The sequence below is a fragment of the Chionomys nivalis genome, chromosome 17 (assembly GCF_950005125.1).
Source record: "Chionomys nivalis chromosome 17, mChiNiv1.1, whole genome shotgun sequence".
Taxonomy (NCBI): Eukaryota; Metazoa; Chordata; class Mammalia; order Rodentia; family Cricetidae; genus Chionomys; species Chionomys nivalis.
Window position 1 is genome coordinate 40,062,127 of NC_080102.1, and position 139,874 is coordinate 40,202,000.

Genomic DNA, 139,874 nt, shown 5'->3' on the forward strand with positions numbered 1-139,874 from the left:
ACAGCCCCATCCCAAATGCAGCAAATTCTAGAACCGATGCCATACCTGAGATTTAAAAACTCATTGAATGGACTCAATACTGGCCCAAGTGGACAGAAGAGTCAATATTCTTGAAGACAAAGTCATAAACAATGATCCTACCTGGGAGTCATATTGCTGCTTAGTGGCTGAACTGAGCATCCCCATCAGCATCAGGTAAACTCCCATCTGAAGAACACGGACAAAGATGGAGTCATGTGCACTCGTTTCTGTTACTTTGGTTCTATTTGTGCATCTAAGAGTGCCAAGGACCACAGCAGAGTCCCCTCTGCCCAGGTCAGCAGTGCACTGACTGTGTTCGGGTGAGACTTTGGAACTGTGGTGTTCTTTTTTGTTGTTGATGTTGTTATTGTTGTTTGGTTGGTTTGGTTTTTCTTTTTTTTTTAAAGATTTATTTATTTATTATGTATACAACATTCTGCCTCCGTGTATGCCCACACGCCTGGCGCCAGATCTCAGTACAGATGGTTGTGAGCCACCATGTGGTTGCTGGGAATTGAACTCAGGACCTCTGGAAGAGCAGCTGGTGCTCTTAACCACTGAGCCATCTCTCTAACCCCCTGGTTTGGTTTTTCAAGACAGGGTTTCTCTGTGTAGTCCTGGCTGTCCTGGAACTCGCTCTGTAGACCAAGCTGGCCTCAAATTCACAGACATCTGCCTGCCTGTGCCTCCTGAATGCTGGGATTAAAGGTGCACACTACTAATGGGCTGGAACTGTGGTGTTTTGAGTGGGAAATGCTCCTCACAGGCTTGGGCATTTGAACTATTAGTCTCTAGTTGGTGGCACTGACGGAGAGGTTATGGAGGCTTTAGGATGTGGAACCTTGCTGGAAGAAACATGTCACTGGGGTGGGCTTTGAGGGTTTCTAGGCTTGCCCCACTTCCTATTCTCTCTCTCTCTCTCTCTCTCTCTCTCTCTCTCTCTCTCTCTCTCTCTCTTTCTCTCTCTCTGCTGCTGCTGTTGCTGCTGCTGCTGCTGCTTCTTGATCCATGGGTGAAGAACATGTAACCAGCCAGTTCCATCATCCATGCATTCCCCACCACGATGGACTCTGTCCATCTGAAACCACAAGCCAGAATAGACCCTTCTCCCTGAAGCTGCTTTGGCTGGGACATTTCATCACAGCAGCAGATAGTAACTAATACAGAAGAGATTATATTGGCTCGCAGTTAGAGCAAACAATCCATCAGCACGGGAAGCAGAGCGAGATGAACGCTGGCGCTCGGCTGACTGTCTCTTTTTCCTTCTTTCTGAAGCTTCAGTTCACAGCACAGTGCTGCAAGAGGTAAGGCTGGAACGTCCCACCTACAATAACCTAATTCCAAAAACTAAAAATAAAAAATCCCTCACGGACATGCTCAAATGTATATTTTCACCATGATTCAAAATTTAGTCAAGTTGAGAGGGAGAATGATTAGCCACCTGAGAGAACTAAGGGGCCTGACAAGGGAATGAAACACACATGCTTGCATTTCTTCTCAACAATCCCCCATAATATAACCATCCCTTTCTGACTAAACCCTGTCTCAAATAAATAAATAAGAAATAGTAAAGTTTTAAAAAGTGTTCTATGATTTTTTAAAAGATTTATCCATTATGTATAGTGTTCTGCCTGCATGTATGTCTATAGGCCGGAAGAGGGCACCAGATCCCAGCCACCATGTGGATGCTGGGAATTGAACACAGGACCTTTGGAAGAGCAGCCAGTGCTCTTAATCTCTGAACCATCTCTCCAGCCCCTCATATGAGCTTTTTGAGTTGGCTTTTTTCTTGAGTTAGGGTCTCACTATTTAGCTCTGGCAGCCTGAAACTCACAGAGATCCTCCTGCCTCTGCTTGCCCAGTGCTGGAATTACAGACTTGTGCCACCACGCCTGGTTAAGTTGTTGTTTTGAAACAGAATCATGCTTTGTAGCACAGGTTGGGTTGAATTTGAGATCTTCCTAGCTAAGCCCCTCAACCTCTGAGATTAGAGACGAGCCACCATGTAAGACTCTGGTCTGAATTTCTTTTTGTAAAAGTAAACTTAAATTTTGATACAATTTTAGATTTACAGGGGGAAAAAAAGCTGCAATGAAAGTCCAGAACTTTCTCTCCACCCCCTCCTCCTCTCACACTGTCAGCACTGACAAGCCAGAAATGAACACTGGTCCACTACTGTGAGCTACCCTAGGCTTTATGTAGACTCCCCCGGCGATTCCTCCAATGTTCTTTTTCTGTCCCAGGATCCATCCCACGCTGTGTTTAGTGTCAGGGGTGGTTTCCATTTCAGACTTAGCTGGGGGCTTCCTCTTTTGATGGAGGAGGGAACTCCTGGGGACTCTTGTCTCTCTGCTGGGAATGTGAGCATTTACTAAGTCCCCCGCCCCACTCCCCATATGTGCCTACTATTCCCATCTGAGGAAACCTAAGCACTGGGTAAGAACACAGAGCTTAAAAACCACTCACAAATTCTCCCCGCCCTCTCTGTACTGCTGCTGTCCCTAGAGAGAGCCTGGGTCCGCATGCCCTTGGAAGTTCTCAGCCAATCAAATCAGCAGCCTTTGAGTAAATCACTCCTGTGTGCAAAGCCCTCTGGTAGACAGCAGGGGGCAAAGTTTTAAAACCATCATAACCTGCTACAAAAAATCCAACATGCAGTGGTGGTACATGCCTTTAATTCCAGCATTTGGGAGGCAGAGGCGGATTTCTGTGAGTTGAGACCAGCCTGGCCTACCAATAATGTTCCCAGGCAGGCAGGTCTACACAGAGTAACCCTGTATTGAAAAATCAAAAGAAAAAAAAAAGAAAGAAAAAGAAAAGAAGGAGGAGGAGGTAGGAGGAGGAGGAGGAGGAGGAGAAGGAGAAGGAAAAGAAGAAGAAAAAGAAACAAAGAAAGAAGAAAGGAAGGAAGAAAGAAAAAGAAAGACAGACAGACAGAAAGAAAAAGAGAGAGAGAGAGAGAGAGAGAGAGAGAGAGAGAGAGAGAAAGAAAGAAAGAAAGAAAGAAAGAAAGAAAGAAAGAAAGAAAGAAAGAAAGAAAGAAAGCGAACAGACTCTAAGATGTCTTTTCCAAAACCTCTCCTGGGTCAGCCTGGCTGCCTGGCTCTACAGCCAGGAGAGGGAAAAACAGCAAGTACTTAATAGTCCCTGAAAACAGCTGGCAAATTATTCCAGCAGAGGGCACTACGCTCTATGCCAGGGCATAGAAGCTCTGCATTGGAACAGGGAAGGCAGGAGCTCACTGATGGAGGCCATCAGCCTCCACAGCAGTCACTCTGGGGCATTCCCAGACCACATTTGATGCTGTTCCCCTGGTCTGCTCTCAGCCAGGACATGCCAGCAGCTGCTGCTGGATGCTATGAACAATGATTTCTTTTCTTTTTTAAAGATTTATTTAGCAGGGCGGTGGTGGTGCATGCCTTTAATCCCAGCACTCGGGAGGCAGAGGCAGGCGGATCTCTGTGAGTTCGAGACCAGCCTGGTCTACAAGAGCTAGTTTCAGGACAGGCTCCAAAAACCACAGAGAAACCCTGTCTCGAAAAACAAACAAAAAAAAAAAAAAAAAAGATTTATTTAATATGGGGAAGTAGAAAAAGAGAAGATCTTCAGAGTAAATTAGGAGCATGGGGACTTTGGGATAGGGTTGAAGGGGAGGGGAGAGGCAGGGAGGGGAGCAGAGAAAAATGTAGAGATCAATAAAAATCAATTTAAAAAAGAAACTAAAAAAAAAGATTTACTTTATGTATACAGTGTTCTGCCTGTAAATTTGCTTGCAGGTCAGTAGAGGGCACCAGACCTCATTATAGATGGTTGTGAGCCACCATATAGTTGCAGAGTTGACCTCAGACTTCTAGAAGAGCAGAAAGTGATCTTAACCTGCTGAGGCAGGTTTCCAGCCCATGAGCACTGATTTGATGATGTTTTGCTGTCTGTCTGGTGTTTGTGCTCTTTACCTATGCCGGCCATATACGTACTAAACACTCATTCCAAACCAGAACTACGGCTATCACAGAATGTTCTCCAGGTAGGAGAGAATACAGAACTGACTGACTTAGAGGGGATAGTTAGGCTTTATCCAGCTGTGGCAGAAAAGCTGGATTCCTCTAGCAGAGGTCCCTAGAGTCCAGGTTCAGGAGCTAAGAAGGTTCTAGTAACAACAGGTCTGATCCTTACCTAGTGCCAAAGGCTCAGGCTATGTCCTGATGTGTCTCAGACACGCCCTGAGAGCTGAGGTCCCTTGGGAAGAGGGGACCCAGCTTGTGGCATTCACAGATGCTGGCCACATTAAGTGTCCCTCACCAACCCAGGCCTGGGGAGGAAGCACTGGACACAGCCAGCGGTACTGACTGTGAATCCCGCTCTTCACTGGGTGGCTCTCTGTAGAAACCAGCAATGGGCCCTTCAGATTCAAGGCAGCTGACACTCCTCTTGGCTTCTGGAACACCACATAGGCTACCTGAAAGCCCTGGGGGAGAGAGAGAGAGATATCTGCGGGGAGCCTTTCCACTTGTGACACAAGGTCCCCATACCTGGACCAGGGGAGATGGTGCCAGGCTGTTTCCTGTATCATCCCACAGTCTGGGTGAGGAACAGCCATGCTCCTAGCTAGCCAACTGCTGCTGGGACACCTGTGGGCTCAGTGAAAGGCAGGCTCACCCCAGGCTAGGGCGGGTCATGAACAGACAGGGCACAAACTCAGGGTCGGACCCCCTTGGACCTCATGGAAACATGGGGGACCTGGGGAGAGGGGAGAGGAGCAGGGCTCCCAGAGCCAGGGCATCAGTCTTGAGAAGGAACCGGAGCACAGGTATGGACAGGAGTTGTTCTGCTTCCCAGTGCAACTGTGTTTCCATGACAACAGCTCCACGTGGGACTCTGCTGTCTCAGCCTTAGGACCACCAATCAGAACTTGCCCAGCCCCAAGAAGTTCCCCTTCCTTGTCAAATAGGAGTGGAGAGAGTGGGCAGGGTCAGATGCAGGTCATGAGGAGACTTGGGGGAGACTGGAAGGATCAAGGTTTGCCTCCTATCACAATGTCTGTATCCCACATTCCAGGGAGATCTGACACCCTGTTCTGTCCTCTGTAGGCTCAGTGCACACGTCCTGCAAATAAATATGGAGATAAAACACTCATAACACAATAAATAAATAAATAAATCTTTAAAAATAAATAATAGACAGTTGAATCGCGGTGCAACTGAGGAGCCCCTGTGGGACTCTGAGTGGAGAAGAGAGCTGCATCAACAGTCTCTCCTTGGCAGTTCATTCGCCTGTGAGAGGGCAAGGGGTGAGCAGCTTGGGGCTGAGAGACTGTAAGCAAGGAGCCATGGCAGAGAGGGGGAAGACACTTGCTGCCTGGCCTGACATCCTGATAATTCCTGGGAGGAGAGCACTGACTCCTGCCAGTTACCTTCTGACCTCCACACGCACTCCATGGCACATGTCCGCTCCCACAAGTTAAAAGTTTGTTTGTTTGTTTGTTTGTTTGTTTAAAAAAGTGTAAGTAGCCGGGCGGTGGTGGCGCACGCCTTTAATCCCAGCACTTGGGAGGCAGAGGCAGGCGGATCTCTGTGAGTTCGAGACCAGCCTGGTCTACAGAGCTAGTTCCAGGACAGGCTCCAAAACCACAGAGAAACCCTGTCTCGAAAAACCAAAAAAAAAAAAAAAAAAAAAAAAAGTGTGTGTAACCCTGTCTGTCCTGAAGCTAGTAGACCAGGCCGGTTACAGTCTCAAAGAGATCCTTCAGTGTCTGTGTCTGCCTCTGTCTCCGGAATGTTGGGATTAAAGTTGTGCACCACCTCACATGACACTAGAATTTTAAATTTTTACAAATTGAAGTGAGAGCAGATAAAAGTGTCCCAGCTGGGCATGGCTGTAATCCCAGCTGAATCAGGAAAATATCTGTGTGTTCCAGACCATCTGAGGTTACAGTGAAAACCTGTGCCAACCCTTTTTCTTTGATATAGAGGTCGCACTTAGCCTAGGTGGGCCTGAACACTGCTCCTCCTGCCTCCATTTCCCCAAGTGCTGGGATCAAATGTGTGCACCACCAGGGTGATTTATGTACAAGGTAACCTAAGACAGGATGTACATGATGAAATATATATACCTATGATGGGTAAATCTAAAAAGTAAGAGAAGATGCCCAGGCCAGGCACCATTGTCTGTCCTCTGGCCAAAGTTCAGGCTTTGTTAAATAACTTAAAAGGGGAGGAATATGTGGGGGTCCACAGAAGTGGGTCCATTCCACCTTGACTTTTAACATCAGAGAGCTCAAGCCTACTCTTAGCCTTTCCAAGTTATTGACACGAAGTCTGACTTAAGGAGTGGCTACAAACAAGAGATCCTGACCCAGGCTGTGGTTACTTGGTGTTTTGGGTATTAACAAGGCTGGTAGAGGTGGGTCTGGTCCACCTTGACCAAAAGTCAGAGAATTCAAGCCTATTCCTGCTACTTCATATTTAGACAGGAGGTTTGGCCCAGGGAGTGGCTGCCTGCAGGATACTTATCTAAGGTGTGGTTGCTGTGTGTCCTGCCTAAAACATCCTCATGCTTAACTCAGGAAATAGCCGTTTGATGTCTGAGGTATTGAAGCAAGTAATTGTTCTGTTTGTCCGTTGTGACATGTTAAAGCAGTCTTTTGCCTTCTTCCCCCGTCTTGGTTTGGGGTGTATAAGCGTATGGAAAACAGACATGGACAGATTCAGTACTCACTGGTGGCCCTTCAGGTACTATCCTAAGTCTCTGTATTTTCTTCAGATCTCTGTTCTTGCCTGACATTTCTAATCCACACGGTCCCACCTCGGGATGTCCGAACCCACTGAGGCTGGACCCTGACAGATGTCACCCCAACATGTGGCTACAACACTTCCTGCTGCTAGACCAGCTCCCTGCCAGCTGAGCTTCACCTCAGCCCAGTGTCAACTGTTTAACCCCATGTTCACTGTTCTGTTCCTCTTTCCCTCTATTGGTTGGAAAGGGTTACTTTTTTTTTTTTGGCTAAGACTTTAAAATTTTCATTCAAGTGTGTATTCATAAGTGTCCATTATACTTTTTTAATGATGGCTACTTTAAAATCTTTATTGAAGTCAGGAGCTGTGCTGCACGTGTTAATCCTCATTCTCAGGTTAGGGGTGAAGGATAGGATTATATGTCCAAGGCCAGTCAGTCTCGGCTAGATAGTGACATTGTATAAACCCGTTTGAAATAGTAAGAAAAATTTAAAAAGCCCTGTCAGTTCCAGCGCCTCTGCCATCCTGGGGTTGACGTCCATGGGAGATTTGCTGGTTCTTGTGAGTCATTGGCAACTAAGACAGACATTTTGGGTATTATATAGACTCTAGATTTATTTCAACCTGCGTTGCAGCCAGTCTACTGCCTTTTCTTGACTTTGTCTTTTGTGTTTTTTTCAAATCTTAATTTCATCTACCTTCAAGTTGAAAGCCTTGAGTTCCTTTTTCCTCTACGAAATCTTCAGGGCTGTTTAGTAGAGGAGGAGGGGTGTGGCTATCTATCCCTGTCAGGGAATAACTACTTTTCTGATGCCCTAGCTCAATCAGCGAAGTATTCCTTCAGGTTTAATTTCTTCAGAGCAAGACACCAGCTCCCTTGTTCCCTGTGAACAAATGCCTAGCTTTCCATTTCAGACTTAGCCAGGGGCTTCCTCTTCTGATGGAGGAGGGAACTCCTGGGGATTCTTGTCTCTCAACTGGGGGACGTGAGCATTTACCAAACCCCTTCCATCTCCCCATATATGTGCACTATCCCCATCCGAGGAAGCCTAAGCACTGGGTGAGAACACAAGACTTTAAACACCACTCACATATCTCCCCACCTTCCCTGCAATGCTGCTGCTTGTGTGTGAGCCCCTATGGGGAGCCGAGAGCAGCCTCCCCTTCCCAGTTCTCAGCCAATCCAATCAGCAGTCATTGACTGAATCCCTCTCCTGTGTAAGGCCATCCGGTGACTGTTAGGGGGAAGCAGTTTTACGATGACCATATTCTACTTTTAAGAAGCAGACATGATGGTACAGCACTCAGGAGGCAGAGGCAGAACTCTGTGAGGCCAGACTGCCCTACAGATAGAGTTCCAAAACAAACAGGTCTACACAGAGAAACCCTGGGAGGAAAAAAGCAAAAGGAAAAGCCAACCTGCATCTGGAGAGAGCCACAGCGAGACCAAAGTCAAGGTGAGAAGCAGGTAACAACAGTGTGAAGAGAGACAAGGTGACATTTCCTTCTGGGGGGACTGGACTGAAGAGGGTTTCTGAGGAAGCTGACTTTGACACCCAGCCTTGAAAAGAGGGTAGGACTTTCAGGATAAAGGTAGAAGGGAACAGCATTCTGGAGGGAAGGAACAGAGGCTCAGCAGTAGAGAAGGCAAGAGTCAGGTCCAGAGAACAGACAGTTGTGGAATATTATTTTAACTAGGCAAAGCTGTATTACATTTCCTTATGCTGTGGAATATTACTTTAACTGTGTAAAGCTGTGTTATTTTTGTTTATACTGCATGTGTTTAGATATGTAAAGATGTGTTACATTTGTTTCATCTTGCCTGCCTAAGGCACCTGATTGGTCTAATATAAAAAGCTGAGGGGCCTCGCAGGGCGGTGGTGGCGCAGGCCTCTAATCCCAGCATGTGAGAAGCAGAGGCAGGCAGATCTCTGTGAGGCCAGTCTGGTCTACAAGAGCTAGTTCCAGGACAGGCACCCAACCTACAGAGAAACCTTGTCTCGAAAAAAAAGCAAAAACAACAAAGCGGGGAGGGCCAAGGCTGGGCAGGAGGAAGGATAGGCAGGGCTGGCAGGCAGCAAAAATGGAAGAAAAAGAGAGGAAGAAGAGAAGAACGGGAGGAAGAAGAGAGGAGAGAACGAGGGAGATGTCTAGGACCCAAATAAGGAATCTGACAGCCACCAGAAACAAAGTAAGACATACGGAAAGGAAGAAAGAAATGGAAAAAAAAAATCCAAAGCAAAAGGGAAAGAGAAATAGGTTAATTTAGGTTAAAGGATCGAGGCAGAAATGAGCCTAAGCTAGACTGAGTATTCATAACTAATAAGAAATCTCTGAGTCATGATTTGAGAACTGGTTGGTACAGTGGACAGCAGAGTTCCCACCTGCAGGACGAAAGAAGGACCCCTAACATCATCTAATATATGGCTGGAGACCCACCTCTCCCAACCTACAACGAGAAGCACCCAGATTCTCACACAGAGGTAAAACCAGAGCTGGGGCAGAGGGACTGGCGATAGCTCTTCTCCTGTCCTCCAGAGGTCTGCTTGGCAAATTTCAAAAGTTCAAGAGGTGCAGATTTCTTCTTTTACTGTGAAATTCAATGCTTGCCTGTGCTCATTTGGGGAGTGTTTTGTGGTTTGGGTTCCTAGGGTTTTGTTTTAGGGTGGGTTTGTAGGGGCTGAGTCTCTGCAGTGTATCCCAGGCTTCCCTCGAGTCCCCATCTGCCTTTCTCAGTGTTATGAATGCCCCATGCCCACAGCCGGACTCTCGGTTCTTCATCTTTTCTGGACTGAACCAGTTTAGAATCCTTCCTTGCCTCGGGGTAGTGTCTACTAGAGCCCTCTATTACAATACATTCATTTTTTCATTCAATTATCAAAGCTGGATAGTGCCAAGCTTTTGTTGCGTGGCCTCGGACACGTAGGGACATGGATGACATCTTAAGCTGTAAACACAGTCGTCTCACCTCTGTGGGAGCCAGAGCGGATCCTCAGAGCACTTTGTTTGCTGTGGGGTCACTGGGCCTGCTCCAGCTGCTGTGCCATGCCGGCCTGCCCAGGGATAGGTCCTGCCATCTGCGTCTCCTTCAGAGCCTTCTCCACTGTCTCCAACAACGCTCTGCCAAGCCGCCTCACCAGAGCAGGCAAGAACCATTTGAGTCCTCCCAGCCTTGGAAGGCGGGGCCTGCGGGGGCGGGGCCTACGTTTTGGGCGGGGCCTGTGTATGGTTGCTTGCTGGGCGGATCCTGGGCCTCCGGGAGGGAGGGGGGAACACGTGATCCAGGCAAGGAGAAAAAGTCATTGGGCGGGACTCGAGCTTTTGAGTCCTTCCGCCTTTGTGACCTCCTGAGCGAGGAGTGACAGCCGCGCTGAAAGAGCAATGGGTGAAAATGCCCCTTCAGGGCCCCTTAGATCGGAGTGGGAAGGGGGAGGCCCAGCGAGAACCCTCATGCACCCACTCACTTACTCGGGCCGGTGGAGGGGACGCTCACCGCCCTCCCCACTGGGTGTTCAGGCTCAGTCAGCAGTGCTGGGATGCAGTGAGCCAGAGTGTGGGCTCCATTGGAGTCTCGGCAGAGGAATGTGAGCTTGGCTATTTGGGGTTGCATTTTGGGGTCAGCAACATGAGGAGGTAAGCTCTGGGACACACCTGACCTGAGTAGGGCCAGCTGGAGTCCCGGAATCATGCTGTCTGCCATAAATCTCTCAATCTCTCCGAATGCGTTTGGCTATCTTCTGTACCTCCCTGTGGCTCAGTTCCATGGTCTGTGTACTGAGAATGGCAGTGTTCCAACTCAACATGTGGGCAGTCGGCTTGTGTGAAGTGCCTGGCGTCTGCTCTGAAGGCTTAGAAAATGCTGGCCAGGGTGGTCTCCCCGGTTTCTATTTGCAAGAGTTCAGTTCTCCAAAGTCCAAAATATTTAGTGCAAACTCCAGTGTTGAGTAGGGTGCTACTCTGAGTGGTGTTGTAAATCCCAAGCCATCTTAAAGACATCCTCCAGGACCTCTCATTGTTTCTTTGAATGTAGCTTTAGCGGGCTTGGAACTCCCTATACCAGTCTGTCCTGAACTGGCCGCAATTCTCCTGCCTCAGCCTCCTCAGGGCTAGGATTACAGATTGCATGGCTATACTTGGATCTTATATAGTATTTCCAGAGACAGAGACCCCAGCACAAATTTTCATTACAGTATTTTTTTGTTTTGGTGATTTATGTTTTATGAGACAAGGTCTCATGTTGTCAAGGCTGACCTCAAATTCCTGATCTGTTTCTACCTTGTCTTCTACTGAGAAGACAGGGACGTGCCACCAAATCTCATATATCATAGTATATTGTTATGATCAGTGCTTTATTAAGTGTTGTTTATCTCCTGTGACAATTTATGATGTAAATTTTATCATGGGTGTTTATATATAAAAATATATAGCTAGCATTCATCATTATATGGGGTATATTAATGGTTTCAGGCATCCGTGGGGGCTCTTCAAATGGGGTCCCCTACAGTTGAGAGTAACTCTAATCTACTTACAGCAAGTTAACAGAAAGGAAACTGAGGATGGAGAGGTTTGAATCCGCCAGTCCAGGGTCATACAGCCCACAGTGGCAAGATTCAAGGCAGCACCCCCAACCCACACCTTCCCGTTCTGTCCCAACATCAATGGATTACATCCGAAAAGCCTGTTTAGATCTCTCTTCCCCAGGGAATCCAGTTATCTTTCCCTCCTCAGGATATCTGGCAGTCCGGCTGTCGAAAGGCAGGACACAGGCCATTAGCACTGAAGCCCACGCATGCTGCCGCATACATAGACAACGGGCTTAGGACATGCTGGTTTGGTGGATGCAGGAGATGAATGACTGCTTCTACCTTACAGGTCTGCTGTCAGAGATGAAGCTGGCTGTGCCCTGGGGTCACATTGCTGTCAAAGTCTGGGGCTCCCAGAAGAACCCTCCAGTTCTCTGCCTGCATGGCTGGTTGGACAACGCCAACTCCTTTGACAGGCTCATTCCTCTTCTTCCACAAGGTGGGCTATGGACTGAGGGGCAGTGGAGGGGTGGAAGCTGCCATGCAGACCTCTTTATCGGTCTCCTCTCTGCTGCAGGTTTTCATTATGTGGCCATGGACTTCGGAGGTCATGGTCTCTCGTCCCATCACCACCCAGGTTTCCCATATTACCACCAAAGTTTTGTGAGTGATGTCCGACGGGTGGCAACAGGTGAGCAACAGTGAAAGTGAGTGTCTTGAAGGAGTTGTGAGTGTGTGTTTGTGTGTGTGGGGTGTGGGGGTGTGGGTCCTCTGTGACATCCCTTCTCATCCCAGGAGTAGGATACAGTGTCTAGGAGGCGGTGCTGGCTGGGAATGGATGTCTGGGGTCTGACTCAAGTCCTACCAGCAACTGAGAGGAGTAAGCTTGCTTCCTCCCACAGTGGAGCTGAGCCCCCTCAGCTGGTCTCCTGGGGGGTGCTACAGGGATTAGAAGGAAGTCCCATTCCGGGACACAGGAAAACGTTCAGAGTAAGATTGGGCCGGGCAAACTCTTTCTGGCTTTGTATTTTCAGCCTTTAAATGGATCCAGTTCTCCATCCTGGGCCATAGCTTCGGTGAGTCAGTTTGGGCCAGGCCCTGAGTTCTGTGGAGGGCTATAGGAGAAGGAGGAAGATTGATAGAGTGGGACCTGGAACTTTCCCCTGCCCCTCTGAGGAGCAATAAGAGGACCCTCCACTGCTTATCTTAGGGACTGTGCCTCTGGTCTCAGATGAGGGAAGGGGTGGCCTAGTGAGTGTTTTCAGGTGAAGGGACCTTGGTGGCCCAGGGAGAGGCTCCAGGTTGAAGATGCAAAGTCCCAACCCCATGGTGGGAGACAAGCTGGGGATGGGATGGCCCCTAGGAAAGTGCTTGGGTGAGGGTATTGGAGAGGGGTCACATGGGATGTCAGCTCTGTTCTCTTGTCTGACAGGTGGCTTTGTGGGCAGCATGGTGAGTAGCTGACTGTTCTGTGGTCACGTGGGACCTTGGGAAGCAAGCAGAAGGTAGGCTAGGAAGAGCTCCTTCACACAGTGGATACGGTGCCCAGAGCCTGTTCCACATCCACACTATGTTCTGATAAAGGTCCCTTGTAGAGTTCTTACTTGTCCCACCTAGGGTCACTGGGTCTGTGGCTGGGTCTGGGAGAAGCACCCTGAAGGCACAGCAGACTCCGGCGTTGTGAAGCCTGTGCCTTCACCCACTAACTCCATCTTTCTTGTCGCTCTCTAGTTCGCCTGCACCTTCCCCGAGATGGTGGACAAACTTATGCTGCTGGACACATCGCCATTTGCCCTGGACTCTAATGTATGAAGAGGCTTCTTTGGAGGCTGTGATCAGGACCCCTGACTTGTGGGGGGCAGGGCAGCTTCATCTCTGTCTCCTGTGTTGGACATTAATGAGGCCGGAGAATGTGGCAGAGGGTAGATTAGTTAGCCAGGGATCTCCTCCAGAGAGGGCAGCATCCTGAAGCTTGTGACCCTGAGAATGTCAGGGCCCAGGGTATGGGAACTCTTTGGAAGCCCAGTGTGTGGCCTGGATTCCCCAGAATGCTGATGGATCCCACATAGACCGGGAAACAGCAGAAGGTGGATGAGGGGGCGGTCATGGGTGAAGGATCTCTGGGCCTCAGCAGCTGCTCGCTCTAACACTTAACCAATCCCTTTGTGCTGTGCACACGGAGCACAACCAGATCCATCAACCGTGCGTGTGGCTGATGGACAAACACCACCAGCAGCAGCACTCACAACAGCCAGTGCCGTCCCGTATCTGAGGCTTGGCTCTGTCCTTACCTGTGTGACCCTGAGGATGTGAGTTTGATCCAGGGGACTCCGCTGTGTCCATTTCCACCTTTCCTTTTTTCCTTTACAAACTGGCAACCCCTTCCCTGAGGATAAGAACTCATTCTTTCTTTTTGAGACAGGAGCTCATTCTGTAACCAAGGCTGGCAGTGAACTCCTGGAAATTCCCCTGCCCCAACTTCCTTACACCTGCTGTTAGATTTTGTTTGTTTTTTATATTGATTATTTAGACAGGATCGCTCTGTGTAGACCGGCTGTCCTGGAACTAGCTATGTAGACCAGGCTGGCCTAGAACTCACAGAGATTTGCCAGCCTCTGCCCCTGAAGTGCTGGACTTAAAGGTGTGCACCACCCTTCCCTGCTGGAGTTAGTTTTTATCCCCACATCTCCAGTCCCTGCACACTATAAACACTCAGTAACTTTCCATTGCACAAACCATGGGTTAGTTTGACCAAATACCCAGATTATGGTAAACTTTGACCTTTGGTCTCTGTAATGCCCCACTGATGAAACAAATGTAGAGCCTTGAGGCTTCCTCCTGGGTGGTATTGGGTTACACTGAGCCCCCCAAAGCCTGAACCTGCTGGTCTACTGCCATTGGGGACATGATGTATGGCCGGTGGAACCTGCCTGTACTTCCTACCCATTAGCGATGACAGCATTCACTGACGTCACTGAATTTGCTGTCCTAATGAATCCTAGCGTCACCCCTCTACAAAGCACATCCCTCTGGCTGTCCCAGGGAACCTGTGCTGAATGAGAAAGGACAGCGAGCATGGACGGACCCTCAGAGGATCATGGAGGGCAGCAGGCAGGACCAGGGGAAGGACGGGACCCCTCATCTGGGGCATCACTATTCACCAGCTCTGGCTGAATCCCTAGGAAATGGAGAACATCCTGACCTACAAACGGAGGAACATAGAACACATGCTGAAGGTGGAAGCTTCCCAGAAGTCCCCGAGGGTGTCCAGCCCTGAGGAGCTTTTGCAGGGGTAGGTGCCGGCAGCCAGTGAATGGCGGAGGTGGACTGAAACCCTTGTACCCCGGGGGGCAACATTCCAAGTTAGGAAGAAGGTACAGCGTCCTCCCCCTCCTCACAATGTCCTCCCCTCCACTCTTCCATCCCCAGTCATCCTTCCCCTGGGGTGTCACTCAGTCCAGTCCTCCTGGACACTTCCCAGAAGCCCCATGTTGTCACCACCTCTCTTTCCTCATGCTGCCTGTGGGGTAGGGGCTCTTATTTCTCGCCACGTTCATGCTCTGTGGCACACCTCTTCTCTCTGACTACCTGCAGTTCTCTCCCACTCTCCTGCTAGAGCTCCCTGGCAGCCTCCACCCCAGAACAACCACCCTGCCTCGTGGCCATGTTGGCCTCTAAATTCTGCACTCATGGACCAACTGGGAATGCCGTGGTCATATCCGTACTCACTGCTTCTGGAGTGTGCACGGTCAGACAGGGGTTCCCTTTTCTGTGTTTGTTGTCTAGAGGAAGGGACACACACAGAATAACAGGCAGATGCGTTGATGCTGTAAATCCCCAGATTCTGAAGGACATGCGCATTGTTCATGGGTAGCCTCCCTTCCCTCCATCTCTTCCTTCTTCTGTCCTTCCTGGAGGTCGAACCTAAGCCCTCAAGCCCTTTATCCCTGATCCACATCCCCGGCCTTTTCTGTTGTTTGTTTCTTTGTTTAATTTAGAGAGATTTTGCTATAATTCCAGCCTGGTTTGAACTCACTATGTAGCCATGACTGGCCTTGAATTCAATTCCTCCTGCTTCAGCTTCCTGAAGCGCTGGAATTCAAAATGGGCACAGTATCTACAGCTGCCTGTGTTCCTTTCTGTGTAACCCCTGGGTGTGCTTCCATTAATGTCTTCTGTATCCCAGGTTCCTGGCTAACAACAGCCACTTGAGTAAAGAGTGTGGGGAACTCCTACTGCAGAGAGGAACCACGAAGGTGGGCACAGGTAAGGACCGTCTGTCATTACTGAGGGAGAACATGGGAGGGTGCGTGTGCCAAGCTGACACTCGGTGCCTGAACTGCTTCACTGACTCCCCCATTGCCTCATACACAGTCCTGGGATAGCAGAGAAACTGAGGCTGCACATTGCAGAGGACCAGGTACAATGTCACACAGACACTGTAGAAGGCCACACTCTGGGAAGGTTGGCAGGGTTTTGGACTAAAGTTGGTGACTGTCATGGCTGTGCCCTGCCGGGCCCATGTGCAGGAGGTTTTCAGAAGATGTGGAGGTGCTGTGTCTGACAGTCACTGACGACGTGAGTGTCTTCTGTATTTCTTCTTCCATCGTTTGTCCAGAACTCTTGCTAAGGGTCTGAGAGGTATAGCTCCCCATCAAGACTGTGAGTGTGGCAGTGAGCCACACTGTCCCTGGCTCCATGGGTGCAGAAACTGCAGGTGGCACAACCCCAGGGGGCACCCTTTACAAGGCCCTTTGTGGAAATGACCCCTCCTGGGAATGGGCAAGGGGGACGCTGGGCAGAAAATGTAAATTTTAGAAGAAAAAGATGACAATCATCCATCAGATGTTTCGAAAAGTTAAGGGTTTGACTCCCAGTCGCAGGGAACCGTCCATCGTGACGGGGAGGGTGAGGTGGCAGGAGCAGGAGGCAGCTGGTCACATTGTGTGCACAGTGAGGAAGCAGAGAGAGGTGAATGCTGGCCCTCAGCTCACTCTTCTGTTCAGTCCTAGATGTCAATCCAACGGGGTGGTGCTGCCCAGAGTCAGGGTAGGCTGCCCCACCTCCGTCTATTCTAGAAACTCCCTCAGAGATATGCCAGAGGGTTGTTTCCATGGTGATTCTAAAGCCTGTCACATTGACATTCCAGATTAACCATAATAACAAACAACCAGTGAGTAAATGTGAATGTGACCGTCCAGGATTGGACAGAGGCCTCTGCCTTGGATTCATTAGGCTGAGGTCACCTGAGAGTTCAGCAACTAGAAAAGTTCCTAGATTTTAGAGAGAGACCCATACTTTGTGCTTTCTCCAGGTCTGGTACTGAACAGGGACCGGAGGATCTCTCTGGTAAGTACCACTGTCTTCCAGCTTCCCTCACAGAATGCCTGTGGTCTCTTCTTAAAAGCAATTTTAAAATTATATGAATAGACACATTTTAGCTCCCTGTAAGTACACTGCCAGGTCGTATTAAATATACTGTCTTATGTAACCATCACCAACACCTATAGCCCAACCTTCACCATCCTCAGTAAACACTGATCCATTAAAACACTAAGCCTGTCTCACCAACAACCCCTAATTTACTTTTCTGTCCCCGTGAAGCTGCCTGTTAGGGCCTCATGAACGCAGAACCAATGTTTGCCCTTCTGAGCCTAGGTTTTTCTCAGCATCATGCAGTCCAGACTCTTTGATGGGAAACACACATCCATGGTCACACTTGTGAGACTGAATCCTGTTCCATCCTGGGGACTTTAACCCCAGCACATGTGGGCAGAGGCAGGCAAGTCTCTGAGATTTGTTTCTTGAGACATATTTCTAACATATATTTTTTATTTTACTAATTTTTATCTATGTAATTTTTCTTTTGTGTGTGTGTGTGTGTGTGTTAGTGTAAGGGCAGAGGGACGCTTGTGCAGAATCAGGACAACTCATGGGAGTCTCTCCTTCTTCTGTGAGTGTCATGGATCATAGCTTGGCAGCCAGTGTGTTCATCCACTGAGCCGTCTAACTGGCCCACAGCACATTTTCTATGTCCATTCCTCTGCTGACAGACACTGGGGTTGAGGTTTTAGCAATTGAGAGCAATGCTACTGTAACATGGGGTACAAGTGTCTGAGTCCTTGTTCTGGTTCTTGGCTTTGCCAGTAGAGACTGCTGGAGCCCACGGTGACTTAGGATTAATCTTTGGAGAAGGCGCTAAACTGCTGTCTGCAGAGGCTGCTCTATTCTATGTTCCCACCAGCGATGCACAAGGGTTCTGACTTCATCCCCAATCTCTCTCACATGCGCAGGGAGGAGGGGTGCTTGGCATTGAACCCCAGGACGTGTACAGGCTAGGCAAGTGTTATACAGTGAGCTATATCCCCAGATCTTTCTCCCATTTATGTCTTTATACATATGTACACTCACTGACAGACTCGCATCTCAAGTGTCTTTTCATACATGTGCATGGACACACACAGACCCTTGTCTCAGGACTTTGCATCATTTCCACACTCCCTTGCTGAAGTCTCTCACAGACATGTGTAAAGTTAAAGAAGCCAGTTATGGGGCTAGAGAACAGAGGTCATCTCCCCTGGAGGAGGTCCCAGGGGAGTGTGAGGCACAGCAGGGCACATCGATCTGGGTCCAGGTCTCACACCCTGTGTCATGCAGAATGCCTCAGAGCTGGTGGTTCATTTGACTTTGCTCTTGGCTTAACCTTACTATGTAAAGAAGAAAGCAAGGTGGGTCAGGAAATGGGAAGTGCCTTCAGTGTGGTCAGCCCACAGTGGAGACATCAGCTGCCATAAAACTCAGAAGAGCTTCAAGGCTGCAGGCATGAGTGGAGGTAATGTCCCCTAATCCTTGTCCTGGGGCCAACTTAAAATTAAGTTTGAGACCTGATTGTGCCCTTGAGACAGACAACCCCAGTTCCTGAGGAGAAGGAGGGAGATGAGAGGCCAAGGCCCAAGCCTGACCTATCTACTTCAGACTCCTCCTCCTGTTGGCTGTGGCCAGGGTTCAGAGCTGCCCTCTGCACCTCTCCCCTGCAGACTTGAGAAGGTGAAGCCACAGGGTCTCCCTGGCAGGCAGCCCTCTGGCCTTGTCACAGCTCCTGCGGTTGCTCTGACATGAGAACCGAACTGAGAGAGTGTGCGGCCTCATGGGCGATGTAGGAATCTTTATATTGAGGACAGACCCATGGTGACTTTAGTCTGAGGAGCAGGACAAGCAGTGACCAGGTTGTGTGTGTCTGTGTGAGAGCATGTGTATGCTGTGCACGTGGAGGTCAGAGGTCAGCCTTCAGTGTTGTTCCCAGCCACAACACTCACATTTATTTGTTTAGGTTTTGAGGCAGGGTTTCTCAGTTAGCTTTGGAGCCTATCTTGGAACTCGCTCTGTAGACCATACTGTCATTAAACTCACAGAGAACCAACTGCCTGCCACTGCCTCCCAAGTGCTGGGATTAAAGAATGCGCCACCACCGCTCAGCCTCATATTTATTTATTATCTACTTATTTTAGAGATTATCTCAAACTTTCCAAATAGGCTGAGCTGTCTGATCAGCATACTCTAAGGATTGACATGTCCCTGCCTCTTGAGGGCTGAGGATGTAGGAATGTCACACATTGTCCAGTTGTTTTAAACAACAGATCAGAATCAGGCCTTGTCACAAGCCCTCTACTGAATAAACCATCTCCAGCCCAAGAGTAAATTTTTTCAAAGTATGTCTGAGAACTGGGTATCAGATACTCACCAGGCCCCGCGTATAGCAGGCAAGCTCTCTGCCACTGACCTGCAGATCAGCCCAGCTGTACTGACATCGCTAACTCTATTAACTATATCATTTCTCCACGAAGTCCCCTGGTCCTAGCCTGTAGACCACCGCTGCCCTGCAGGTGTCCTAGTGTCCGTCAGTAGCTGCACGGGGCTGGAGGTCTCCTAGCGCTCTGCAGCACAGGCGGATTTAATAGCAAGGACAGAGCAGTTGTGCTGGGGGGAGACTCAGGTGCGGTGGACTCAACTCTGATGTGGACCAAACACACTCTGTCAAGTGGAAGCAGTCTCATGAAGGGAATGAGGTCTGCGTGACAGAGCCCGGAGCCCACCTCTGGACTGTGCACCGGGAAGGGGCTGCAGGGGGCTCTCAGTCCTCAGTAGGTCCAGAAGTCACCTCCAGTCAACAGCCACACCCGACCTAAAAGGGTTCTGTGAGTGGAGTCAACATTCACAGAGGGGAGAATGGATATGGGGGGTGGGGGGGTGGGAGACAGAACTTTGGCAGATAGAAGCTAAGAAGCCTTGATGAGTAAGGGACTTGGTGGACACTGGCCTCCTGGGGAGGGTGGCCCTGCTGACCTCACTGGAACCTCATTTCAGCTGCCCTGAAATAAAGAATCTGACTGCAGGTGGGCATGGAACATCATGGTAAGGATTCACCCTGGTTTTGTTTCTGCAGCCAGAGAACGTCATTGACTTTGTCAGCAAGGAAATGTTTGCATATTATACCAGAAGCCTGCAGGCCAATGTGTTACTGATCAAGTGAGTCTAGACAGAGTGCCCCTGACAGACTCAAAGACCAGGAACCTGAGGGAGCCTGGCACAAGGTGTCCAGTTCTCCAGGGTGACACCACATGACTGTCCACTCAGCCTTTCTCAGGAAGCATCTTTGTCAGCAGGTGCTGGGCGGGGGAAAGTCAAGGAAGAAGCAGCCTGGGAGCAGAGGGCAGGGGTGAGGACTGCGGCACAGATCGGCAGTCCTCTGGGGAAGCCTGACATGGGCTGTGCTTATGATTCCACTTCCCACGCTGAGAAAGCAGAATGCACGTCACAGACAACAGACACGGCACTGGAATCTGGGGAGCTTGAGTCCCACTCTATTAGGACAGGTCGTCCTGTTTGCGTGCACAGCTTCAGGAAGGAGGCACCTGGAGTGATGTGGAGGGGACACACCCCTAGCCAGATCCCCAAATTAACCGTGATGACCAGTGGGGTGACAGACATCCAGGATTGTCTTCACATTCAGGAATTTTGAATTAGAAACTTCTCCTGGGCTAGCAACCCATAGTTCGTCTAGCCCAATCCTTTCCTTGATGCTTGGTGGTGGCAGCCACAGCCGTGAGTTCAGGAGAAACTTGTTAACACTGATATAAATTAAGACAAATCAAAACTTAAAAACAAGGAACCGGCTGGGCATGGGTGATCACACCTGCAATTCAGGGAGGGCATGGCTAGTCTGTGAGAAGTCTGAGCCCAGCCTAGGCTACAGTGTCGTCAGATAGGGACGGGGATGTTTGTACGATCTGTAAATTAGACCTCAGTAGGTTTTATTATACAGAAAAGCCTGGCCTTGAGATCTTGTTCAAATCTCAGCCCCACTTTCCACAGAACAGCTGTACCCAAGCAGACACTCAGCTTGGGCTAGCCTGCTACCAGCTCTAAGAGGAACCTGGTACTAAATGACTGAACCCCAGGATCAGTCTAGGCTCAAAGGAACATAGCTGAAGAAAAATCAGAATCAGTCTAGGCTTGGGCCCCTCAGGTCCTGAAACACAGACAGGGCAGAGGGCTCCATTAAGACTCAGAGATGAGAGACCCCAACTTCTTGCTGCCCAGAGCAACACAGGGGTACTTTGATGTGAGACGAGAGAATGATGTGAACAAGGAGCCACTCCTCCTCATCCTGGACATGCTAAGAGCCATCTTAAAGGAGGTAAGGCATGTGGCCCGGGAGGGTCACAGGTGTTTATGTCTGCTATGAAATCCACATTAATAAAATTGATGGCCTTATATTCCCTAAGTGGAATATAAGGGCCCCTCAAGGCCAGACCCCAGAATACTGGAACTTAGAGTTCAGGACCTTAACCCCTGGCCACGCCTACTTGTGGGGCGCACATCTTAGAATCAGCCCCGCGCTTCTCTTCACTGCTTCTGGAACCAGCACATTGGCAAGTGTGATGGCTACAGGGCAGGAGGAGGCCCGTGGAGGATCCAGGAGCCTGTGTAGGACCTGGCCCCCTCTGGTCATCATGCATTTAGAATCCCCGAGGCCTGGAAGCTCTGCACAGCCAGGTGCTACCCCAAAGGGCATCTGCTATTCAGGCTTCTGTGCAGTGGAGCTGTCCCGACACCCGCCTTGCAGAGTGCTTCATCTCCATCAGAACTGGCAGAATTGACCCTGACTGTGAACGCCCAGATTAGCACTGTAGCCTCACAGCTCAGATGCCTACATTACTGCAACAGCTCCAAGTCCCCAGGCTGCTGGGAACAGAGGTGGCCTCTGACGCCCTTGGAAACGCAGCTGTGGGAGAGTCTGCTGTGTGGGCACCATCTCACCTCCTGCCCCTTTCTCCAGCGGTTCCAGTATGTGGAAATCCCAGGCAATCACTATGTCCACATGAATGAGCCCCACCTTGTGGCTGGATTCATCAGCTCTTTCCTACAGAGCCAACTCAGGACCTCTTCAAGGCTGTAGCTCTGGCCTTGGAGCTGTTCACACTGTCTACCTAGCACCCTCTGCCCACAAAATAGGTGGGGTGGGTCTCACTGTGCTCGATACCAAAAGAGGCAGCAGAGAATCCTGTGGCAGAGCTAGAAGCAAGGAAAAATAGAATATTCTAACCTTTAATACGCGGCTTCAGGAAGGGCACAGTGATCTGGGGCTTACAGTTGGTGAGCTCTACTAAGCTGGTGCCACTGAGGGAGCAGGGCTGTGGTTGGGTCTCTGGATCTTGTGCTTATCATGGGTCTCTGTGGAAATAAAATCTTCCTCCCTCTTTACTGCCTTCCAAACGGCTCTGTTGACAGTAGCGATTCATGGAGGATAACAGGTTCAGGGCAGAGAGCAGTCACATTTCCCAGGAAAGTCCTCACAGGCCCGAAGAGGCAGGGGCAGCGCCTCAAGATCAAATCTTCCTCTTGTGCTGATTTCCAGCCTGCGTGGGTGTAGAGCTGGAGCTAGGGGACACAACAGCTTCTTGGCCTGGCATCTGCTTCCCAAAGCACGGTCGCCGAGGCAGCAGGCCTGCCGGTCTTTGTGTTCTCCATGCCAGCTCTCCACATCCAGAACAGCTCAGTAGGGTCGGAATTTGCGTTGGGCACGCATCAGTTCAATCCTCTGCTTGTCCTCCTCGAACTTCTTGCCCAGCTGTGCTAGGTCTGGGGGTGTGAAGGGAACAGGACAGGTCCCACTAAAGGGACCTCCTCTCCCTCATGTCCCAGGGCGGCTCTGCACACTCTCCCTCTCCCTCCCCATACCCCTTCCATCCCGACTACATGGTCAAGGTCAGGCTCCTGCAAGGAAACAGAACTGGATGCTGACTACAGCCACTCTGGGGGCTGAGGTGAGACATGATGGTGTACGAAGTTCTGAGAAGACAATGCATCAGGGAGAAGAGAGGCCCAGAGAAAGCAGGACTCCTAAGCCCTCTGCTCCCCAAGAAGAAGCAGTCCCAGGGATTCCTTTTTCTAGATGAGGCCTTGCAGCTGGGGGCTCCACAATTTACTGGGTAAACAGTCGCCAAGGGACCCAAGTCAGAGGTGGCACCTGCTGCTCTCAGGAGGGAAGGTCGACAGGGGCTGCGCAGGTGAAGGTGCGGCCTGGGGCCTAGGATCAGGAGCATGTTAGGTGTGGGAAAGACAGTGTGGCAGGTGTTAGTGCCAACAAAGGTGGGGTTTAAAGACAGCCCACCCCATGCTCAGGAGAGGACCAGGTTTCTCAGACCCTGGCTACAGCGTTGATACCTGGGGTCCTGCCGGAACCCCTACCTCAGCTATCTTGTTGTCGTAGGCCTCCATGAAAGTGTCCACTTCCACCCTCAGGGCCTCAGGGTCGAGCACTGAATCTTCGTAATCACTGATCCACTCTGAGGGAGAAGGGAGCACAGTGTAACAGAAACTGTGCTGGGAAAGCGTGTGCTGTTGGGCTCGGCATGCTGGTCAGCTTTGACAGGAAGATATGAGGGGACTTCTTAGGTCTGTTCTGTTTACACACAGCGTCAACCACATAATGAGTAAGATGCAGCTTAGGCTACAAGAAACCTTGTCTGTCTGAAACAAAACAAAATAATCCAAAGTATATAAATGTAATAGCAGAAATCAGTGCGTCAAGACAGAACGGCGTGTGATTTTAGACTTTCTTAAACAAGAAAGGAAAACTAGCCAGTAACCAAAAAAAAAAAAAAAAAATCACTGGAAGGAAAAATAATTTGAAGCCAGGTGTGAGCACTCTAACAGTACTGAGTGGAGGGAGTGGTGGGTGGTGGAGGACAGCAAATCTGCAAATCTGAGGTCAGCCTGGGCTATCTAGTGCGTTCCAGAACAGCCTCTGGGGAAGTGAGGCTCTGCTGTTTGGACAGGGGAAAAAAAAACAAAAAAAAACATGTTCTAAACTGTGAGAGCAGAGCCCTGGTCTTTCCAACATCCTACAATGAGGGTTTGCAGGCATTTTTACCTGATCGCCAGAATTTTGTAGGGCCCATGTCAAGCGCCCATTCAGAACCCACTGGTCCCCTGACACAGGCTTGCTTACCTCTGTGCAGTACGGGGGCACATTGAGGATAAAAGGGTCCTATTGGCAGGCCACGTGGACTGGGTGTCTTGGCGAACTCTGTGCTGTCTCATGTACAGGTAATGAGAAGCCTGCGTCTTTTCTGAGAACAGCTAGTGCAGGAGAGAGTTCGGGGTACCCTGAGTTGAGGCCAGCGCCACTGTCATGCAAGTTCCTTTCTCTGTGTCATTCTAGCTCCACCGGCCAGCCTGTTCGTCCATCCCACCCCCGGGAGCCAGGGACCATGTACTGGGGTGATCATGGCCGGCAGGGGCACAGTGAGCCAGCGGCTCGGTTCTGCGCTCTCGGGATACTCGCTGCCTCACACCATCAGCCTCCATCGCACTGGCTGTTGTGCTTGGCACACCGACCCTCTTCCCTCCAGCCATTCTTCAGCTTGGGGCTGACCCGTCCGACCCCTCATGCCGAGCGAGCCCCACCTTCCCAGCATCTACACCGCTGGGATGCGACTCCCATAAAGCTAGGGAAGCTTTTCCTTGGGACGGGGAAACAGCAACGGCTACCACACTCAGAAAGCGCTTATTGAAGAAGCAGACACGAGCAGGTCAGCGATGACAAACTCCAGTGGCTGAAGCTGGGCGCTGGGCGCGACCTGGAGGAAGCGCTCCCAAGGCCGCTCTGAGCAAAGCCCGTGGAGTCAGCGGCCAGAGCCGGTGCGGCGGGCTCCTGCGCCCCGACACCTGGACACCTGACGAGCTGCTGCGACCTCCGCCACCCGCAGGCCACCTCCCTGCGAAGAGGTCAGTCCCCGGCCCTCAGCTGCTCACCTGAATAACCCGGTGGGCTGGGTATGCTCCCCTCGTGGCTGCCCGCTCCGGCTTTTTTTCTTGAGGGCCACCATCTAGCGGACCCGGGAGCGCAGGGATGGGCCGGAGTTGTAGTTCTGGACAGGAATTGTGCTTCTCCACCCGGCATAGCTGTGTTTCCATAACGACGACTCCACGTAAGGCTCCGCCTTCTGAGCCCTAGGATTCCCTCACGGATCATCCCCAGGCCTAAGACGCTCCTTACCAAAATGGAGGTGGAGGGAGCGGCAGGGTCTGCTGGGACTGGTGAGGGCTCATTGGGGAGGCTGAATGAAGGCTGGCAAGTTAAGTGCTCTGACTGCACTTCCAGTGGATCCGGTTTGCTCCTTTCAGTCACAAATATCTGTAATTCCGTTCCAGGGAGATCTGATGTTCTCTTTTGGCCTCTGTGGGCTCAGTGCACACGTCCTGCAAACAAACAAGGAGATAAAACACTCATAACACAATAAATAAATAAATCTTTAAAAATAAATAGTAGGCAGTTGAATCGCGGTGCAACTGAGGAGCCCCTATGGGACTCTGAGTGGAGAGGAGAGCTGCATCAACAGTCTCTCCTTGGCAGTTCATTCGCCTGTGAGAGGGCAAGGGGTGAGCAGCTTGGGGCTGAGAGACTGTAAGCAAGGAGCCATGGTAGAGGGTGAAGACACTTACTGCCCAGTCTGACATCCTGATCCATCCCTGGTAGGAGAGCACTGACTCCTGCCAGTTACCTTCTGACCTCCACACGCACTCCATGGCACATGTTCGCTCCCACAAGTTAAAGTTAAAAAAAAAATACATGTGTGTGTAATCCAGGCTGACCTGGAGCTCTTGGACCAGGCTGGTTTCAATCTCACAGAGATCCATCATGTCTCTGTGTCTGCCTCTGTCCCCAGAATGTTGGGATTAAAGTTGTGCACCACCTCGCACGACACTAGAATTTTAATTTTTACAAATTGAGGTAAGCTCAAATAAATGTTTCCCAGCTGGGCATGGCTGTAATCCAGCTGAATCGGGAGGAGACCAGTGTGTTCCAGACCATCTAAGGTTACAGTGAAAACCTGTGTCAAGCCTTTTTTTTTTTTTGATGCAGATGTCTCACTTAGCCTAGGTGGGCCTGAACATTGATCCGCCTGCCTCCATTTCCCCAAGTGCTGGGATCAAATGTGTGCACCACCACAGTGATTTATGCATATTGCTTTACCTCCATGGCAACCTAAGACAGGATGTGCACTGTTATTTCCTGTCCGTGGGCACCCCCAAAAGACCACCAGGGAGTCTGACTCACCAAAATGCAAAAGCAAGGTTTATTGTGTGCACAATACAAGCTGGCAGGAACCTCGTCAAAGCAACTGGCACAGCATCAGCAAGAGGCGGTCCCCTGCCCTTCTAGAGGGCCTTATCTAAAGGCAAACCCCAGAAAAGTTACATTAGCAGGGTGTGGGGTGGTGGATTCAGTCCTGATTGGCTCGTAGCCAGGGACGGTTCAGAAATTTTACTTTTGGACATCACCTGTTGCTTGTTAAGTTTTCTTATCGGCTGGCCTTCTGGTGGGGACACTCTCCAGTCATCTGTACTCTCCAGGTGACCCCATTACTTTTGCCCCTCGCCCTTTCTGAGGACTGGAATGTTTTACAGGAAATAGCTTATACAAGACACACGATGGAGGCAGAGGACAAAATGGAGGAACTTTGGTTCTTCATGCCCCCTGTTCTAGTAACAAGTATAGTGAACCCAGTCCTGGGTTCCTGACAGCTCTCATAAGTATCTTCAATCCTGAGAGGTCTATGGATTTGTGATATCTGGACAATAGGTTGTATTGTACGCAGCCTGCCTTTCATGAGTTTTACTAGTCAGTTAAGAATGCAAGGCCCAGCAAAGCAATGATTGCTCACACCTTTAATCCCAGCACTCAGGAGGCAGAGGCAGGTGGACTTCTCTGTGTTCAAGGCCAACCTCGTCCACAAGAGCTAGTTCCAGGACAGGCCCCAAAGCTATAGAGAGACCCTGTCTCAAAAAAAAGAAAAAAAAAAAAAAGCAGAATCACCAGGGGTCCCAGTAGAGATGAGAGTGGTCAACCAAGGGGAGCTCCTTAAACCAGATTTCAAAGCAACCCTGTCTGGCCTGGCGTTCTCTTTTCCGCTTTGCCAGTCCTTCTGTAACTTTAGCCATGCTGTCTTTGATTCCTCCCGAATGATCAGTGAAGAAACAACACTCTTCCCCTAGCGCTGCCCAGAGCCCACCCTGCTGTAAGAAGAGAAGATCTAATCCCCTCCTGTGCTGCCAGACTACCTCCTCCAGGGAGGATAAGGACTCCTCTGGGTGGGGGATGGATTTTTCTATGTGTTCTATATCCACATCTATGGCACACATAGACTGGAGTAATATTGATTCTGGGTTACTAGTGCTGAGATTCCCGTGCCCAATCCCCCCAGGCTAGCGCCTAAAGTAGGCTAAGGGTGAGTGCTGGCATAGGCTCTCTCCTATGTCTCCATAGCCATGAGAGCTGGCTCCCTCCTTGCTGCAGGTCTAGGAACTCCTGATCAGTGTGATAGGTATTCTTGGAAGAAGCCTGATGAGTACACAATGTCCCCTGGTCTGGTTTAGGACTTCAATATGCACACAAGGGGTGAGCCCCATAGAGCAGGATCACCAAGTGTCATTGTGTGGGAGCAAGTACTGATCCTGTGTGAGATTGTGGGGAGACAGAATACAGATGGAAGCTTTATCTGGGGGAACCTGCCCTGTACATAGTCCCTGCCCAGTCACTTGTTCTAGGGTAAGGCCTTGTCTGCTCTGTTGCCACCGGCAGTGATTGATATCAGCCTTCGTGGAAACAGAAGCACTTACCGCTAGGCCCTTACAGTAAGGAGGAGCTATATCATAACATTGCCAGCAAGCTTTGTTCAAATTGTGTTGGGAAGCATTCTGTACCAGGTACGATCCACCCAATAGAGCCATTAAACGGTGCTTGTGTCCCATCAACGGGTTGATGGTTTACGTGGTCATGAGTCTAGAGCTGACATTCGCCTGAGTTGGTTGTGGAGTCATCCTGCCGGACAGAACTTGGTGTGACTGGCTGGGGGCCTGGGGTGGATTAATGACCCAGTTGGGTCCTATCAAAACTTTAATGTCAGTACTGAGTCAGCCAGTGCGGTAGAGCTGTAAGCCCAAGGTCTTATCGGTGGTCCAATCGGTCTTTCTGCCACCTCCGTGAATTTGATGCCAAGCTGGTTGCAGTGCCCTCCAGCAGTCGCCCAGGGGTGGTTGGGGTATCCATCCTTATCATAGCAGGGGGCACAATCAACTCATTTGCCTACGGAGCAAGTCCCTATCCCGGCTGTCTTTATATCTCCTGTCCGTTGGACAGTAATTAATTCCCCAGTGACAGGGGGCGACCAGTTAATCCACCCAGTGGACTCACATCCCCATTTGGCACAGTAGGCATCCCCGGCACCCCCCAAGTACATTGTCGCTCCCAAGTGAGAGTGGGCAGGACAGATATAGAATCCCAAGGATTAAGTTGATCTCAGACATCCAGGAGTTTTGCATACATACATGGGGATGGTTCCCGGTCTGAGGGGTCCCACCTTTCTCCTGCCAGGCCACAAAGGTCTATATAGAGGTCAGGGAACCAAGGGTCCTTGGGGTTCTGAGCAGAAGAGGTGCTATTAGCTATGGTACCGTCCTCATTAACGATCATTCAGGTTTTGTTCCATGGGGAATGGAGGTTATACATGGAGGAGGAAGAGGGGATGTGAGTAGCTAGCAATAGAAACAAAATCAAGGGGACTCGACTCGATCGCCGCAGCAAAGACGCAGTTTTAGCCGATTGAAGGGATGTTTGGAAGCTTCCCACATCCACACGTCTCCTTTGCAGTCTCTGAGACGGTGAACGGATCCGCTGGATGGGCGTGGGAGCAGCGTACTCAGGTGGTGATGCCATCCACTTTGCCGTTGGCTGGTCATCAGAACAACAAATGAACCCTTCATCTCGGCTCCAAGGTCTTGTGCTGATGTCTGCAAATGAGGACCCAGTCACCTGGCTGAAACCTGTGGGATTTGGGGGAAGCGGCTGCTTCATAGATGGCCCTCAACTGGGGCCAGGCCTGCTGGTGGGTTAACTGCAGCCTGTGGAGGGAGTTCAGCATATCCTGGTCATCCAGGGTAGAGACTAGGCCGGTCTGGAGGCTTGGTATCATGGGAGGGGGTGTCCCATACATAATCTTAAAGGGAGTGAGGCCCATCTGATACGGAGAGTTCCTCATCCTAAACAAGGCAAAGGGGAGGAGAGTCACCCAGTCTGTGCCAATCTCCAGAGATAATTTAGATAAGGTCTCTTTTAGAGTTCTCCTCATCCTTTCTACCTACCCTGAGCTCTGGGGTCTATAAGCACAATGGAGTTCCCAATGGGTCCCCAGTGCCGTGACTATTTCCTAGCTTACTTGTGATATGAAGGCTGGGCAACTGTCAGACCCAATCATGGCTGGGAAGCTGTACCTGGGCAGGATTTCTTCAATTAATTTCTTTGCTACCACGTTGACCACCTTGTGTTTGGTTGGACACGCCTCAGTCCATCTGGAGAAGGTGTCTATGAATACTAACAAGTACTTCTATCCAAATTTTCCAGATTTGATTTCAGTAAAATCCACTTGCCAATACATACCTCTCTTCTATGAGGTTCAGTGTGGCTGGCTTTATGTTGCGATCTTTGATCCATTTGGACTTGAGTTTTGTGTGTGGTGATAGATATGGATCTATTTTCATTCTTCTACATGTTGATGTTCGGTTATGCCAGCACCACTTGTTAAATATGCTTTCTTTTTTCCATTTGATATTTCTTGTGAAGCTGACTTTGAAACCCAGCCTTGAAAAGAGGATAGAACTTTCAGAGTAAGGTGGAAGGGAACAGCATTCTGGAGGGAAGGAACAAAGGCTGATCAGTATAGAAAGCAAGAGTTAGATCCAGAGAATGAACTTTTGTGGAATATGATTTTAGGTAGACAAAGATACATTATATTTCTTTATGCTGTGGAATATTACATTAAGAATGTAAAGCTGTGTTACTTTTGTTTATGCTGCATTTGTTTAAATATGTAAAGATGTATTAATTTTTTTTTCACCTTGCCTGCCTAAGACACCTGATTGGTCTAATAAAAAAACTGATGGACCAAAATCTGGGCAAGAGAAAGGATAGGTGGGGCTTACAGGCAGCAAAAATAGAAGAAAAAGAGAGGGAGAAGAGGAGAGAAGAACGAGAGGGAGAAGAGAGGAGAGAACGAGGAAGATGTCCAGGACCTGAAGCCAGGCATCTGCCAGCCATCAGACATGGAGGAAGGCACACAAAAAGAGAGGAAGAAAAGCTGGACAGCACCAAGGCGAAAGGCAAAGAGAAATAGGTTAATTTAGGTTAAAGGATCGAGGCAGAAATGAGCCTAAGCTAGGCTAAGCATTCATAACTAATAAGAAATCTCTGTGCCATGATTTGGGAACTGGTTGGTGGTCCAAAAGAAAAGGCCTGGTACAGTGGACAGCACAGGGCTCCCATGTGCAGGAGGAAAGAGGGCCCCTAACATTGTCTAATAGTATGTCTGGAGACCCACCTCTCCAGCCAGTAGCGAGAAGCACCCCCCAGATTCTCCCACAGAGGTAAAATCAGAGCTGGGGCAGAGGGACTGGTGGTAGCTCGTGGCAGGAGTAGTGGGCTGGGGTGGAGGGCACGCAGGCAGTGATTTGTCCTCTAGGGTCATAAGTACCGAATCCAAGGGGCTCACAGGAATGGGAAGGCTGGCAAGGAAAGAAATAGGATAATAATGGATTGTGAATATGAGGACGAGGCTGGAGGGAGGGAGGGCGACGGAGGTCATGGGCCAGCAGGACAGGTGGGAGCCAGCAGAGGCCATGTCTGTCGATGGAACTGATTGAACCAGGGAGTTTGGAGGGCAAAGGCACAGGAGAAGCCAGCCCAGAAGTCAGGCAGGCCGCAGACTGTTACCCAAGTTCAAGTGTCTGTGGCAATGTGTCCTCGGGGAAGAATGGAAAGACACTGTGTTCCCAGTTCCTCTGCTGCCTGAGTTGCTGCTGTATAATTTGGTAAAGATCCATGTCTACAGGATATGAAACCATTTCCGCTACTGATAGATACCACTGCTTGGACCGTATTTTCTAGCTCTCATGGGCTGGGGGGCGTGGCTCAATTGGCCTGCACTAACCCTGGGTTTGAAACCCAGCATTGCATAAGACAAGCAAGGGCAAACCCCAGGATTCTGGAGATCTCAGTTCTAGGGCATTCTTGGCTGCATTGTAAGTTCCAGCCCTGTCTCAAAGAACAAATGGAACAGAAAAGTTTGCATTGTTCCTAGATCCTAATCTCCCACCAGAGCCAACCCACTCAGAAAAGTCCGAGCTCAAATTCTGTCACAACCTGATGACCCCATTCTCTGGTCCTTCTTCTACCCTGGCCTACTTCCCTGCCTCTACTTACCCTACATGGTGGCTCTGCCCAGACTCCCCTTCCCTACTGCAGCCTGTGGTCTTTGTAGGAGCCCCGGGACAGACAGGGCTCATGATTGAGTCCTGTCCTCAGTACTTGTCAAGTGGGAAAAATGCTGGGCCCAGGGCAGCTTTCCCAGGGCAACTTGGTACACACCTGCCAAGATGGGTTCTATAGATCAGCAGGAAGGTGGGCCTGAGTCTCAGCTTTGCCCTAGGACAATGCTAGTCCTTAGGCTTCCTCCTGTTCCCATTTCACCCTGGGACCTCTTCCTTGCCTTCCCAGGAGAGAGCATTAACAGCTGGATACAAACCTGTTCTGTTTTTACCCTCAGAATGAATAATTCAGTTTCTTTTTTTTTTTTTTTTTTTTGGTTTTTCGAGACAGGGTTTCTCTGTGGTTTTGGAGCCTGTCCTGGAACTAGCTCTTGTAGACCAGGCTGGCCTCGAACTCACAGAGATCCGCCTGCCTCTGCTTCCCAAGTGCTGGGATTAAAGGCGTGCGCCACCACCGCCCGGCTAATTCAGTTTCTTTATTAGCTTCAATTCAAAATCATTACAGAATGTAAAGTTCAAGTCTTATGAAAGTTGCTAACTTATTATAGACTGTTAGGAAATACAAGTTAGTCATTCATCTTTAAAGTACTGATATAAGCCGGGCGATGGTGGCGCACGCCTTTAATCACAGCACTTGGGAGGCAGAGGCAGGCGGATCTCTGTGAGTTCGAGACCAGCCTGGTCTACAGAGCTAGTTCCAGGACAGGCTCCAAAGCCACATAGAAACCCTGTCTTGAAAAACAAAACAAAACAAAAAAACAAAAACAAAAAAAAACAAAGAACTGATATAATTAATTGCAGGAATAAGCCTTATTAGTTCCCTGTATATGTCTTCAAAGTCAAACAAGTAATGAAGAACAAGGCTTGTCTAATAAGATATACCTAGGCAGTCCTCATACTTCAGAGATCTGCAGAATATGGCATTTAAAATGATGATTAAAAAGCTTATTATATTAGACAGAGACTCTGAGATTCTAGCAGTAACCTAAGGTCTTCAAAGAAGATTATAGAACACCATGAGGTCTCCGCCTGGATTACGACGACACTGACCACTGGGCGAGCTGCCCCAGTGCAACCCCTGCTGCCAGGACCCAGTCCAGACTGTGGACAAACAGCAGGACCTTGGAGAATTGATTGCACCACTTTTGCCTAGACAAAATAGAGAGAGCGCTAACAAGCTGGCTATAGCTTGCTTTTTCTAAAGCTACTAAGTCTCTTAAAAATTTTTAAAGGTCTGAGGATATAAAAGTTCATAAGCTTTGAGAATCTAAAGATATGGAAAATTGATGTGGCATTCCCCTCTGTATGCTGTGAATACCACTGGTTAATAAAATAACTGTCTTGAGCCTATAGCAGAGCAGGGCAGAACAGAACTAAGCAGGGAAAACTAAACTGAATGCTGGAAGAGAAGGAAGGCAGAGTCAGCGAGAAGCCATGTATCTCTGCTGGAGACAGACACTGGGAACTTTACCCGGTAAGCTACAGCCACGTGGCAAAGCACAGATTACTAGAAATGGGTTAAATTAACAAATAAGTGTTAGCCAATAAGAAACTAGAGATAATGGGCCAAACAGTGTTTTAAATAATATAGTCTCTCTGTGATTATTTCAGGTCTGAGCTGCCAGGAGGCCAGGAAACAAGCTGCCCTCCATCAATAGAAAATATTTCTGATTTCTTCACCCCTCTACAGTATAGTTCTGATAAGGTGATAGATAGAGCAATGACTACTTACTGTTTGAGTCACAAGCTCAAGATTTTAGGTTTATTCTAGTTGCCATTTAAATATTAACTAAAAGATGTTTCTCATCAGACCATAGGCGTCTCTGTCCAATCCATACATGGTTCTCTGGACAGCAGAAAAATATACATGTTTCTAACCAAAATCTGTTGCTTTTGCTAGGACTCAAAGGTATGAGTCTATTCGTTCTGTTTACAGATACCTGTTATCTGCTCTTTTTCTACAATATGGATTTCAATAATGTGTTATTTTTCTTTAAGTACATAAACTTTAACTTCTGTTCCTAGTTTAAACTTATCACAATAGACCTCCTCTTGGCTGGCAGACACATTTAAGCATCAGTTGCTGACTACATCCTGCTCTGAATGACTGCGAGCCCTGGACTTCCTGAAAGCTAGTGTGGACCAGTCCTGCTGATGTGAACACTCCCTGTCCCTTCAGAGGAGTCTGATGAGTGCCCCATTGCCTGAATTTCCACCCTACCTTTGCCTCACCTTTTAACCTAATTGGGCCCTGATAACAACTCCCCAATATCAGCTTGATGTAGTTGCGGAAAGGAACACATTGTCCCATGCACCCTGCCCAGAATAGGTTGAAAGGCTGAGACAAAGGGGAACTCCCTGGCATGGGGGACAAAATGACTACCTATAGTGTCCATTGATACACCAGATAAATAGGCCCAGAGTTGTCGATTCACGGATTAACTAAAATAGTTCTTTTTTTTAAATATTTATTTATTTATTATGTATACAATATTCTGTCTGTGTGTATGCCTGCAGGCCAGAAGAGGGCACCAGACCCCATTACAGATGGTTGTGAGCCACCATGTGGTTGCTGGGAATTGAACTCAGAACCTTTGGAAGAGCAGGCAATGCTCTTAACCTCTGAGCCGTCTCTCCAGCCGCCCTAAAATAGTTCTTAGGTCCCAATAACACCTCCTTAAAAACCTTGGCAAGCAGGACACAAAAGTGAGTCCTGTCATTGGTGCTTGAGAAGGGGGTGTAGGACTCAGCCAACCATGATAAGATTAATAGGAACAGACCACCCAAGGAAATTCTTAACTTCCAACCGTTATCACCTGCCAGTGTTGGACCTTGCCACGATGAGCTTAATGGAGGCCTGAGTCTCAGGAGTTTACCCTGAAGCAATACCGGGTTCCAGGAAGAACCACAAACTGAGATTACCCAGGCATCACCCAGGAACAGACCATCCGAAGGAAATTCCTAATGTTCCAACCGTTGTAGATAGGATCACCTGCCAGCACACTCACCAGGACACCCCTAGACAAATGTCAACCAATCAGGTCCTGAATCTTATAAATCCCTCACCCCCACCTTTACTACTATAAAAACCCAACTCTAACTGACAGGGCGCTCCGATTATTTCAATACGTTGGACATGCGGAGAGACCGAGTTTGCAAACTTGTATAAAATAAAGGCTCTTTGCTTTCACATACGGGACTGGGTCTCCTTGTTGATTTTTGGGGGGACTTTGCGGATCTGGGCATAATAGTCTTCTGTTCCCAGAGTCTGTCCTGTCACCCCTTTGGGGAGCTCACAAATGATTTCCAAGTGTCCGGGTCTGGGGTTCTCAGGCTAGGACAGTGAGTCCCTCAGTGCCTGGACCACCTCCTGTCTGTCGTCCCCCTCCCCCAGGTCTGCCTGGCAAATTTCAAAAGTTCAAGAGGTGCAGATTTCTTCTTTTACTGTGAAATTCATTGCTTGCCTGTGCTCATTTGGGGAGTGTTTTGTGGTTTGGGTTCCTAGGGTTTTGTTTTAGGGTGGGTTTGTGGGGGCTGAGTCTCTGCAGTGTATCCCAGGCTTCCCTCGAGTCCCCATCTGCCTTTCTCAGTGTTATGAATGCACCATGCCCACAGCCGGACTCTGGGTTCTTTATCTTCTCTGTACTGAACCAGTTTAGAATCCTTCCTTGCCTCGGGGTGGTGTCTACTAGAGCCCTCTATTACAATACATTCATTTTTTCATTCAATTATCAGAGCTGGATAATGCCAGGCTCACGTGGGGACATGGATGACATCTTAAGCTGTAAACACAGTCCTCCCTCCTCTGTGGGAGCCAGAATGGATCCTCAGAGCACTTTGTTTACTGTGGGGTCACTGGGTCTGCTCCAACTGCTGTGCCATGCCAGCCTGCCCAGGGATAAGTCCTGCCACCTGCCTGTCCTTCAAACCTTCTCCATGCTCTCCAACACCGCCCTGCCAACACCGCACCACAGTAGCTCAGCCTGAGGCTTGAGGTGGGAAGCACCAGAATTCACGTGAAAGTTCCCAGCTAGGGAACACACTCAGGAAGGCTAGGCCTGGGCAGGGCGGGGTCAAGGTAAGGATTACTGTTTGGGGAGGAACCGGATCTAGAAGTGGGACGGTCCTGGAGGAGGTCTGCGGGGGAGGGAGAGGGGAGAGGCTTGCCTGGATTAAAAATCGGAGGGCGGGGCTGGAGCTTCTGAATTCTTCCATCCCTGAGAGCTCCTGAGGGAGTGACAGCCGCGCTGAAAGAGCAATGGGTGAAAATGCCCCTTCAGGGCCCCTTAGATCGGAGTGGGAAGGGGGAGGCCGGCGAGAACTCTCATGCACCCACTCACTTACTCGGGCCGGTGGAGGGGACGCTCACCGCCCTCCCCACTGGGTGTTCAGGCTCAGTCAGCAGTGCCGGGATGCAGTGAGCCAGAGTGTGGGCTCCATTGGAGTCTCGGACCGCCGCTGAGTCCCGATTGCCCTTAGATTAGAGGGACGTGAGCTTGGCTATTTGGGATTGCATTTTGGGGTCAGCAACATGAGGAGGTAAGCTCTGGGACACACCTGACCTGAGTAGGGCCAGCTGGAGTCCCGGAATCGTGCTGTCTGTCATAAATCTCTCAATCTCTCCGAATGCGTTTGGCTATCTTCTGTACCTCCCTGTGGCTCAGTTCCATGGTCTGTGTACTGAGAATGGCAGTGTTCCAACTCAACATGTGAGCAGTTGGCTTGTGTGAAGTGCCTGGCGCCTGCTCTGAAGGCTTAGAAAACGATGGCCAGTTTCTATTAGCTAGGGTTCAGCTTCCCAGCGTCCATGATGTTTAATGCAAACTCATGTTGAGTTGGATGCTACTCTGTGGTGTCATAAACGCCCAGCCACCTTAAAGACTGTCCCTCCAGGTGTCTTATTGTTTCTTTAAATGTAGCTTTAGCGGGCTTGGAACTCCCTATACCTGTCTTTCCTGAACTGGCTGCAATTCTCCGCCCAGCATATGATTTAAATTTTATCATGGGTGTTTATATACGAAAAACCATGGTTAGCATTCATCATTATATGGCGTTCTCTATTGATTTCACGCATCCGTGGGGGCTCTTGAAATGGGGTCCCCTACAGTTAAGAGTCACTGTGATCTACTTACTCCAATAAGACAGAAAGGAAATGAGGATGGAGAGGTTTGAATCCGCCAGTCCAAGGTCATACAGCCCACAGTGGCAGGATTAAGGCAGCACCCTCAACCCACGCCTTCCCGTTCTGTCCCAACATTAATGGGTTACATCTGAAAAGCCTGTTTAGATCTCTCTTCCCCAGGGAATCCAGTTATCTTTCCCTCCTCAGATATCTGGCAGGCTGGCTGTCGAAAACCAGGACACAGGCCATTAGCACTGAAGCCCACGCATGCTGCCGCATACATAGACAACGGGTTTAGGACATGCTGGTTTGGTGGATGCAGGAGATGAATGACTGCTTCTACCTTACAGGTCTGCTGTCAGAGATGAAGCTGGCTGTGCCCTGGGGTCACATTGCTGTCAAAGTCTGGGGCTCCCAGAAGGACCCTCCAGTTCTCTGCCTGCATGGCTGGTTGGACAACGCCAACTCCTTTGACAGGCTCATTCCTCTTCTTCCACAAGGTGGGCTATGGACTGAGGGGCAGTGGAGGGGTGGAAGCTGCCATGCAGACCCCTTTCTTGGTCTCCTCTCTGCTGCAGGTTTTCATTATGTGGCCATGGACTTCGGAGGTCACGGTCTCTCGTCCCATCACCACCCAGGTTTCCCATATTACCACCAAAGTTTTGTGAGTGATGTCCGACGGGTGGCAACAGGTGAGCAACAGTGAACGTGAGTGTCGTGAAGGAGTTGTGTGTGTTTGTGTGTGAAGGGTTTGTGGGTGGATGGGGGTCCTCTGTGACATCCCCTCTCATCCCGGGAGTAGGATACAGTGTCTAGGAGTAGGTGCTGGCTGGGAATGGATGTCTGGGGTCTGATTCCATTTCTTTTAGCAACTGAGAGGAGCAAGCTTGCTTCCTCCCACAGTGGAGCTGAGCCCCCTCAGCTGGTCTCCTGGGGGGGTGCTACAGTTATTTGGAGGAAGTCCAAAAAACCTTCAGGGTAAGGCTGCAAACTCTTCCTGGCTTTGTGTTTTCAGCCTTTAAATGGACTCGGTTCGCCATCCTGGGCCACAGCTTCGGTGAGTCAGTTTGGGCCAGGCCCTGAGTTCTGTGGAGGGCTATAGGAGAAGGAGGAAGATTGACACAGTGGGACCTGGAACTTTTCCCTGTCCCTCTAAGGAGCATAAGAGGACCCACAAATGTTAATCTTAGGGACTGTGCCTCTGGTCTCAGATGAGGGAAAGTGTGGCCTAGTGAGTGTTTTCAGGTGAAGGGACCTTGGTGGCCCAGGGAGAGGCTCCAGGTTGAAGATGCAAAGTCCCAACCCCATGGTGGGAGACAAGCTAGGGATGGGATGGCCCCTAGGAAAGTGCTTGGGTGAGGGTATTGGCAAGGGGTCACATAGGATGTCAGCTCTGTTCTCTTGTCTGACAGGTGGCACGGTGGGCAGCATGGTGAGTAGCTGGCTGTTCTGTGGTCACGTGGGACCTTGGGAAGCAAGGAGAAGGTAGGCTAGGAAGAGCTCCTTCACACAGTGGATGCGGTGCCCAGAGCCTGTTCCACATCCACACTATGTTCTGATAAAGGTCCCTTGTAGAGTTCCTACGTGTCCCACCTAGGGTCACTGGGTCTGTGGCTGGGTCTGGGAGAAGCACCCTGAAGGTACAGCAGACTCTGGCATTGTGAAGCCTGTGCCTTCACCCACTAACTCCATCTCTCTTGTCGCTCTCTAGTTCGCCTGCACCTTCCCCGAGATGGTGGACAAACTTATCTTACTGGATACTATACCGTTTGCCCTGGACTCTAATGTACGAAGAGGCTTCTTTGGAGGCTGTGATCAGGACCCCTGACTTGTGGGGGGCAGGGCAGCTTCATCTCTGTCTCCTGTGTTGGACATTAATGAGGCCGGAGAATGTGGCAGAGGGTAGATTAGTTAGCCAGGGATCTCCTCCAGAGAGGGCAGCATCCTGAAGCTTGTGACCCTGAGAATGTCAGGGCCCAGGGTATGGGAACTCTTTGGAAGCCCAGTGTGTGGCCTGGATTCCCCACAATGCTGATGGATCCCGCATAGACCAGGAAACAGCAGAAGGTGGATGAGGGGGAGGCCATGGGTGAAGGATCTCTGGGCCTCAGCAGCTGCTCGCTCTAACACTTAACCAATCCCTTTGTGCTATGCACACGGAGCACAACCAGATCTATCAACTGTGAGTGTGGCTGATGGAAAAACACCACCAGCAGCAGCACTCACAACAGCCAGTGCCGTCCTGTATCTGAGGCTTGGCTCTGTCCTTACCTGTGTGACCCTGAGGATGTGAGTTTGATCCAAGGGACTCCACTGTGTCCATTTCCACCTTTCCTTTATATATGTAAATTATGGATATATTATATCCATATGGGTATGGATAAATTATATCCATAATTTATTTTTTCTTTCCCCCCTTTTTATTACTTTACAAAAATACCAATCAAAATTCCCACTCCCTCCCCCCCTCCCACTTCCTTCCTGCTCCCCTACCCTACCTTCCCCCAAACTCTCTCCTGTCCTAGCAGAAGGCAAGGCACCCTGCCTGTGGAAAGTCCAAGGCCCTCCCCCCACCTTTCCATTATCTCCTATACAAAATAGCCACACCTTCCCTGAGGAAAGGAACTCATTCCTTCTTTTGAGACACAAGATCATTCTGTAATCAAGGCTGGCGATGAACTCCTGGCAATCCTTCTACCTCAACACCCTAACAGCTGCAATTAGAGTTTGTTTGTTTTTTGTTTCATTTTGTTTTCTAAGACAGGGTTTTCTGTGTAACCTTGGCTGTCCTGGAACTAGCTATGTAGACCAGGCTGGCCTAGAACTCACAGAGATCTGCCCCCCTCTGCCCCTGAAGTGCTGGACTTAAAGGTGTGCACCACCCTTCCCTGCTGGAGTTAGTTTTTATCCCCATGTCTCCAGTCCTTGCACACTATAAGCACTCAGTAACTTTCCATTGCACGAACTATGGGTTAGTGTGGACCAAATACCCAGATTATGGTAAACTTTGACCTTTGGTCTCTGTAATGCCCCACTGATGAAACAAATGTAGAGCCTTGAGGCTTCCCCCTGGGTGCTGTTGGGTTACACTGAGCCCCCCAAAGCCTGAACCTGCTGGTCTTCTGCCATTGGGGACATGATGTATGGCCGATGGAACCTGCCTGTACCCCCTACCTATCATTAGCGATGAGAGCATTCACTGACGTCACTGTATTTGCTGCCCTAATAATCCTAGCGTCACCCTTCTACAAAGCACATCCCTCTGGCTGTCTCAGGCAACCTGTGCTGAATGAGAAAGGACAGCGAGCATGGACGGACCCTCAGAGGGGCATGGAGGGCAGCAGGCAGGACCAGGGGAAGGACGGGACCCCTCATCTGGGGCATCACTATTCACCAGCTCTGGCTGAATCCCTAGGAAATGGAGAACATCCTGACCTACAAACGGAGGAACATAGAACACATGCTGAAGGTGGAAGCTTCCCAGAAGTCCCTGAGGGTGTCCAGCCCTGAGGAGCTTTTGCAGGGGTAGGTGCCAGCAGCCAGGGCACGGCGGAGGTGGACTGAAACCCTTGTACCCCGGTGGGCAACATTCCAAGTTAGGAAGAAGGTACAGCGTCCTCCCCCTCCTCACAATGTCCTCCCCTCCACTCTTCCACCCCCAGTAACCCTCCCCCTGGGGTGTCACTCAGTCCAGTCCTCCTGGACACTTCCCAGAAGCCCCATGTTGTCACCACCCCTCTTTCCTCATGCTGCCTGTTGGGTGGGGGCTCTTTCTTTCTCCCCACGTTCATGCTCTGTGGCACACCTCTTCTCTCTGACTACCTGCAGTTCTCTCCCACTCTCCTGCTAGAGCTCCCTGGCAGCCTCCACCCCAGAACAACCTCCCTGCCTCGTGGCCATGTTGGCCTCTAAATTCTGCACTCATGGACCAACTGGGATTGCCGTGGTCATATAAGTACTCACTGCTTCTGTAGTGTGCACGGTCAGACAGGGGTTCCCTTTTCTGTGTTTGTTGTCTAGAGGAAGGGACACACACAGAATAACAGGCAGATGCGTTGATGCTGTAAATCCCCAGATTCTGAAGGACATGCGCATTGTTCATGGGTAGCCTCCCTTCCCTCCATCTCTTCTTCCTTCTGTCCTTCCTGGAGGTCGACCCTAAGCCCTCAAGCCCTTTATCCCTGATCCACGTCCCTGGCCCTTTTTTTCATTGTTTATCCATTTTAGAGAGATTTATCTATAATTTCAGCTTGCATTGAACTCACTGTGTAGTCATGCCTGGCCCTGAATTCAAATCCTCCTGCCTCAGCTTCCTTAAGGGCTGGAATTCAAACTGGGCACAGTATCTATAGCTGCCTGCGTTCCTTTCTGTCCAAACCCTGGGCTTGGTTCCTTTAGTGTCTTCTGTCCCCCCCAGGCTCCTGAGTAAGAACATCCATTTGAAGAGAGAGTGTGGGGAACTCCTACTGCAGAGAGGAACCACGAAGGTGGGCACAGGTAAGGACCGTCTGTCATTACTGAGGGAGAACATGGGAGGGTGCGTGTGCCAAGCTGACACTTGGTGTCTGAACTGCTTCACTGACTCCCCCATTGCCTCATACACAGTCCTGGAGAGAAGGGAAACTGAGGCTGCACATTGCAGAGGACCAGGTACAATGTCACATAGACACTGTAGAAGGCCACACTCTGGGAAGGTTGGCAGGGAAGGTTGGACTAAAGTTGGTGACGGTCATGGCTGTGCCCTGCCGGGCCCATGTGAAGGAGGTTTGCAGAAGATGTGGAGGTGCTGTGTCTGGCAGTCACTGACGACGTTAGTGTCTTCTGTATTTCTTCTTCCATGTGTTTGTCCAGAACTCTTGCTAAGGGTCTGAGAGGTATAGCTCCCCATCAAGACTGTGAGTGTGGCAGTGAGCCACACTGTCCCTGGCTCCATGGGTGCAGAAACTGCAGGTGGCACAACTCCAGGGGGCACCCTTTACAAGGCCCTTTGTGGAAATGACCCCTCCTGGGAATGGGCAAGGGGAAGGCTGGGCATAATATGTAAATATTAGGAGGGAAAAAAGAAGACAAACAGGCTTTAGACAATTGTATGTTGCTGCAGCAGAATTATCTGGGAACTTGAAGAAGCAAGGGTTTATTTGACTCCCAGTCGCAGGGAACCATCCATCGTGACGGGGAGGGTGAGGTGGCAGGAGCAGGAGGCAGCTGATCACATTGTGTGCACAGCGAGGAAGCAGAGAGAGGTGAATGCTGGCCCTCAGCTCACTCTTTTGTTCAGTCCCAGATGCCAGTCCAAGGGATGGTGCTGCCCAGAGTCAGGGTAGGCTGCCCCACCTCTGTCTATTCTAGAAACTCCCTCAGAGACATGCCAGAGGGTTGTTTCCATGGTGATTCTAAAGCCTGTCAAATTATAATAACAAACAGCCACTGAGTAAATGTGAGTGTGCTGGGGAGGGCTCGGAGCCACTCTCGGTGAGGTAAAGACTTGTGTGACGTTGTTTGATGAGACAGAATGAGCACCAGTTGAGCCCAAAACCAGGGTCCAGTTCCTGTTTGTGCCACCTGAGCAACCATGGGACTCCCCAGTTTTGTTAGGAAACAGACAAAGTCATTAGATTGTTGCTCTCGCAAGCTGACAGACTCAACTGAGGTTGTGAAAATTGATTTCTAAAGAACCTAATGACACAGGATTCATCTCCACCTACCCAGTCCCATGGGGTTGGGCAACTCGTCAAATCCTGTTGGCCAAGAGGAAGACACTAGGGAGTGGACGGGCACTGCAGCTGACAGACCCTGGCAGAGACATGGAACTCCTGTCCTGTGTGACTATAATGCCAACCGCTGATTGAGGCCTCCTGGGCTGCACATTGGACCTGTAGGGAAGGCTATAACACCAAGTGAGAGTCACAGGGAGCAGGCCTGGAGTGTTCCAGTACAGACTGCCATTCAGATCTATTGGGCTTTAGTCCTGAGCCTGTCTCTCTACCCTACAAACCCAAAGGAAGGTTGAGGGCCTAGGCTTTCGTGTCCCACAAAGATGGCCAGCCAAAGGTTCCCTGGACAGAAATGGGTTAATCCAGAAGAGGCATGCTCCCAGCCAGTCCATGGAATCCAATTAGGCCCCTGAGTTTCCTGTAATGTGGGCACAGATGGTGAACGGTCACAAAAAGGACATTGGGCATTGCTGAGTAGGTGAGCCTTGTGCTGGGGAGCAGGCAAGTGGCTGGAGCACTGTGGCGGGAGCACTATGGCTGGAGTACTGTGGCTGGAGCACCCCTCTGTAGAGAATTAACTTAGGAGAAGGTAAATCCCGATCCTGCTGGCTCTCTGCATACATAGAGTGTTTGGAAACCTTATTCTCGGCCTCAACCCCCAACACATACACACATATATGTGTGCATTCTCTCTCTCTCTCTCTCTCTCTCTCTCTCTCTCTCTCTCTCTCTCTCTCTCTCTCTCTCTCTCTCTCTCTCTCTTTCTGTCTCATATGATCTGAGAAATACAGGTGAGGAAGAGGTCTTAGGCATCCACTTCCAGGCAGAGAGTTCCCAATAAAGCCAGGGCATGAGTCTAAAGCTGATTTAACCAGGCAGATGAACCATCATCAGGAGCGAGCCATGAGCTTGGCCTTCCACACATGCCTGTCTGAACACAAGTGTTCCAATCCACAGCCTAGTGCTTACTACAAACCAGGTGTGGTGGCCTGCCAGCCTGAAACCCTAGCCCTTGGGAGGTGGAGACAGGAAGACAGTGCCTGGGTTGTATAGTAAGACTCTAACTCAAGCAAACAACAAATGCAACGCATCCTACTGCTACAGGTGCTCTGCAAAGGGAGAGCACCGCTCTGTCCACAACCCCTGAGGACAAAGCGACAGGCCCTACCAGTCTCTGGACAGGAAAGCGCTGCCTGCCCCTCCAGGATGCTGAAATTTCTGTCATAAACCCGGCTGCATTCAGTCAAAAGCAGCTCCATCTGTCTGTCTTGAGCAGTTTCACAGAGACACTTGGCAAGGGAGCTGGTAAGAGACCTAACAAAACAGTCACCCAGTATAGGCACTGAGACCTCTCTGCAGGTCCATGCTGGATCTGTCTGACTTTGGCAAGTCCCAGCAGAGACAGGGAGGATGGAGTAGAAGACTTCTGAGTTCCCTGATGTTGCAGATGGCAGGGTCTCATAGGTGGGAAGTTGGAAGTTATCGCCACGGGCAGAGCTAGCAGCTGGCCGTCTCTCTTGGGGGCTGTCTGTAAGTGTTCAAGGGTCAAGGCCTGTTTGATTTTTGTCTCTTTTTCAATGACATCTGTTTGTTTCTGCTTTTTTAAAAAATTTACGTATTATGAATACAGTGTTCTGCCTGCATGCTAGAATTGGGCACCAAATCTCATTATGGATGATTTTGAGCCACTATGTGGTTGCTGGGATCCGAACTCAGGACCTCTGGAAGAGCAGCCAGTGCTCTTAACCGCTGAGCCATCTCTCTAGCGCACATGTAGAGGTCGGAGGACAACTTTTGAGATTTGGTTCTCGCTATTCACTATGTGAATTCCTGGGATTGAACTCGGATCTTCAGACTTGTTGGCAAGTGCCTTTACCCACTGAACCATATTAATGGTCCCAGAAGACTCTTAGTTTGTTTTGTTTTTGTTTTTTTTTTTTACAAACAAAGTCCTCAGAGAATGGACCTAGGACCTACTTTCCACTGCCCATGCTCTGGGGCAGAGGGATGAGTAGGGAATGTCCCTGGTCATTCAATTGTATAACCTGGGGACTGGAAGACCTTCACCATAAAGGTGTCCCCCGATACTGAGAACACTGCTAAAGGAGGGACAAGAAAGGCCAGCAGATATAGAAGCCACACTGTAGCAAAGACCTGCCAGGAAGCTGAGGGTTAGAATGGCGCGTGCTTCTAAACACAGGGCTGGAGGCTGGTCCAAGCAGGGCCAAGTAAGTCTGATCTGGGGAGCCCACGGCTTCATGTGGGTTCAACTCAGTGCAGGTCACCCTGTCCAGGATACAGACAAGATGGCAGGGACTGGCACTACAGGCTGAAGGTGTTTGAGAGGTCAGTAGGACTTGAGACACACAACCTCCTGCTAGGGATCCCTGAAAGCCACTGTCCTGAGAAGGAATTTCCACACTGGTATAGTGAAGGGACCATCTGGCCATGGCCAGCTGTGCCCTGGAAGGGCACCTTCATTTCACTCCCAGACTCCCCAGTTTCATAAAGGGAAGGAAGGTCTGGCTCCTGCCTGGAGAGAGGTCAGAAATAATGTCCACTCTGCAGCCAGATTTGTCTGCTCCCAGAACACAGGTGCCCTTACCCAGAGGTGCACAGGGACATGTGGGGGGGAGTCTCTAGTGTGGGGTTCACTCACAACTCTGCCACATGGAGACATGGGGTCCTGCCCTGAAAAGCAAGGTAAGAACGAAGTGTGGCAGCTTATTTTAAATTCTAGAATAATCCGTCTGGCAGCTGTGGGGAAAGGCTTCTGAAGGCAAGGTGGGGATTCACTCTAGAGACTGAAATGACTTGACTCTGATTCCTGGCTGTGACCAGCAGGGGGACATCAGAAACTCCCTTGAGACCCTCACCAAAAGTGGCTTTGCTTTCTAGAAAACAAGCCCTTCTTGCACCTTCTCAGGGCTACCAGGATGCCAAGTGAGTGAAGCTGGCCAGGAGGTCACAAGGTGCTTGTGTGGGGCCCTACCTCTCATCCAGACACACATCCACTCCTGCTGGGACTCTGGGCTGCTCCCTCCACCCAGCTAGCTAACACTTGTCTTAGAATCAGACTCTATATAAGGCAGTCGGACACTGACTAACCTCTAGGTCTGAGCAATGCAAAGGGGTGAGACCCAGCCCCTGTCATCAGAAAGCTCCCTGTCTAGTGGGGATTGGACAGAAAAGCAGCAAGTGACGTTCCACCTGCAGAGTGGCAGTTGTGCTGCGGGGGCAGGGGGTGAATGGGGTAAGGCCTAAAGGGAGAGAAAACAGCATGTGTGACGCGGGTTCCCTTGATCTCTTAAGGGTTACGCTAACACAAAGACTTATGTGTGTGTGGTATGTGTGTTCCTGCGCATTTCTGTGGAGGCCACAGGTTGATGACTGTGTCTTCCTCAATTCCTCACCACGTTTTAAAGAAGTTGCATGACATCAGGAGGCAGAGGCCAGCCTGCTCTACAGAGCTAGTTCTCGGACAGTCAGGGTTGTTACATAGAGGAAACACCATCTCAAAAAATGAGAAAACGTCGAAACCAGGTAACTTACTAAAAGTGCAAGGTTTGGTGACTAGTTCATTGGTAGAGTGCTTCCTCAGCATGTACAAGGTCCTGGGTTCCAACCACAGCACTGCAGGAAAAGACAGGAAATTTAGGTGACGGCTGTGGAGGTTGGCAGCCCGGAGTGCAGTAAAGGCATCTACCCTGCCTATGCCCAATCCATGGCTTTAGCTCAGTTTTAACTACACCCCATGGTGCAGACAGAGTTGCTTTCACTCCTCTCTAGACTTCTCTTGGAGTACTTTCTCCTCTTGAGTGCAGAACTGTCGCATTAAAATCTGATGTCTTTTTTTATGCATTCTACAATGTGAATAATCATTTACTTGTTTGATTCTAAGACTGATATTTGTTTGAAAGTTTGAAGATTGGGGACTTAGCCAATTTGCAAGTGTTTGGATCTGACTTCACCTTTTCATTGGTGACTGTGCACGAGGGAGCTGAGCAGAATTGTAGGCAGCCCTCCCACTAACCTTGTTGGAGCAGGGTCCCCAGAGTTGGCTTTTCCATTCCCTGCCAGTTCCTGGATTCTTCCAAGGCTTGTGAGTTCCTACACGGCAGCAGAGGCTGCTCTGCCCACCCCCACACTCTTATGTACATAATAATTTCTCCAGGAATCATTAACATGGCCCAGGAGGGCATGGCTACACCCTTCAAGATGGGCAAAGTTGTCAATCATCCATGGCAGGAACCGAGTGTGGGAAGAAATGCCATGGTTCTCGATTACTCTCTGTTCCTAAATTTCTCTGAGATGGGAGTTGGAGTCTAGAGTGGTGCACATGTTTTTTTTTTTTTTTGGTTTTTTCGAGACAGGGTTTCTCTATCTTTAGAGCCTGTCCTGGAACTCCCTTTGTAGACCAGGTTGGCCTCGAACTCACAGAGATCCGCCTGCCTCTGCCTTCCGAGTGCTGGGATTAAAGGCGTGCGCCACCACCGCCCGGCATGGTGCACATGTCTTAAATCCCAGAACTAGAGACAGAGGCAGAAAACTCTGAGTTGTGGCCAGCCTGTCTACATAGTGAGTTCTGGACCACCGAGCACCACACAGTGAGATCCTGTTTAACAACAAGAGAGAAGGAAGGAGAGAGAACCGTTTTGACGCCATCCACATCCTTCCTGTCTTTTGGGGCCCAGGAGATGTCCATGTGCTGTGGACATTTTGACCAAGCTCTGCTCTTGAAGAATTCCAGAACGGAAGTCCAGGGCGGGCTGACGTCAGGGTGGCTTTCATGAGCCCAGATGGCAGATGTGAGCCCTCTGTGGAAAGACTGGGACTTCTGAGGAAGCCAGGTGAATCCCTTCCTGTAACAGGTGATGCTGAAACCACCATGCTTTGTGCTTTCTCCAGGTCTGGTGCTGAACAGGGACCGGAGGCTCTCTCTGGTAAGTTCCACTGACTTCCAGCTTCCCTCACAGAATGACTGTGGCCTCTTTTTTTTTTTTTTTTTTTTTAGTAGTTTTAGAATTATATGCATATTTTAGCTGCCTGTAAGTACAGTGCCTTGTCATATTAAATACACTGTCATGTGTAATCATCACCAACACCTATAACCCAACCTTCGCCATCCTCAGTAAACACTGATCCATTAAAACACTAAGCCTGGGGGCTGGAGAGATGGCTCAGTGGTTAAGAGCATTGCCTGTTCTTCCAAAGGTCCTGAGTTCAATTCCCGGCAACCACATGGTGGCTCACAACCATCTGTAATGAGGTGCCCTCTTCTGGCCTGCAGGAATGGATACACACAGACAGAATATTGTATACATAATAAATATTTAAAAAAAAAAAACAAAAAAAAAAAAACCAAAACACTAAGCCTGTCTCACCAACAACCCCTAATTTACTTTTCTGTCCCTGTGATGCTGCCTGTTAGGATCCTCACAAAAGCAGAACCAATGTTTGCCCTTCTGGGCTTGGGTTCTCCTCAGCATCATGCTGTCCAGACCCTTTCATGGGAAACACACATCCATGGTCACACTTGTGAGACTGAATCCTGTTCCATCCTGGGGACTTTAACCCCAGCATGTGGGGGCAGAGGCAGCTCTCTCTCTCTCTCTGTGTTAGTTTAAGGGCAGAGGGACGCTTGTGCAGAATCAGGACAACTCATGGGAGTCTCTCCTTCTTCCGTGAGTGTCATGGATCATAGCTTGGCAGCCAGTGTGTTCATCCACTGAGCCGTCTAACTGGCCCACAGCACATTTTCTACGTCCATTCCTCTGCTGACAGACACTGGGGTTGAGGTTTGTTTTTTGTTTTTTCTTCTTTTAGATGTATTTCTTATGTGTACAGTGTTCTGCTTGTATACTAGAAGGGGGCACCGGACCTCATTACAGATGGTTGTGAGCTACCATGTGGTTGCTGGGAATTGAACTCAGGACCTTTGGAAGAGCAGCCTGTGCTCTTAACCACTGAGCCATCTCTCCAGTCCCTGGGGTTGAGGTTTTAGCAATTGAGAGCAATGCTACTGTAACATGGGGTACAAGTGTCTGAGTCCTTGCTTCCAGTTCTTGGCTTTGCCAGTAGAGACTGCGGGAGCATGCGGTGACTCGGGATTGATCTATGGAGAAGGCGCTAAACTGCTGTCCGCAGAGGCTGCTCTATTCTATGTTCCCACCAGCGATGCACAAGGGTTCTGACTTCATCCCCAATCTCTCTCACATGCGCAGGGAGGAGGGGTGCTGGGCATTGAACCCCAGGATGTGTTCAGGCTAGGCAAGTGTTATACAGTGAGCTATATCCCCAGATCTTTCTCCCATTTATGTCTTTATACATGTGTACACACACTGACAGACTCCACCCCAAGCGTCTTTTCATACATGTGCATGGACACACACAGACCCTTGTCTCAGGACTTTGCATCATTTCCACACTCACAGTTAAAGACAGTTGTGGGGCTAGAAAACAAAGGCGACCATCTCCTCTAGGGGAGGTTTCCGGGGAGTGTGGGGCACAGCAGGGCACATTGACCTGGGTCCAGGTCTCACATCCTGTGTCCATGCAGAACGTCTCAGAGCTGGTGGTTCATTTGACTTGGCTGTCCCCTGATCCTAGCCTGTAGACCACCGCTGCCCTGCAGGTGTCCTAGTGTCCGTCAGTAGCTGCACGGGGCTGGAGGTCTCCTAGCGCTCTGCAGCACAGGCGGATTTAATAGCAAGGACAGAGCAGTTGTGCTGGGGGGAGACTCAGGTGCGGTGGACTCAACTCTGATGTGGACCAAACACACTCTGTCAAGTGGAAGCAGTCTCATGAAGGGAATGAGGTCTACGTGACAGAGCCCGGAGCCCACAGCCGGACTGTGCACCAGGAAGGGGCTGCAGGGGGCTCTCAGTCCTCAGTAGGTCCAGAAGTCACCTCCAGTCAACAGCCACACCCGACCTAAAAGGGTTCTGTGAGTGGAGTCAACTCACAGAGGGGAGAATGGATATGGGGGGGTGGGAGACAGAACTTTTCCGCTGATGGAAGTTAAGAAGCCTTGATGAGTAAGGGACTTGGTGGATACTGGCCTCCTGGGGAAGGTGGCCCTGCTGGCCTCACTGGAACCCAGCTGCTCTGAAATAAGGACTCTGACTGCAGGAGGGCTTGGGACTTCATACTAAGAATTCATCTGGTTTTCTTTCTGCAGGCAGAGAACATCACTGACTTCACGAGCAAGGAGATGTTTATGCAGTTTATCAGCAGCCTGCAGGCCAATGTGTTGTTCATCAAGTGAGTCTAGACAGAGTGCCCCTGACAAACCCAGGGACCAGGAACCTGAGGAAGCCTGGCACCAGGTGTCCAGTTCTCCAGGGTGACACCACACGACTGTCCACTCAGCCTTTCTCAGGAAGCATCTTTGTCAGCAGGTGCTGGGCGGGGGAAAGTCAAGGAAGAAGCAGCCTGGGAGCAGAGGGCAGGGGTGAGGACTGCGGCACAGATCGGCAGTCCTCTGGGGAAGCCTGACATGGGCTGTGCTTATGATTCCACTTCCCACGCTGAGAAAGCAGAATGCACGTCACAGACAACAGACACGGCACTGGAATCTGGGGAGCTTGAGTCCCGCTCTATTAGGACAGGTCGTCCTGTTTGTGTGCACAGCTTCAGGAAGGAGGCACCTGGAGTGATGTGGAGGGGACACACCCCTACCCAGATCCCCAAATTAACCGTGATGACCAGTGGGGTGACAGACATCCAGGATTGTCTTCACATTCAGGAATTTTGAATTAGAAACTTCTCCTGGGCTAGCAACCCATAGTTCCTCTAGCCCGATCCTTTCCTTGATGCTTAGTGGTGCAGCCACAGCCGTGAGTTCAGAGGACATCGATGCTCCGGCTCGGACTGCTGCTAGGATGACTGGAGGCTCAATACTTTTTTTTTAAGTTAAAATTTCAACTCTTTATGGAGTTGCAGAAATGTTAATACTGTTATAAATTAAGGTATATTTGAATTTAAAAACAAGGAACTGACTGGGCATGGGTGCTCACACCTGCAATTCAGAACTAGGGAGGGCATGGCTACGCTGTGAGAAGTCTGAGGCTAGCCTAGGCTACAGTGTGCTTCAAACACGGATGGGGAATGTTGCGTCATCTCTACATTATACCCCAGAGGGCTTATTTTAAAGAAAAGCCTGGCCTTGAGACCTGGTTCAAATCTCAGCCCAGCTTTCCGTGGCCCCATTTTCCACGGTACAGAAAGCTGCACCCCAGCAGACACTCAGCTTGGGCTAGCCTGCTATCAGCTCTAAGAGGAAGCTGGTACTAAATGACTGAACCCCAGGATCAGTCTAGGCTCAAAAGAACATAGCTCAGTCTAGGCGTGGGCCCCTCAGGTCCTGAAACACAGACAGGGCAGAAGGCTCCATTAAGACTCAAGAGATGAGACACCCCCACTTCTTGCTGCCCAGAGCAACACAGGGGTACTTTGATGTGGGACAAGAGAATGACAACAAGAAGCAGCCACTGCTCTTCCTGCTGGACGCGCTGAAAGTCACCCTAAAGGAGGTAAGGCATGTGGCCCGGGTAGGTGACAAGTTGGACATGTCTGTTCTAAACCCCACCTCAAAGAATCAATGGCTTCGTATTTCCTAAGTCGGTGCCTCACCCCTCCATGACCAGGCCCCAGAAACCTGGGACACATAGAGTTCAGGACCCTAACCCCTGGCCACGCTTACTTGTGGGGCGCACCTCTTAGAAGCAGCCCTGTGCTTCTCTTCACTGCTTCTGGAACCAGCACATTGGCAAGTGTGATGGCTACAGGGCAGGAGGAGGCCCGTGGAGGATCCAGGAGCCTGTGTGGGACCTGGCCCCCTCTGGTCATCATGCATTTAGAATCCCCGAGGCCTGGAAGCTCTGCACAGCCAGGTGCTACCCCAAAGGGCATCTGCTATTCAGGCTTCTGTGCAGTGGAGCTGTCCCGACACCCGCCTTGCAGAGTGCTTCATCTCCATCAGAACTGGCAGAATTGACCCTGACTGTGAACGCCCAGATTAGCACTGTAGCCTCACAGCTCAGATGCCTACATTACTGGAACAGCCCCAAGTCCCCAGGCTGCTGGGAATAGTGGTGGCCTCTGACCCCCTTGGACACTCAGCTGTGGGAGAGAGTCTGCTGCGTGGGCACCATCTCACCTCCTGCCCCTTTCTCCAGCGGTTCCAGTATGTGGAAATCCCAGGCAATCACTATGTCCACATGAATGAGCCCCACCTTGTGGCTGGATTCATCAGCTCTTTCCTACAGAGCCAACCCAGGACCTCTTCAAGGCTGTAGCTCTGGCCTTGGAGCTGTTCACACTGTCTACCTAGCACCCTCTGCCCACAAAATAGGTGGGGTGGGTCTCACTGTGCTCGAGACCAAAAGAGGCAGCAGAGAAACCTGTGGCAGAGCTAGAAGCAAGGGGAAATAGAAGATTCTAACCTTTAATACACGGCTTCAGGAAGGGCACAGTGATCTGGGGCTTGCGGTTGGTGAGCTCTACTAAGCTGGTGCCGCTGAGGGAGCAGGGCTGTGGTTGGGTCTCTGGATCTTCTGCTTATCATGGGTCTCTGTGAAAATAAAATCTTCCTCCCTCTTTACTGCCTTCCAAACGGCTCTGTTGACAGTAGCGATTCATGGAGGATAACAGGTTCAGGGCAGAGAGCAGTCACATTTCCCAGGAATGTCCTCACAGGCCCGAAGAGGCAGGGGCAGCGCCTCAAGACCAAATCCTCCTCTTGTGCTGATTTCCAGCCTGCGTGGGTGAAGAGGCAGAGCTGTGGGACACAACAGCTTCTTGGCCTGGCATCTGCTTCCCAAAGCACGGTCCCAGAGGCAGCAGGCCTGCCGGTCTTTGTGTTCTCCACGCCAGCTCTCCACATCCAGAACAGCTCAGTAGGGTCGGAATTTGCGTTGGGCACGCATCAGTTCAATCCTCTGCTTGTCCTCCTCGAACTTCTTGCGCAGCTGTGCTAGGTCTGGGGGTGTGAAGGGAACAGGACAGGTCACAGAGTACCTGTGCAGGACCTGCCAGCCACCCCACTAAAGGGACCTCCTCTCCCTCATGTCCCAGGGCGGCTCTGCACACTCTCCCTCTCCCTCCCCATACCCCTTCCATCCCAACTACACGGTCAAGGTCAGGCTCCTGCAAGGAAACAGAACTGGACGCTGACTACAGCCACTCTGGGGGCTGAGGTGAGACATGATGGTGTACGAAGTTCTGAGAAGACAATGCATCAGGGAGAAGAGAGGCCCAGAGAAAGCAGGATTCCTAAGCCCTCTGCTCCCCAAAAAGCAGTCCCAGGGTTCCCTTCTTCTAGATAAGGAAATTCAGTGTGTAAACAGTCACCAAGTGACACATGTCAGAGGTGGCACCTGCTGCTCTCAGGAGGGAAGGTTGACAGGGGCTTCTCAGGTGAAGGTGTGGCCTGGGGTCTAGGACCAGGGCGCGAGCATGTGAGGTGTGGGAAAGACAGTGGGCAGGTGTCAGTGTCAACAAAGGGTGGGGTCTGAAGACAGCGCTTGAGCCTACCCCATGCTCAGGAGAGGACCAGGCTTCTCAGGACCCAGAATGTCCTGAGAGCCGGATGCCTACTGACAGCAGGAAGAGCAGGTACTCCCATAAGGAACACTTGGGTAGGCCCCCAAGTCCCTCATGCGCCCCACCCCTCAGTCCCTCAGCACTCTGTAGTCAGACTGGCTGGGCCTCCTGGGCAAATACGATCTATCTCTGAGAAGCAGTAGGGGCACTGCACACAGGGACTCTGACCCTGAGCCTCTATCGGATGTGCCTCAAGCCACCCTGTTTCTTGCCCAAGGCCTGCGGGGTGCCCTCAGGTGTCACTTACGCTCCATCTTGGTCTCTCGGTGCTGCCAGGCATAGAAGTTGAGCAGCTCCTTGCGGGCACGCTTCCTTTTCTCCTTCTCAAGAACGCGCAGGCTGGCCGCTTCTGTTCTAGGGAGCACAGGCCTACGGCCCCGGCGGGTCACCTTCACCCAGCCCTCCTCATCAGGGACGCCTTCCTCCTCCTTGGCCTTCGTTTCCTCCTGTGTGGAAGAGGATGTTGAAGGGCAGGGCTGTGAAGTAGCAGGATGCCTGACTGGCTAGGGGCCCGCTGCTGCCTCCTGCAGGAAAGCACCTTGAGCGCAGTGTCTGCTGGTCTGAATAAATGTTGATCAGACATCAACACTGCCCTCACCTACTGACTATTTAGAGTCCTTGTCACCCAATCAGATGGCCCAGGTTTCCACAAGCAAAACGGGAGCCTGCACATCCTCTGGTAACCAAGGACAGGCACCACGTGACAACACAGAGTACTTGTGGAACCACCTTCCCATGGCTACAGCGTTGACACCTGGGGTCCTGCCGGAGCCCCTACCTCAGCTATCTTCTTGTCGTAGGCCTCCATGAAAGTGTCCACTTCCACCCTCAGGGCCTCAGGGTCGAGCACTGAATCTTCGTAATCACTGATCCACTCTGAGGGAGAAGGGAGCACAGTGTAACAGAAACTGTACTGAGAAAGCACGTGCTGTTGGGCAGGTTGAAAGACTCTGGCGACCAGAGCTCTTAAGAGCATGGTTGTTCTTACAGAAGACCCACGTTCAGTTCCAGGCTCCAACATGGTGGCTTCTAACCACCCATAACTCCAGCTCCAGAGATGCACCCTCTTCTGACTTCCTTTGATACAAAACACGCATGTGGTACTCACACAAAAGATGTTTAAAAATTAAAAAAAAAAAAAAGAAAGAAAAAGAGCAGACTCTAAGAGGTTTTCGTTTGTCTCCTCCAAAACCTCTACTGGGGCAGCCTGGCTCCTGGGCTTCACAGGGAGGGGGAAAAACAGCAGCGGCCTTCTGAAAACAGCTAGCAGGCATCTCCTTCCAGCAGAGGGCACTAGTGTTCATGCCAGGGCATAAAAGCACTGCAATGAGACAGGGAAGGCAGGAGCTCACTGATGGAGGCCATCAGCCTCCACAGTCACTCTGGGGCATTCCCAGCTCCCATTTGTTGTTGTTGCCCTGGTCTGCTCTCAGCCAGGCCATGCCAGCAGCTCTGCACACTGATTTGTTTATTTATTTTTAAAGATTTATTTATTATGTATACAGTGTTCTGTCTGCATGTTTGCCTGCAGGGCAGAAGAGGGCACCAGGTGTCATTCATTAAGGATGGTTATGAGCCACCATGTGGGTTCTGGGAAATGAACTCAGGACCTCTAGAAGAGCAGCCAGCGCTCTTAACCTGCTGAGCCAGGTCTACAGCCCATGAGCACTGATTTGATGATTTTTTTTGCTGTCTGGTGTTTGTGCTCTTCACTTTTGCCGGCCATATACGTACTAAACACTCATTCCAAACCAGAACTCCGGCTATCACAGAACGTTCTGTTCTCCAGGTCAGACAGAATGCCCAAGTGACTGGCTCAGAGTAAGATACTCAGGCTTCAGGCTTCACCCAGACATGGCTGAAAAGCTGGGATCCACTAGCAGACGCACCTGGGGTCCAGGTTCAGGAGCTAGGAAGGTTCTAGCAGCAACAGGCCTGGCCCTTACCTGGTGCCAAAGGCTCAGGCTATGTCCTGATGTGTCTCAGACACAGCCCTGAGAGCTGAGGTCCCTTGGGAAGAGGGGACCCAGCTTGTGGCATTCACAGATGCTGGCCACATTAAGTGTCCCTCACCAACCCAGGCCTGGGGAGGAAGCACTGGACACAGCCAGCGGTACTGACTGTGAATCCCGCTCTTCACTGGGTGGCTCTCTGTAGAAACCAGCAATGGGCCCTTCAGATTCAAGGCAGCTGACACTCCTCTTGGCTTCTGGAACACCACATAGGCTACCTGAAAGCCCTGGGGGAGAGAGAGAGAGATATCTGCGGGGAGCCTTTCCACTTGTGACACAAGGTCCCCATACCTGGACCAGGGGAGATGGTGCCAGGCTGTTTCCTGTATCATCCCACAGTCTGGGTGAGGAACAGCCATGCTCCTAGCTAGCCAACTGCTGCTGGGACACCTGTGGGCTCAGTGAAAGGCAGGCTCACCCCAGACTAGGGCGGGTCATGAACAGACAGGGCACAAACTCAGGGTCGGACCCCCTTGGACCTCATGGAAACATGGGGGACCTGGGGAGAGGGGAGAGGAGCAGGGCTCCCAGAGCCAGGGCATCAGTCTTGAGAAGGAAGATAGGAAGTGGAAATTGGCCTCTGGGAGACTGCAGAGCAGACAGGGAAACCAGAAGTCAACGAATGTGGCTGACCTGAGAGAATCAGAGCCCATGACCTGACAACCGCCTACAGCACAGACCGCAGAGACTACCCAGAGCCACAGTCTGTCTGAAAGTCTACTGCTGAGCCCACCCAGGCCCCACCCACCTGCCCCCACGCAGTGGAACCTGGCAGTACTGGGCAGCCTACCGGAACTGGCTTGGGGTGAAAAAACTTCGACGCTGGCTCCTTAGGGCTCTCGGCAAGGTCAGGCTTCTCCTGCAACTCCACTGTCTTGATGGTGCCACAGGAGGCCAGGAGTCGAGACAGGCACTCCTGCCATGGTCAGAGGGGAGCAGAGCATGGACACCCGCGGCTCCTCAGAGTCTCCAGGCACCCACAATAGCCCGGAAGGACTCGGAGCCCAGGTCGACACTACCCAGGGGGCCTGAGTGCCCAACCCTGACCAGCTCCCAAGACAACATGGAGGCAGATCTTTCTAGCCTGCGATGGCAGAGGAGGACTGCCAGTGTCCCTGATGTCAGATGACCAGTGTCCCTGACTTCAGATGACCAGTGTCCCTGACGTCAGATGACAAGTGTCCCTGATGTCGGATGACAAGTGTTTAAGCTTGGCATGCTGGTCAGCTTTGGCAGGAAGATTATGAGGGGACTTCTTAGTCTGCACTAATTACACACAAGGGTGTACAGCCACTGTACAGCCCAGACCTTCTCTCCACCCTGTTGTCCAGATTGGCTTTGAACTCACTCTGTAGCCAAAATGGGCCTTGAAGTTCTGATCCTCTGGTCTCCAAATCTGATTTATGTAGTGCTTAGGACTGAACCCAGGGTTTTAGGAATGCTGGGCCAGCAGCCTATCACCGATCTACCTTCCTAGCTCTGGTGTTTCTCTTCTCAAAAACGGAGTCTGTCCAGCCAGGCCTGACACTTATCTGAAATCCCTGCACTTAGGCCAGGCGGTGGTGGCGCACGCCTTTAATCCCAGCACTCGGGAGGCAGAGGCAGGCGGATCTCTGTGAGTTCGAGGCCAGCCTGGTCTACAAGAGCTAGTTCCAGGACAGGCTCCAAAACCACAGAGAAACCCTGTCTCGAAAAAGCAAAAAAAAAAAAAAAAAAACCAAAAAAAAAAAAATCCCTGCACTTGGGGTGGGTGGATCAATGCCTTTAATCCCAGGACTCAGGAGGCAGAGGCAGGAGGATCTCTGTGAGTTTGAGGCCAGCCTGGGCTATAAGGGCTAGTTCTCCAAAACTACAGAGAAGCTGTGTCTCGAAAAACAAACAAACAAAAAAGTTTTAAATTTCATTTGTGTGTTCATACACAGGTATAAGTGTATTTCATATTACAAGTGTAGAGGTCAGAGGACAACTTTCACTGGACGGTGGTGCCGCAAGCCTTTAATCCTTGCACTCGGGACAAACGCAGGAGGATATATGAGTGTGAGCCCAGCCTGGTCTACAGAGCAACTTCCAAGATAGATCTAAAGCTATACAGAGAAAACCTGTCTCAAATAAAAAAAAAAAAAACCAAACACCATCACCACCAAAAATCTTGGAGGAGTCAGTTTTCTCCTTCTACCGTGTGGGTCCCGGCGTTCTGACTCAGGCCACGGGACATGGTGGCAAGTGCCTTTACTCACTGGACTATCTCACCAGTCCTCAACCTCCTTTTTAAGCTGAGTGTGGTGGCACACTGGCCTGTGATCCCAGGGCTCGGGAGCAGGAGTTCAAGGTCAGCCTCAACTACAGGAAGAGTACCCTGCTCAGGCTACAAGAAACCCTATCTAAAACATAACAAAATAAAAAAGTAAATAACTGTAATAGTTTCTGCAAATAATCAGAAAGTATGTTTGGACAGAACTGCAGCTGATTTCTGTTAGTTTATTTATTTATTTTTCGAGATAGGGTTTCTCTGTGTAATAATCCTAGCTGTTCTGGAAGTAACTCTTCTAGACCAGGTTAGCTTCAAACTCGGAAACTGCCTGCTTCTGCCTCCAGGGTGTTGGTGGATTAAAGGAGTGCACCTCCCTCCCATTCCCCTCTACCCCCCTCCCCCCCATCTCCCTCACCACCCCCCCAGACCAGACTTTCTTTAAAACAAAAAAAAGAATGAAGCTGGGTGGGGTGGCACAAGGCTTTAATCCCAGCATTGGGAGGCAGATTCAGGACAAGCTCCAAAGCTAGAGAAACCCTGTCTTGAGAAACCAAAAAAAAAAAAAAAAGAAAGAAAGAATAAGGAAGAAAGGAAGAAGGGAGGGAGGGAGGAAAACAATCAGTAAACAAAAAAATCGCTGGAAGGACAATTAATTTCGACCAGGTGTGACAGGGAGTAGTGGGTGGTGGAGGACAGCAAGTCTGAGACCAGCCTGGAGTTCCAGAACAGCCTCTGGAAGAACGAGGCTCTGTTTGGACAGGGTTTATTTTATCTATCTATCTATCTATCTATCTATCTATCTATCTATCTATCTATCTATCTATTTATTTTTGGTTTTTCGAGACAGGGTTTCTCTGTGGCTTTGGAGCCTGTCCTGGAACTAGCTCTGTAGACCAGGCTGGTCTCGAACTCACAGAGATCCGCCTGCCTCTGCCTCCCGAGTGCTGGGATTAAAGGCGTGCGCCACCTAAAAAAAGCCATGTTCTTATTCTGAGAGGCCCGGTTTTCAACATCCTCCAATGGGGGTTTGCAGGCATTTCCACCTGACCGCCAGAATTTTGTAGGGCCCATGGCAAGCCCCCATTCAGAACCCACTGGTCCCCCGACAGACGCCTACCTTCGTGCAGTACGGGGGCACATTGAGGATAAAAAGGGTCCTATTGGCAGGCCACGTGGACTGGGTGTCTTGGCGAACTCTGTGCTGTCTCACGTACAGGTAATGAGAAGCCTGCTGCTTTTCTGAGAATTTGACTGGAACAGCTACGAGTGCAGGAGAGAGTTCGGGGTACCCTGAGTTGAGGCCAGCGCCACTGTCACGCAAGTTCCTTTCTCCGTGTCCCGTTCTAGCTCCACCGGCCCGCCTGTTCGCCCATCCCACCCCCGGGAACCCGGGACAATGTTTTCCTTGGGGTCGGGGAAACAGCAGCGGCCACCACACTCAGGGAGCGCTTATTGAAGAAGCAGACACGAGCAGGTCAGCGATGACAAACTCCAGTGGCTGAAGCTGGGCGCTGGGCGCGACCTGGAGGAAGCGCTCCCAAGGCCGCTCTGAGCAAAGCCCGTGGAGTCAGCGGCCAGAGCCGGTGCGACGGGCTCCTGCGCCCCGACACCTGACGAGCTGCTGTGGCCTCCGCCACCCGCAGGCCACCTCCCTGCGAAGAGGTCAGTCCCCGGCCCTCAGCTGCTCACCTGAATAACCCGGTGGGCTGGGTATGCTCCCCTCGTGGCTGCCCGCTCGGGCTTTCTTCTTGCGGGCCACCATCTTGCGGACCCGGAAGCGCAGGGAAGCATGGGAGTTGTAGTTTTTCTTCCCGGCGCGGCTGTGTCTCCATGACGACGACCCCACGTGGGGCTCCGCCTTCTCAGCCTATGCCCGCCTCCCGGATTTTACCCGCCCCAAGGTATTCCCCTTCCTCGTCAAAATGGGGGTGGTGGGGGTGTGCAGGCTTAGATGGGAGTCGTAAGGGGGGCCTGGGGGAGGCTGAAACGAAGGTTTGGAGGTTAAGAGCAGTGGCGTCTCTTCCAGAGAATCCGGGTTCGGGTTCACTTCTGATCACTCCAATTGTCTGTAATGCCAGTTTTAGGGAAATCTGACGTCCTCTTCTGGCTTCTGTGGGCACAGTAAACACGTGGTGTAGACAAACATGGAGATAAAACCGTAATAAAACAATAAATAAATAAATCTTTAAAAATAAATAATAGACAGTTGAATCGCGGTGCAACTGAGGAGCCCCTGTGGGACTCTGAGTGGAGAGGAGAGCTGCATCAACAGTCTCTCCTTGGCAGTTCATTCGCCTGTGAGAGGGCAAGGGGGGAGCAGCTTGGGGCTGAGAGACTGTAAGCAAGGAGCCATGGCAGAGAGAGGGAAGACACTTGCTGCCTAGCCTGACATCCTGATACATTCCTGGAAGGAGAGCACTGACTCCTGCCAGTTACCTTCTGACCTCCACACGCACTCCATGGCACATGTCCGCTCCCACAAGTTAAAAGTTTTTTTTTTTTTTTTTTTTTTTTAAATGTGTGTGTAACCCTAACCCTGGCCGGCCTGGAGTGGTAGGCCAGGCTGGCTTCAATCTCACAGAGATCTGTCAGCATCTGTGCCTGCCTCTGCATCCCGAATGTTGGGATTAAAGGTGTGCACCACCTTGGCTGACTCTTACAATTTTAATTTTTACAAATTGAAGTGAACTCAGATAAAAGTTTCCCATGGGCATTGCTGTAATCCCAGCTGAATCTGGAAGACCCTGTGTGTTCCAGAGCATCTGAGGGTAAGACTCTGTGTCAAACCTTTTTCTTTGAGGCAGAGATCTCACTAGCCTAGGTGGGCCTGAACATTGCTCCTCCTGCCTCCATTTCCCCAGATGCTGGATTCAAATGTGTGCACCACCGGGGTGATTCATTTGCATTGTTTCCTGCTGTTAGACAAGCTCCCCCTGCCAGCTGAGCTTCTCCTCAGCCCAGTGTCAACTGTTTAACCTCCACGTTCACAGCTGTTACTTTCCCCTCCATTGCTTGTGATCTTAATTGTAAAGGGTTCTTCTTAGCTAAGACCTTCAAAATTTCATTCATGTGTGTCTTCACAATTGTTCATTATAATATTTTTATGATGGCTACTTTTTTGTTTGTTTTTTTCAAGACAGTGTTTCTCTATAGCTTTGGAGCCTGTCCTGGAACTCACTTGGTAGACCAGGCTGGCCTCGAACTCATGGAGATCCACCTGTCTCTGCCTCCCAAGTGTTGGGATTAAAGCCATGAGCTACCATTGCCTGGCTTCATGATGGCTTTTAAATTTTTCTCTGGCCTGGTAAGCCTCTCTGCCAATGCAATAATCCAAATCAGACCAAATTAAACCGAATTAGAAGCCCAGGGTTAATGGATGCCAGTGCTCCCGGGTGGTCCCCAGGGAAAACACAGAGGGGACAGAGCTCTGCGAAGACCATGTGTTTATTCTCTGGGGGGCAGTTTAAGTAGCCTATGGAAGTGGTCTTGATTCTCCCTGAGGGGTCACTGTTTGGCGGGCTTTCTTAGAGGTGGAGTCTGGACTGAGGCAACTCCCAGGGGAGGGGGCTTGAAATGGAGAGGGACTAAGGTAAGGCTTCTGACCAAACATTCCAGACTCCTTGTGTATATGGATGCCTGGGGGTTGAGGTGAAGCCTCTCAACCAAACAATGGCTACTTTAAAATCTTTATTAAAGTTGGGAGCTGGGCCACGTGCATTAATCCCCATTATCAGATTGTGGATGGAGGATTAGATTATATGTCCAAGGCCAGTCAATCTTAGCTAGATAGTGACATTGTAAAACCCTGTTAAAAAATAAACAGAGAGGGCTGGAGAGGGGCTTGGTTAAGAGCTCTTCCAGAGGTCCTGAGTTCAATTCCCAGCATTCGTATGGCAGCCTACAACTGTCTGTAACTCCAATTCCAGGGAACCAGCACCCTCTTCTGGTCTCCTCAGGCACCAGGCACACACATGGCACACAGATGTGGATGTAGGCAGTATACTCAGACAGAAAGTAAATAAATAAATTTAAAAAATAAAGTGATAAAATTAAAAAAACCTTGTCAATTCTATCGCCTCTGCCATCCTGGGGTTGATGTCCATGGGAGATTTGCTGGTTCTTGTGAGTCATTGGCAACTGAAACACAGACATTTTTGGTATTGTATAGACTCTTAATTCACTTAAACCTGTGTTACAGCCAGTCTGCTGCCTTTTCTTTCCTTTGTCTCCCCTACTCCACCCCAAACCTCGATTCATTTACCTTCAGGTTGAAAGCCTTGAGTCCCATTTTCCTCTATAAATATTCAGGGTTGTTTAGTAGGAGGAGGAGCAGTAGGACTAAGTACTATCCTATTCTGTCCTTATCAACGAATAACTACTTTTCTGATGCCATAGCTCACCCAAAGAGTGAAGTAGTCCTTCAAGTTTAATTTCTTCAGAGCAAGACACCAGCTCCCTTGTTCCCTATGAATAAATGCCTGTCTGTCTATACTGGAGAAAATAGGCCTTGTAGCTAGTGTGCTGCCTAGTTTTATGTCAACTTGCCACAAGCTAGTTATCTGAAAAGAGGGCACCTCCTCTGAGAAAATGCCTCCAGAAGATCCAACTAAATCCCAGCACTTGGGAAGCAGAGTCAGGTGGATCTCTGAATTCAAGGTCAGCCTGGTCTACAGAGACAGAGTTCCAGTATAGATAGGGCTACCCTGAAAAACCAATAAATAAGTTTGCAAAGTTTAAAAACAAAAAACAAAGGCCAGGCAGTAAATGCACACGTGTTTAATCCCAGCACTCGGGAGGCAGAGGCAGGCAGATCTCTGTGAGTTTGAGTCCATCCTGGTCTACAGAGCTCCAGGACAGCCAGAGTTCCACACAGAGAAACCCTGTTTCTAAAAACCAAAACAAAATGATAGAAATGCTTGTCTGGCTTAAGTCCAGTTTTTAAATGAGAAACATCCCCCTAGGTGTTAGAATTCAGGCATTATGGGGGCCCCTGTCACCTGGCGGGATGAACCCAGGCAGTCCCCTAGGCATTCCAGGGTTCTACGCTGCTGTGTGTGCAGGAGTGCAGAAGGTCCCTTACAGAGATAAGCCCACCCATTTCAGCTGTCTTTCCTGCTACACTTCTGCAGGTGGGGAGGGGGAGGGAGGAGCAGGCAGGATTCTTTCTGTCTCCTTGCCCTTCCCTTCCCCCAATAAAACTTCCCACTTAAGTTCTATCTGCCTGGCCATGTTTGTCCCTTATCCATCATGGCGCCACCCGCCAGGCTCCCTCTCACCACTAAGTTCATGTATTTGGTGCTGTATAGGAAAGCTAAGGGGTCTTTTAGGAGACAGGCACTTGCCGGAGGCACAGGGGATGCAAGCTTGAGGGCTTGGTCTCTCCCCAGCCTGCTCTGTTTCCCGCGTGGATGAAAATGCCATTGGCCAGCTGCCTACTCTTTTTTTTTGCCGCAGCAGACTCCATCACCCTGGATCTGTAAGGCAAAAATCAACCCTTTCTTCCTTGCTTTTGTGAGCATGCTTTTTCAACAGAAAACTCTGTAATCCAGCAGGAGTACGCTGCTCTAATACATCTGACCACGTGGTGTTTATGCATTTAGGACTAATTCTGTGGGAATTTGGATTCTAGGCAGAAAAAACTGCTTAATGTTGGAAGCATAGATTAATGGGACATTCTGGTGGGAACTTGGAAGATAATACTCAAAGAGAATTGTGGACAGCAGAGTCCTGGCTCTTGAGTTTGTTTTTTTTTTTGGGGGGGGGGAAGCTGGGTGGAAGGACTCTTAACCAGAAACAGGGCTATGGGCAGGTATTTGATATTTTGGTAAAACTGCCTACATCCTGTCCACATCCTGAGAATTTACCTGAGGCTGAATTTTGAAGAATAACACATTTAAGAGAGTGTAACACTGAGTCTATGGCTTGGCTATCCATGGTTACTCATGCAGGTCTACACAGCAAGGAGGACAGAAAAAATAAAGGGTATGCCACTTGGGAGAGGAACAGCTCGCAAGGCCTCATGCTGCAGCACAGTCCTGTGTCGAAAGAGGCTATTACTTTCAGGTTATTGCCGGTATGGATGCCTGCTCTGCACCCACAAGACCATTCCCTGGCTCAGCCTCCGAGTGTGAGGAGGAAACAGTAGTTTTCTGCTCTTAGAGTAGTTTACCAGCTTCCATATAGAAGCTGCCACAACCGTGCTCCAATGGGTCAAGGCCCAGCCCCAGTCGGCCAGAACTGGCAGTATCATTAATGTGGTACTGGTATGTGAAGATTTCGAATTGGCAAGGCTACACACAGCACAACTGTTAGTGAAGCCTGGGATGCATGAGACCACAGATGGCGGAGATGCCAAAGCCATAGACATTTGACAGAAAACTGCATACAAGAAGTGGAGCCGGCCAGAGAGCTGTAGACAGTAAAGCTGGAGGGGCAGAGAGCCACCCAGACCCTTGAAACTGAAGCTTCCATCATTACCTGGAGCTACAGGACTGGGTGTTCATACTGCAGGGTTTTGGACTTTGCTCCAATATTTCCTATGTCCCCATTCCTCCCTTTAGGGATGGAAATGTGCATTCTTAGATATATGTTGGAAGTATATAATCTTTTTTGATTTTAGAGGGTCAGTTAAGAATTTGCCTTAAGACCACTGGCTGCTCTTCCAGAGGACCAGGGTTTGACTCCCAGCATCTACAAGGCAGCTCACAACTGTAACTTTCAGTTCTCCCAGGGATCTGAAGCTCTCTTCTGGTCTCTGTAGGCACTAGGTGCGTGCGTGCATGCGTGCAGCCAGGGCCAACAAGATGGTTTAGTAGGTAAAGGTTTTTACCCTTCAGCCTGATAAACTGAGTTTCATCCACGGAATCCACATGGTGGAAGCAAAGAATGGACTCCCAGTAGGCCCTTGATCACAACACATGGATCATGAAATGTACATACGCAAAATAAATAAAGACATTACAGCTCAAGGTTAGGAATAACAAACATTTATTGAGAAATGGAAATAAGCCCCTCCATCCTACAATGCCTTTCTCTCCTGAACAAGACACAAAGTAGTAATGCAAGGGAATGGGACATGAGGGTTGGCCCACCTTCTTTTCTGTTTCCCAAGAGGACATTCTGAAATGCAGGAGGCCACCCCCACCCCACAACGTACCACACGGCCAGGAGGCTGAGGCTGACTCGGTTCAACTGTGCTGTACAGAGCACGCCTGATTCAACAAGAGCAAGGAAACCGGGAAAGGCCTAAGCCATCCCTACTCTACACAAAGCAAAAGGCATGCCAACTGTTCCGAGTAGCAGAGGCCCTAGTATCTTGGTGTTCTCTTGGGCCAGGAAGGGCGAAGCATGGGGGAATGTCTTCTAGTTGTTGAGAAGAATTGAGTTTGTACCCATTTAGAAGGATTTAAGAGAAGCAGACGTCTTTAAAGAGCAGAATGCAGCACCCTAGATACCGTTGCTGGATTCCTTACCTGGGCAATCTCAGAGCTGAAGGACTGATTTTGGCTCAAACTAGATCCTTCTAGATGGGCAGATCTAACTCCAGGAGAACATGAATTAATTGAAGTCCTTTTTTCTGGACTGGTTTTGAGAGGGTCATGGTGTCTCAGCTTCATTTCCTCAGCTTTGTGCCTTTACAGCACAGCACATACTACTGGTATGAATGCCCTTAGAATCCTGCTACAGCTGTGACAGCTTAAAATGTCCTGTTCCCACTGTCAGAGGACTACTGACCAGCTTTGGAACAGTGCTGCCCAACCATCGGCCCTGCCTAAGCTCCATAGTTCTGCACCACAGTCTAGGAACACGCTGTACGAAACAGCCCACCAGCTTGTGGTAGTTGGCTCTACTCTTGGACCACTCATGGCAGCATAGGTCACGCACTCTAACATAGACGATGCCATGGTGGCAGCTGCACTTTGGGCAACCCTGATTGCTATTCTGTAGATAACTGAAGCCAGAAAGGCAGAGCCAGCCAACAGCTCCCATTCAATCAATCTCTCCCGAGTCCACTGTGCTGCAGCCTGTGGGTACAGCCTGGAAGAAGGCCCAACTAACTTGCAGCTGGTACCTGCACCAAAACCAGGCTGTGGTGTTGCCCTGTCATGTGAGAGCCAAGAGGGCTAATGGCACAGGTTCCTTCTTGTGCTTCTATCTGGAAGCAGAGAGAACTGGGCCAGGGCCTTTGGCACAACTCCAACAAGGGTACATGAACTCTGGGAAATCCTTTTGGGTTGCCCAAGATAGCACAGGCAGCCAGAAGCTGGCAACATGGCCACACTACCCTACCCTGTCATAGAGCTCTGCACATTAGCAGTCAGGCTGAAGATAACAGTGGTGAGAAGACCAGAGGCCAGAGACCTGACCTGGTGCCCACCGAATGGCAGGAGGTCCCATTCATTCTGTTTTGTTTGTAAAACTTCAACAGAACAAGAAAACTCCTGAAAACAAAACAAAAAAAGCAGTCTCTCTGACAGCCCTCAAGCCCTGTGTCCCATGGGGCCACAAGGCTACCCCAGGGAAACAGTGCACCATTCCTAGGGATGAAATCAGCCTGAGGCCGAGAGTAGGGGAGGCACACAGACAAACACAGCCTACCTTGGTGATGAGCGGAGCAAAGAAGAAACACACTACAGAAATGTAACGCACAGAAGGGCAAGGTGTGGAACAATATAGAAAGGTGGGTCCCGTCCAGTGAGGAAGCTCTCCCTGGTGCCTTGTCCCTTGCTCAGGGGGCTTCAGTCCGACGGCCCATTGGTCACAAGATTTGCCTTGGGAATCAGAGCCACCCTCCTCTTCCCTGCTTCTGGCTCCCTCACTCCCTTACTCAAAGTTTGATTTTGAATTCTGTGGGCTGTGTGGTCACAGAGGCCCCTGATGACTTGAAGAGAGCTTTGAGAATGGTGTCAGGGTCCACTTCGGCTGGAGGGTTGGAAGAGGAGGCAGGATTCCCCCGCCGAGGCAGCTCACTCTCCTTCTTCACTGAGGGGCTGTCACTCAGCCGCCTGTGAGAGCAGAGAACCAAATCCCTGTTAGTTTCTCCTTAGGTGGGACTGGGTCTCACCACTGTTGGGAGCTAGGCATGGGGTATAAGGCTCTCCATACCCTCTATCTGACTTTATCTTGTAGGAGACTTCTCTTTTTCTTATTTTCTACTAAACAAACGAAGACAACAAAAACCTAGCTGCAGCCTGCTGAGTGCCAGAGTTTCAAGTCTAGAAATACTGCATATTCTTCTAGGTGGGCACACATTACACAAATATTTCAAAGTCTAACATAAATCAACTACAATAACTCTGGTTAGCCAATGACTTCCTAATTTATCACATCATAAAAACCTTCAATATTTTTTTAAAGACATTTTTTTAAAGACAACATTCTGCCTCTATGTATACCCGCACGCCAGAGGAGGGTGCTAGATCTCATTACAGATGGTTGTGAGCTACCATGTGGTTGCTGGGAATTGAACTCGGGACCTCTGGGAGAGCAGCCAGTGCTCTTAACCGCTGAGCCATCTCTTCAGCCCCCTTCAATACTTTTTTTTTTTTTTTGGATTTTTCAAGACAGGGTTTCTCCGTGGCTTTTTGGTTCCTGTCCTAGAACTAGCTCTTGTAGACCAGGCTGGCCTCGAACTCACAGAGATCCGCCTGCCTCTGCCTCCTGAGTGCTGGGATTAAAGGCGTGTGCCACCACCGCCCGGCGTCCTTCAATACTTTTTAAATTTAAAATTATGTTTATATGTGTCTGTGCATGTGAGTGCTCACAGATGGTTTAGATGCCCAACATGGGGAACCAATCCTGGGTCCTCTGCAAGAGTAGCATGCACTCTTATTACTGAGCTTTCTCTCTCTCCATCCCCTTTCCAAAACACTTACTCCTGGGACAGTTTTACAGATTTGTCTAATCACTGTCTATTACCCAGGTTAAATTCTGCCTCTGCGTGTCCAAGTCTATTCTAGGCCTGCCTGGCACAATTCCACCTACCTTGGCAATTCTCACCTTCTCCTTGGGTATTATTGCCCCTTTTAAGAAAATTCTATCCTGCCAGCCTCAACATTCTATGCATCTCTGGCTCCAAAGTCCTCAACAGTAAGCCAGGCACACGTGCCCAGGAGTGCTACAGCACCAGCTCAGCACAGTCAGTTACTTTTTACCTAGAATTTGTCAGTCACACAAAGGGGAGGAGACTGGTTTGCTTTCCACTCCCCTCAGAGTTCACTGTATTCAAACCTTGGGGACAGTCTGAGATAAACCGCTTGGTTCTAATCTAAGTGCCCCAATGACCGCTGAATATCAGAACAGAGATGGAGAACCAAAAAAAAGGCCGTGATGAGGCTTTACCCCCCAGAACAGAAGAGGTGACTATGTAGAGCAAACAAGCAGAGAACTTTTCCCAGCTTGGTCCCCTTGGCACTTACAGCAGGATGGGTTGGTCTGAGGTGATGACATTCCCATTCATATGAAGGTTGCACTTCATGGGTTGCCCTGGAAAAAAAAAAGAAAAAGGTTCCATCAAGAGACCTGTTCCTCATTAGAGGACAAAGGTCACCAACAGCATGACCAAGGGTCAAATCCTCCCACTAAAGCCGGACATTAGTGGCCCAGCTCTAAAATCTAAGTATTGAGAGATTCATGCAGGAGGATTCCAAGTTTACAGTCAGCCTGGGGTACCATGTGCAGAACGAACAGAAGCTATCTAGCATGGAGATCTGGGGGCAGTTAACTGGCCATTTTCTGAATGTGTGTCCTACAGAGCTGGAAGTCTGACCACTCTTTCACCCACTAGACCCCTAAACTCCATCCTCGGAAAGTGATTTGAAAAGTCTGTCCCCATCTCCACGCTTATTCTTTTTTTTTTTTTTTTTTTTTTTTTTTGGTTTTTTCGAGACAGGGTTTCTCTGTGGCTTTGGAGCCTGTCCTGGAACTAGCTCTTGTAGACCAGGCTGGCCTCGAACTCACAGAGATCCGCCTCCCTCTGCCTCCCGAGTGCTGGGATTAAAGGCGTGCGCCACCACCGCCCGGCCACGCTTATTCTTGCTAACAAACTCTTTGTCTTTTGTAAAATGTGTGATCCCTGAGCATGGTCTACTGCGTGATGAGAATGGGCCTGGTTCAGTAAGTCCTCGCATAAGCCAAACCAATGCTAGTACTGCCTCTGAAAATTCCAAGTGAACCTCTCTCTTTCCGGTATAAAGAATACAGCCTCAAGTACTCATCACAGCAACAGAAAACACACTAACACATGTAGACACTAAGGTAACCTGAGAGTGTACGGGACCCTCAGTAATGAGACTAGGAAGCAAAAAGGTCAGAACTCTGCTTCACACTGGAGTCGGTGACTGTGTAGGACGGGGATGGAACTATGTAGTGAGAAGCAACTCAAATAAGTCTGTGAGACACACAGTAAGGAAAATTGGTGTGGGACAATGGTCTGTATTCTGTCAATTTTATTTTAAATAGACGCTGATTGGCCAGTAGCCAGGCAGGAAGTATAGGATAACCAAACAGGAAGTAGAGGTGGGTCAATGAGAACAGGAGAATTCTGGGAAGGAAGTCCTAGTCTGCACTTGTGACCCAGCCACAGAAGAAGCAAGATGCGACTACCTCACTGAATCAGGTAGCGAGCCACGTGGCTAACAAAGACAAGAATAATGGGCTAATATAGTTATAAGAGTTAATAAGAAGCCTGAGCTAATGGGCCAATCAGTTTATAACTAATGTAGACCTCTGTGTGATTTCTTTGGGACTTAATGACTGTAGGAACCGGGCAGGACAAGAAACCTCAGACAACAAGAAATGTTCATACCATGACCCTACATGAAACAAATTTAAAGATGTATGTGAGACTCTCCCCGTCCAACAGGATCAAGTGCTGAGGCTGCACTCGTACAGTGAGTCATGGCGCAAAGGAACAGAGCTTTGTGAGAGCATTTCTGTACCAACCTGAAACAGGTTCTGATAGATTACCATGTGCGTTGCAAACCCTTGAGCAACCCTAAAGAAAAGTTCAAAATACACACTGAGCTCATTGAAGGAACCAAAAATCTGATTGAAGTGGGAGCGGCGGGGCAGCGTCCCGGGCACCCAGCTGCCCGCATGGCTTTACCCGAAATAATTACATAGAAACTGTATTCTTTTGAACACTGCCTGGCCCATTAGTTCCAGCCTCTTATTGGCTAGCTCTTACATATTGATCTAACCCATTTCTAGTATTTTGTGTAGTACCGCGAGCTGGCTTACCAGGAAAGATCTTAACCTGCATCTGTCTGGAGTGGGAGAATCATGGAGACTGGCTGACTCGACTTCTTTCTCCCAGCATTCTGTTCTGTTTACTCCGCCTATCTTAATTCTACCCTATCAGAGGCCAAGCAGTTTCTTTATTAATTAACCAATGAAAGCAACAAATAGAAAGATGACCCTCCTCCATCAATGAAGAACTCTGTGCATGGTGTAAGGGTGAGCATGTGGAGGCCAGAGGTCAACATCAGTGTCTTCCTCTATTGCATTTCACCTTATTATTCATTTAGTTGTTTACTCATTTAGTTACTTATTGTTTGAGGCAGAGTCTCTCACTGACTGGCTAGAAAACCTAAGGATCCACCTGTCCCTGTGCCAACAGTTGTGGTATTGCAGAAGCATGTAACCTTTTATATGTGTGAGATGGGTGAGGGAACCTCAACTCAGGTCCTTATGCTATGCTTGCACTTAACCCACTGAGCTGCCTCCCTAGTCTTGTAATTACATCTTCTTTACAACTCAGGCTTGAGAGAGAGAATATGAATGAGAATGAGAATCTAGCCAGCACTGGATTCTCACAGGCAGGTGGATCTCTGTGAGTTCAAGGCCAGCCTGGTCCACAGAGTGAGTTCCAGGACAGTCAAGGCTACACAGAGAAAGCCGGTTTCAAAAACCAAAAAAGAATCCAACTATAGACTTGGCAAAGACTGTATGGACATTTCTCTAAAAGATACACACATGGCAGACAAGCACATGCAAACCAGAGCACCTCCAAGGCTATTATTCTCTGCCTCGCTGATTCTAGTCCAGGGCCCTGGTCCTTAGCAGGTTCTCATCACATATACAATGAGCAACTAGAAAGTAGCATGGCACAAAGCTCCTCTCTACTATTTAGCTTGAGATATATATATATATATATAAAGTTGTTTATTCACTGGTAGATCTCACCCAGAAGACTACATATAGCCAAGATTCCAGGCCTCTGAGAAACCTGTGTCCTAGCAAGCCCAAATGAGAAGCTTGCTTTCCCAACAAGACCCTAAGATACTCATCCACAGTGATGCACTATGCACAGAGTGCATGTCACTGCCTCTTCCTGTTACCCTGAAGGTCCCAGATGTCTACCCGGTGGTGGCTCCCTTCTAACTTACCGTCCAGACATCGGTTGTTGTACTTCTTGTAAGCAGTGATGGCATCATCCTTTTTCACAAAGACAACTTCTGCTACCCCAGGATGGACCAGTCGAGCGCGTTTGAGGGCTCCACACACACAGAAAAGCTCCTGCAAAGGACAAGGGAGGTTGGAAAGAAACCCTGACTCCCTGTCATTCACACTCTCCAAGGACTGCTCTGCAGCCCCATGCCCAAGATTTCAGGGCAGATTCTTTTCTTTTGGTATTTTCAGCTTGCAGTGCTTGGGACATCCCACAAAGTCACCTCCAAGTTCTCTCTGTGCAGGTCAACAGTGTTTACAATTTGGAACCTCAGAGAGCTCTGTGATAGAACTACAACATGGTGCACAAGTTCATTAAAAGCAGCTGCCAATGCATCCCAGGAAGGGGCTGTTGAAACTATGGATGCTGGTGTTCTACTGAGGGCAACTGAGAGTCAGAGTGTTTGGTGACAGAGGAATTCCCAGGATTTGACATGGTTCTCTGAGCACTAAAATCAGGCGAGTCCCAGCAAATTAGGCACAGAGAGTGGGTGCTGCCTTCTACCAGCTGAGTGATGACTTCTACTGGACTGTGTGCTCTCCTAGACGGCTCCCTGCCCCAGCCTTTGGGATGCTGTCTTTGTTCTCTAATCACCTCGCCTTAGAGAAGGAGGCAGAGGCCAGAGAGGGATAAGATGTATGAGGGGTCAATCAGAACTTAAATCTATTTATTACATGCCATCATGTCTATAATGTTTTGAGACAAAAAGGCCATTGACAAGATCTCTGAAATGACTTCAATATGCACCCCTAGCTGTCCTAAAACTCACTCCTCAAACTTAGAAGTCCACCTGCCTCTGCCTCCCAGGTGTAGGGATTAAAGGCGTGCACCACCAAGCCTGCCCAACCCTACTGTTGTTCTTTTTTTTTTTTTTGGATTTTCTTTTTTTTTTTTTTGGTTTTTCGAGACAGGGTTTCTCTGTGGTTTTGGAGCCTGTCCTGGAACTAGCTCTTGTAGACCAGGCTGGCCTCAAACTCACAGAGATCCGCCTGCCTCTGCCTCCCAAGTGCTGGGATTACAGGCGTGCGCCACCACTGCCCGGCCCTACTGTTGTTCTTTTAATGTCACTTATCTGCACAAAAAGTAGTAGTATTTATTACTGACAAAATATTCTGAGTTTTATTTTCCACTTGCATCTTTTCAAAGATCTTTCACACGAAGTATCTGGTAAAGAGAAAGTGCTCGATAAGCTGTTATTCTACTGCTGTCGTGTTACCCAGGCTGGCCTTGAACTTCTGATACTTTTAGCTCAGTCTCCGGAATAGCTAGAATTATGAGTAGAGGCCATTTCAGCTCACGGTTACCTTTTTTTTGGGGGGGGGGGGGGGAGGAAGCTTGTTTCTGGTTTTGAAACTGTGTTTCTCTGTGTAGCTTTGGTTGTCCTAGAACACACTCTGTAGACCAGCCTCGAACTCAGACATCCACCAGCCCCTACCTCTCAAGTGCTGGAATTAGAGGTGTGTACCACCACACCCAATCTCACTATTACTTTTAGAATCAGGAAAAAAAGTTTCAATTCTTTATAGTTTGCCAAGTCTTAACTAAAGCCAGAATGCTCTCAAGCTCTTGGGTGCACACTTGTGCATGTACTCTGTGAATGTTTGTCTATGTGTACTGCTTCTGCTAAAGAAGAAAGGGAGGCCTCTTAATTCTAAAGCTGTCCACACAGCACTTTGAACTTCAGTTACCCAGCAAAAAATATGCTGGTCACAGGAGGAGCTGCTAGAATCTGAGATACAAATGCAGGGAGCAGCTGGACTCTCCAGCTGTACTCATTTTATGACCTGACAGTCCAAAGGGTGCTTGGGTTTCTAAATGAATACCTCTGTTGTCTGCCTAATATCCGCTGAGTGAAAAGAAAGTGCTGGCCGTTTCCAGGCTCACATTTACCAGGCACCTTAGCTATGCCCATGACTCTCAAAGTCAGGACAAGAAGGCAATCTACAGAGGTCACCTACCAAACCCTGCCAAGCCATCTTGCTCCTTCAGAAGATGAAATCACAAAACTCACAAAGGAGACAAGATGTTCCAAATACTCAGGGGAAACACCAATCAGCAATGCTGTACAATTACAATGGTCCCCATAAGCTCTTATGTTGGAATGCTTGGGCTGCAGTTAGTGGAACTGTTTGGGAAGGATTAGGAGGTGTGGTCTTGTTGGAGGAGGTGTCATTGGCTTTGAGATTTCAAAACTCACCCTATTCCCAGTATTTGTTCTTTCTGCCTCCTACTTGTAGACCAAGTTGTGAGTTCTCAACTGTTCCTGCTACCATGGCTTTGCTCCATCACTGTGGACTCTACCCTCTGAAACCCTAAGCCCCATATTAAATCCTTTCTTTTTAGTTGTTTTCCTCATGGTGTTTGGCCACAGAAAACAGCAAGAAGAACGTAACTAAGACAGGTATGACAGGGACCCTGCTAGCCCTGTCATGAAAGACATGCCATGATGTAGGCAGGCTGGACAGGAGGTTATTTAGAGGCTCTGCAGAAGAAACCAAACAGTTGCATCAATGCTGTGCTCTCAAGGACTGCCTCCAAGGCTCTTTCCTCATAAAGATCCCCTATCTCTGCCACCCCAGGACAGATCTGCTGAGCTCCCGTGAGGCCTCTGGCCGGTGCCCGAAACCTGGGCCTTCCAACACTAGGAACTAACAAAGTAGCTCACCACACTGTACATAGTATGGCTTATAGTGAACACTTGCTTTATTTCTGCACAGTTATGGAATTCTGGTACATGCTAAGCACATGATACCCAAGTGACTACCAGTCTCCAATAAAGCCCCAGACACTGAGTCTTTAAGTTGTTTTTTTCCAGTGTGATACTAACTTGTTGTGGGGAATAAGTCCATCCTGTTTCCCTAACTGCACCTTTGGTGACTTGGCCCTGTATCCTGGGTGGTAAAAGATTTGCCCTGAGCATGAGTATCCTCTGAGTTCCAGCAAATCCTTAATGATGTGGTCCTACAGACTTGTACTGCAGAAGCAGCCTATGACCTAAAGGTACTTACAACAATGTCCTCCTCTGTGACTCGAGGGTGCAGATTATTCACAGTCATCTTGGTGCCTTCCAAGGGGCTGAGTGCAGGCTGCCAGAGACAAGAATATGACAAAGAGTCAAAAGGCAGCATGTACTAACACAAAACCACTCCAGGCACAGCAGAAACCCCATTCAGAGTTCATCTATCACACTGGGTCTCTTGGGACTATAGAGGCCATCAGACTCCTGCTACTTCTTAGGTGTGCAGACCCTTCAGACCCAAGCCTCTGCATGGAATGTTATCCATGCTCCCAGACTCAGTCAGCTCAGGCTTAGTAAAGGCATAGGCTTAAATTCCTGAGAAGCGTAACATGTTTCTTCAAGGTTCTCAGTAGCTTTCTTCTGGGACCCTCATGCCATGTCACTACACAGAATGACCTCTCTCCAAGGGTCCTCACTGGCCAGCAAGCTCATTGAGGGTAAGGGTCTCCAGGTACTGGATTTTATTCACTTGAAGAAAGGGATGGCAAACATCCACTTCACAGGGGAGTTCTGAGGACCCATGGGGCACACACAGCACAGTGACCACCCACACAGGCTGACACTGGCTGGAATGGTAACTTTTACCTTACCTCAGCAGGTGGCAGCTCTTTGGGAGGCTCCTCCTTGTTCACTAGCGTCCGGGACATGTTGGTCAAGGCTTTGGTTCGAACAGAGGAGGGGAGAACAGGAGCTGTGTAGGCATCATTCTGAACCACTTTTGTGAGAGGGAGGGCCTTGGACATGGACAGCTTGGAACTGCTCAGTCCAGTCTACACAAACAGGCAGAAAGGAATCTGAGAAGCCAGAGACACAGTCTTTTTGTTTTGTTTTTAGAGACAGAGTTTCTCTGTGTAAACACCCTGGCTGTGCTGGAATTTATTTTGTAGAGCAGGCTGGCCTCGAACTCACAGAGATCTGCCTGTCTCTGCCTCCTGAGTGCTAGAAGTAAAAGTGTGCCATGACTGCCAGGCCAAGACACAGACTACTGTCTGAAGGGCTAACAGCTAGCTAGAACAAGACCCTCGAAACTTCCTAGTCCAAGCCTGAGGGGTGAGGTTATCGGTACTAGCAATATACACTGGGGTGTATGGATGTGTGTGTGTGTGCACACGCAGGCTCAAGATCTACAAGCGCATACAGCCCAAGCACTGACTGGAACCCTTGATGGGAAGGAGGCACAAAGAAGCCACTTTCCACAGGGCAAGTAGATTCCATACAGCTTTGAGCAAGAAACTCATCCAAGAGTAAGAGGCTCACCCACACTACTCAAACTTTTGGAAACCCTGCATTTACAGCTGATCAGAAGGCCAAAAGCCTGAGATCAAGCTCATTTCTAGATCAGCTTCTCATCAGCTTGCAGAATGGCTGGACACAGGGACTCTTTTTTAGTGATTAATTTTTATTTTCTATGCATTGATGTTTTGCCTGCATGCGTATTTGGAGCTGGAGCTGGAGTTAGAGACAGTTGTGAGCTGCAATGTAGGTGCTGGGAATTGAGCCTGAGTCCTCTGAAGAACAGTTAGTACTCTTAACTGAGTCCCTAGGAACTCTCCTAAGAAGGCATGGAACTCCTAGCTTCTGGTCTCTGACCTGGCAATACAGAGGCATCATGACTAGCCGTAGCCTCTGTGGCTCTAAGACTGTGACGACAGGCTGGCAGAGTTAGTATGCACAAGCCATTGGAATCAGTCCCCTCCTGAACTGAGGATATGGTCCCTTGGAAACAGAAACTCCTCATATTAACATGTCTAGAATGATGCATGACACTAAAGCCAGGTGGTTTTGTGACTTAAGGTTTGCTGGCACCAAACAGGAAGAAAGGAGAAATTCCACAGCCAAAGAAGTAGATGAGAGTATGGGGTGGAGTCAATTCACCAGGCTTCTGAGTACTGTTTTTTTTTTTCCTTTTTAAACTTGAATTTTAAAACTGGAATTAGCCAAAGACTAAGCCAGTAGACAGGCAGACACCTCCAAATAGTCTAATTACTGAAAAGGCCTCTTCCTTTTATAATGAAATTAACTGGCATCACTCAACTTGACAACCACTATAAAAACTTAACTAGTAACCAGGAGATTACTTCACATTTGGGATCCTGGCCAAAGCTGAGTATTTGCAGCAGGACCCTCCTCAAGCTCCCAGACACTGCTTTCTCACTTCTCTGCATGATGTCTAACCAGCACCCTTACCATGCCACCCAACTTTCTTGACTTGCTGGTAAACTTTGACTGCTTACAGTTTATCCAGCCTGCTGTACAGTTACAGTAGCAGAAAACAGACCAAGACAATACCCTTCAAGTGTCTCAAACCCGACCCCTGGGAACTGCAGCTCATTTCATTTCACTGCTAGGGGATATTTTTTTAGACAGGGTTTCTCTGTATAAGTATGGAGCCTGTCCTGGAATTCGCTCTGTAGAGCAGGCTGCACTTGAACTAACAGAGATCTGCTTGTCTCTACCTCCCAAATGCACCAACACCACCCAGCTTGCTATGGGATCTTTTTTTTTTTTTTAATATTTATTGATTTATTTATTATGTATACAATATTCTGTCTGTGTATATGCCTGCAGGCCAGAAGAGGGCACTAGACCCCATTACAGATGGTTGTGAGCCACCATGTGGTTGCTGGGAATTGAACTCAGGACCTTTGGAAGAGCAGGCAATGCTCTTAACCGCTGAGCCATCTCTCCAGTCCCTTGCTATGGGATCTTTTTTTTTTTTTTTTTTTTTTTTTTGGTTTTTCGAGACAGGGTTTCTCTGTGGTTTTAGAGCCTGTCCTGGAACTAGCTCTTGTAGACCAGGCTGGTCTCGAACTCACAGAGATCCGCCTGCCTCTGCCTCCCGAGTGCTGGGATTAAAGGCGTGCGCCACCACCGCCCGGCTTTGCTATGGGATCTTAAGCAAGTCCTAGACACCCCAGTCTCAGCAGTGGAGCTGGACAGTTAACAGCATAATCAGTGAGAGGCCCTTTACTCTACAACTACACATCCACTGTAGAGTACCATACCATGTGGTGGACAAAGCTGCCTGTGGCTGCAAACTTCATCTGTTTAGGAACAGGTGCCGCAACATCATCTTCTTCATCTAGGTCGTATAAGTTCTGAGAACAAAGAAACAGTAGTTGGGCTAGGGATGTCGCTTAATGATCCCTAGCACCCCAGAATAAACAAATCAGTCAGATCGGTAAATACTACTATGGCATGCAGGCCTACAACAAACATCTGAACCAAGAACAGAGAAACAGCTGCTGAAATGAACAAGGAACTAAGGAAGGAGGTGGACACATGAGTACAGGGGCCTGGAGAGACTTGGGATTCAAGTCCTTACAAAGTGACTCTTACCCACAGAACCCAACAAAAACTGTTTAAAACTACTGTGATTTATAGGTGCTTGGAAATTCTTTTTTGGTAGAAATAATCCAGTAGCCCAGCCTGGCTCGAAACTCAATCCTCTTGTCCCCGGCCTCTCAGGTACATAACACATGGCTAGAAATAACTTTTTTTGTTTGGTTTTGGTTTTTTTTTAAAACTTATCACAGTTATTTTTTTAAAGATTTATTTATTATGTATACAGTGTTCTGTTTGTAGATATGTCTGCAGGCCAGAAGAGGGCACCAGATCTCATTACAGATGGTTATGAGCCATCATGTGGTTGCTGGGAATTGAACTCAGAACCTGTAGAAGAGCAGCCAGTGCTCTTAACCTCTGAGCCATTTCTCCAACCCTGGTTTTGGTTTTTTTTGTTTTGTTTTGTTTTTTTGTTTTTTGAGGCAGGATTTTTCTGTGTAGCTCTGGTTGGCTGTCCTGGATCTTACTCTGTAGACCAGGTTGGCTTTGACTCTACGAGATCTACCTGACTTTGCTTCTAGACTGCTGGGATTAAAGGTGTGTGCCACTATTGCCTGGCTCAGAAGTATCTTTTTATAAGTAGCAAATGCTTATCCAGAATCTCTACATTTTATAGTCAGTTAATGACACAGTCTGAGAAAAAAAATTTCATTGTGGGAGAACAAAGTATACTTACACTATTTACACAAGCCTAGATGGTAAGATAGTAGAGCCTAGTAAATGGCTAGTCTGGTATATGTCATTGCATGCAGTCTATCACTGACCACAATGCCACTGTGAAGTACATGACTATCATTTGGCTTGGAAAGTCATCCATCCCACAGGCTGGTCTGTAGGAGTAAACCTAAACCTGACAAAGAGTTTCATGCCAAAGGATAAAATTCACAGGAGAATTGTTCTAGTGTTTACAGGAGAGTATTTCTAGTAAGGAAAATGTGAAACCAACAACTATCCAGCTGTTAAAGATTTTTATACAAACTTGAAACACATGAATAAAAAGAATGTTACAAAATTGGGTGAGAAAATAACCTTAATTCCACTTAAGTATTACAAATAATTAACAACAGCAACAACAAATGAAAAAAAGACAGAGAGGGGGCTGGAATGGTTCAGTAGTCCAGTATTTCTAGCACCATAAGGCCCTGAGTTCCATTCCCAGCACATCAAAGCAAAACAACAACAACAAAGGGGGGGGGAAGAGAGATGGCTCAGCAATTGAGAGCACTTGCTGCTCTCAAAGAGGACCTGGATTTGGTTCCTAGTACCCAAATGATGGGTTAAACTGCCGTTCCAGGTACCTTCTTCTGAACTCAGTGCCAGGCATACATGCAGTCCACACGCAAACAAACACTGATACACATTTTAAAAACAAACTTAGAGAGGAGCTATAGCAGAACATCAACAGTTCCTGGCTTGGTGAGCAGGAACATGAGGTATTTTTCTACATCAGGCACATGTAATGCTTATAACAATTTAGTAGTTTTCCTCTCTTCTACTGCCATTTATGCCTCTCCTTTCTCAGTAAGAAGTATCTTCCCAGGGGCTGGAGATATGGCTCAGTGGTTAAGAGCACTGGCTGCTCTTCCAGAGGTCCTGAGTTCAATTCCCAGCAACCACATGGTGACTCACAACCATCTGTAATGATATCTGGCGCCCTCTTCTGGTGTGTAGGCATACATGGAGGTAGAATGTCGTATATATAATAAATAAATCTTAAAAAAATAAAAAAAAAAAAGAACTATCTTCCCAGAGGCTCAGGTGTAGGTGCTGAAATGGTACAATGTGTAGCACCATACACCAGGAGGTAGAGGCAGGAATGAACTAGAAACCAGCCTACATGAGACCCTGTCTCAAAAACAAAACAAAAAATGTTTCTATTTTTAGAGACAAGGTCTCCCTACATAGCCAAGGCTGTCCTAGCCCTTGTAACACTCCTGACTCTGCCTCCCTGATTACACATATACCATACCTAGATTAAGACCAACCTTCCTTCCTTCCTTCCTTTTTTTGTTATTTGGTTTTGTTTTTGGTTTTTTGTTTGTTTGTTTGTTTGTTTTTTTGAGACAGGGTTTCTCTGTGCAGCTTTGGCTGTCCACTCACTCTGTAGACCAGGCTCTCTGGACTAAAGGTATGTGTCACCACCGCCTAGTTGTTTCATTTTAAAAAACAAAGTCTCATTCTATAATCCAGGCTATCCTGAACACTATATATCCCAGGGCTCAAATTCATGGACTCTAGTCCAGCCTCCAAGTGCTGAGGTTAGAAATGTGAACCATCATGTCTCCAAAGAGGGTCTGCTTCTTTTTCTGCAATAGCATCTCATTACATAGACCAGGCTAGCCTCAAACTCACAGAGACTCAATTGCCTATGTTCCCTAAGCACTAAGATTAAAGGTGTGTGACATCACTCCTAACACAAGTTTCTTCTTAAAACTCACAAACTCTAAAGTGAAAACCTTCTTCTAACACTTTGAAATAGGAGCCACAGGCCAGTCCTCAGTTGATTTACCCAAGCACACCTCATCAAACTATATGCATGCATACACACTCAGGTGTGGGTACCACACACTCACACACGCACACCCATTCATTTTACCTGTTTGGCCTGGTGGTTATTGACAACATTGATCCTCATTCCAGCAGGAGGAGCATGAAGTGGCACCATGGCCTTTTGCTGTGGAACCTAGAAACATCCAGTGGTCATAATCCATCCCAGAAGGTTCATGTGCATTCTAAGTGCAGGTCGACGAACTTGAAATATGTTGGCATGTACAAGGATCAGCCAAGGTCAAACAATAATAGGCCTGAAGAGCTTAATGAATTTGGTAAATAATTGGTGCTGCTACCTCTGTTTAAAACACTAATGCATATTAAATGCGGTTTCCTTTCCTTCTGGAGTACTGGTTGTGTGGGGTGGCTGGGACATCGGACAAGCATTCTTACCTCCTGGGCACCATCCTGTTCCTCCCATTGACTGGATGAGTGAATAATGCTAGATACACTAGTTCACGTTTCTTTCAGACTATTATTTTTTTTAATATTTATTTATTATGTATACAACATTCTGTCTGTGTGTATGCCTGCAGGCCAGAAGAGGGCACCAGACCCCATTACAGATGGTTGTGAGCCACCATGTGGTTGCTGGGAATTAAACTCAGGACCTTTGGAAGAGCAGGTAATGCTCTTAACCTCTGAGCCATCTCTCCAGCCCTTTTTTTTTTTTAAAAAAAATACAGACAATTATTTTTTAAAATAAAACTGAGGTAATTATTCTGAAGTTGAGTGAGGAACAAATAAGATAGAATTTGCTAAGTACCTGCTATAGCATGTGTACAACATGCTTTGTGTTCTCATTTTTTCCTCTACTTTTGCCTCACTTTGGAAAGTCATTCATTCTTGTGGACCTTTCCTTTGAAAGACAATATTCTGTATGCCACAAGACTGTCTCTAATGTATTCTCCATGTCCTTTTCTAAGGCAGAAAGTGCTAAACCAACACTTGAAACAAAACCTTGCACTTTTCCATTCTCCAATGTTTCCTGCATACTTCTAGCTTACTTCCCAGGTTTCTGGAAATGTAGGCAGGAGCCAGAGCCTACCTGGATGGTTTTGGTGAGTTTCAGAGCAGGGGTCACCGTCCCAATGGGTGGGCTTGTGAAGGTAGCAGGGGATCTCCTCTTCAAGCTGATCTTCTCCCGGGCATCAGCCACCTGCCAGGGATTCTGGGGCACAGTGCTCTGCTGCTTTCGTGAGTTCAGCATCTCTCTGGCATCCTGTACCTTTCCTTTGATCCGAAACCGAGCATCTTTCTGCAAAAGCTTCTCTCGGGCATCTTTGACTCCAAGCTTGAGCCGAGCATCTGAGATACCAATCTTCTGCCGGGCATCAAATCTCTGCTGGAAGGTGGCTGTGCGAGTTGGCTGGCTAAGAAGACTATGTTGGATCCCAACTCGAGATCGGATGCCTCCAACTCCTGGTCTGGTGCTGAGCCTGCAAGTACAAAACTGTGACAGTAAATGGATCTGAAGACCAACAGGAGCCCATGGAGGAGAGCTAGAAACACTGAGCATAGAGCTTGCCCCATAACTCTCAAAACCTAAACATACCAACTTCTTTCTTTTTTTAAAATATTTATTTATTTATTATGTGTACAATATTCTGTCTGTGTGTATGTCTGTAGGCCAGAAGAGGGCACCAGACCTCATTACAGATGGTTGTGAGCCACCATGTGGTTGCCAGGAGTTGAACTCAGGACCTTTGGAAGAGCAGGCAACGCTCTTAACTACTGAGCCATCTCTCCAGCCCACCAACTTCTTTCTTACCTCTGGCTTTTAACTTGCATCATAAACAAAAAATTATGGCTAGTTCACAACAAGTTAAGACTGTTTCATCCCTGATCATGCTTTCAACCCTTTATGTACCTGGAGGTATTTGGTATGCCTGTTTTCTGGGTAGAAGGCAGTGAAGCTGCCTCTTAAAACAAATGGTGCCACTATGTAGGCAGACACCTCTCACTAGGACTAAGAGAGCCAACATGTAGGTCTCAGCACTATTAAAAACTAACAAAATGAAGATAAAGATTTAATAGCCATGCTGGATGGTGGTAGCACATGCCTTTAATCCCACGACTTGGGAAGCAGAAGCAGGCAGATCTCTGTGAGTTCAAGGCCAGCCCGGTCTACAAAGAGAGTTCCAGGACAGCTAGGACCGCTACACAGAGAAACCCTGTCTTGAAAAATAAAAAAGACTTAATATCTAGGCATGGCAATGTTCATAACCACAGCATTCAGGAAGCTGAGGCAAGAAGACTGCTGCTGAGTTCAAGGATAGTCTGAGCTACATTGCAAGACACATCTCATATAATAATAATAATAATAAATAATAATATAAAAAAAAACACAGCCGTGCAGTGGTGGCACATGCCTTTAATCCCAGCACTCGGGAAGCAGGGCAGGCGGATCTCTGAGAGTTCGAGGCCAGCCTGGTCTACAAGAGCTAGTTCTAGGACAAGCTCCAAAGCTACAGAGAAACCCTGTCTCGAAAAAAACAAACAAACAAAAAAAAAACCCAAAAAACAGAAAACAAATACAAAAATAAAAACTCACACAGGGGCTGGAGACAGAGCTCAGTGGGTAAGGGAGTGTTTTTCTCTAGCAGAGGACTTGGGTTGTTCCCAGCTCCGGCGTGGTGGTTCACATCATTTGTAATTCTAGGTGATCCAATACCCTATTCTTCTGAGTTCTGAGGGGCACCAGGCCCATACACAGTACATGTATGCATTACAGGCATGCATGCAAAATGCTCATACACATAAGTAAAACTTAAAAAAAAGAGTAGCTCTGCAATAACAAGAATGCACAATTTCAACAACTCCTAAAGTTAGAAATGGGCTAGAGCAATGGTGAAGTAGTTAAAAGCTCTTGCTATATTCTTCCAGACCAGAGTTTGGTTACCAGCACCAGTGCCAGGAAGCTCACAACCAACTGCCTGTAACTCCAGCTACAGAAGATCTGATGCCCCTTGCTAGCCTTTTCAAGCACTGCACAAAAAAAAAACACACATGCATACACATAAATAAAAGATAAAACTAAAATATTGTTTTTAAAAATTAGAAATGAGGGCGCTGGAGAAATGGCTCGGTGGTTAAGACCACTGGCTGCTCTTCCAGAGGACCTGGGTTCAATTCCCAGCACCCACATGGCAGCTCACAACTCTCTGTAACTATAGTTTCAGGGGATCCAACACTCACACAGAATATATACAGGCAAAACACCAGTTCACATTGTAATAAGTCTGCACAAGAGGGTCCTTGACGGCAGGGAGTCCGAACCAAAACCATGGTGGGTGAGAGACAAAGACTCCATACAGACAGAGCTTAAGAGTGGGGAGCTTTAGTGCAATAAAGGGAGTGGGGAAAGGAAAGGGAAGGGGGGGAAAAGAGGGGAGAGAGAGGGATGCAGAGAGAGAAAGGGAAGAGGAAGAAGAAAGAAGTACGCAGAGTTTCGCCTTTTAAAGAGAGGGGATATAGCCTGCCCTGTGTGATGCACTCTGTCAGGTCCTCAAAATGCAGAACCAGGTTCATCCGAATGCTAGCACACATTAATCTTTAAAAACGAGAAATGAGGGAGCTGCAGAAATGGCTCAGCGGTTAAGAGCATTGCCTGCTCTTCCAAAGGTCTTGAGTTCAATTCCCAGCAACCACATGGTGGCTCACAACCATCTGTAATGAGGTCTGGTGCCCTCTTCTGGCCTGTAGGCATACATACAGAATATTGTATACATAATAAATAAATTTAAAAAAAAAAGAGGAAGGCAGATCTCTGTGAGTTCGAGTCCAGCCTGGTCTACAAGAGCTAGTTCCAGGACAGGCTCCAAAACCAGAGAAACCCTGTCTCGAAAAACCAAAAAAAAAAAAAAAGAGAGAGAAATGAAGTAAACTCCATTAAGCGGGCCGCATTCCTGTGGTTTGAAAGTCAACACCTGGCCCTGCTGAGTAAAGTAAAGGATGGGAGTCTGCAGGTTTCTCCTGCCTGACCTACCTACTCTACCCACAGGCCTCCATCCATGCCAGCCAGTAAAAGCAACCATTCCTAAGGCGGGTGTTCTGCCTTGAGATGTCTATGCCATTATCTCCTTTCTCAGAAACCCTCTCTGATTCTCCAACTTTCCTTTGTGTCTGTTACAACTGTGCTTTCCTTGTTTTCTCCCCAACCCCTAAGCTGGAAGGAAGGGCAGAAAGGGCATTTGACCTGCTTGCTTCAGATCAAGCTTATGTATCTCAGCATTTCCTCCAAAGCCTCTGTCGGGTCAGGCTGGCCCGCCTCCGTGACAAGGAGAACAAAACAGCCCAGGAAAAAAAAACATATGTACTTAAAACAGGTAAGCTATTTCTAATTGAATATTTCATGGTGTAAAAAAGTGTTTATAATAAAACCAGCTAATATGATGCCCACACATGGAAAGGATAAAAGATCTCTGTTCAAAATCTCTCAATAATAATTCGAAAATCACAAGGTTTCGCTTTGTTTTGTCTTCTGGTTTTTCGAGACAGGGTTTCTCTGTAACTTTGGAGTCTGTCCTGGAACTCGTTCTGTAGACCAGGCTGCCCTCACACTCACAGAGATCTACCTGCCTCTGCCTTCTGAGTGCTGGGATCAAAGGTGTGCGCCACCACTTGATTAATTTAAAATCTTCAAGAAAAGTTAATAGTTAAAAATTCATATATAGGTCATCTCAATTTGCTCTAGTATGCCATGTATAAACTCCTAAGGCTATAATGGTCTATTCATGCTAACAAAATCTGACTTACAGATGGATGTCTTTGTCAATGTTTAGTCTTCCCATAGACTATATCTATGGTTTAAAGTTTATACTAAAAGAGCTTCAACTCAAAGTTGTAATTTTTAAAAAATTATTTATTTTATCTTATGTGTATTGGTGGTTTGCCTAAATGTGTATCTGGGTAAGGCATTGGATCCTAGAGTTACAGTGAGCTGTCATGTGGGTGCTGGAAATTGAACCTGGGTTCTCTGGAAGAGCAATCAGTGCTCTTAACCACTGAGCTATCTCTCCAACCCCCAAAATTATAATTTTTAAGACAAACTTAATGGAGAAAAAATAAAATCCTAATTTTATAAAAATTACTTACTGTAAACAGTTAAAGATCACTAAGACATAGAAGTTAATGGTCAGTTACCTGATAAACGATCAAATTCTTTTTTAAAAAACGCTTTTCGCCGGGTGGTGGTGGCGAACGCCTTTAATCCCAGCACTTGGGAGGCAGAGGCAGGCGGATCTCTGTGAGTTCGAGACCAGCCTGGTCTACAAGAGCTAGTTCCAGCCGGGCAGTGGTGGCGCACGCCTTTAATCCCAGCACTTGGGAGGCAGAGGCAGGCGGATCTCTGTGAGTTCGAGACCAGCCTGGTCTACAAGAGCTAGTTCCAGGACAGGCTCCAAAACCACAGAGAAACCCTGTCTCGAAAAAACCAAAAAAAAAAAAAAAAAAAAAAAAAAAGAGCTAGTTCCAGGACAGGCTCCAAAACCACAGAGAAACCCTATCTCAAAAAAAAAAACCAAAAAAAAAAAAAAATTCATTTCTTTTCTTTTTTTAAGATTTATTATGTATACAGTGTTCTGCCTGCATGTGTGTCTGCATACTAGAAGGGGCACCAGATCTCATTATAAATGGTTGTGAGCCAACATGTGGTTGTTAGGAACTGAACTCAGGACCTCTGGAAGAGCCGTTCCCTTGGATGGAGCACAACCCCACCTGGGTAAGCTGCATGCTTAGCCTCATTACAGGATAAGGATGCATGGGAAAATAAGACCTGTCAATAGTTTGCTGCTCCTGTCTCTGACTGTGTAGGCCAAACTAGAAAAAGCCTCCTTATCTGTAGAAAAGATGAATTACTCCTCACTCTCACTTGACAGGGAAAGGAATTCTCTTGCCTGTGGAAGGTCTGAGAGTCTACATTCAGACAGGCAAACTGCTGTGGAATAATCTTCTTATGCAGTGTGAAGAAGTGTCATTCTGACTGGCTTAGGAAAAAGCTAAATGGTCAATAGCCTGGCAGGATTTCCAGGCACAAAGGGTGCTGGGAAAAAGATGGGCAGTCACAGAAGACGTGGAAGAAGCATGACATGTAGAAGATGAGGTAACAAGGCACGGAGCACATGGCAGCATGTAAATTAATAGAAATGGGTTAAGTTGTAAGAGCTAGTTAGAAACAAGCCTAAGCTATTGTGGCCTAGCTTTCATAATTAATAAGAGGTCTCTGTGTCGTTATTGGAGAGGTGACTGTCCTGAAAAAGGAAGTCCAACTACAGAAAATAGCAACTGTTTTGCCCTCAAAGTCTCCAGAACAGACGTACGAGGATGCTGTGAACAAGTGAGCCTGCACCTAAGCCTACCATCTGACTGTACAGGATCTGTACGCCATTTCAGTTGGTTGGGTCCTTTACCCTGGCTTTCCATTCTTCCTCTTAATAAAAGCTAATTCTAGGGCCCACACCCTAACACCCATGTGCCCTGATTAAAGAAGGCTGCCAGATATTCTGCCACCACACTCAGTGGTGGACATTTATCCAGACTATCCAAGTGGTGTCTGTGAAAACTGCCAGATGATCCTATAAAATGGCTCAATAGGGTTCTAGTTCTCTTTTAAATTGCCAATTAGATGCTGAATCTAAATTTAAAGCTTCTTTTACAAAGCTTCCAGGTTGTTTCTTATGTGAGAGTTTGGTGTAATTGCTAATTATAGTCACCTTCTCCTTCTTCAGAACTCTGGTACACAATCTGGCCAGTTGACAACTGTATTTATCTTACTAAACAAAACTGATGTTAGACTTGTCTCTAATGTTCCTACAAGGTTGTACAGTTATTACCTCCTGCATTTTTCTGGATCTGTTACCATCTGTCGAGTTTCATTGTGGTCCCTTGGAAGGACCCTCCTCCGAAGTGCTCTTAATACTGCCCTTTCTACATTGTCCCTTTCGTCAGCTCAAAGAGAAATCTGCACCCTAAACTCCTATAAACAGTTTGGGTGACCTCTGAAGGGGGATCCAATTCCATCCAACTCATCCCTCTTTTTGTCACTCTGAACAGTTTTTGGCCCTCAGAACTAGAACAACCAAACTAAAGTCTTCCTAGATCAATTAAACTGCTTTACCAGCTCCTAAAAGCCCAAGAAACATTTCAGATCAGCTTAACACCCAACCTGGTTCTTTGGCTGCTGCAGTACTGTGACTAGGCCTGGCTCCAGCTTGAGATGGGATCTGTGCCCTCCTCTGAAAACGATGCTGCTTCCACACCAACAGATCCTAACTGGTTTGAGATGTGGCCCAAAGACACAGGGACCAAACAAAAATTCCACCACAAGCCGGGCGGTGGTGGTGCACGCCTTTAATCCCAGCACTCGGGAGGCAGAGGCAGGCGGATCTCTGGAGTTCGAGGCCAGCCTGGTCTACAAGAGCTAGTTCTGGGACAGGCACCAATGCTACAGGGAAACTCTGTCTCGAAAAACCAAAAAAAAAAAAAAAAAAAAAAAAAATCCACCACAAGCTTCTATGTATGTGTGTGCCTCTAGTTCCCTCCCATTCTGCTCCTACCCTGATCACTTCTTCCATCCTTATTATCCTCATAGTCACATTTTTACCCTCTTTTTATGGTGTTTACCTTCTGAACTTCCCCTATACCCATCTAAAAGGTTCCATGTAAGCTATCCCAATGGCTCTCACCCTACAAGGGATGGGGCGCCAACACTTACAACATGGCCAACTGACCAATCAGATTAAGGAAGACCTGACCTTGGTACAACACAGTATTAGGCACTTTACAAAATCAAATAGATTTTCTGGCTATGGTGGTCCTCCAAAATCGCAGAGGACTTAATGGCTGCTAACAGGAAGCACCTGTGCCTTCCTAGAGACAGGATGCTGTTTTCATAGGAACCAATCTGGCCTAGTATGGGAAAATGCTAAACAATTAGAATCAAACACAGAGAAAGGACACCGGACTACTTGGGGACCACAGACTGCCCCCTTGGCAGGCCCAGTCACTATGATTGTGCTAACTTTACTCAATGGTCCCTGCCCTTTCAACTGTCTCACCGAGTTTCTCCAACAAAGACTATAAGCTAACTATCCCCAGGAGGAGTATCTCTTAGGGCTCTATCTAGTCTTGCTCAGGGACAGAGCACACTGTGCTGCTGATCAGGTGAGAATGCACAGGAACAATACCTGACAAAGTCCTCAGCTGGTCACGTATAAGTCACCAAGACAATCTGGACTGACTTTTTTTTTTTGGTTTTTCGAGACAGGGTTTCTCTGTGGTTTTGGAGCCTGTCCTGGAACTAGCTCTTGTAGACCAGGCTGGTCTCGAACTCACAGAGATCCGCCTGCCTCTGCCTCCCGAGTGCTGGGATTAAAGGCGTGCGCCACCACCGCCCGGCTGGACTGACATTTTAATCTATAGCAATGCCTTACTTGGTGAAAGGGATACACTGAGAAAGAAACAGCTTAGCACTGCCATGTCACATAACCCCAGGGGCCACCTCCATGCATGTCACTTTTATCTGTACAGCAAGGGTGCATTTGTGGAAGAAAGGTTTTGGCAGTTAGGGATACAGGCACTGCTCCTGCTGGGAGTAGCTCTCTGCAATCTGATGCATTCATCCCCTGATTACAGGCATTCTTTTCATAGCTTTGGGGGCTTCTGTGTTCCAGCTTTTTATAATCACATCTCCTCTCCTGCATGAAAAGACAGCTATTCATCCCAGCAGGCAGCAGCACTGGTTACAAGACAGGCATTAGTCATCAGGGATTCTTCAAACAAACACAACTGCTGGGGGCAGGTCTCTAACCAGAGTCAATTATGTTACCTGCCCCAGAACTGCTGAAGACTCTCTCAAAGCCTCACATCCCATTGTAGGGACAACTGAGTTTCCCAAACACATTCTGCACATTTATCCTCGGGAAGGTGAAGGAGGGCGGCTTTGAGGAAGACTCTTAGCTGCCCCGCCCTAGATAACATCAGTACTGCAACTGCGCAATGGCTCCAAGCACCCCCAGGCACGCCTTGAGATCCTGGGAAGAGCACTGCAGGCCAAGAAGAGGTGCAGATGCCACTGGACCCTTCCTTCTCTCTCCTAGTCTCCAACTAGAACCTAGCATACACTAAGGGTGTGTGGGGACTAGGGATGCCTTGCCTTTCTGATTCTGTGGAAGACAGAGCCAAGACCAGCTCCAGAGGTCATGAAGGTAGCCCCATGGGTTACATAAAGTGGATTTAAATACAGGAAGGGGGGTTGTGTTAGAGTATATGTGTGTTGACATAATTAAAAAAAAGAGAACAAAATAATTATTTGTGTGTGTGGCCACGTGTGCAGCAGAATACAAATGTGGAGATCAGATGACAACTTTCACTGTGTTCTCTCCCTCTACAAGAGGTCTGGGGATAGAACTCGGTTGCTAGGCTTGGTGGCAAGCTTTTTTACCTGCTGAGCAACCTCGTCGGCCCTGAGATCACTTGGGAGAGGGGTGTCTTATTGTTGTTTTCTGAAGATTTTATTTATTTTTTAAATTTATATGTTTGATTAATCGTGCATGTCTGTGTATTGTGTGCACAGGGAGGCCAAATGAGGATATGTTACAAAGGGTTGTGTAGGGCCATATGGGTGATGGGAATTGAACCCAGATCCACTGGAAAAATAGCCAGTGCTCTTAACCGCTGAGCCAGCCCTGAGGTCATTTTTATACAGAGAAAACAAACAGAGTTTAACCCAAATTAGTAGCAAGACAAGATACTAGGAAACATTTCTTTACTGAAGTATTTTCAGATATTTCACTTGAAAGCCTCTTTCTTCCTCTTGGTTCATGTTTCGAGCTACATTTCCTTCAGTTTATCTCAACAGGAGTAATAGTGAGGAGCAGGATAAACCATAGGTCTCAACCCAACTTCACTTTCCTCCCACCCACTGTGGCTCCAAGGACTCCTCAGGCATGACGTGCAGCTCTCAGCTGATCAGCTCCAGCACACTCTAACTGCAGTGATCCCAAGAACTAGATTAACCAGACAAAGATTCTCACGTCTACGGCGGAAGTCAACAGGGCACAGCCAGCACTACGGGGCTGAGGGTCCTTCACACTGGAGACACTAGAGACAAGTGTGTGTGAGACAGCAGAGTCTACCAAGAAAAGAATCAAGGGCCACTCAGACCACTCTGACTACTCCACAAACACCCACTCATCTAAGTGTCTTTCGTGATTAACCGGGGACCCAAATAATACTGTCCTTTCTATGAGGTGCAAGAGGCCTCACCAGAAGTTGCTCTGGAAGACACTTGACCACAAATGCAATTGGTGCTGGGCTTTCCAGCTCCTGCTCGGACTGCTCCCCAAGGTCCTGACTGCGAGAAGGGCTAACAGGCAGGTGGGCTTACGGAGGCTGTTTTCCCTGGCAGCCTCTGGCTTTTGTCATATCCACTAGGAGGAGAGCGGCTGCCTCAGGAGCCACGCACTCTTTCCAAGTTACTAAACACAAGACTCTTCTCAGGAGAGCTTTGCAGCATGACAATCGAAGTTGCCAGAATAGCGATTCCTTCTAAAAATTACTACACAATATATTTATTGTGGGAAATGACATCACAGATATGGAGCCCCAGATCTAGTTTGTTGACTGTGCAAGTGAAATGGAATTTCAATGAGTTTTAACCCTTGCACCACCTTCTGTCCCAATCCAATCTTCACATAAAAGCAAAATTCTCACACTGAAAATCAGTTTATTTTTCTTCTTTAAACCTTCAACAGTGACAGTGAAGAAAGCCACCACCTAGTGAGCACTTGGTCTGGGGAAACAGGCGTTACTTGTGTTTTAGACATGTGGAAAGAGAAAGGACAGTAAAGCAACTTACATAGGATCACACGGGAAGGAGAAGCAGAAGTAAACCATGGTCTCTGAGTGCAGACCTTCTTGCCTATCCTGTCCCCATGCAGTGAGTTCCCTGCTTCTCTTCCTTTAAGGAAAGCTCCATGACACCTCCCACCACATCATGACAAAGTATATTTGCTGTTTTCTGAGACAGGGTCTAACTAACTCGGGCTGGATAACCATTCTCCTACCTGAGCCGTCCTAGTGCTGGCATGGCAGGCATGCTCCACCACCCTCAGCTCTAACTGGTAGGAACTTAAAAAGGAAAGAAAATTACGGTTCAGATCTAGAATGTTCTCCAGAGAATTCATTGTGGAAGGGTTGGTTTCCAGCTGGATGTGCTATTTGGGGGTGGAGTGGGGTGGGGAGTGGACAGGGTTGTCTGTGTAGCTCTGGCTGTCTGGAACTCCACGTAGATCGGGCTAGCCTTGAACTCTGAACTCAGAGATCCACCTGAGACTACAGGTGTGTACCATCACACCTGGTGGTGCTAAGAAACAACTGCATCAGGAAAGACTAACCTTACCAATGGATTACTCCACTAAATGGGCAGCTAGGGGGTGGGGCCCAAAAGCCGGAAGCAGGTCACCTCCTTCAAAGGGTGTATGTTTTGTCCTTTCCCCTCTCTCCTCCACTCACCCCTCCTGCTTTTTGGCTGCCTTTAGGTGAACACCTCCTGCTACAGTACTATTCGGGCCAGTAATTCTTTTCTCTGTTAGTTTACTATCTCAAGTATTATCATACCAATGTCACGGCTAACAAGCTGCCAGGAAGACCATTATGAGAACGCTGCCCTGTCACCACCTCCCAGCTGGACTCTCAAAACTTTCAATTGGCTTAACCATCGTGGCTGTCAATGACTATCTCCTATGGGTCATTTCATTATGGCCCAGAAGGCAGCGTTAACTGGGCGGTGATGGAAGCAGTAATGCTGAGATTAGAGGGAAGTACAGTTCAGTGTGGGAGACGAAAGTGTCCACTAGACACAAGCATGGGGAAGGATGAGCGTTCACGAAGCACATCAATGTCTGGGAAACACAACCTAACATCTCTACAGCAGGGCATTTACAAACTCAACAATCTATAAATGTGTTGAACCACTAGCCAATCTCACGTCTTCACATGGCAAATTTAAGCCACTGAAGGGCCCAGAGTAAGTCTGAACAATAGTCCACCTACCCAGCTTGTTCTACTTGCCCTATATACTCAGTCACAAGGAGAGCAGATGGTTAAAAATTATGACAATAGCCGGGCGGTGGTGGCGCACGCCTTTAATCCCAGCACTTGGGAGGCAGAGGCAGGCGGATCTCTGTGAGTTCGAGACCAGCCTAGTCTACAAGAGCTAGTTCCAGGACAGGCTCCAAAACCACAGAGAAACCCTGTCTCGAAAAACCAAAAAAAAAAAAAAAAATTATGACAATACCCCAGCTGTGTTTAGAACCAAGTTAAGATAACCAGACGTGTGTACGCAACCCCCCCCCCCCCCGTTAAGCTTACACAAACACTTATGTTATCACAAGTGGTAAATTACAAAAAGCACTCCCCTCAAAACCTAACCTCAAGAGTATAAAAATTCCTTTGACTCCCCTTCCTTGACTCCCTACCCTGCGTTGTTTTTTTGTTGTTGTTTTTAAGAAGCTGATGGCCGGGCGGTGGTGGCGCTCGCCTTTAATCCCAGCACTCGGGAGGCAGAGGCAGGCGGATCTCTGTGAGTTCGAGGCCAGTCTGGTCTAGAAGAGCTAGTTCCAGGGCAGGAACCAAAAAGCCATGAAGAAACCCTGTCTCGGAAAAAAATCCAAAAAAAAAAAAAAAAGCTGATGGCTTCTTCTCAGGGTCACAGACCCACACCCCAACCTGCCTGTGGCCCTAACTTGTTAGGCGTTCTGGTAGCCCGTGGTGATGGACTAAAGTTACTTCTGCTCATCTAATTTTGGTGGCCTCGGCTTCAATATTTGCACGATTCCCAGACCCACAGTCATAAAAGCTAGAGACGGCTACCAATGTTTAAGAGTCTAATGAGTCTTAAAAACTCCAAGACATCCATCAGTGAACACCACCAATGCACCCTGTCGTTTTCCTTTCTTCTCGGTGGCCAACTCAGCCAGCAGTTAAAACTCTGTGCACTCTGTGGCTTGCCTTCTCGCAGGTTCTAGCTTCCCACTTGCGAAATGGGTACAAAGTAAATCAACAGTACGAGCCGGGCGTTCGTAGAGCACACCTTTAATCTCAGCACTCGGGAGGCAGAGGCAGGCGGATCTCTGTGAGTTCAAGGCCAGCCTGGTCTAGAAGAGCTAGTTCCAGGGCAAGATCCAAAGCTACAAAGAAACCCTGTCTCGAAAAACCAGAAATAAAATAAAATAAACAGCACGGGAGTTCCTGGAACACCAGTTACTCAGGAGGCTGAGGCAGGAGGACCAATAGAGTTCAGGAGTTCGAAACCAGCCTGGGCAACATGGAGGACGCCAGCTTCTCAAAACAGAAACAAACTCGCCTGTCATCCCAGCACTTGAAAAATGAAAGCGGGAGGATCCAGGCACTTAAGGCCAATCTCTACGACACACCGAGTTCGCGGCCTGCTCCCGCTATGAGAGGCCCCTGTCTCAAGAAAACGGATAAACAAAGCAAAACAAAAAAATTGCAGACACTATAGTGCCAGGAACAAGACACTCTGCATCTGAAAGCTATACACCGCCTCTCAGCGGGCCCGGGTTAACCACAGCGGCTAGAGAGAACCTGCAGAATCGGGCAACCCAACTCTGGGCTAGGGTCTCGATCGCTCAACTTCCGTCCTCTTCACGCCGCGGGCCACAAAGCGCGAGCAGAGACTGCGCCACCGTGGTCCCCGGACCCAGTCGCCGAGTCGGAGAGGCCGGCCCTGCCCAGCCCTCGATCCGCCCGCGGCTGGGCCTCCCGGGCCCGGGAACCAGTGGGCTGGCGAGCGGATGGGCCCGCGCGGCCCGGCCAATAAGGAGCGCGGCGGACGCAGGGGGGCGGGCGCAAGCGGCTTCTCGCGTCGCGCCCCGGGCTGCTCCCTCCTCCGTCCCCGAATCCCGCGAAGCAGCGGGCCCCACGAGCCCCTAACAGAGGAGAAGGCCGCTCACCGTCCCTTGGTCGCCGTTCCGCGCTTCCGGATGAGCTCATCCAGCGAGATGTCGGCCATCTTGCGTCGCCAAACCTAGCGGAGAACGGAGAAGCCGTCAGCAGCGAGCCCGCCCCTTGGCCACTCAGGGAACGACGAGCAGCTTCCGACACCCGGACAACCAACTCTCGCGACAGTTCTAACGACGCTCGGAACGAGAGGGGATGGGGCCGCTCCCCGTGAGCCTTTGCGGTGCCCACTTCTAATCTGCATATAGAAGGCCGGAGCGTAGTGGATTCTTTTTTTCCTCCTTTTACAAAGGAAGAGATAAAAGGATGCAAATTGAAACCATTAGAAAACTTTCCCGTAAATAAGTTTATGGGTTGGACAGTCTGGAACTCACCACATTTGTGATGAGAATATAATTCCTTACCCCTGAGGAACGACGGTTTATCTCTCATGCCTTAAACTTATGAGTAAGGAAAATAACGATTCGGGGTGACGCCCGAGTCCTCACTGCTAATGTGAGAAGAATTTTTGCGCGGGTAAAGGTTCCCCCTAAGGCGACCCGCCTACTTTGCGGGATGCCTGGGCGAGGCAATCTGCCCGACCCCTACGAGCCAAAGAAAGTTAAAAAGATGACAAGTTTTGGGGGTGGGGATGAGGCTGCGTAAGCCAGTGTCCCGCGGACTCTGTAAGGCTTTGCTTTTGGCTGGAGAAACCACACTTCTGACGCTTGAACCCAGAGTCCCGCTGCACCGCGTGGGACGTCCCCAGGGTCTCGCTCTGCACAAGCTCCCCGGAGGACCTCACTGTTACACGCACATACTACAGAAACAAGTGTTCACCCTGTTAGGAATTCCTTTTCTTTTGACGAGTTCCTGATGTGTTTGGAGCGAATCGATTTTCCTCATCCATCCGTTAGGGATCGAAGATCAACTTCCAGGAGCAAAGGGGCCTCAGGTCTTGGAAGAGCAGACACTCGCTAGCCCATATGGTGGGAAGCCAAGGCAGAAAGGGGCCCGGCCCGGTCCAGCACATCTCATCCGGGTTTGATCTTGGAGAATAAGACCAGATCCATTTCAAATCCCTCACACCCTAATTTTGCATCCTCAGGCATCAGACAACACAGACATAACCTGTAGGGCCTGAGATTCCAGGTGAAGCACGCAAGAGTCCCATGTGCAGTTCCAGGGACATACTAGGACAGGTGAGAGGAGGGGCTGCCCTGTGACCCTTGCACACTCGTCCTGGCTCCACTCTGGCCTTACTAGCTGAAGGCAGGTGGGGGTGTGTTTATGTGGTTTCTTGTGTCTAGCCCCACCCACTAGCATTTCCTGTCCCTTCCAGCCACCTGTATTCTTTTATAAGTACACATGCTAGGTGTCTTTCCCCTCTCCCGACCTTATTATTTAAGATTTATTATGTATATAGTGTCCTGCCTGCATGTATGCCTGCAGGCCAGAAGAGGGCACCAGATCTCATTATGAATGATTGTGAGCCATCTATCTTGTGGTTGCTGGGAATTGAACTCAGGACCTCTGGTGCTCTTAACCTCTGGCCCATCTCTCCACCACTTCCCAGTGCTGGAATTACAAACACACACAAAAAGCTCCCCAGCCCCTCCAGACGCCTGCTTTTCTTGATGTTTCTGGGAGCTGACTGTGCCAACCATATACCCTCAAACTCGGTTTCACTGTCTGAACGGCTGCCCCTGAGGGAGCAGGCATTGACATCCAGCAATCTCAACAGTGGTGGCTTTCCTGCCACCCAGTTGTAAGAGCGGCACTCGCTCCCACCTGATCTGTCTCCAAGTGACTGTCTTCCCAATATTACCAGTCCAGCATCTTACCCCATAGGATCCAGAACTGTAGATCAGGGAAGGGCAATAGCAGAGGCATCACAGGGAAATCTCAACATGGGACCGTGAACCAGGAAAGAGCACAGATGAGCCCCCCACTCTGCACCTTCCACAGAGCTGTCCTGACCTGGGAGTGACTGTCATCAGTAAGGTAACAGGACAAGGGTGGGCTTCCCATCTACTTTTCCCACTTCCCAAACTCAGAACAGACAATGCAAATGCATATCTGAAATAAAATACATGTCTGTCCCACGTGGCCCTCCTGCCCCTCCCTGGCAATCCCCATGCAGACTCCAGAAGGGTCAGTATTAGCAAAGTTTTATTTCAACTCTTTTCTGCCCATAAATGACTAAAAAAGCCGGTGTGCAGGAGGCGATGCCACCCGCTGGAGGCAGCGCCAGGCACCGAGTCTGTCTCCAAGATAAGAGGCACTGCTCAGAGGCCTGCCCCCAGGGTGGGGACCAGGCAGGAGCGAGGTTTGGGACGGAGGAACAAGCCAGCATGGTGGCTCCAGCCCGAGCCGGAGATCCCAAGGTCTACCACACTCTGGTGGGCTGACAACGTAGGGCACCCAAGGCTGTAAGGAGCGGGCATGAGGTTTCAGAAGGATCCATGTACTGTCCCAGGAACTCTTGGTCAGCAGGGGGTAGGGAGATGGGGGTGGAGGAAGTAGCCTGTCACTGCCAGACACCTTCCTAAGAGAACCTCTGGGTGTGGCTGTATAATGTAGTGTGAGGGGCACAGGCCACACCACGGCCTGAGGCAGGTGGGTGGATATAGGTGTAGACATGGGTCCTGGGACTGTGGCTGTTACCCTTCCCTTTTCTTTTCTAGACTGTGATCCATGACAATGGGTAGATATGGTACCGACAGCTCTGTGTGTGTGTCTGTCTGCGTCTGTCTGTGGTGTGTGTCTAAGGGGGTCATGGGACATCTCTGATAATGGCTAGTTAGTGCCAAACAGGAGCCTATGCAAAAAGTGGTCAACAGGGCCACCTGATACAAAGTCCTGATCCCAAAGGGGCCCCTCGGGGGCCAGTACAGCTGGATGACCAGGGCCGGGCAGACCAGGCTGAACCCAGGCCCCAGTATGGATGTGAGCTTATGTTAGGTGTGGGACAGTGGTGGGGAGGGAAAGGGTGGACAGGTAGCTATGGTGAATACATGAGCAGCAGGCATGGTAGTGGCCAGCGTCCAGCCATCAGAAGGTAAAGCATCGCTCCTTGGGGTGGCCCACACGCTCCAGGTTTGGCAAACAGGCAAACTGGATCATGGGTGGAGGTCCACACATCAGTATCAGCGTCTCCTCCCCAGGAGGTGGGAGGTGGTCCCTGATCATCTCCTCATTCACGAAGCCCTGGCTGTAGTTCCAGTCTGCAGAACGAGAGAGCAGCTCAGTCAGGATGGAATCCTTGTCTGTCCTGACCTCTCCCAGATGCTATTCATCCCTAAACCCACCAGCTTCTGACAGCCTGCAACCAAAACACAAGGCCTTCCCGCTTGCCCTTGCCCACTATACAATCTGGAACCCTGCCTGTGGCCCCCACAACTATCTAGGATTATTTAGTGCAGTGCTAGAATGGAGTTGGGCCCATGCATGCTAAACAAGTGTCCTGCCCGGGATATGGCATATGAGTTTCATTTTATAGAAACAGATGCCCAGGGGAGCCAGAACTGTTCACGGTTACACCCTAGTCTCCCTAAGGAGGTGCCCAGCCCAGGCTGGTCAGAGTGGTATTCTCGACACCTTGAACCCCAGCTGCAAGCTCACCGCCTGACTCCTCTGCCACCTCAGAGTCAACCCACAAGAAGTAGGGTCTGGTTCACAGATGGATTCTGGTCCCCGACCTGAAACTGTTACTCAGTAAATGAGGCACAGGCCAGGACTGAAATCCCAGCACTTGAGAGAGACAAGGAAAGGGAGGACGTGAATTCAAGGCCACTTTGAGGACTGGAGAGTGAGACTGTCTCACCATAAATAAACAAAAGACTACCCTAGAAGGGGTGGCAAGTAAGAAGGGTCCGAGGTCCAACACTGCTGAGGCCAGGACAGACTCTAGGCCTGGGCTCTGGGCGGCAGCTGCTCCTTCCAGGTCCTGTCACCACCTCCCTCTCCTGGGCCTCTGTGCACACTACTTCCACCTTCCCGTCCCTCATAATAGGTAATGTGGCAGAGGGAAGCCCGCACTCGATGGCTGGGGTGGGCTCTGGTTCAGTGTTGACTTTTAAGGACTGGCTGGTTCCGGATGCTCAGAACAATTCTGACACCTCCCGGTCCACCTGAAGGTACCTGCTCCGGGCCAGTCCCCGAGCTGTGCCCCAGAGGCACAGACATCCTCTAGATTGGTTTCAGAGGTGGGCAGGTGGAGGCGGCGGCCAAGCAGAGGTGCTGGGCCACTGACACCTGCGACTGAGGCTGCCTCTGAGACTCAGGGCTCCGCCAGGCCCCTCATGGCCATCACTCAGGATTGTCTCTTGCTTGTCTCCACCCTCTGAAACCCAGAGGGGCTTCCTCAAAGCCTTCAGCACCAACAGAAAACAACACAGAAGCTCAAGGTGAAAGAGGCACTGGGGCCAGGGAGATGGCCCAGTGGGTAAAGGCACTCGCTGTGCAAGCCGAGCCTGGAGACCCGAGTCCGATTCCCAGAACTCAACTCCACAAACTTGTCCTCTAACCTTCACATGTGTGCTGTGGAATGCATCCCGCATACACACGCGCGTGCACACACACGCACAGACACACACACACAATTACAACGTTAATAATGTTTTCAGAAGGCACTGACTGACAGGGAGGCATCGCCTTCTGATATCTTCTCTATGGGTCTCCAGATGCAGGAGGCACCAGTACCATCCCAGGAGAGACTCTAGGACTGGGGAGAATCCACTGGGTTTGATCAATCATGTCCTCCAACTCATGGAAACCGTGAGCTAAGTAACTGAACACATGTATTTCCCTCTGAGAATGCCAGGGTGACATACAAGGCCCACTGCGCAGATATGCAACACGGCCAATGTTTCTGTGTGAGCCTCATCCCTGACTCCACTTTAGGCCAGCCCTTGTTTTTCTTCCATTTCTACATTCCGTTTGTACCCCTCTGACTCAGTGTGTGAGTCACTGTAAGCTTCCTAGGATTCCTCTGGAACAAGGCGTGGTGCAGCCAGACAGCTGCCTGGGAACGAGCCATCTGACAGCGCAAACGGGAACAGAGCAGAAGTTCACAGACGTTTTTGCACGGTGTTTCCTATTCCAGGTCCCAAAGGCCCTGGGGAAACCTAGCATTTGCCACACGTGTGGGCTGCTGGTCCTGTGTCTGGGTCCTAAGGGCCTGCTGCTGCTTCCCTATGGGTCAGGATGGTACTCAAGAAAAGGAAAACACCGGCTCATTACCCAGCTCTTGCCCTGCCTGGCCTTGTTATGAAAACCAGCCCCGCGAGATGGTCTGCATTTCCACAGACCACCATGAGGGGGCAGCTCTGGCCCTGACCCCTCTGTAGGACAGTTGCCAGTTAGCAGCTCCCAGGCAAGCCCACTTCTCACAGGCACTTTCTTTATAGAAGAAGCCATTCAGACACCCACACCCAGTGCCCCACTGACTCACACACACTTGGTATTGAGTAGCTGTTTCTTCCCACTGAAACTCCTTCCTGCCCTGGGGAGGACGGAGGAGGCCAAGGCTCATAAAACTCTATAGAAATTTGGGAGACTCACTGGGGCCTCCCTGGGGTTAGGAAAGACAGGAAAGTGGTCTATGGAAGGGGAGTCTTCAGTGGGGCTGCCTGCAAGCTTCACTGGGATGGAATCACTCCTTTGCGCGCTCTCTCTCTCTCTCTCTCTCTCTCTCTCTCTCTCTAACCAAGAAAAATACAACAGCCTATCTTTTTGCCCTCCCCACCCAGGGTTAATAAAAACAGCCTATCTTTTTGCCCTCTCCACCCTGGGTTAATAGAAATAGTCTATCTTTGGTCTCTCTACCAGGGGGGACTAGAAACAGTTTATCTTTTATCTTTGCACTCTTTCCCAGAGGGGACTAGAAACAGTCTGGGGGGGGAAGCAGGGGTAGCTGCTTTTTTTTTTTTTTTTTTTACAGCAAAGACAGTAGTGTTAGTTGCTGTTGTTTTAAGGAGTTAGGGTCCCAAGTGGCCCAGATTGGCCTTGAACTTGCTATGTGGTTGAGAATGATGAACTTCTGGTCCTCTTACCCCACCTTCTCCTGAACACTGAGATTGTAAGCATGTGCCACCAGGTCCAGCCTGTGTTATGCTATAGGTCAGACCCAGGGCTTCATGCCTGCAGTGAGCCCACGCCAACACTGATGTGAGCTCTTAGCCCCTCATTTTTGACTCAAAGCAGGAAATGAAGGACAGCTCAGTTCGCAGAGAGCAGGCTCACAGGAGTTTGGGGGCCTCGTTCCCTCCTTTCAGTTTGGGCCTGGCTCCTCCCTGCCCCTCTCCAGAGTGAGTGACCAGAGAAAGTACATATAAAGACTGTTCAGATTACAAACCACACAGAAGCTGCCACCCCAACCCTCAGCACTGTCCCAAGGAGATAGTGTGGGCTTCTCTGTCCAGTGGGGTGGCGTGGAGAGGGCAGGGCTGCCCTGCTCTGCTGCTCCCTAGCTGTGGGGTGTGGTCACTTACTTCCCCTCTCTGAGAGCTGGTTCCTCCACAGCCATGAATAGGCCATGGGTGTTGAAGGAGCCCGGTGAAGGCTCAGGGCTAAAGGTGGGTGCCTCCCACTCGACCTGGGGCTCCCTGTACTCACCGTCCGGGGCTTTGTCCACTGTGTACCAGAGTTTGAAGCGAGCGGAATGTTCGTTCCTCAACTCCTCCAGCTCAGGCCGCAGCAGGATGTCCTTCTCGGACTACAGGAGACAGACCTCCAGTCAGGACAGGTGACGAACATCTCAACAGGGGCAGGCCCAGGAGTGGGTCGTCATGCCCCTGTGGACCATACTCAGCAGCTCGGAGGTGACAGACACCTCAACAGGGACAGGCCCAGGAGTGGGTCGTCATGCCCCTGTGGGCCACACTCAGCAGCTCGGAGGTGACAGACACCTCAACAGGGACAGGCCCAGGAGTGGGTCGTCATGCCCCAGTGGACCACACTCAGCAGCTCGGAGGCAGGTGCTGAAGCTCACTAGCATCCTTGCCTGCAGGGCCCCTCAAAACATCTGGCCAACCGGACCTTATAAATGGGGCCTGTGAGCCAGGTATGGAGACACATGCTTATAATTCCAGCATCTAGAGGCAGAAGCAGGAAGACCATGAATTCAGGACCAGCCTCCACTTGTGGGTTTACAGTATCAAGGTGTTTTTGACAGCTGTGCAGGGGCCAAGTCTTAGGACGGTTGAGACTAGACTGGAGACAGGACATGCTTCCCCTGGGTTACTGTGCCTGACACACGGGCAGTGCCGAGCTGGGCCTGATGGATCCTGGGGACAAGATGACCTGAATCATATCTGGGAAGCACAAAGTGCCAGGGTCTGGCCTCTACACTGCTGTGACAGGTGGGACTCGGCCCGGTCTCCCCAGAGACATCACATGAGTTCATATTCAGCCACAAAACAAAGGACCCGAGAGGCTCTTGCGAAAGTCGCCAGCCTAGTCTACCAGTGAGAAGTGTAGGCTACACAGCAGGTCACAAAAGCCAGGCTTCCGCCATGCTCAGAGGCCTGAGTCCTGGGCATCTCAACTCTGTCTCTGCCCAGGCCAGTGTCCTCCCACTCCACCAGAATTCCAAGGTGAACTCTGCCCAGGGTGAAGGCAGCAGCCAGTGTGCAGGAAGGAATTTAGGGGTAGGGAGATGCCTCAGGGCTCCCTCTTCAGCAGCCCCCCATACCTGCTGTCACCAGAATGTCTGCCCTGGCCCTCCTTCCAGACATCCTCGGCAGCTCTGCAGAGCCCTGGCTGCGCCCTGAGCCTGCCTGTGCTGGGGACTGTTCACTGACCTGGTTGGCGAAGAGCAGGTAGCACACGGTGTGGTCGTTTGGGTCCTTCATGACAGCGCGGATCACTTGAAGCATTGGGGTGATGCCTATAAAACAGGGTCCCCACTTACTGAGTGATGCCTGCTAGGGGACACCGGTCACCCAAGCAGGGAAAAGCGTGGGACACTGAGGCCTGGCCTCACACCTACCTCCCCCATCCTCACATCCTGACCCACCACAGCTCAGCAGGGGCTCCAACTCTTACCTGTCCCTCCTGCAATCATGCCTACAGACTTCACTGTCCTTACAACAGGGTTGGACTTCTTGTCTGCGCGGATGGCAAACTTTCCTAGGAAGGGAAAGATGGGTAATTGAAGCAGCTGAGCCCTGTGGGAAGACCACACAGCCCCCAGCCAGAATGGCTCTGTACAAATGAGTCCTCTCATGGGAAGGAGAGAGCACAGGGGGGCAGAGTGGAAGATACCCACTCAGACACTGGCTGGCTGGTTTGGGGGCACCGAGTAAGCAAAGCAAGCCAGTCTGTAAATGAACCTGGTCCCCGAAGCACGGCCGGGGCAGCCCCTGAGCAGGCCACTTACCCTCTAAACAGCCAATGACCAAGGGAGGGGAAAACACCACTTGTCCCCACCTCCCAGCTTTCCCAGACACAGAACCCCCAGCTCTCCAGTTCCCAGGGATGCCCACTCCAATCACCTTTGCCCTGGTAGACCAGCAGCCCATTGGGGCCCCGGAACTCAATGGTGTCTCCGATATTCATGTTTTCCAGGTACTGGGACATCTTCCCTCCAGCAGGAAACTTGGGATGGGTGTCCTTGAAGTAAACCTGCAAGCCACACAGGTATCTCTAAGTCCCCACCCAGCCTTGGGGTACCCCAGCCTCTCCTAAAGTCCCATCCACCCAAATTTAAGCCTTCTACCCCTCACTTCACAAAGGCAAGGCTTCCACCTGCCCCGCAGGGCTACTAGCGGCAGGGCCATGCTGCACCAGCTGAGGTTCTGTGTCCACATCTGCCAGCGCAGTGAGGCTCTGGGTATCAGCTCGCCCTGCCCTCCCTCCTGGTACACACTTCAGTAGTCACACAAACATCCCCCTCAACAACTTCCTTCTGGGCCCCTGTGGGATTACTGGCTTGGGAAAGGGGAGGCCTATGATACAAATGGCCTAAGAATATGGACACAGAGGAGCAGCAGTGCCTGTCAGGCTGGGCCGTCTTCCCAGGGGCCTAGACCTTGGAGACAACCAGGAGGCTGACAGGGAAGGGGAGAAGTGGGCAGAACACTGTCATAGGCTCTGGTACATCCAGGGCCAGCAGGAGCCACGGAGACTCAGGAGGGGCCAATCGATGGCTTTTTGTTTTTATCCTCCCCCCCCCCCCCAGACTCCCCCACCTTCCTGCACTCTTTTTATCTGACCAGAGATTCCAACCCAAACAGATGCTCGGTCCATGACCATTTCCTTTGTTTCTAGACAATGTCCCAAGCCGGACTGGGGCATACAGGACCCTGTCTAGTTCTATGATGTCCCACCTTTTATCTACCCCTCAAGGCCCTGCTTTGCACTTTTTTTTTCTTTTTTTCTGAGACAGGATTTCTTTGTGTAACTGCCTTAGTTTCCCTGGAACTCATTCTTAGACCACGCTGGACTTGAACCCACAGAGATCGCCCTGCCTCCTCCTCCCCCCACCCCCCACCAAGAGCAGGCATTAAAGGTGCATACCACCATGGCCTGGTTCTGTTCTGCACCTGTCAGCCCTCAAGTCTTCTGACTTCAGAGCCTTTACACTTGGAAGGCAACACCCACTCCACTAGGTCTTCCCCTTCTCTGCCACCTGAGTAGGAAGTAGATCTCCACACCCCACCCTGCCACCTGCAGTCATGCCCTGGGGACCCTACCTTGACCACCAAGTCCACGAAGCCCTTGTCATCATCGCTAGAGACGGGAGTGTAGGGCCGAATGACCAAGTTCCCATCGATCCTACTTGAGAGGTAGATGTGCTGGCCTGTAAGGCAGGGAGGGGTCGCTTGGGGTCAGGCACCATTCCCCCAGGTGCTTTTCTTCCCATGACCCTACACCTGTTTCACAACCAAACTCTGGCCCAGCCTTGGCTCCCACTGCTCCCTCCCACCTCAGAGGGATTCCCAGCATGTCTCAAAACCTATGCTGGTGCCACTGCCAGGGACACAGGCCCCTCCCCCACTGGACTCCAGGAAGGATGAGCTAGGTTGAGCAGACTCACCAATGGGAAGGCCCAGGATGTGCTGGGGCGAAGGCAGGGCGAAGCGGAAGCGCCGTGTGTCGTGACTGATGATCTGTAAAGAGGGAGAGCTGCTGGACCTCAGAGGTCCCCACGGCAATCCCTCAGCAGTGACAGTGACGTCACCAGCACACACATACTGGGGGGGACAGTCACATGTCTGGTGGGCCTCTGCTCTTGCAGAGAAGGCCACAAAACAGGGGGGTAAAAGGAAGAATGAACATGTGGTTCCAAAGGGGGATAACAGACAATCTGGAAAATTCCACATGGTGGTGGGAAAGATCCACCCCTACTCTCAGCTGGAGCCTAAGGTAACACAGAACTAAAAAGGAGCAGAGCTGAGACAGAACCATTATGTGCCAAACCTGGCAGCGGAAGGTTCTACAAGTCACTGCAGCCAAGAGTCCACAAGGAGTGAGTGGCTGAGGCTGAGCTATGTAGAGCCAGGAGCCATAGCAACCTCTACTGCCTGGGAGGTCCTGGGGTTGGCCACAGCCAAGAGCCCAAAGTCAGGCCTCCACCCTCCACAGACTGGGCACTAGGGCAGAGTCAACAGCTGGACTGTAGACTCTTCCCCTCCAGGGATGGACGCAGCTGCTTAAGAGGCGGAGGAAAGGACCGAGAGACCTCCTGAGACCCCTGTGGGAAGATCAAGCAGTCTGCCAGTGAGTTCTAGCCAGAGCTGATTGTGGATCCTCTCCTGGCACCCAAGCTGGCTCGAGGAAGAGCCAGCATCTGCAGAGTGACACCCACAGGGGAAGCATCCACAGACAGCCGCAGCACTAACACGGGTGTAGGGAGGGGGTAAAAGGCAGGTGTCCCCATCTTAGGTCAGACTGAGAAAGAAGGCGTTGGCCCTCAGGAAGAAGTCAGCACAAGGAGGCTGTCGGGCAGGGGAAACCCCACCCTGCACATTTGAGCGGAGGAAACATTGGAGAAGGCTCTCTGGGCACCACCACTCAGAGAAAGCTGTGGGCCACCTGCCTCCCAGAACCTTTGGGCTCGGTCAAATGAGGCCTCAAGCTGACTGGGAGCAGAGTCCAGCAATACTGACTGGGCCTAAGGGCCAACGGCAGACACCACCCTCTGGAGATTTTTGGGGAGGAAGATAACTACTAAGACAGTGTCTCGCAAGGCAGCTTGGCAGGACCACAGAGCAGGTTCACCTGCTGACAGGGAGGGGCAGCAGCAGCCTGTGGAGGGGGAGGGGAAGAAGCTGAACTCCAGAAACGCCGTGTGCCCATTCAGTGGGGACAGGAGGGTTCCCATTGTGCGGACTTGCATCTTCATAAAGCATATAGACAGTCTCAGAAAACAAGCAAACAAACCAAACAGAAGAAAGCAGTTTTGGATTCATGGAAACCCATCTGCATTGTGTGGGCAAAATGGAAGCAGGCTTCAGGCTTCCAAAACAGACTACTGGACCATCCATGGGTGGGGAGGGGAAGCCCCACCGCACAAGCATTAGTTTTACAGTGACACACAAATCATTAAATTAAGATGAAGCAAAGAGGGGAGAAGAAAATGAAAAACGAAAACAGGTAAAGAGGGCTGAGGTGAGGGGCAGAGCTCTGGGCACCTTGCTTAAAGCCCTGGGTTCCATGCTCAGTAACACACCAAGCCAAGAACCTGACAAACAGGGGCTGGAGAGATGGCTCAGCAGTTAAAAGCACTGGCTGTTCTTCCAGAGGACCTGGGTTCAACTCCCAGCACCCACATGGTGGCTAACAACTGTCTGTAACTCCAAGATCAGACAAACATGCAGGCAAAACACAAGTGCACATAAAATAAAAAATAAATAAGTTACTAGAAAGAAAGAAAGAAAGAAAGAAAGAAAGAAAGAAAGAAAGAAAGAAAGAAAGAGAAAAAACCTAACAAACAAGGTTTAAAAACATGAGGGCCGGAGAGATGGCTCAGTGGTTAGAGGACTGACTGTTCTTCCAGAGGACCCAGGTTCAATTCCCAGCACCCACATGGCAGCTCACGACTATCTGTAACTCCAGTTCCAGAGGATCCAACACACAGATGCAGATGTAGGCAAAACATAAAAAATGCACATAAAATAAAAATAATTACATTGTTAAAACATGATGCTGGCTGGGTGTGATGGTACACACCTTTAATCTCAACACTTGGGCAGCATCTCTGAGTTCAAGGGAAAAAAACAAACAACAAAAAAAAAAAACATGAGGGGCTGGAGAGATGGCTCAGAGGTTAAGAGCATTGCCTGCTCTTCCAAAGGTCCTGAGTTCAATTCCCAGCAGCCACATGGTGGCTCACAACCATCTGTAAAGGGGTCTGGTGCCCTCTTCTGGCCTGCAGGCATGCACGCAGACAGAATATTGTATACATAATAAATAAATAAATATTAAAAAAAAAAAAAAAAACATGAGCCAGGCGATGGTGGCACATGCTTTTAATCCCAGCACTCGGGAGGCAGAGGCAGGCAGATCTCTGTGAGTTCGAGACCAGCCTGGTCTATAAGAACTAGTTCCAGGACAGGTTCCAAAGTCACAGAGAAACCCTGTCTCGGAAAAAAACAAAACAACAACAACAAAAAAACATGATGCTGGGTCTGGTGGCACTCGGGCAGTGCTCGCCTTTAGTCCTAGCACTCAGGCAGAGGCAGGGGCATTTCTGTGAGTTTCAGGCCAGCCTCACTTACTGTAGTAAAACCTTGTCTCAAAAAGAAACAAATAAAAACATGAGAATTCCACTTTGGTAAGAAAAAAAAGTATGCACGTGTCTACATATGTACATGTATGTGTCTACACATATGTACAAGACTTACTGAGAGGCCACAGAGGTCTCAGTAGGAAAGGATTTGTTTATTTTGAATTTTCCTTCTGTCTCCTCTACAACACTGAGAACATTACAGACTTACATCCTTGAGCACCATCAATTCCCCACGGAGATAATCAATTCCATGGTCACACATTCCAAGCGGAGACCTGGGTCCAGGGCCTGAGGACAATGTGCCTCCACTCCTCTAGGCTTTGACTCTCTGCTCCCTGACTCAGTTTTCCTGCCACACCCCTCTGGAAGCAACAAGGGGAAGCCAGGAATAGAACAGGGAGTGCCTTGAGGAAAAGGGAGTGCATCTATGCCGGAGGGGGAGCAGCTCAGCCTGGGTCCTGACCAGAGGAGTGGTCTGGTGCAGACATAGTTCAAAGAGGCAGCAAGAGGAAGACATCCAGGCTAAGGAAAATCAGGCTGCACCTACCACTTGGGCAGGGGAAGGGAGCTCTTATCTCCGAGGGGCAGGATGCTCAGCCTCTCACCCTGCCTCCCAGGCTAAGTAGGGGTGTGTACCCAGAAGTCCCAAAGGGCCTCTTCCACTCTCATAATCCAAGGACAGTGAACATATTGGGAGGCAGCCAGAGGGTGTTACACTACCCCACAGTAAAACAACACCTGTCTTCACCAGAGCACCCCCAGATTCTACGACTGTCCCCCACAGACAGAAGGGAAAGGATGGGCTGGGGAGGGTCAGGGGACTCCCACCTGAGATTCCAGCTACTCCCTTCAGCTGGGGTCAGCTGGGGTTCCGCCCTAACTGCCTGGGCCTAGGGGCCTCCTGGAGGTGCTACAGTGCACAGGGTTAACTCAAGGGGCCCTCCACCTAAGCCATGTGGGGAAATCCATCACCCATGTCGGGGTGAGGCTTTTCGGTGGTGCGGCTGCTTCGGGGTCACCCATGCTTTGAAAGTAAGTCCAATAAACTCACTGGTTCCCCAGGGTGGCTTATGGCAGACTGGTACTTTGGTCTGTCATTGTGCCCTATCTGGAGGGAAGGAGTTCACACAACAGAGAGCAGGGTCTGAGTCCCTCTGTCACTTCTCCGTGCCATTGTAAAAGGGGCAGGTGACGGGGTGATGAGGTTCCCAGGAGCCACAGGGATGCTGGGAGGTGGGGTGGGGCAGTCACCTCCTTGTCGATGAGCCGCAGCGGGTACTTGATGTCAGGGTTCTCGAGGGTGATGGCCGGTGAAGAGCGCTGGAACAGCTTCATGAAGAGGCTGTAGAGGAACCAGACCGGAGAGAGCACCACGTGGCTCAACTGCAAAGAAAGAGTGGCCCGGGTCAACGGCGACCCCCCCAGGTGACACGTCTCCAGCACCCCAAGCTTTTCCTCCTGGGACCTTCTTCCTCCAGTCTTGTCCAGGGAACTCCATTTGGCAGCCTACTAGAAGAACCACTAAAACCAGACTCACGACGCCTGCCACATCTCTCAGCCATCTGTGCCCAGCGCCTCGAGAAAAGTTTTGAAAAACCTTGAACTTCAGATCCTCCTGATTCCACCTCCCAACTGTGGAGATTACAGGCATAATGTGTCCTGCTTGCTGGGCAAGGACTCTACTGACTGAGTCAAATCCCAGGCCCAAGTTCCAGTTCTTAGCCCCATTCAGAATCCACCTCAGAGCCCTGTGCTGACCACAGGCCTCCAAGCATCTATGAACCAGAATCCCAGGGGTCATTGACCCCACACTTTCTCCTCCTTCCTTCCCCTCAGAGCCAAGGAAACAAGCCAGGGAGATTGGAGAAGTTGACTCACTCCCCATAAATAATGACCCCAAGTCTCTCCCTGGTGCTGTGGTGTGCCTTCAGTAATGGGCTGGGCACTACTCCTCACTGGCTGAGTAGCCCTGGGCAGCTGTTTTTGGAAGTTGGGCTTAGCTCAAAGAGTGAGTCACTGGATCTGGCCCAGGCCCTTTCTCGGCTTCCTGGTTAGCCGGGATGTGAACAGCCTCAAGCACAGGCTCCTACTCTACTGCCCCAACCTCCCCGCTACGGCAGACTGAAATCACAAGCCAAAAGCTCTCTCCTCTCTGGCTATTTCTATCAGCCATTTGGATCACAGGAGAAGGGCTCTCACCCACTGAGCCATTTGGTTAGCCCTGTTGTAGCCCCTAAGGAAGGATATTCTGGCTCTTCAGCCCCACTGTCCCCTCTCTCCGCACCCAGCAGCAGCTCAGAGAGCACTCTGCAGTAAGCACGAAGGCTCACTGTGAGGCCTTCCTCCTAAGGAGCAGTGAGCTAAGCTGAGGGCTCCCCTGATTCCCAGAGGGGTGTGCAACCTAAGAAGTGGAGGGACCATAAACCTGACACACTCCTCACCCCCAAACCGGTTCTGCAGGTTCCAGCAGCCCCAGCAGTCCAGGGCCCTTTGTTGGGTCCAGAACAAACTACCTCTCTCCTAACGAAGGCCACACCCCATGGGGCCCGGTATGTGACCCATGGGTCTAAAAAGGGCCAACGGCTGGACCACACCCACTTAGTGGGCACTACTATGCCCAGCATCATGCAAGCACCTTTTCTGACCCCAAGGCTCACTCACTGAAGGACCAAGTTGGCAAGAGTGTAAGCTCAAAGAGATACAGGTTTTTGTTTTGGATTTTTTTTTATTTGTTTGTTTTATGTTGTTGTTGTTTCATTTTGGGGGTTTTGTTTTGTTTTTGTTTTTCGAGTCAGGGTTTCTCTGTGTAGCCCTGGTTGTCCCAGAACTCTCTTTGTAGACCAGGCTGGCCTCGAACTCACAGAGATCCACCTGCCTCTGTCTCCCAAGTGCTGTGATTAAAGGCCTGCCTAGCGAGACCCAGTTTTGAGGTCCAGTCCAGAACTCAGAAAGGGTCCCCTAGGGCTTGGGGCTCTGGAGAAAGTGAATGAGGTTTCCAAAGGCCATGCACCCTGAGCTGGCACTGCCCCAAGGTCAAGGCCATGTGTCCCTGGGCTCACCCCACTTCAGCCCTTGACTGTAAGTCTAGTGGCTCCTCCAAGTCACAGAGGGGAACCAGGCTTGCCAGAGTCACACCAAAGTCTCAGGATCATATCCATGTCACCATCTGCCAGCTTACTCAGGGTAAGCAAGTGGCTGGCCACAGGGACAAAACCAAATAAGAATGAGACTGCAATTTGACCTCAGGGCTTTTCAGTCCCATCTTGTTCCTGAGTCACCTCTGGGGACAGGTCCTGCTGTGCTCACATCACTGTCCACAGCCCAGATCCAGACACCAAGCCCCTACAGAAGGCCCAAGCATATTTCCAACCCCAGCCTCCCAAACCGACACGCTGCTCCACTCCCCCAACACGCACTAGCGTTCCCACCACCAACCTTAAAAGCACCTGTTCTGTGGCTCCAACACGGGCCTCCCCTCCCTGCTCCCTCCACAACTTACCTTGCTCCAGCCTTTGCACACTTTCCTTTCTGCCCCCAAAGCCCTGCCTCTAGATGCATCTGACCAGCTTCTCCTATGAATCTTTCAGAACCCAACTCAAATGTTAAAGCTTTCCTGAGGAGCCATGCCTAGCTCTCCTGGTGACTTGGCACAGCCTTAATTTCTCTGTAAGCTCTCTGGAGATGGGAACCATTCTGGAGGTTTTTCTTCTACTAGATGGTTCCATGGCATGTAGCAAAACCACATCCAGAAACTACCACTGTTGGCAGTCTTGGGGATGAGCACCAATGACTGCACAACTGGACCTATGCCTGGCATAACCTGTTCTATCTCCCCCAGCAGGACTGTTCGGAGTACACAGGTTCATTAGCTGGAGTCCCCTTGGCCCGCAGGGGGCCTCCCAGGGCCTGCCACACACCTGGATAGTGCCTGACCCTCTACCATGGGCTCCTATTGTGATTTGAATGGGGAATATCCCCCATAGGCTCATGGATTTGAATATCTGGTCCTGAGTAGATGGTGCTATTTAGTTATGTCCTAGAACCTTTAGGAGGTACAGCCTTGCTGGAAGAAGGGCTAGGGACAGACCAGCTATCTCTGCTTCCTGTGCATGGTTGATGTGATCCCCCAGCTGCCTGCTCCTGCTGCCATGCCTTCCCCGCCATGGTGGACTCTAGCCCTCTGAAACCATGAGCCAAAACAAACTCTTCCTTAGGTTGCCTTCGGTCAAGGTGCTTTATCACAACAGAAAAACAGCTACCACAGAGTGCAGCTGTCACCACATCCCCATTTAACAAAGGAGGTTCGGAAGGGCCCAACACGGAATTCAGATAGGTTCCATGTGTGGACCAGCCCACAATTCTCCCTCACCCTAAACCCCCCAGTACCCAGCAGTTTTGAGGGCAGTGTCTACAAAGACACCCCTGTGTCAGGACTCTGGGTGGGTCCCACACAGTCCCTCCACCAGTCCTGGGTTCAGAATGGCCCACCTCTCCTGTCTCCAGGTAACTTATGGTTGCCTGGTCACCACTAACCCAGCACTTATTTGGTGCAGGAGGCACTCAGCAAATACTTGTGCAATTGCCGAAAGGACAGCAGCATCCCTCTCGCCTGACCCCTCATGCCTCTCTGACTTCTTGTGTTGTCTAGAAAGCTCCCTAATGAGGGAAGGATGCACCCTATCCTATTTCCTTTACAAACCTCAGGCTTAACATAGGCTGTGGAGGGAATCAGGCCACTTGCCTCTTGCCTTGGAGCATGCTCAGAAGGTACAGGTCTCAAGAGCCAGGCCCTGCCTCCTGGCTGCTCCCAATAGGCACAGTCCTCTTACCTCAACCCTCAGGCTGCATCTGGGAGCTGCTCTTGTCACTCTCAATTCAGATAAGAAAACAGGTACTTAGGTGACAAGCCTGAGTCCAGGGACACTTCTAGACACTGGGAAGGGGGAGGTGAACCTTCTCTAATGTAAAAATTCCTATCTAGAAAGGTAGCTGTGACAAGCTATCCTAGCTGTCATTCATTCAGTCAACAACCCCAGCAGGCACTCCTGTGTCTAAAGTAGGTGTGTAGGTGTGTGGCCCAGGCCTAAACCCCACGCCCAAGGAGCTCAAACTACAGGGGGAGACAGGCCCAGTCACAGGGCAGGTGCATCAAGGCCAGGAGCAGCAGAGTTAAGGCTTGATCTCTGACAGTGAGAGGCCCAACCAGACTCACTCACCGGGCACTGGATGTATTCTGTCCTCACTGGCACCAAGTAAACAGGCTGTCCCCCACCCCTTCATGGCACCACCCTAGCCCCAGCAGCAGTGGCCAAGTAAACAGGAGGTAGATGGCTGAGGCCAAGTCACTGCCCCAGTTCCTCCTCAGCTGTGTGCACGCATGCACACACACAGGCGCACACGCACGCACGCGCGCACACACACACACACACACACACACACACACACCTTACCCCAACCAGTTTCAAGTCCTTGGGAGCAGCTGCTTCCCAGACCTTCACACTCCGGCCATACTGTGTACCAAGAAACCCACCCCTTCTTCTCCTTGCTCTAACAGCAAAGAGGGGTAAAGAAAACTGGGTGCCAGTGTCCAAGAAAGGAGCCCTGAACTCACTTAACATCATAGCTAACGGGTGCATGGTCTGGTCCCCACCTGCAGGACACCCTGCTTGGCTGCTCACTCTAGCATTCTCCCCTCTAGGACTGTGGAATCCACTCTGCCTAGGCTGGATAGGGAGAATGGGCAGAGAGCCTAGCCCCACCCTCCCTTCCCTACAAGTGCCAGGTCCTTAACCTGGGCTTAAACAAACCAGTCACCGACTTGCTTACCTGCCCACCACCCACTCGCCTGCTGTCCTGCCAGATCTAGTGACCACAGCCCTCCTGGTCTTGTTCTAAGTGGGAGGAAGTGGGAGGAGATGGAGGAAGTCCTGAAGTGGGGGGCTCTGGGCTGGGCTCCAGACTCTGGGGGAAGGGAGCCCAGGAGGAGGAACAGGTGCTTAGTGGAGCCACCCTCTCAGCATTCTAAGCCACCAACCAGGCTCGGGTTGCCAGGAGCCAGTGGGAAGGCCTTATCGACTCTACAAGAGGAATGGGGCTGTCAGGGCTCGCGGGAACTCACGGACAGGCAGAGAGGCAGTCCAGAACAGTACGCCAAGCCTGCAATGTTTTCCAGACGGATAGCTGACTTGAGTGCTGTCCTCTGGGCTGGAGCCCCCAATATATGCAGGAAGCCTCCCACAGGGCCTGCATGGCCCAGATAAGACATCTGGTACACCCGATGCCCAGCAGCCACCCACAGAGCACATGGCCTCTAGGACAAGAGGCTGGACTGTGTATACTGTAGGCATCAGACATTATGTGGGACCCCAGTCGGTCCCCTAAGTCAAGGGCAACACCAACCAACCCTTGGACTGATGAGGCCAGGGTGAGGGTCTCCTGATAATTAGGGGAACTATTGTTAACTTAGCATGAGTGGATCCAACAGCCAGGAGCTGGGGTGCTGTGACAAACCCACCAACATGGTCCAGAAGGTGGGGAGAGCCTGGAAGGCAGGGGAGGGCAGAGGGCCAAGGGCAGTCTCTGGGGAAACTGGTCAGAATGTCACTGTGAGGTGATGTCACTCTGGGGTAATGCCACAGGTTTGCCTTGGGCCAGGCTGCTCCTTGAATGGACCATTCTAGATTGACCACTCTCTCAAGAGCAAATGCCAGGCCAAGAAGCCAATTGCCTGTCTTCACCAGAAGTCTTGGGTCTCACAGAGAGAAGGACAACCTCCATGACAGGGGCTGGCCTAATTTTTCCCACACCCCAAGAGCTGGACACCTCTAGGTTAGGGTGTGTTTATGTGGTTGGGGCTGGGCACACTTCACATGGATGCTCTTAAGAAATAAGGAAGAGAAGGAGGTCTCCAGTTGCCGAGAGGGGGACTCAGTCAACCCAGAGGGACAGCAGGAGGGTAGATTTATTGATATTAGAAGGTCCCAGAATCCTTAGTGCTCTGGGCCGGTGGCCAAGTCCAAGTGACACTTCAGTGACAACATAGCTGTGTGAGTAACAGGAATGGATGGTCAAGGCCTGCATGTGACAGCAGCAAAGAGGCAGACAGCAGGAAAGATCCTGGCCAGCCACCAGCCTCGTTTATGGCAAGATGATGCACCCACCCCTGCTTTACAGATATGCTACACACTTTGTCCATGCACACAAGCACCCAAAAGTGCTCACTCTAGCCCATGCCAGCTCACACGTGTCCACTATTCACACACGCGTGTCTTCACGCCCACGCCTTCATTCTCACACACTTGGACACCCACAGCACACTGCCCGTTCACAAAACCCTCAGGTGCGCACTCATTACAGATGCATGCGTTTCACATTCTCACGGGCGGGGCTCAGTCGCTCCAACTTTCTCAAGCTCACAAGTCACGCCCACTCACGCGGGCACACACGTCACTCATTCCCTGTCACGTTCGTGCACACCCAGGAGGGTCCCCCAATGTCCGCCCCGCGCCCAGGCCCCTCTGGCCTGCGGCAGAGCCGGCGTGGCGCGGCCACCAGCAAGGGCGTGAGTCATGGTCCGCAAGGGGCCGGGTGGGGCGCGGTGCGCGTGAACGGATGCTGGATGTCCCGGATCGTACCGGGTCCCCACGGTGCGCGCCTGGTGACCCCTGATCCCTGCCACCTACCGTGCTCAGCTGGGACCCCATGGTGGCGGAGAAGACAGTAGCTGCACGGCTCTGCACCCGCTACTCGGACGGCCGCTCCCCCAACGACCCACCCCAGCCGCAACACCTCGGAGGCGGAGCCGCTAGGCGGAGCCAGTCAGGAGAGCTGTGGTGGGCGGGTTGGGGCGGGGCTCCTGGTGTTCCCGCCCACAACTTCCGCCCTGCGGGGAATGGAGTGTGTTCTGAGTGGCTGTCTGCGCAGCACGGAAGGGGCTCGGCGGGACCGGCTGCGGTGGCGCCGCTTTGTGGCCTCGGGCGGTAACTGGTGGCCTCTGGTCCTGCTTTGTACGGGTGTAGAGAACAAGGTGCCCCCCTATCCCCCTCCCCCCGATGATAAGCTCTCAAATTGGAACCTTCGGTCCTGGAAGTTTGCAGGAGCTGACTATGCTGGCAAGAACACAAATCGCACCCCAGGGCATGTTACCAACACCTCAGACCACTAAGTTCAGGCCACAGTCCTGTCCTGCACTTCAAGCCTTTGAACCGGTCGGTCGCTCCTGAACAAATTTCCCAAGTGTACTGAGGCCAGCTCCGGATTAAAGTTCACCTCTTCAATCAGACTGGTTCTGCCCCTGCGCTCCCTGGAGGGACCCGCCTGGTGCAGACTGGCCTTTGTAGTGTTTTACCCTACCTGCTGGTTCACGGTACTCTGCGTCCTTGTACCCATCCCCCGCATCCCCAGGCTGACTCTGCAGTCAGCCCCCTGTGTGCCTGGAACCCAGAACCGAGTCTAGAACGTAGGTACTTTATAAACACTTGCTGAATTTGTGACCTAGTGGGGAAGTGAATGAGTCTCTGGTATTCTGGAATATTCTCCAGCGTGGTACTGGCCAGAAAGACCGCTTTGAGAGCACCAGAACCTGCAGATCCTGGATGTGGAGACAAAGCGGGAGATGCAGAAGGCAGGAGAGGCTAGAGAGGGCTGAGACACGGGGGTGGGGGGGTGGGGGGGGCTTACTAGGAGGGTTGAGTGAGGGAGTGAGGAAGGGACTTGCTGCATGAAAATAGGGAACTAGGGGGCTGGAGAGATGGCTCAGCGGTTAAGAGCATTGCCTGCTCTTCCAAAGGTCCTGAGTTCAATTCCCAGCAACCACATGGTGGCTCACAACCATCTGTAAAGAGGTCTGGTGCCCTCTTCTGGCCTTCAGGCATACATGGAGGCAGAATATTGTATACATAATAAATAAATAAATATTTAAAAAAAAAAAAAGAAAGAAAAGAAAATAGGGAACTAGGGCCTGTTGTGACCCAAGTATTCAGTACTGAAAGAGGCAGGTGGATCTCTGTGAGTTCCAGGCTACACAGTGAGACGGGATCAGGTGTTTGTTCTATGACAAAACACCATGACCAAAGACAGCTTTAGGAGGAGTTTATTTTAGCTTCCAGTTCCAGAGGGGTAAGGCGTCCGCTGGGGGTGGGGTGGGGGGTGTATGGTGAGCATGGCTGGAGGAGTCAGATGCTGAGAGATAACATCTGGACCTTAAATGTAACAGAGAGAGAACCAGCAGGGACAAGTATATAAGTTCTCAAAACCCAGCCTCAGTGACAGTACTTCCTCCAGCAAGACCACACCTCCTGAACCTCCCTAAACAGCAACACAAATTGGGGAACAAACGTTCAAATACCTGAGCCCTGTGTGGAACAGTTCTTTCAATCCACCCCAGAAACCTTGTCTCAAATAATACAAGGAATAAAAAAATAAGGAACAATGGCTGCCACATCTGCAATTCCAGAACTTGGATAGTGGAGGCAGGTATAAGGGGTTCAAGGTTATCCTTGGCTACATACTGAGTTGAGGTTAGCCTATACTACATGAAACCCAAAGAAATAAGCATAGGAGGGGCACATACCACCCTGGAATATGAGGGTGGGCTGGACGTCAGTTAAGTATGTTCTCCTTTTTAGCACTTTTGAGGCTGAGGTAGGAGGATCACAAACTCAGGCCAGTCTGTTCTACAGAGTAAAACCTTGTCTCAAAAGGACAAGTAAATGTGGGTGTGAGGCTCTTCTTATGCCTAAAAGTAATTAGCTAGGAAATGTGTACAGGAGACTAGAACTCTGGTCTTCACAGCAGCACAGCAAGCCCTGTTCCTCTTAATCCTCTAAGCTGTCTCCCCCGCCCTCACTGTTGCCTTCCTTAGGATCATTATTGACTGTCCATCTCTTTCCTCTCTGCCTGAAGCTCTTCATAGTTGTTCCTCTTCCTGAGTGTAAGGTGGGTCATAGGTCACAGTCAACTTTCCAGACTGTCTGCACTCATACTTAAGCCTCTGGCAGTCTGTCTTTCTTTCTCTCTCTCTCTCTCTCTCTCTCTCTCTCTCTCTCTCTCTCTCTCTCTCTTTCTTTCGTTTTCGAGACAGGGTTTCTCTGTGTAACAGCCCTAGCTGTCTTGGAACTCGCTTTGTAGACCAGGCTGGTCTCTTCATAGAGATCTGCCTGCATCTGTCTCTCTAGTGGATATCACACCAGGTGTCATTCTAGCATGACGCCCTGACCTCTGACCTGAGGAGACAGAGCTGATATCAAAGTGGAGAATAGTGGAAGCTGATGCCAACCTCTGGACAGATCTTGTCAGCTTAGGGAAGGGAAGAGTCATGTGGTCAGGAAAGTGACTGTGACTGCAGGATGGTAGAGAGGAAGGGTCACAAACTGGAGAGGTGACTCAGAGGTTAAGAGTGTGTGCTATTCTTCCAGAGGACTAGAGTTCAGTTCCCAGCTCGCCTAGCCACCGCATCACTAGCTCTAGAGTAGTGGTTCTCAACCCCAAAGACCATCAGAAATCACAGATATTTACATTATGATTCATAACAGTAGCAAAGTTATAGTTATGAAGTAGCAATGAAAATTTTATGATTGTCACCATATGAGGAACTGTGTTAAAGGATCACAGCATTAGGAAGGTTGAGAAGCTCCAGGGGAACCAAATGGCCTCTCCTGTCCTCCATGAGAACCTTGCGCACATGTGCACATACACAGACATAAATAAAATACAATAATTTTTTAAAGATTTATTTATTTATTATGTATATAGTGTTCTGTCTGCATGTATGCCTGCAGTCCAGAAGAGGGAGCCAGATCTCATTACAGATGGTTGTGAGCCACCATGTGGTTGCTGGGAATTAAATTAGGGACCTCTGAAAGAGCAACCAGTGCTCTTACCCTCTGAGCCATCTTTCCAGCCCCCATTAACTTTTTTTTTTTTAAAGCTGGTCATAGTACACACAACTTTAATCCCAGCACTTGGGAGGCAGAGGCGGGTGGAGCTCTGAGTTCAAGGCCAGACTAGATTACAGAGCAAGTTCCAGGACATCAGGGGCTTCAGAGAGAACCTCTGTCTCAAAAAAAACAGAAGAAAAAAAAAAAAGCCACCTGAGATACTCCACTTTCTCTACTCTCCACTCTCCAGCTGCCTGGGTCCCAAGGCCTACTAACCCAGTGCTTGGCGGCCTCCAGCCCTGGTAAGAACCAAACTCCAACATAGAATGTGGTCAAAGCTGTCTGAGTTGGTACCTGTTTGAAGACAGTGTCTTTCTCACTATGTAGGTCAAGCTAGCTTCCAACTCCCAGTGATCCTTCTGCCTCTGCCTCCTGAGTCTTGGATCACAAGCTTGTCCCACTATCCCTGTCTTGTTCTGTTTGATAACTGAGCTAGCTCTCATCAACAAATTCTCTTTGGGGGGTTGGGGGGGCCTCAGATCTATATGCAGTGATTGGACTCCGCCCAGAAGTTGCTGATTCCCAGGTGGATGTTGTGCCTCTTCTTGTGACCTTTCCTCTGAGCCCCAGCCTACTCCCCACTCTGTCAGATCCAAGCTTCAGCTCAGGTTGGGATGTTGCTCCAGGGATGGTAAGCTGAGCAGGCTGAGGGAGGCTGGGGTCTAGTGTTTTTGGATAGATTTCTTCCCAGGCTCTTGTGAGGAGCTGGCAATAAGGCCGTCCTGGGGCATCAGGGAGAGAAAGTAGGTGACATTAGGAACAGTTAGCATTAAAACTGTTGTTTTCTCTTCCTTCCCTTTTCCTTCCTTCCTTCCTTCCTTTTTGTTGTTGTTGTTGTTGTTTGTTTTTTCAAGACAGGGTTTCTCTGTGTAGCCCTGGTTGTCTAGGAGCTCACTGTGTAGACCAGGCTGGCCTGGAGCCCCCTGCCTCTGCTTCCCAAGAGCTAGGACTAAAAGTGTACCAACACTGCAGCCTTTTCTCTTTCTATGCAGATCCGTCTTCTGTCTTTCCCAGACTTTCGGTTCATCCCCTGGGTGACCCAGCATCCCTGTTACAGTTCTTTCGTGGTTTGGTTTTGTTCCTTACAATTGTATTACTTCTTTTTTTTTTTTGGAGACAGGGTCTCACTAGGATTGCAAACTTGCGGCTGCACCCAGCGTCAGCTGCTCTTGCTTCCCCACCAGCTCTCCAGCCAGGCAGCATGGTGACAGATAAAATCTATGTGGTGTCAGCTTTCACCACTGTTCACGGCACCCAGGGTAAGGTAATCCTCCCGTGTGAATGTCTCAATCCCCAGTGACTTCATCCCAGGTTTCAGTGTCCTCAGTGTTCCTTGCCTGGAATGGCTGTCACTGAAGCGGTTTAGAAACTGCTTTAGGGGAAAGAAAAGACCCATGACCTAATCAACCCCTCAAGGCCCTGCTCTGACCTAAGACCAGAATTTCCCTGTCACTCAATTTCCTTTAGGCATTGGCAGAGAATCCCCAACCCACCCAGACCCCTGATCCTCAAAAAAGGCTTACATTCTTCCATTTGGTGTAGGAGTGAGCCATGGCCCAGAGAGAACAGAGAATTTTTTTATTTTATGTGTTTGTTTGTTTATTTATGTAGATATGAGTGTTCATGTGCTACCATGCATGTGGAGGTCAGAAGGCAATCCATAAGATCCAGTTCTCAGATCTCTGTGAGTTCGGGGCCAGCCTGGTGTGTAGAGCGAGTTCCAGGACTGTTACACAGAGAAACCCTGTCTCAAAAAACAAAACAAAAACAAAACAAAAAAAGGGAAACAATTTCCCAGGGAACAAACTCAGGTCATCAGTCGTGGAGTCACCTGGCTAGCCACTTCAGGGGATTGAATCTGCGGTCCCGAGGGGACTACTTCCTGAGGGGCTACTTCCCGAGGGACTCTGTACTCTAGTCCCTCCATGGATTGGTGAGGATTTGGATAAAGGTTCCCAGGCAGAGTTCAAGGGCAGATTTGAAGTCCCTAGGTTAGGAGCTCCAGTGGCGCAATCGGTTAGCGGCGGTACTTATATGAAGTTCCTAGGTTGGAGTAAAACTGTCCCAGAGGTACCCCGGGTGCTACTTAGAGGCCCAGGAGTCATGCTATTATATTACTGTGTAAAAAATGCATATGTATGATATATAAAATATTATAGTTAAATTCTTGCATCACATCTAAATATTGCCTGGGGTGTACTTACAGTAAAACGGTAGGACTTCGGATGTCTTAGTTGTTTGCCAGGTAAAATATAAATCCAAATGTCAGGCAAACAGAGTAACTTTCTACTCAAATGTGCTGAACAAAATATGTGGGGCAGGTACTATTGGATTAAGAAGTGGGGCTGGGGCTGCCAGGGCAGTGAGACAGACAAGGTATTCTGAGAGTAGCTGTTAGCCTCGGGCAGGGGACTTGGACTGGAGAACCAGCCGGCCAGTGACAGACCATTCTAAAAGTGCTCTGTGAACCAGGCCTGGAGTGCGCACCTGGGTTCTCAACACCCAGAAAATGGAAGTGGAGAATCAGGAGTTCAAGACCATGTTTGGGTAATGAGTTCAAGGCCAGCCTGAGATACATAAGACCCTGAGATACAAACACTGTACTGCGCGCACACACACAGATCCTTCAAAACTCATGCTACAACAAAGCATAAGATCTCCCTGTGGCTGGGCGATGGTGGCGCAAGCCTTTAATCCCAGCAGACTGGGAGGCAGAGGCTGGTGTATCTCTGTGAATTCAAGGCTGGCCTGGTCTACAGAGTTAGCTCTAGGACAGCTAGGGCTGTTACACAGAGAAGCCTGTCTCGAAACACCCCCCCCCCAAAAAAAAAACTCTCCCTGTGACTCGAGAGAAGGCTGAGTAAGGGAAGCAGCGAGGGAGTGACTAGCAACATTCCAGACTCAGGCCCTTGGTCAGAGAATTTCCGAACTCTCAGGCTCAGGGTTCACCAGCTAGGAAGACCAGCCCCGAGCCACTGGACTGAGCAAGGTGTTGGTCAGCGGCCTGGCATGAAGGACAAGCAGGCTCTGGGGGACAGCAGGGGAGCATATGGAAAGCCCAGGGAACACCTGAGTCCACCTGTGGAATGAAGGGGGGGCGCCAAGGAGGGGGACAGTAAGGTGAGCCCTGGAGAGACACTGGAGTGGGGTGCTGAGCTGCAAGGAACTCTCTGGAAGGAGAGATGTTTCAGCTCAAAGGATCACACCACGTCGTTTCTGCTTCAGGAAGCCCCCAGATGGGTAGGGAGGGTAGGGTCTCCACCCCCTGGGAGGGGAAGCAAGAGCTAATCACATAAACACCTAACCCCTCCAACTAGATCCCTGCAGGGCCTGATAAATGTTCCATTGTGCTCTAAGGACATAATCCCTGGGCTCTTACAGTGTGACGGAGATTATGTTTCAAAGTTTTTACAAAGGAAAGGGGAGTTGGGGATCCTCCAATGAAGGAAAGGTAAATACAGGCCAGTAGAAACCATAGGTAACTTCCTGTGGGGTGTGGGAAGGACCCTCAGTAGGGAGGGGGCACTGGGGTGATGAGCTTGATTCTCTTCTCACCAAAGCCACCCCTGATCCAGCACCATCCTTGAGCAATCTCTAAGCAAGCAGGGCTGGTCCTGTTGAAATAGGCATTGGCACCCCTGCGTGGTGTGGTAATCCTCTCAGGAAGTCGCCCAAGTCCACAGAATACTTCCCAGTCAGGAGGATCCATTACCTGAGGGGGGCGGGGGAGAAGAACCTGGCCCGGTCCCCCAGAGAGCAAGTAACCCCTAACCCAGAGCTGCTGTCTGAGGCAAGGCCAAGGCTCAGAGATGCAGAATTTTGCCTGAGGTCACACAGCCAGACTTGGGACGAAGCTAGAATTCGCAGCTTGCAATGCTTGTTTCTGAGCTGGTTTTCCCTACTACCTCCTGCCTCTGGAATTAGGTACCTCTCTTTCCACTTTAGTGTCTACCTCGGATGCATTAGGGTGGGTGGTCAGAGATTGACATGCTGCTGGAGCAGGGTAGGGGAGATTCTGTGTCCCTCCACCCATACTGCCAGGAAATTTCAAATCTTGGCTGTTTCTGTGACCTTAAATGAATCACTCCTCTCTCCCAGGCTCTGTTTCCTTATCCATTAAGTGAGGGATAATCTGAACCTAGAAAGATCAAGGATTAGCTGTGTCTGGTGGTATATGTATTTGGGAAGTAGAGGCAAGAATATCATTAGTTCAAGCAGGGTGGTGGTGGCGCACGCTTTTAATCCCAGCTCTCAGGCAGCAGGGGCAGGCTGATTGATCTCTGTGAGTTCAAGGCCAGCCTGGTCTACAGAGGGAGTTCCAGAACTGACTCCATAGCTACTGTGAAACCTTGTCTCGAAAAACAAAAACAACAACAACAACAAAAATCAATTCAAAAATAGCAAGTTTGAGGTGACTCGGTGGCTAACAGCATCTTCCAGATGAGCAGAGTTCAGTTCCCAGCACCCACAAATATGCTCATAACCATCTTTTACTCTAGTTCCAGGGGATCAGACACCCTCTTCTGACCTCTGAGGCCACTATATACACAAGGGCACAGACATACTTGAAACATAAGATAAAAGCATATCCTTAAAAAACAAAGCAAGTTTGAGCCCCTAGCCCTGAGCTATTTGACACCCAGTCTCAAAACTGCTTTTAAAAAAAGAAGAGACATGAAAGAAGAGGAAATTAGGGGAAAATATGCATATACTATCAAGGAAGAACAGGGCTAGGGTAAGCAAGAAAGCTTTCTACAACGGGGACATTTGAAACAGAGGCCTGAGGAAGGTGTGTGAACAAATCTAGTAGATAAATGGGGAAGAGCTTTCCTGGTCATCTACAGAGTGAGGTCCAGGACAGTCAGAGTTGTTACACAGAGATACTCTGTCTTGAAAAAGCCAAAAAAGAAAAAAAATTAAACAAACCATACATGTTCTCTCTTTGCCGAAACATTTCTGTCTGAGGAAATCAGCTGACAGTACAGATTTGTCCATCCCAGGGCGCTCCCTGGGTTCTATTCAAAATGATGAAAAATCGGGAAAGAGTTGAGAGCTACCTCTGGCAAGCTTGGTCACATGAGTGGCAGCACCTCCGCATGTTGGAGCAGCAGGCCCCATTATGTTGGCTTCCAAAGAGGTTAAATGCTCACACAGAGAAAAATAGTTGAGTAACCTATGAAATGGATAAGCCAAAGCCACATCCTTACAAGCTGGGTTATTTCTATTGGCTGAGCAGTCACAGAGCTCAAGGGAAGGACACAGCGGTCACCTCTCTATGGTAGAACATCAAAAGAGTGTACAGACATGTTTTGGGTTTTTTGAGACAAGGTCTTTTCTTTTGTTTTTCGAGACAGGGCTTCTCTGTGGTTTTGGAGCCTGTCCTGGAACTAGCTCTGTAGACCAGGCTGGGACAAGGTCTCTGTATGTCGCCATTGCAGTCCTAGCACTTGTTACGTGGCCCAGGCTATCCTTGAATTTACAACTCTGCCTCCCAAGCACTGGGATTAAAGGCCTGTGCCACTTTCTTTTTTTTTTTTAAGTTTTATTTTCTGTGTATGAATGTTTTGCCTGTGTGTATGTCTGTGTACCACGTATATGACTGTTACCCATCAACATCAGAGAGAGAGAGTCAGATCCTATCGAACTGAAATTATGCATGCTCAGCCGGGCGGTGGTGGCGCACGCCTTTAATCCCAGCACTCGGGAGGCAGAGGCAGGCGGATCTCTGTGAGTTCGAGGCCAGCCTGGTTTACAAAGGGAGTTCCAGGACAGGCTCCAAAACCACAGAGAAACCCTGTCTCAAAAAACGAAAAAAAATAAATAAATAAAAAGAAATTATGCATGCTCTTATTCCCAGGTATCCTGAGCCAGAAGAAGGAAGATCTCTTACATTCTCCCCCTTGAGTTGTTTCCTGAGTCAAATCCTTGTCTCTTTGATGGGTACCTATTTATATTGGGATCTAATAACCATCAGCTAGCTAATGGTACCCAGACAGGAATTATCATTTAGTTAAGGCAGTAGTGATGCAAGAGACAACAGCAATTGACTGAAGCAGAAGGGCCAAAGGCCCTGTGATGGCTGACATCAGAGCTGCTATCTAGAAGGACCTGGAAATGAGAATGGGGACCAGTTATTTATTTCCTCTCAGGTCCCCTTTGCAACAATTTTTTCCCGAGTACAGACAAATTATTTCTAATGATTCCTGAATGGTTTATATAGAAACAACTTTCTCTTGAAGCTGTACAATAACCCCTCTGTTTTACGTAGAGCAGGTCGAGTGCCCTATCATAGCTCTATAGAACTATTTCAGGTAGTGACTATTCCTGTTGATAGATCTGGGTCTACTTGGTTTTAACAGGTACCTTGCCTGGTATGCATAGGAACACTATATGCAGCTATTTTGTCCCCTATGCTAGGGAGTTTCCTTTTGATCTAACATTCTAACCTGTTGGGGGGACAAGAGGCAACAGACTCTTCTGTAACTACTTCCTGGTAAAACAAGGAGACTGGAATTCAGGCAGTGGGGCATTCATCAGAAGCATCTGGTTCGCTGACCCAGCTGTAGAGACCTTATGGAAATCTGCTGAAACCGATATAGATGAGAGACAGAAGTTAAAATTTAGAAACTTAAATTTGGAACTTTCAGGCCCATAATCCTAGTAATTGGGGGAGACCAGGAGAGAGGCGGGGAAACTTAGGCTGACTTATCTGGAACCCTTTTGAGCCGTGAAAGTAGATCCAAGTTTTATGACTCCCTTGATTCTCTGAAGCTTGCATAACTTACAAAAAGACATAAAAGTAATCTGTACTGAAATCCACATTGTAGAAAAAGAAGGTAACAACAGATGTCTATAAAACAGCTGGGGTAGACTCACACCTTTAGTCCTAGAAAAAGCCATATCTTTGGTTTAAAAAGCATAAACGTTTTTTTTTTGTTTGTTTGTTTGTTTTTTTTTTTTGGTTTTTCGAGACAGGGTTTCTCTGTGGCTTTGGAGCCTGTCCTGGAACTAGCTCTTGTAGACCAGGCTGGTCTCGAACTCACAGAGATCCGCCTGCCTCTGCCTCCCGAGTGCTGGGATTAAAGGCGTGCGCCACCACCGCCCGGGATAAACGTTTTTTTTCCTCTTTCCAGAGAGCTAAATATAGATTGGACAGAGAGGTCTTTAGCCTGATGAGAGAAGCACTTTTAAGTCTATCTTTAAAAGATATCTGAAGTAAATTTAAATATTAACCTTGTCACCAAACAGTAAGTAGCCCATGCTCTACCACTTTTCAGAACTCTATTGATCAATATTAAAACTCTGAACCTTTGCAATCTTAGCGTAACAATAGCATAAAGGGGAAAGAAATCTGAAACATTTCCCACTTTCACAGACCTTAAATCACTTACTTACACATTTACAACTTATATTTACATCTTAAATCACTTTCTGAGGCCTCCAGAACTCACATAGACTCTCATAGGCTTAGACCTTCATATACCTTAGAACATTTTCTTAGACCCTCAAAACTTGCATTGACTTTAACACTTTTTTTCCCTATCTAATCATTTACCAGAGACACAAGTAGTTATTACTGAGAAGAATTATTACAAGTCATGTTCCTTTTGTGGAAAGTTATATCTGAAACCTGTTTATCTTTTAATATGAAGCCTATTAGCAAGTCAAACTTGTCTACCTTTACAGGAGACTTAAATATTTATTTATTTATTATGTGTACAATATTCTGTCTGTGTGTATGCCTGCAGGCCAGAAGAGGGCACCAGACCTCATTACAGATGGTTGTGAGCCACCATGTGGTTGCTGTGTGGTTGATGGAAATTGAACTCAGGACCTTTGGAAGAACAGGCAATGCTCTTAACCTCTGAGCCATCTCTCCAGCCCCCTACAGGAGACTTAGTAGGCAAAGCAAGTCTTTTTTTTTGTTTTGTTTTGTTTTTTGTTTTTTTTCGAGACAGGGGTTTCTCTGTGGTTTTGGAGCCTGTCCTGGAACTAGCTCTTGTAGACCAGGCTGGTCTCGAACTCACAGAAATCCGCCTGCCTCTGCCTCCCGAGTGCTGGGATTAAAGGCGTGCGCCACCACCGCCCTGCTCAAAGCCAGTCTTGAGTTTTACATATGAAATGAGATAGTATGGTGACCACAGCTTTGGGGAAAAGGATCTGGTTCCCTGCTGCTGCTAAGCTGACAATGTTACAGTTAGCCTAGCCATCGATGCCATCAGAGATGTGAGAAAGATAAATTACAACATGAAGTATAATCCAAATGGCCCATGTACCAGCTAAAAATGACAGAGACCAATCCATTACCTAGACAACCATCCCAGGCTCCTATGTTCTCCATGGAGTTAGGGGCAGAGGTACCAGGACAACATCAGACTTTGGCTGCCAGGCCCAGAAGGTAAGAGGTTTTCCTGTGGAGGAGGAACATGGGGGAGACTGACTTTACTTTGTCCAGGTAAAATGGGGCAGGTGGCTCTCAGGTGTCCTGCTTGTCCACAGTTTGGGCCTGGGCCTGGTGGCAGGTACAGCAGTAGGCATTCTTGCCCAGTGGTTAGTGTTACCACAATTCAAGTGTGGTCATCATGGTGCCCTGTCATTATTTTTGGAGACTTTGGGGTCACAGATAGAAGCTGGAGAGTCTCTGTCACAGGAAGCTTTTTCACTAAACATTTTAAATGCTGTATTTTTCAGCTCTCCGACACATTTGAGGACCATTATCTATTAAGTATATCTGAGTTAAACAAATCTTGGCTTAACCTTTAAAACACATATAGGCTAAATAAAGCTTTTTCCTATAATTTATCACATTAATATGTAGCATGACTACAGTACAGTTCTGAACGTATTAAAGAATTTGATCATTTATAAGGTGGCTGACTATTAACTTATTTCTTAATTATCCTTAACAGCTTACATTAACTTATTAACTTTCATTAGACTAACACTTGCAGGGGGAGGGTTGTGAGCCTGGATTGAGGGAGTCTAGAGGCTAGCATTGTCCTTGACAAGTTAATAGGCACCATAGCCACGCGTCAATGAAAGGGCCACAAGTTCATTTTGCCAGAGATAAGGAAAATGATTCCCTTTTTAACAAACAGGAACTTTCTTCAAGCTCCTGAGGAAATGGAGGCTTTTGTCTAAATGCCTGAACTTGGGAACGACTTTATAGTTTTCTCTCTGTTAAGTCTGAACTTTAAAAAACAGCTTCTGATCCAGGTAATGGTGGTACACACCTTTAATCCTAGCATTCGGGAGGCAGAGACAGGTGGATCTCTGTGAGTTCGAGGCCAGCCTGTTCTACAAGAGCTAGTTCCAGGACAGGCTTCAAAGCTACAGAGAAACCCTGTCTCAAAAAACAAAACAAACAAAAAACACACCAAACAAACAAACAAAGAAAACCCCACAATTTCTGAACTAAAGCTCCTTTAGTATAAAAATAAGACTTTTAACTCATAAACATAGCTCACCGAGAGACCAGGAAGTTTCCTGATTGTTTTACAGTGTACCATTACAGACTATAAGAGTTTTTTATATGACTCGGCTTATCAAAATAGCTTAATAAAGTTAGCAAAGACAAGTAGGCTAGACATGCATTCTCAAGCATGAATAGACCTTAGGTAAGGATCTGTAGACCAGGCTGGTCTCGAACTCACAGAGATCCGCCTGCCTCTGCCTCCCGAGTGCTGGGATTAAAGGCGTGCGCCACCGCCGCCCGGCAGGAGAGGCATTTTCTAAGCCAGCGGTTCTCAACCTTCCCAGCGCTTAGACCCTTAATTACAATCCCCATGCTGTGAAGACACCAGCCACAGAATCACCCCTTGCTTTTTCACGGCTGCCATGTTGCCGCTGTTATGAATCTCAGTGCAAACATCCGACGTGCAGGCGGTCCTAGGCTACCCCTGTAAAAAGGTCTTTCAACCCCCAAAGAAGGATGGAGACTGATAGGCTGAGAAGCTGCTCCAAGCCCTTTGCCAGACAACTTAGGTCATTGTCTTGCTGCATTATAAGATAGGAATAGCCCAGCCTCTGGTATTTGGTCCTCATAGCCGTGGCCCTAATTTTTAACCTTTTTACTTATTTTTAGGTTCAAATGTTAATATAGAACATTTTGTAAACTTAAAATGCCCCATAGCCTTATGAATGTAAATATTTTAAAAGGTGTTCCTTGCTCTCTCCTTTTGCGGCCATCACTGGATCGCCCCCATCAAAATGAAGTTCCATCCCTTTCTGACGCCTGACCGAAGTAAGAACCGCAAACAGCGTTTCAATGCACTTTCCCTCATTCAGAGGAAGATCGTTTTCCCCCTTTCCAAAGAGCTGAGTCAGAAGTACAATGTTTGATCTACGCCCGTGCAAAAGGATGAAGGTCAGGTTGTCCGAGGACAGTACAAAGGCCAGCAGACTGGCAAAGTGGTCCAATTGTCAGAAAGAAATATGCCTACGTTATTTCATGTTCCACATTGAACAAGGGCAGCGAGGAAAGGCTAATGTCACAACTGTCCGAGTGGGCAGCCACCCCAGCAAGGTGGTTAAAGCTGTGCAGAGACCGCAAAAAGATCCTGGAAAGGAAAGCCAAGTCTCGGCAAGTGGTACTCGCTGCCCCTCGTGGCCCACTGCAGACACTTGGGAACTGCCCCTACCTGGGACTGGCTGCTCTGGGGCCCCGCTGCCCACTGCTGCCGCTTGGGGACCTGCAGCTTTTCTGTCTCAGCAGCCACTCTGGGATCTGAAGCATTTTTACTTTTATCATTACAGAGCTATATGGATAACTCTATGGGTTTTAACAGAGGAGAGGATTCAGGAGTTCACATAATTTTGTGATTTCAAGATTTAAAATAAAAAAGCAAGGATAGTAAAAAATGGCATGGCTATACTTGCCTAAGCTCATGGCCTCACACGGCAATTTCAGAGCTTCTACAATGGCAGACACCTGGGAGCCTGTAAATTAACAGCAGCCTCTAACACTGGCCTCTGATGGGTCTGTTAAACAAAAAAAGCAGGCCGGGCAGTGGTGGTGTACGCCTTTAATCCCAGCACTCGGGAGGCAGAGGCAGGCGGATCTCTGTGAGTTCGAGACCAGCCTGGTCTACAGAGCTAGTTCCAGGACAGGCTCCAAAGCCACAGAGAAACCCTGTCTCGAAAAACCATCTTTTTTTTTTTAAATATTCATTTTATTTATTATGGATACAATATTCTGTCTATGTGTATGTCTTCAGACCAGAAGAGGGCACCAGACCTCATTACAGATGGTTGTGAGCCACCATGTGGTTGCTGGGATTTGAACTCAGGACCTTCGGAAGAGCAGGCAATGCTCTTAACCGCTGAGCCATCTCTCCAGCCTCGAAAAACCAAAAAAAAAAAAAAAAAAAAAAAAAAGAAGCATGGCCTATGCCAGGGCACAGCAGGCAATGAGGGACGGGCACCGCCTGGTCCCAAGTCCCCCCACTGCCAAGTGGAGAGCATGGCTTGTGCCCCGCTGTGCAGCCCAGCTTCAGCTATGATCCCAGCCTGACCTGGCAGCCAAGCTGCAAGAGCAGCTTCAGGAAATGCAGCCTCCCGAGGATTGTGGATGATAGGGGTGTGAATTTCCAGGAGATGTTGAGGCTGGCCCACTGTCTGTCTGGATGGTTCGTGGGACACCAAACCGAGGAATGATGTGGTCCAGGAGTACCTGAGCCACCACATCTGCTGTTTCCCTGGAGACTGGAAACACTTCTATCCATCCTGTAAGAGCGTCCACAAGTGTTAAGAGATAACAGAGTTTTTATGAGTAGGCATATGAGTGAAATCAACCTGCCAATCTTCACCCAGTTGGTGTCCATGAAGCTGGTGTAGAGACTGACATATGTGGAGAGCCCCCTGTGGGTTGGCCTGGACACTGTCTGGCAAGAGGAGTGAACCTGTAAAATAGAATCTTGAAGATAGATGGGGTCAAAAAGGGGCTCCAAGAAGCAGAACAAAACTTTGGGGCCTATGTGTAAGATCTGGTGGATGTCTGAAATGATTGACAGTGCCTGGTCTTGAGGAAGGATGAGACGGTTATTTAAACAGAACCATCCGCCCTTTGTTTTTGTGGCCCCCCCTTTTTATAAGCTCGTCCCTCTCTTTAGGTTGATAACAGGACTGATAGGAGGGAGTTAAAAACAAAATGTGTTCTGTGAAGTCGGAGGAGCTGGAGGCCCCCGGGCCACTGAGTCAGCCTTGGCATTGCCTAAGGTCACTGGGTCCTTGGAGGATTGATGTCCCCGATAGTGAATAATGGCTACTTCTGCAGGAAGCTGGAGGGCCTCCAAAAGTTTGGTTATAAAGGGTCCATTAATATGGGAGTGCCCTTGGTAGTGAGGAAGCCCCTTTCCTTCCAGAGTACAGAATGAGTGTGGGCTATGCAGAAGGCATATTTAGAGTCAATGTAGATATTAGCCCTTGGCCCTTGGCTATCTGGAGCACCCTAGTCAAGGCAACTAATTCAGCCTTTTGTGATGAGGTTCCCATTGGCAGGCGGGTCGCTTCGACTATGTCAGTGGAAGTGACCACTGCATACTCGGTTTCCTGATTTATCTATGAGGGAACTTCCGTCAACAAACAGGGTGATCTGTAAGTGGCTGGTCCAGGAATCCCAGCAGGGGTGAGGTTAAAGCCTCTACAGCCTCTGGGCAAGAGTGAGAGGAGGTACCAGAGAGGAGGGAACAGGACGGAGAGTTGCGGGGCTTAGGGCAGGACTGGAAGCCAAAGTAATTTGGGGGTTTTCTAGATACAGTAAGTGAAGGCCCAAGGAGGGAGAGAGAGGAGGCAGGGTTTGGAGAGAGACAGGAATGAGGGCCTTCTGCAGGGGGGACACAGAGGTTCCAACCAAATACACACAAGTGACACAAAAAGCTGTCTGGGTCAAGCATGGTGACATGTGTTTGTAAGTCCAGCACTTGGGAGACTGCCATGTAAATGCTAGGAACTGAACCTGGGCCCTCTGGAAGAGAAGACAGTGCTCTTAACCACTGAGCCAGCTCTCCAGGCCCCCTCAGTTCCTTTTGGGGGTTCTTAGTCTCATCAATAAACGAATTTAGCAACAGACTCGAAAGGAAGTGCAAGGACAACTTTCTTAGATTTTAAAAATATAAATATAATATAACAGGGCAGGTAAGCTGTAAATCTCAGCAGATACCAGAAGGGAAATGAGGAAAAAGCCATGCCAATTTTGATGGAGATTGACAAGTAGACACAGAGCAAAAGGAGAAGGGGCCTTCAGAGAAAGAGTGGAGAAGCCTAGAGCGCCTTGGAAAACATGCTCCTGCCGGTATCCATCTAGAAGAAAGAGAAGCAAATAATAAGAAGAAAGGAGAGGTCTGAGTGACTCAGGAAGTGGAACCGTACAGGGCAGGCGCCTGCCTAGAGAAGAGACTTCTGGGCAGGAAAGGTGCACTATCTCCCGAGGGGACCGTTATTCCTCCCACCTCCTCTAGGGAACTTAGAATGCCAGGTCTCTACCAGGTGGAACTTAGAACAAAACCCAGACCCCCCCCCCCCACACACACACACCTTTATGCAAGGCGATTTAAATGTCAAGGGAAGGCAAAGCTGATGTTTACCTTTCTGGTGTTACCAGGGGAACAGGAGGTGGGACCTACTGTAGCAACTGGACCTCTCCATCCCTCCCTCTTCTCAAAGTGACACACAGTCGCCTTTCTCAGCTTTCCACTAGTCTGCAGCTGTTTTTTAGTTGTTGTTTTTTTAACTCTTTGCTCTCTGGGGGCCAGGCACTCAGCTTCCAAATAAATACTTAGAGATTGTTTCTTACTTATGAATGCCTGAACTTAGCATTATCCAGTCTACTTTTTGCCTTTGGGCTTTTACCTTTTTCTATTTCTTTTTTTTTTCTTTTTCTTTCTTCTTTTTTTCTTCTTTCTTTCTTTCTTTCTTTCTTTCTTTCTTTCTTTCTTTCTTTCTTGACAGAGTTTCTCTATGTAACAGTTCTATCTGTCCTGAAACTTGCCTTGTAGACCAGGATGGCCTCAGTCTCCCAGAGATCCACCTCCTCTGCCTCCCAAGTGCTGGAATTAAAGGTGTGCACCACCACTGCTTGGCTACCTTTTTCTATTTCTGTAAATCTTTTCTTTACTTCTTACTCCATGTCTGGCTAAGTGGCTGCCCCTCCCCCCGTGTCCTCTCCCTCCTTCTTTTCTCATTCCTTGATCTTCTCTTCCCAGATTCCTCCTCGTATTTATTCTCTCTGCCCGCCAGCCCCACCTATCCTTTCTTCTGCCCAGATATTGGCCGTTCAGCTCTTTATATATACACATGCCTGTTTTAGACAGGCAAAGTAGAACAGCTTCACAGAGTTAAACAAATGGAACATAAAAGAATGTGACACATCTTTGCATCATTAAACAAATTTCCCAAATCATAAACAAATGTAGCACATCGTAAAATAATATTCCACAACATTATTCCTTGCCGCCATAACTGGCCCATTGAAGACAGGGGACATGTAGCTGAGCCTAGCTTGTTAGAGCTGTGAGGACACGACACTAAAACCCCAGTCACTCTCCTCCTCCTAGTCTTCTTCCTCTCTCTGTCTCTGTCTGTCTCTGTGTATGTGTGTGTATCTCTCTGTCTTTCTCTCTCTCTCTCTCTCTCTCTCTCTCTCTCTCTCTCTCACACACACACACACACATACACACACATACACACACACACTCACATACACACAATCTTTCTCACTCTCTCTTTCTGAGAGAGTTCCCCTATATAGCCAGGCTGTCCTGGAATTCCCAGAGATCCCCTGCCTCTGTCTCCGAAGTACTGGGACTAAGGGCGTGTTCAGCCATGCTGGGTTCCTAGCCACATTTTTTTTTTTTTTTTTTTCCGAGACAGGGTTTCTCCATAGTTTTTGGTTCCTGTCCTGGAACTAGCTCTTTTAGACCAGGCTGGCCTCGAACTCACAGAGATCTGCCTGCCTCTGCCCCCCCCCCCCCAGTGCTGGGATTAAAGGCGTGAGCCACAACCGCCACATTCTTAACAGGGTGTGTCACTGACTGCTAGACAGAACACTAATTCAAACTAGCTGCCTGGAAGGTACTGGGGTAGCTCTCTAACTGGGAGGAGGATCCTTGGGAGAAGGCTAAGGTTCCCCCGAGTGTAGAGCCCTAGCTCTCCCACCAACATGGGCATCTTCCTACCTGAGCCCTGTCACAAAGAAAAAAAAATCCTCAGGACAACTCTGATTGATTTGTTTTTTTCACATGTCCATCTCGGACGACATCAGTGGTGACAAGCTGGCAGCCTTACTTGGCTCAGTTTCTTTGTCCAGTTACACTAGTGGGGGGTGGAGTTAAGTGGGGACCTAGAAACTCTCCCTGGGACCAAAGTGGGTAGGCCTGTGGGTCTGGAATGTCCTCAGAAGGACCTTTGCACCCAGGGCCACCTGGGAAGGGAAATGCCTGTGCTGATTTCTGTGGGAGTCGCTACTGGGCTCTGGAGTTGGAAAAGGGTCTACACCTGGCTTGTTGTGTGGCTTTGAGCCATGGAGAGATGAGCGGGAGCTCAGGAGCCTTAAAAACAAACAAACATTAAAAAACCAAGTTTTGATTTTCTGTGAATAGAGAAAGAGACCCGGAAAGAGTTTCTGCCCTGTGCAGCCTGCAGTGGCCAGCTTTGGCCCAGGAGCACAGCCATGATCTCAGACGCTAATCTTCACTCTGTGGTCTGTGTTTGCCTTGCTTTCCCCTTCCCTTTTCCTCTCTTCACAGTGGCGAAATTCGGAACAGCAGAGCTCGGAGAAGACTCGTGCATCCTCAAAAAGGCTCTTAACTCTCACCACCCCAGGTCTGCCAGTCTGGGAAACCTCTCTTCCCACATAGGATGTCTTTGGGCAGCTTGAGAAGAGGCCACTAGGAATGGAGACTGAGCAGGATTGGTGACAGGGTAAGGTGATTTTTGACCTGGTCTTGTGGGAAGGGACTCATTGCCAAAACGGGACTTTCCAGCTAAACCTGGATTCCTAGGACCCAGAGAGAGGAACTGCTTAATCTTAAACAAAAAGAGATTTTTAAATTTATTTATCTTAGCCGGGCGATGGTGGCGCACGCCTTTAATCCCAGCACTCGGGAGGCAGAGGCAGGCAGATCTCTGTGAGTTCGAGACCAGCCTGGTCTACAAGAGCTAGTTCCAGGACAGGCTCCAAAACCACAGAGAAACCCTGTCTCGAAAAACCAAAAAAAAAAAAAAAAAAAAATTAAATTTATTTATCTTATGTGCATTAGTGTTTTGCCAAGGGTGTTGGGCCCCCTAGAACCGGAATTATACGCAGTAGTGAGCTGTCATGTGGGTGCTGGGGATTGAACCCTGGTCCTCTGGAAGAGTAGTCAGTGCTCTTAACCACTGAGCCATCTCTCCAGTCCCAGGAAAGAATTTTTTTTTTTTTTGGACGATGAATGGCCCAGCAGAAACTGCGGAGGAGGACCAGTGACCCATCACCATAGTTACTGGCCCGTCACTTGGAAACTCCTAAGACAGAACTGAACCTGGCTGTGGTTGTACTGACACTTGAGGCTGAGGCACGCAAGCACACCCATGAGACATGAAACCTCCTGCAGCGCACACTGGCTTAGCCCTGCCTTGTAGACAGAAGGATTCAGAGATAGGAGTCCGCACAAGTCACCAGCAGGGGAGGAACGTATCAGCTGACCACCCCCCTCCCCTCCCATTTCTTAATCCATATTTAACCCCAGTTGTGCTGTCCACTCCTTTCCCTCCTCTCTTCGTTCACTCTTTTTTGCTTGGTTGGTTTTCTTTTCTTTTTTTTTTTGTTTGTTTTTTTTTCGAGACAGGGTTTCTCTGTGGCTTTGGAGCCTGTCCTGGAACTAGCTCTTGTAGACCAGGCTGGTCTCGAACTCACAGAGTGTCAGGAGCCGTGTCCCCCCAAAATTTACAGGAAGCACCGCCGTGAGGAGTTTTGCAGAGAGTTCCACTTTCCAATTGTATTGAGAATAGTCTTATTGACCAAGCCTATCTCACACCCAAATTAACTGTTAATAGAGAGTTATCTGTTAGCGGAACCTGCCTCACATTCCAAACTATCTAGAGAACTAGGTGGGTCAACTTGTGACTTCCTGACCAAGGAATCTTGACCTGACCGATCGTAACCTCTCGGACTACGTGACGGGCGTGGACCACGTGGCAAGGTCCCGTGCCCCAGCCCCCCAAGCTCCCCATTCAGGGGCTATATAAGCTGTAACCATGACCCTAATAAACGGAGGCTTTGACAAATACGCTTAGCTTCCTTCCCCTTATCAGCCTATGCCTTTCAGGTGGTGCCTCTCCGTGACCCTGGAATAACTGGCCAGCCAGGCGGGTTACAAACCCTAGACAGAGTAACCCGTCAAGGCGGTCTACAACAGAGATCCGCCTACCTCTGCCTCCCAAGTGCTGGGATTAAAGGCGTGCGCCACCACCGCCCGGCGCTTGGTTGGTTTTCGAGACAGGGTTTCTCTGTGATGCTTTGGAGCCTGTCCAGGATTTTGTTCTGTAGACCAGGCTGGCCTCAGATTCACTAAGATCCGCCTGCCTCTGCCTCCCGAGTGCTGGGATTAAAGGGGTGCGCCACCACTGCCTGGCTCGGCGAGTGAATCTCCATGACTCTGAGGCCAGCCTGGCCTACAGAGCAAGTTCCAGGAGAGCCAAGGCTACAACAGAGAAATCCTGTCCAAAAAGCCAAATAATAATAACATATTCACTATGATTTTGCTTGTGGAGGCTGCATACACAGAGATCAGAGGAAATGTGAGGCTGCTCCTCTCCCTTCACCTTTGTGTGGGCTCCGTGGAACAAGCACAGGTTGCGGGGTTGCGAGGCAAGCTCTTCACCTGCTAACCACCCACTGGCCCAAGGCAGGCTCGACTCACTCACGTAGCTCAGGGTGACTTGGGATGACCTTCACCATCAGTGCCTCCTACTTCTCTCCGCTGGAATTACAGCAGCTCTTCACAAATTTGTCCGCTTGGGAAGTTTGTCTCTCCCTCCCACTGACTTATTGGCAGCGTTTCCTTCTACCTGGGCGGATTCTTGGCTATAACTTGACAGTTGTGTAAAATCCTTCCGATTTGAATCTAACACCAAGTTAGTTGGCTTCCTGCTTGGATGGGCCCAGCCTTGGCCAGGCTGCTCTTTTGGTGACCTTTAATACTATATACATTTAAGCACTTCCTTAGTTCCTGCCCCAGCAAGGTGCTCCTGGCTAATGCTATTCCAGTCCTGGTCCTAAAAGTCTTGATTATCTTCCCAGAATGACTCTAGAAACAAGATCTGCTGGACAGTATTCTATGATGTAACACAGGCTTTATTCAAATATTCACTTATGGTTTTGGCTTGGCATGACTGCATTCATCTTAAATTATAATGGCCAGGATTGTCCCATGTTTTGTTTTTTTTGGTTTTTCGAGACAGGGTTTCTCTGTGGTTTACTTGAACTCACAGAGATTCGCCTGCCTCTGCCTCCCGAGTGCTGGGATTAAAGGCGTGCGCCACCAACACCCGGCAGGATTGTCCCATGTTAGCCCTGCAACCAGACATGGTGCTGTGTGCACTCAGGATGCAGAGGCAAGGGATCCACATCTCCCCACCCTCTTCCCTGCTTCATGTCTGGGAATCCAAGAGTCTGACTGCAGGCTCTTTGAAAATTATTTATTTTGCCAGACAGTGGTGCCACACGCCTTTAAACCCAGCACTTAAGAAGCAGAGGCAGGTGGATCTCTGAATTTAAGGCCAGCCTGGTTTATAGAGTTCCAGAACAGCCAGGGCTACAGAGAGAACCTGTCTTGAAAGAAGAAAAAAAAAATATGTATATGAGTGTTTTGTCTATGTATGTCTATGCACCATGCGTGTAGTGCCCACAGAGGCCAGAAGAGGGTTCAGATCTTTAATAGGCCTTCAGAACTTAGCACAACTGACTCCATGATGTAAGTGCCATTCAGGCTGTAAAACTCAGCACGTAGACACCTGCCAGAAATGCAGACAAAGACCTGCTCTATCAGTCCATAGTTCTGGGAAAGTCTCTAATTGCACTAACCTTGCTTTTTGGCTTCTGTTCTGCTTCTGGCTAACTCTTCTTGTTAACTGATATGTGTCAATCAGGATATGGATTTTCTGTTTAAAAGCTCACCCTGAGAAAGACTCCGGACTTCACTGGGATCCTGTACACTCAGTGTAGTCACCAGCCGGCTACTAAAGACTGTCTATTGGCTTAGACCTGTGTCTGAGCAGTCTTCTCTGGTAGATACCCCACGACAGAATCTCCTCCAGCTGTGAGCATCTTGTGGGTTCTGGGAACTGTACCTGGGTCCTCTGGGAGAACAGCCAGCTCTGAACTTCTGAGTCATCTCTCAGCCCCTGACTGAAGGCTCTTAATGTAAGCTTCATTCATCATCAAAAGGTATGGAGGATGTAGCTGGGAAGTGGTGGCCCACACCTTTATTTAATCCCAGCACTTGGAAGCCAAGGCAGGTGGGTCTCTGAGTTTAAGACCAGCCAGGTCTACAGAGTGAGTTACAGGACAGCCAAGGCTACATAGAGAAACCCTGTCTTGAACTCTCCACATTAAAAAAAAAAAGGTATAGAAGTGTAGAGAGCCGCGTGGAATCACACCTGATGGCGATGTGTAGAGAGCTGCATGGAACCGCACCTGATGGTGCTGGCTCCAGCCCTCCTCCGCGATCCTGAAAGCAAGAGCTCTCTATGATAATCAACTCCTATGGCTAAGGCCTGATTCATGCTATTATCACGCAATGATTGTCAGTTGCTTGCGTATGCGTGGACCTATGGGCAGTGCCCACCTGGCAATCCGGGGTTGGCAGCCCAAGCCTACTTAAGGGCTGGGAGAGGTTTGCCCAGGGAGAGAGGGAGTGAGAGAGAGAGAGAACGCATTGTCAAAAGGTCCTGAATAAACTGCAGCAGGAAGAGCTCCGGTGTTGTGTCTTCCTTGCTGGACGAGGCGGCCGCGACATAGAAGAGACCCCTCCTCTCGTCTCTGAGCTCTGATTCTCTTCAGAGACCCTGCCATGCTGTTAGCCTTCTGTCTGTCTTTCTGTCTGTCTATGACACTAATAACTCTAATAAACTCTTTAGTTCTCAGTAACGTGTAAATGTCCCCATCTAAAACTGATTCCATCAGGCAAGGGGGACAGTGTCACGTGCCTTTAATCCCAGCACTCTGGAGGCAAAGGCAGACAGGTCTCAGAGTTCGAGGCCAGCCTTGAACAGACAGACTTTGCCATCCCAGGTGAGATGTAGCATCTCAATGTGACTGTCACCAGTCCTTCCTTGGTGGCCAGAGATCAGCGTATGTTTCATGTGCTTATTGGCTATTTTTATACTTTCTCTAGAGAAATAACTATTAGAATTTTCTCCTTTAACTTTATTTTGATTTTTTTTTTTTAAATTGAGATAGGGTCTCAGGTAGCCCAGGATGGCCTCAAACTATTTTTTTTTTTTCGAGACAGGGTTTCTCTGTAGCTTTGGAGCCTGCCCTGGAACTCCCTTTGTAGACCAGGCTGGCCTCGAACTCACAGAGATCTGCCTGCCTTTGGGCCTCAAACTATTATATGACTGACAATGATCTTAAACTCTCCTGCTGTGACATTCTGAGGTCAGAGGTCTGCCCCACTATGCTCTGATGTGGCATAGGGTCTCTGCTACCAGTAAGGCCAGCAGTCAATGAAATAGAGCCTTCCTTTAAATACTTAGCTATCCCTCCTAATTTAAACCCAACTTCACTTGAAAAACCCCGCGCCTCTGAAAAAGCCCCAAATAAACCAATCTCTCCTGGTGGGCTTGCAACCTTTTACCTCCATTGGTATGATTTGAAAAAGCAGCGTCTGAGAGAAAGTCGCCATGCCTAGCTCAGGTGGAGGGGTTTTTTAGTGGGGCAAAGTGAATGTGAAAAGGGAGGAGGGGAGAGGGGAGACCAGGCTGTGGGGACCAGAGTGGCAGGAGAGGAGAGGGGAGGGGAGGGGAGAGGGGAGACCAGGCTCTGGGGACCGAGTGGCAGGAGAGGGGAGGAGAGGGGAGGGGAGAGGGGAGACTAGGCTGTGGGGACCGGAAAGGAGAGGGGAGGGGAGGGGAGGGACAAAGAGGGAGAGATGGGAGGTGGGCAGGGCCCTTTTAAAAGGGGACATAGCGAATGTGCACATATACCCCAAGGTCAGGCCAGTACAGATGCCTGAATACTGACATCCATGTCCCTGGAACACATGCTGTATGGATATGTAACATATCCAACGAGGCTCAAGACACCCCGGAAACGGGAACTACACCAGATAACCTGCTTTGACCTCATTCCATGCCTCGTCTACAGCTGTCTCCTCTGTGGGTGTAATGACCACATCTACCTAGTAATTGGGAAGCATCAGGTTAATGAGAACCTACTTCAAACCCTGAGGGAATAAGGGAAAGATCTTCAGTAGCACATGTCCCGTCCTGGCTAATGCCCAAAGAGAAACTCGCCTTGACAGAAAACCTTGCAGCTTCTGTAGACCGTGAGCTCTAGCGTTCCCCATAGGCTGTTGTTTGTCAGTCTCTTTTAGCTTCTGGCCTCAGGTTACATGGTCAGCAATTAAACATGTTTTACATAGGCAGAAACGGAGCTGAGCCTTTTGGGGAAGAGAGATTTATGTAGCAGAGATGCCACCACAGCTATCCCCAGAGCACACCAGCATGGGAAGATCGCAAAGCAAAGACCCTACCGTGCTGTCCTGGAGCTGTTCCTTGCCCTGCCCGATGAAATCCTGCTTTCCCTGATACAATTTCCCTGATAATATCCGTTCTGGTGGGCCAATTTTAACAGTGATCTAGCCAAGCTTTAATGTTATAAGTACAACGCTACTTTCCTTATTTTCCTTTACTTATTTTTTTATATTTTTATATTTATCTTGTGTGTATGAATCTTTTGCTCTCATATATGTCTGCACACCATACATGCAGGCAAAGAGTGGTGAGCCTCCATGTGGGTTCTGGGAATGGAACCTGGGTTCTTTACGAGCTCTCCAACCCTCCCCCTCTGGGCCCTGTTTAAACTGTTTAGAATGTTGCTTTCTGTAGTCTGAGACCATACTTCCTCAGCTACATTTTAGTTTTGCCTGACAACATTCTCTAAATAAATTTATTGGTAAATACTCTGTAACTTTATTACTCAAATTCCCTCCTATATCGTTCCCTGCTGTTGGAGTCATTAGCAATCTTTCACAAAGTCCAGCGTAAAACTCCGCGTCATAGGGGACTGGACACTCGGAGTCCTCAGTCTTGATAGGCTGGCTCCGACGTCAGAACCAGAGTAGCTTCACAGCGGCTGAGAGGTAACGTGGTGGGGTCAGTCAGTTCAGCAGGCACGGTTCTAATAATGCTGCTGGAATGATCAGAGAGAGGGCCCGACGGAGACACCAACCAACCGACGGACACTCCAGCCGACGGAGACCCCAGGCGAGCTGCTTCCTCCAGCAGCGGCTAAGCGCACCAGCCGAGCTGCTGCCCACTTCCACCAAACGCGCTGCCGCTTCCAGCAGCAGCTGAGCGCACCAGGGGTTCTCTAGGCCGCGCTTTCGTCGGTTCTTTTTGTTGAGCTGTTTCCCTCCTCTCTGATCCTCTGATTTGCTGGCATAATGACAGGATTCTTTATTCAGAGAGGCACAGAACCCTCCCTTTTAGCCATCAGTGGATTTAGGCCTTGTACAGACTATTTCATTTCATATTTATTCATCTACAATATGCACAACCAGGCATAATTCATTAACGAAAGGACACAAACCCTCCCAGGAAACCTATTATTCCCAGAAACCACAGGGCTTTCCAGTCCTGGCGAGCCCTCCTGGGGAGCCCTATAGTAAGTACTATGGCTAGTGTCATCGTCACCCTCAGTCTAAGGGCAGGAAAACTGGAGCAAGCCTCCTTTTCAGTATGGACTCTTGCCTCCCTCCCCTCATGGCTCCTCCCCTTACTTAGCCCCTTATACTTTCCCCACCTACACT

At 49.3% G+C, this 139,874-nt stretch overlaps 5 protein-coding genes, 1 long non-coding RNA gene and 1 other non-coding gene across 9 annotated transcripts; 3 read left to right on the plus strand and 4 right to left on the minus strand.

Moving 5' to 3' along the window:
* The first annotated feature begins 10,028 nt into the window (after positions 1-10,028).
* LOC130888866 (serine hydrolase-like protein) lies at positions 10,029-21,962 on the plus strand. 2 transcript variants are annotated; one of them, XM_057792232.1, is made up of 12 exons: positions 10,029-10,137; positions 11,625-11,774; positions 11,853-11,966; positions 12,310-12,351; positions 12,708-12,727; positions 13,007-13,081; positions 14,458-14,567; positions 15,462-15,541; positions 16,590-16,624; positions 19,719-19,801; positions 20,876-20,972; positions 21,615-21,962. In XM_057792232.1, the coding sequence occupies exons 1-12, from the start codon at positions 10,134-10,136 to the stop codon at positions 21,732-21,734; spliced, it is 930 nt and encodes a 309-aa protein (XP_057648215.1). In that variant the 5' UTR covers positions 10,029-10,133; the 3' UTR covers positions 21,735-21,962. The 2 variants fall into 2 exon arrangements, with proteins under 2 accessions (XP_057648215.1, XP_057648216.1); XM_057792233.1 differs by lacking the exon at positions 21,615-21,962 and adding an exon at positions 21,362-21,536.
* LOC130888869 (uncharacterized) lies at positions 12,044-24,990 on the minus strand. The gene is made up of 4 exons (XR_009058478.1): positions 24,596-24,990; positions 23,027-23,308; positions 21,882-22,417; positions 12,044-12,390 (listed from the first exon to the last, which is right to left on the minus strand). It is a non-coding gene; the product is annotated as an uncharacterized LOC130888869 (long non-coding RNA).
* Positions 24,991-36,474: 11,484 nt separating this feature from the next.
* On the plus strand, positions 36,475-51,304 carry LOC130888868 (serine hydrolase-like protein). The gene is made up of 11 exons (XM_057792235.1): positions 36,475-36,784; positions 36,863-36,976; positions 37,300-37,341; positions 37,697-37,716; positions 37,996-38,070; positions 39,700-39,809; positions 40,702-40,781; positions 46,907-46,941; positions 49,179-49,261; positions 50,436-50,532; positions 51,178-51,304. Exons 1-11 carry the CDS (start codon positions 36,586-36,588, stop codon positions 51,295-51,297), a joined length of 975 nt encoding a protein of 324 aa, XP_057648218.1. The 5' UTR covers positions 36,475-36,585; the 3' UTR covers positions 51,298-51,304.
* Positions 51,305-51,427: 123 nt separating this feature from the next.
* On the minus strand, positions 51,428-58,634 carry Rrp7a (ribosomal RNA processing 7 homolog A). Its single transcript, XM_057792234.1, has 7 exons — positions 58,556-58,634; positions 57,984-58,126; positions 55,406-55,531; positions 54,725-54,842; positions 53,382-53,479; positions 52,851-53,049; positions 51,428-51,980 (listed from the first exon to the last, which is right to left on the minus strand). The coding sequence occupies exons 1-7, from the start codon at positions 58,626-58,628 to the stop codon at positions 51,895-51,897; spliced, it is 843 nt and encodes a 280-aa protein (XP_057648217.1). The 5' UTR covers positions 58,629-58,634; the 3' UTR covers positions 51,428-51,894.
* A 5,196-nt stretch (positions 58,635-63,830) lies between these two features.
* Positions 63,831-93,354, minus strand: Poldip3 (DNA polymerase delta interacting protein 3). 2 transcript variants are annotated; one of them, XM_057792374.1, is made up of 9 exons: positions 93,207-93,354; positions 80,279-80,669; positions 79,277-79,363; positions 76,341-76,433; positions 73,926-74,105; positions 73,325-73,402; positions 70,255-70,384; positions 67,285-67,351; positions 63,831-65,871 (listed from the first exon to the last, which is right to left on the minus strand). In XM_057792374.1, exons 1-9 carry the CDS (start codon positions 93,263-93,265, stop codon positions 65,694-65,696), a joined length of 1,263 nt encoding a protein of 420 aa, XP_057648357.1. In that variant the 5' UTR covers positions 93,266-93,354; the 3' UTR covers positions 63,831-65,693. The 2 variants fall into 2 exon arrangements, with proteins under 2 accessions (XP_057648357.1, XP_057648358.1); XM_057792375.1 differs by lacking the exon at positions 79,277-79,363.
* A 289-nt stretch (positions 93,355-93,643) lies between these two features.
* LOC130889237 (U12 minor spliceosomal RNA) lies at positions 93,644-93,793 on the plus strand. Its single transcript, XR_009058511.1, has one exon. It is a non-coding gene; the product is annotated as a U12 minor spliceosomal RNA (small nuclear RNA).
* A 1,554-nt stretch (positions 93,794-95,347) lies between these two features.
* Positions 95,348-113,715, minus strand: LOC130889060 (NADH-cytochrome b5 reductase 3). Its single transcript, XM_057792547.1, has 9 exons — positions 113,611-113,715; positions 107,180-107,311; positions 103,235-103,307; positions 102,891-102,997; positions 101,691-101,820; positions 101,242-101,325; positions 100,998-101,083; positions 99,811-99,910; positions 95,348-96,419 (listed from the first exon to the last, which is right to left on the minus strand). The coding sequence occupies exons 1-9, from the start codon at positions 113,629-113,631 to the stop codon at positions 96,247-96,249; spliced, it is 906 nt and encodes a 301-aa protein (XP_057648530.1). The 5' UTR covers positions 113,632-113,715; the 3' UTR covers positions 95,348-96,246.
* Between the last annotated feature and the right edge of the window lie 26,159 nt (positions 113,716-139,874).

What these genes read in the sequence shown, in the direction of transcription:
- LOC130888866 (XM_057792232.1), top strand. An exon ending in TGTCCGACGGGTGGCAACAG is followed by an intron (nt 11,967 to 12,309) that starts GTGAGCAACAGT and finishes TTGTATTTTCAG; the next exon opens with CCTTTAAATGGATCCAGTTC. An exon ending in TAAGAGCCATCTTAAAGGAG is followed by an intron (nt 20,973 to 21,614) that starts GTAAGGCATGTG and finishes CCCTTTCTCCAG; the next exon opens with CGGTTCCAGTATGTGGAAAT.
- LOC130888868 (XM_057792235.1), top strand. Translation starts at nt 36,586, where the DNA reads ATGCTGGTTTGGTGGATGCAGGAGATGAATGACTGCTTCTACCTTACA. An exon ending in CATTCCTCTTCTTCCACAAG is followed by an intron (nt 36,785 to 36,862) that starts GTGGGCTATGGA and finishes TCTCTGCTGCAG; the next exon opens with GTTTTCATTATGTGGCCATG. An exon ending in GTGGCACGGTGGGCAGCATG is followed by an intron (nt 37,717 to 37,995) that starts GTGAGTAGCTGG and finishes GTCGCTCTCTAG; the next exon opens with TTCGCCTGCACCTTCCCCGA.
- Rrp7a (XM_057792234.1), bottom strand. Translation starts at nt 58,628, where the DNA reads ATGGTGGCCCGCAAGAAGAAAGCCCGAGCGGGCAGCCACGAGGGGAGC. An exon ending in AGTGAAGAGCGGGATTCACA is followed by an intron (nt 53,480 to 54,724) that starts GTCAGTACCGCT and finishes CTTCTCCCTCAG; the next exon opens with AGTGGATCAGTGATTACGAA. An exon ending in ACGACAAGAAGATAGCTGAG is followed by an intron (nt 53,050 to 53,381) that starts GTAGGGGCTCCG and finishes TCTTCCACACAG; the next exon opens with GAGGAAACGAAGGCCAAGGA.
- Poldip3 (XM_057792374.1), bottom strand. Translation starts at nt 93,265, where the DNA reads ATGGCCGACATCTCGCTGGATGAGCTCATCCGGAAGCGCGGAACGGCG. An exon ending in AACTCACCAAAACCATCCAG is followed by an intron (nt 79,364 to 80,278) that starts GTAGGCTCTGGC and finishes GGATGTTTCTAG; the next exon opens with GTTCCACAGCAAAAGGCCAT. An exon ending in ATAACCACCAGGCCAAACAG is followed by an intron (nt 76,434 to 79,276) that starts GTAAAATGAATG and finishes CTTTGTTCTCAG; the next exon opens with AACTTATACGACCTAGATGA.
- LOC130889060 (XM_057792547.1), bottom strand. Translation starts at nt 113,631, where the DNA reads ATGGGGTCCCAGCTGAGCACG. An exon ending in TGCGGCTCATCGACAAGGAG is followed by an intron (nt 103,308 to 107,179) that starts GTGACTGCCCCA and finishes CCCTCTTTACAG; the next exon opens with ATCATCAGTCACGACACACG. An exon ending in GCTGGTCTACCAGGGCAAAG is followed by an intron (nt 101,326 to 101,690) that starts GTGATTGGAGTG and finishes TTCCCTTCCTAG; the next exon opens with GAAAGTTTGCCATCCGCGCA.